The sequence below is a fragment of the Rutilus rutilus genome, assembly GCF_951802725.1.
Source record: "Rutilus rutilus genome assembly, chromosome: 9".
Taxonomy (NCBI): domain Eukaryota; kingdom Metazoa; phylum Chordata; class Actinopteri; order Cypriniformes; family Leuciscidae; genus Rutilus; species Rutilus rutilus.
In genome coordinates this window covers 38,738,259-38,877,975 of record NC_140223.1, presented here as the reverse complement: position 1 = coordinate 38,877,975, position 139,717 = coordinate 38,738,259, and the positions used below count along the sequence as shown (strand labels likewise).

Here is a 139,717-nt window from a genome sequence, read left to right as displayed (position 1 = left end):
CACACACATCAGTTATATTGAAAAGTCAGTGTTGAATAAAAAGCTTTCAAAATCCTTTTTTTTTTTTTTGGTCAAAATCCTTATTTCATTATGTTACATATCACCCCGGTGAATATCATAATGTTACTGTACATCTCACCCCAGGGTATGTTACAACTAACCCAGACTATGGGGTGAATTGTAACATTTCACTCCTCGTGTTTGAAACTAAACCATGCATTTTCTGTTTGTGTTGCAAAGATAATAGCTATGTCATTTGACAGCAGACACTTGTAACTAGTTTGAATCACATTTTGAACACACTGGCTTAAAAGTACTCCAAGATATAGACGGAAAGGTCAAAAATGTTAAAACCATCTCCGGTCTCCCTACATGGGGCATAAAAGCTCCCAAAATCACCCCATTTGTACAGTTGTTTCTTTCTTTTAGCTGTGCTTACAGTTTTGGCACGATTCTCTCACTCATTGAGTTTTGCAAGTGCGAAGAGGAGGACGAGTCCACCTTCTTCATGTAGCCAATCAAATGAGCTTCTCGCTGACTCTCGATTTACTCTTATCTGATTGGTTCAATAAACACTCCAGTCGCCAGAACACATCTTTATCTTCTTTTGGCTCAGCATCGTTCTCGTTGCTGAAATGCTACTTTTAAAGTGTCTCTATTATGCTATTTTAAAGTTTCCTAATGTTGTTGTGGAGTCTCCTACAACAGGTTTACATGCATCAAAAAACTTTTCATTTTCTCATAATATACATTTGCACATCATCACATTTTCAATGATTCTCAAACAACTCCTCAGATGAATTAATCTCTCTAAATCCCTCCTTTCCACAAGCTACTCTGCTCTGATTGGCCAGACAGCTCAGTCTGTTGTGATTGGTCTACCTGTGTACAGCGTGCGTGTCAAAAACAAAAACGCCCATTGCCAGAACAACGTCAGCTCTGCATGTCCTGAGGCTTCCTACACCGTAAACTAAACACAGTAACAAACAATGACATCGATTTTACCATTTAATGAGGTAGATTATGAGATGTTGCAACTGTAATTCCTCACCATCAGCATTAACAAGTGCATGTCCATCAACAAACCGATTTGTTTACTTGTACTTATTTATTTACAGAGTATTTTTCTAATTTATTGCAGTGAACACGTGGAAACTGTATCAATAAAAGTGCGTATATTAGCCGAGCTCTAGCGTGAATGACTGTAACATAAACGCTGGTAAAACAAATCTTGCTCCATGCGTAATCTTTCCTCAAAGTAGTGATAACGACAGACAATCTGCATCAATAGACACAGTTTTAGGTAATAGTGGCCCACAACTGATTAGACAGTGATAATGTGAGTTAGCCAGTTAGCAGGAGACCTACACAATATAAAACTCAAAACGAAGTATATTGAACACCATATTTCAAGAGCAAGCGGTTTGCCAATCCTGGATTGAACTCCAAGATTTGAGAAGCAGTCGTCAGTGAAATAAAGGGAACAGCAACTGCTGTGGTATCATGGTAAAGATGAATTTTAACCACTGATTCTTCACATGCTTGTCCTTGGGCAGTGGAAAAAAACTGGCTTTACCTTCACATTGTAGAGCACAGCGTCTCCTCGACATGCTGCAGGTTTGAGGTTCAAGTTTTCCTGTCTGCGCGTGCAATAAGTGGGCGGGCAATATGCTAATGTTTTGTCTTGACGTCACAACGAAACGGCTTATGACTCATTTGAAAAACAATTCATTTCATTGACTCAGAGTCGACTCTTACTTTTGAAAGACAATAACTTTATATACGGTGCACTTTCAGATTTAAAACTTTGCAGGATGTTTTCATTCACTTAGAGCTATGTTACTCACTACATGAAAGGTCATTTAAAAAAATCCATAATAAGGGCACTTTAATGCACACATACATGTTAAATAAATAAATAATTCATGATTGCTTAATAAGCTGTGCACCATAAGGCTGACTATATGAGTTCATACTGAAATTCGGGCTGGTGTGTTATGAAAGAAAATGTCTGTATATTCAGTGCATGTGTCCTGCACATCATCATCCTGCTCATCAGGCCATATTAGTTTATAAACTTTATGCTGCTGAATGTAGGCCTAGTATCTGCACTACTGCATGCATACTTGCACCTGTCTGCTGATCAGGGGTGATTCCAGAATTAGTATTATTATTATTATTATTTTATTAAAATGAGTTATAATAATATTGTTTCTCTTTAATATATTACAATATATTGAGTAATACATAAGGAATATATTGAAAAACTTGTGAACTTGTGAACTTACATTCACATTTATATGGGAACATGTATGTGCAATATATGTACCCAATAAAGGATAAAACTTTGTGAATATTACATGTAATGTTATTTTTGTCTTCATTTATACATATTTTATATGTATTAATATATAATCATACATGGTCAATGCATATATTGCAGTATATTGAAAAATATAAGCACTAGTTTCCCATATATGGAAATGTATTATGTAATATATTGCATTATAATTTGCAGTATATTCCCATATATTTTTGTTCCGTAAGGGATCAAAACATTTAGTCAGTCAAATACAGTCATGCAATTCGTCCCTTGCCATAATATGCTGTTAGCTGCAGTTATTTTAGTGTTTGTGATCTTGTCTTTTGCCCTTAGGAGTTTTAAAAAATGTAATTACATTGTCTGAGCCTGGTCATTTCTTTTTGTTTGATGTTTAATAGGAGAAAGGTGGCAGCTTAACTGTGTCTGGAACAGCATTGTCGATAAAATAAAGTAGGCCATTGTGGTGCCGCAACTGCTCTCTGATCTCTGCAAACGTTGACTCGGCACATAATGACCAGCCTCTATGATTGTATCATTGTATATGCACTATCCACATGTCAACATGTTTATGTGCACTTATCTACAAGTGTTTCTGTTGTGAACTTTAGGCAGCATAAACCAGCGGCCTCCCTGCAGCCCCACAGTGGCTCCGCCCCTTCACTCCGCAGACTGCCTGCGCCACGGAAACAGCAGCGATGCGCGCGCTGTGAGAGCCGTCTGTCTGCTGATGGGTGGAGCGGCCGCGTCCTCAGCGCTGGGCTACCTCAACTCCTGTCCACCAGCCTCCTCTAACCTGGCTGTTCACGCTCCTGAAATCACTCACTCCACAGGTTTCTCTGAGATGGGGGGAGGCAGTTCTTACCATGCTTGCAGCCAAGCCATAGAGTCGCCACACATTAACAGCTTCGACTTTGAGGGAGACTCTGATTTTGATGCTTTCGACTGTGGAGGGTTTGCATTTTAATGGAATATGTTTACCTTATTCACACGGTCCACACATTCATGGAAAATGGTGGAAATGTTCGGGAATTTGAAAATTGTTATTCCCAAACCTTTAAAAAGTAACGGAAATTCCTGTAGTGAATATATTTAACTTTTATTGAGAAATATTTACTCAATTTTAAATTGCTCTTTTGTGAGTGCGAAAATAATCATTTTTAAATAGTTACCCAGTAATAAGGGCAACTTGAAAAGTCATACAAACCCATTGGTCATAATATGTGCAAATGCTGTATACAAAGTTTGTTTGATAATCTCTTTGCAGTAGAAGACCGTAAACTATGTGAATTAGAATATGCGAAGATGCAACTTTGGAAAACAAAGCCAATGGGGTTTTGCAGTGTTACATTTATGTAAATGTAGCACCTTCCTGTCATGCCCATGCACTCCTACAAATACACAATCTTATATTTTGCTTTTCATTTTAATATGAAATATGACTAAGAAATGCCCTTGGCAGGTTTTCTGAGGTTCATCCAACTTTGTCCCTTTTAACTTCTCTATGTTGTGGTTATTGTTTAATATATAATATACATTATCTTCCCATATAAAATAATACTAATACAAATGTTGCTGTTCCTTAGAACTCTCAACCCTTTTTTTATTATTATTATGTATCACATTCAAATGTAAGGAGTCAAAATCTTGTATAAAGTTAATTGAAAACTTGTCAGACGTTTGTGGATACATTTAGTTTATAAATGCAAAAATAGTCATAATCACTATTCTCACTGTAAAAAAAAAGAAAAAAATATTTTGAAAATTTGCCATGTGCTCTGTTCTGATTTCTGCTAACTTTGCATATTTCTTGAATTTAATGTACAATATTTCTATAAAATTTGTTATATTCACCGTTTCCCTCTTTCCCTCTTTCTTAAGTCCCCTTTTGCTCACATTCTATCTCTGTCTGTGTTATGGAGAGTTTGTGTAAGTGAGAACATAGGTGAGTGTTCATTAAACGGAAATATAATGTTACACCATATTGAGTGTGTCAATCCATCTGTCATTCAGCTATATAAACAGGATCATGTTTACAGTGCAATAAATGACTGGGCCAAGAGTTAAACAGAGGATGACACAGCAGATTAGCTGGAGACAGTAAACTGGGGGATGAATGCTCATTTCTTCATGTTACATTTAGCTCACAAGTGTGTCACACTGAAAAAAAACTTGCTTAGAATTCCATGTGGGGCCCAAATGGGTTTGACCTGGGCTATCTAACTGGGGCCCAGCCAGTTTTGTTTTCATGTAGGCCTCACATAGGTTAGCCCAGATGAATTGAAAACTAAGTATGCACACTACAGGGTGTTAAATATAACACTGAATCAGTGTTTGAGTTAACCCTCTGGGGTCTGGGGTGTTTTTGGGGTCCTTGAGATGTTCTGACATTTGTGCTTTTTTCAGTTGCTTATAAACATATTAATGGCAAAGGTGTAAATTCACTCTATATAGCACAAACAGGACTACCATAATATGTGAGCCACATGTATGTACATGTTTTCATTTTTGAGAGAATAATGGTTATGCATGGTTATCGAAAAAACTAAAAATGAAAGTTTCTGAAATAAGGCCACAAAACACATACTAAATATGTGGCAATAAGACTTTTGACTAAAGGATGTCGTCGCCTAGAGTTTTTTCTTCAAAATGATGTGAAAATCATCCTGCCTAATCATTCACATAAAACGATACATTGATTTTAGTTCTCTTACGAGAGATTCTCTCGTACTGCGTAGAATACGCTAGGGGAAAATCCTTTTCCACGAGAATACTGAAGCCAAAAAATTATCCTTAATTTTGTATTAATGTAAAACGCGTTGCGGCAGCATACAGACATAGGCGAGGCAGCTCGCGCGCCTATTGGCTGGTCTGCTGGCAACTGCTTAAGCCTATCGAGCGAGACCTAGAGTGACGTCAGACCCAATGAGGGCGCTTTGCGCCCTCTGCGTCACGTCCCGCCGAGACGGGCGTGGCTTAGGTCTATAAATACCGCTCGCAGGCATTATATCTCTGATTTTTCATCCTTCAGCGAAGCAACTCACATCGCTGGATTCGAGAAGAAGCCGCGCTGTTGAAGAAGCACTTCAGCGGGACGAGTCGACGAAGCTGTTGGCCGCGCCGCCTTCATCGCCATATCCTTTTCTTGCACTGTGTGTGTGTGTTCGCCGGCGCGACTCACACCATCTAAAAGAGCTGCGTCTTTTTCAAGATGCCTTCTTGCGGCTCGTGCAAAGCCACACTCAGCGACGGGGACCGCCATGTCATCTGCGCTTCCTGCCTGGGTCAAGAACACGCAGCTCTCGCGCTCGCTGATGGCGGCTGCCATCACTGCGAGCTGTTGCCATTAGCGACTCTGAGGACTCGCTTGGCACTGTTCAGCGAGACTGCGCCCACACCTGCTGTTGTGGCGCGCCGTAAAAAGCGCCGCGCTCAGCGAATCCCGGAGCCCTCTCCCAGCCGTCAAAGCTCGCCGGTGCGCCCGCCTGCTTCTCCGGTTTCATCAGCTTCACTTCCGGACGGACAGCGGCCGCGGTCTGCCGCCGCTTCTGTCGATGACGCTGATGAGATCGACGCGCTGCTGCGAGAGGGGGATTCCTGCTCTCTCATAGCATCAGGCAGTGAGGATTGGGCGAGCTCTGAGGATCCCGCCCCCCCTGCCCGTGCTTCTACGGGTAAGAGAGCGAGCATTGAGGCGGAGCTCATGCGCGTACTCACTCAGGCCACGGCGAGCCTCGGCCTCGAGTGGATTACGCCTGAGCAGCCTGCTCACAACCGGCTGGACGGCTACTTCCTGCCTGGGGAGCGCGTTTCACCTGCATCCAAGCCAGCGCCTTTTCTTCCTGAGCTTCATGAAGAAGTCGCTAAGTCTTGGGGCTCCCCTTTTTCGGCCAGGACACGATCCTCTGTCTCTTTGGCGTTCTCCGCTGTCGACGACGCAAAGAACAGAGGCTACCACTCCCTACCGCCGGTAGAAGAGGCTATTGCAGCGCACTTATGCCCGCCCTCTGCTGGACGGCGTGCTAAGATGGCGCTGCCCTCAAAAGCCTGCCGCACGACGTCAGCCCTGCTCCGCCGCGCTTTCTCCGCCGCCGGGCAGGCCGCGTCAGCGTTGCACACCATGGCCACGCTTCAGATATACCAGGCCGATCTCCTCCGTAAGCTGGATGAGAGAGGACCTGACGCAATCTGCGTGCCGGACTTGAGGAGCGCTACAGACCTCGCTCTTCGCGCCACCAAGTCAGCAGCACAGGCCATTGGACGGAGCATGGCCTCGCTCACCGTGTCTGAGAGACATCTGTGGCTGACGCTCTCAGACATGACTGAGTCAGAACGCACCGCGTTCCTCGACGCGCCGCTTTCCCCTGCCGGCCTCTTCGGAACCTCGGTCAAAGATTTCGCCGATAGGTTCGCGACCCAGGCCATGAAGCACTTCCTCCCGAAGCGCTCCAGTTCTGCAGCAGGCCGTGCGAAACCGTCTGCTCAGAGCTCACAGCCTAAGCCTCCGCCCACCGCCTCCTCTTCACAACGCCGCCAAACCCAGAGCTCGAGACCGCGCTCTCGCTCATCCGGCCGCCGCCCCGCCCCGCGTGGCCCGCGGCAAAAGATTGCGTTGAAGCCAGAGGCCCCGAAATCGTCCTAGCACGCCTAGGAAAGCGACGGTGTCCAAGTCCCGCTGTGGCCGGACTTCCACCAAAGCTTGCCGCTCGTCCAGTTCCAGGAAATGTGACTGGTCCAGCGTATTTAGCAGCCAACAAGCCGGTTCCATTGCCCGCTTGCCTGCACACAAAAGCTGTTTTTACGGCTACCCAGATAAATCCCTTAAAGAGTGTATTTTCTGGTGTCCCGGCCACGGCCGAAGGTGTTTCATGTGTAGAAAAAATGCCCACTACTCAGTGCCCATTCCTACACACAAGCACAGCCCTTCACACAGGGCTCGCGCACATAAAATCGACTCAGATCGATTGCGCTTCAAACGTAGCAAGCGTGCCCACTACCCAGTGCCCACAAACGCTACTTCCCACATGTCTCACGGTCCCGGTAAATACAGGACCAGTATGCATATGCTCTGCTCACGCGAGCAATGCTGTAAAGGTGGTGTATGTGCCCGCTGTTCTGCGCCCACACACAGACATGAAACTAGCCCAGCCCTCCCCCTCTCAGCTAGACACTGCAGAGGAGTCGAGCGCGGGCATTCTGCCCGCTGTTATCAGCGCGCCCCCTGCCTCAGATGTCATGAGCGCGACGCTTATGTCGCAGCACACAAAAGCCGCTGTATCGCGAGCCGATCAGAGCGTGCTTCGCATCCAGCCCCTAGCTACTCGCGCACCTGCGTGGGAAAATCTTCACGGGGTTTCGAAATGGGTGCTGAACATCATAAAAGAAGGCTATTCGCTGCAGTTTCGCCGACGCCCTCGCCGCTTCATGGCGCGCGTCGAGACCACGGTAGAATCAGAAGTAGCTCATCTACTTCGAGCCGAGATTCTGAAACTGTTGAGCAAAGGGGCTATAGAACCCCTATCTCAAGCTCAAAGCGAAGGGGGGCTTTACAGCAGATACTTCCTGGTGCCCAAGAAAGACGGGGGTCTCAGACCCATACTAGATCTGCGGCAGCTGAACAGAGCGCTTCTGAAGCGCCAGTTCAGGATGCTCACAACCAGAAAAATCCTCGCGCATGTCCGCCAAGGGGACTGGTTTGTGTCAATAGATCTAAAAGACGCGTATTTTCAAATACAGATAGCGTCACGTCACAGGCAATTTTTGAGATTCGCCTTCGAGGGCCAGGCATATCAGTACACAGTCCTGCCTTTCGGCTTGTCCCTGGCACCCCGTACATTTACGAAGTGCATGGACGCAGCGCTCGCACCCCTCAGATTACGGGGCATACGAGTGCTGAACTATCTGGACGACTGGCTGATTCTAGCCCAATCTCACTCAGAGCTCGTAGAGCACAGGACCATTTTACTCGATCACCTCGAGAATCTCGGTCTCGCAATGAACTGGGAAAAGAGCTCGCTATTCCCCAGACAGATTATATCTTTTCTGGGAATAGAGCTGAACTCGCTGCTAATGACAGCACGCCTGTCATCTCAGCGCACACTGGACATTCGGCGCGCAGCCGGCTCGTTCCGCTGCGGCGCGATAGTCCCTCTCAAAACATTTCAAAGGATGCTCGGTCTGATGGCCTCAGCATCTTCAGTTCTCCAGTTGGGCCTTCTGCGCATGCGCCCACTGCAGTTCTGGCTCAGAAAGAGAGTACCACGCACAGCGTGGGCCTCCGGTCGCCTTCGCGTCAAGGTCAATCAAGCGTGCATTGCAGCTTTGAAACCTTGGAAGGCAAAAGACTGGTACCAATCAGGTGTAAGCCTGGGGACTTCCTCGAGAGTGATGGTGGTGTCCACGGACGCATCCACCTCGGGATGGGGAACGCTGCTCGAGTGCAGACCGCTTTTTGGCCAATGGTCAAAGCGGGAGAAGCTCTTACATATCAACTGCCTCGAAATGCTGGCAGTGAGCAAAGCGCTCACGCGCTTTTGTCCCCTCATAAAGGGACACCACGTGCTAATACGTTCAGACAACGTCTCAGTGGTGTCCTACATAAATCGCCAGGGCGGCCTCAGGTCCCTGACTCTGTACAGGCTAACCAGGCGCCTCCTGATATGGGCCCGCAGCAACCTGCTCTCGCTGAGAGCAGCGCACGTGCCAGGGCTCCTAAATATAGGACCAGACAGACTGTCCAGGAACCAGGTTCCGACAGGGGAATGGTCTTTGCACCCACAGACTGTCCGGCTGCTGTGGGAGAAATTCGGCAGAGCGGAAGTAGACCTGTTCGCGTCTCAAGAAAACGCTCACTGTCCAGAATTTTTCTCGAAGAGCAAGGACGCGCTGACCCACGAGTGGCCTCGCCGTCCTCTCTACGCTTTTCCCCCCGTCTCCCTCCTGACTCAGGTGGTAGAACGGGTCAGGGAAGAAGGATGCTCAGTGCTGCTTGTAGCCCCACTTTGGATGAGCCAACCTTGGTTCCCAATTCTGATGCAGTTAGCAAGCACCGCCCCGTGGCCAGTGCCTCTGAGGCCTTCCTCTCTCAAGCCAACGGCTCGATCTGGCATCCTCACCCAGAGCTGTGGTCCCTCCATGTGTGGGCCATCAACGGGTACCCGCTGACCTCCCACAGGGAGTGTTAAACACTATCACGCAGGCCAGAGCTCCGTCTACGCGACGTCTCTATGCCTCAAAATGGTCAGTGTTCTCTAGCTGGTGCACAGCTCGTGGTATGTCACCCCTGCATTGCGGTGTGACGGAGGTTCTCTCCTTCCTACAGGAGCTGTTGGATAAGGGCAGGTCCCCTTCCACGCTCAAAGTCTATGTAGCGGCCATAGCAGTGTTCTCTTCGACCACGCTTGGCCAGTCTATTGGAAGGAACGATTTAGTCATTCGCTTCCTTAGGGGAGCTAAGAGACTGAATCCTCCCAGACCTCCCACAGTCCCTATATGGGACCTTTCTACGGTACTGGAAGCCATGAAAGGTCATCCATTCGAGCCCTTGCAGAAGATTGATCTTAAACACCTGTCTTTCAAGACGGCGTTTCTTCTGGCTCTCGCTTCTGTGAAGCGCATAGGGGACATACACGCGCTCTCAGTAAGCGCGACGTGCATGGAATTTGGGCCGAATGACTCTAGAGTTATACTCAAACCTAAGCACGGTTATGTTCCTAAATCCCTCAATACACCGTTCAGAGCACAGGTCATCTCCCTGTCTGCTCTGCCGGTCACTGAAGGAAATGTGGACGAAAGCTCCCTTTGCCCAGTCAGGGCGTTAAGAGCTTATGTGTCTCGCTCGTCTGTTTTCAGACAGACGGAGCAGCTCTTTGTTTCGTTCAGCGGGCGTTCTAAGGGACTAGCCGCTTCGAAACAGACCCTATCCAAATGGGTAGTGGACGCAATAGCGCTAGCTTACACAACCAAGGGCATGCAGTGCCCGCTGGGTGTCAAAGCGCACTCCACGAGAAGCATGGCTTCATCGTGGGCTTGGTCAAGTGGGATTGCCTTGCAAGATATTTGTATGGCGGCAGGCTGGGCCTCTCCGTCTACATTTATAAGGTTTTACAACCTAGAGGTTCCCGCACTACAGGCCAGACTACTGTCGGTCTAGTATGGCCAAATCTCATAACTGGCGCTGTCAGTTATGCAGCTATTTGAGTATTGCAATCCTTGCTCTATGCTGCCATAGGGAAGACGGTGGCTAACCCCCCCTCTCTTCCAGGATTCCCTGTGAGTCCCCTGGGTGATTATGTACTGTATGAACTCCGGGCTGTCGCCCTTGAGTCTATAGTATCAGATCCCAGCACGCACGGCGTTTTACAGTAGGTTCCCCTAGCGTATTCTACGTACTCGGTTACTAACGTAACCTCGGTTCTCTCTAGAGAGAGGAACGAGTACTGCGTATCCTGCCGTGCCTGCACGCGCTCTGGTTGCTTCGACTATGAAAAACCAGAGATATAATGCCTGCGAGCGGTATTTATAGACCTAAGCCACGCCCGTCTCGGCGGGACGTGACGCAGAGGGCGCGAAGCTCTAGGTCTCGCTCGATAGGCTTAAGCAGTTGCCAGCAGACCAGCCAATAGGCGCGCGAGCTGCCTCGCCTATGTCTGTATGCTGCCGCAACGCGTTTTACATTAATACAAAATTAAGGATAATTTTTTGGCTTCAGTATTCTCGTGGAAAAGGATTTTCCCCTAGCGTATTCTACGCAGTACTCGTTCCTCTCTCTAGAGAGAACCGAGGTTACGTTAGTAACCGAGTACGTTTTGTGAAACACTTTTAGTTTGGAAAGCCAATATGCGGATGGGGCGTAAACGCTCCAACAGCATCATGCATATTTAGTAGTTCACACCTGGTGAGACAATGCCCCTGCATACTTAATGAGCCATTCATTCAGGTGTGTCACCTATAGCTAACTTAAATATACAAGCTTCATAAAAATTATCATTCTAGGAGAAAATTTCAGATGGCATTTAGAGGCTTTTGCATCTGAACTCTTCATATATACACACACACATATATATATATGCATGCACATACATACTTTAAAATCTTTTCAAAACTAGTCAACGTCTTTCAAAACTAAAGTATACATTTTATCATACGTATTTCAAAGTAAAGGATTCATTAGTTAGTTGATGACTTTATTTTTGACAAAACACATACAGTATATATTCCTCATCTCAGTATAGCAATAGAGTTTGCTAAAAGCTGTTCATTCAATACAGCAGTATTTGAAAATCGATCATATTTTGTAAAATTACATTTATATTTGCATTTATGTCAAAACCTAGACACTTTTAAACATCAAAAGGACATTTATTAATATGTATTCGTGTCAAAATGACAAATAAACAGATTTTCCTATTCAATTTTGCATGGAAACGCTTCCAAGACGCTTGCGTGTCGCGTGAAAAATAGGCGTCGGTTCTATTTCTAGCATGCACACGTTTTCCACGCGGCTCGTGCCGCGCCTGAGACGCGTCTCACACAGGCAGTGTGCAAACTCTAAACTGTTAACATGGGAGCCGAAATAAAAACGGACACGCCACGCAGCTGAGTCGCTTACGCCACGCATCCAGTGTGTCACCGGCCTTATCCAGCGGATGTGGGCGTTTCACAGGTTTGTATGGATCGCCTCACATTTGTTTGTATAGCGCGGTCTCCGTAGGCGGAGTCACATTAAAACTTAATTAGCTGAGATGAGAACGACTGACATCTCTCTCTTTACATACATATTATATAAACTGTGAATATTTGTTTTTTATAAAAAATACTTCATTTAAAAGAAGAGAATTCAAGTTTCATGCCTGTGTGACTATATGCCTGTTTGACTGAGTATTCGCTGAGTTACAGTTCATTTTCGGACGCGTTTCAGAATTGACTTCACTGACAGAGAGTAGGCAGAACTCGCATCATGTTTATTTTTCTTTATTTGGCGAAAAGCACAACACTTTGTTTTTATTACGAGCATACACAAAAAAAATACACACTAAACAGGATCGATTGATGTATCACACAAGCATATAAGATACAAATTAATATATATATATATATATATATATTTTTTTTTTTTTTGCACTCATACGGAAAAAAACGAGCCCGACCCCAGTGGGTTAATGAGATAATTAAGCAATTTAATTGAGTGATGGCTGGGTGTTATTGAAGATAGCTGATGATAACAAGCAGACTCACTGAAGGAAAGAGGAACAACAAGAACTGAAACTACAACTGACTTCCAGACACAGCCTTAGATGAAATCAACTGAAGATAAAAGAAGACATTAAATATCTCAAGATCTCATCAGATGAGGATTAAACAACTCCACAAACAGAATTACCAGCTTCACTTATTACTAACCAGATTGACTGTATTTCTGTCATACGTCTACAGAAGTTCTCATTGAGAATGAACATGTTTAGATGTTGATGTTTTACTGAAAATAATAGTTTGGTTTGGCGTCACCATTATGGTGATCCGTATTTGATTTAGATGGTCAGTTTGACTCTTAACTTTATAATAATTTAGATTTTCTCTGGTTTCTGTAACTGTGTTTGTTATGGCAAGAACAGCAGAGTAAAATTATATTATATTATGGTAGTATTACACAGTACAATTACATAGTATTATGTAATATATTGAATTATATTTTGCAGTATATTCCCATATATAAGGTGACTTGACTTGACTTAAAGTGCAGTATTGTGCATTTTCAATCATTGTCATTAAAAACCGTATAGTTTACATCAGGTAATACAGAGTACACTGTCATTTTGATAGCATGACTAAGCATTTTGACTATCTTGTTTGTGAACAATGACACAAGGACTTGTCATTCTGATAGCACTGATATGTTCATTGACATAAATACTGAGTTTAGACTAAGGGTTTTAGGCAAATTACAGTCATTTGCAGATAATCCATTGTGTGGTGCTTTTTGTACGAACTGTTTGGAGAAATGCACTTACTGGTTTGTAAATCTTAAAGGGATACTTCACCTCTGGAAAGATGAATGTGTATTTAAATTGGGTCATTTATGTAGTAGAAATGTGAAATTATTTTTGAATTTGGAGCCTTCTAGACTGAGAAAAGCCCAAAAAAATATTTTTGGCTCATGTGGATGAAAGACAACAACTCCCAGAATGCACTTACTTCACCGCCCTACGAGGCCACTTCCAAGCCACGCCTACCGGTTACAGAGGGCAGCTACTAGTTGACTCGAAACTGAAAAGATGCCGTTTTCGTCTCCGTGACGACTCTGCCCGGGATTTCGAGATCGCCCAAAATGTCCGGGATTCGGCTTTTGCGTTCTACACTCGCCATTCATTATGTTTACTGTGGCGAGCAGGACGAGGCTGAGGGCGGCGGGAGAACGGCACGAAGCCGGTGGCGTGATTACGAGTGACACCTCTGAGACGCACCGGTCTCGTATCTCTCACGGAGGAGCGGGAATTTTCTTAGCAATGCTATAACGCACATCAACCGATCACTTGTTTAGCGTTCATGTAAACACTACATTCAGATTCACCAATCGGAATGAATTCAGTTAGATTGAAACAAAAGGTGTGCATGTAAACAATGAATGGCGACTGTTAGAAAGCAAAAACTGAATCTCGGACATTTTGGACGATCTCGACGGCTATGGAGCTTAAAATATGACAATAGGATTTGAATTTGAATTGTGTAAATTTGAATTATTTACAAGTGAAATCTAACAAAATTGAATTTTAGGTGGTAGTTTAAATAGTTCTGAATTAGATTTTTTTTAAACGAATATTGAACATTTGAAATTTAACAAATTGAAATGTTTTTATGACTGAATTTTATAGACATCTATTTTCAAACAGCTAGTTTTTTTTTGTTCTGAATTCGTATACTGCAAATATTCAGTTTAAAAAAATACAGATTCAAGTTTTCAAGATGAAGAAATTCGGAACTTCAAATTCAGTTTTTTAAAATTCAAGTTAAAAAATTCAAGTTCAAAAATTCAAGTTCAAAAATTCAGATCTTACAGAAAGTAGGTCACAGGTCATCCACAGGGAAGAGTAAAGGATCTCAGATAAGTCGAACAGAGCATTTTGGCTGCAGCTTTCTGACGCAAACGCGGTGGTGGTTCAAGAGAATCCATGTATCTTTCATTCAGTCATTTTTTTATTTAATGTTAAGAGTAGAAAAATGAGAAAACAGCTTGAGTATTAGATTTCTAATATTCTAGTAGCCTAATAATAGTCCGCTGCAGCAGTTGCACGGAGCTTACAAAACGTGTGTATTGCAACTATAGGCTACATTTAATTTTCTCATCAAACAACTAGACTAACGAATAGCTCGGTACAACAGAAGAGCCTAAGGGCTTTTTCTCTGTGTAGACCAGCAGTTGGTCTGAATTTGCTATATACCTATATGACCGCAAAATGACGATTTTTTATATAAAGTTTGGATATTCTACAATAATATTAATGAATAAGATCTGGTAAGTTAAAATGATTTGAAATTAAATCACGATTCAGGGATCGACTTGATAGTTAGTATTGTAGGCTATGTATTGTTCCTGCCTACCATAGTATACAAACAATATATTCATGTTTTTTTTTGTTGTTGTTTTTTTTTTTTTTTTATCACACCCCCAACCACTCTTTCATTCCTGGGCTGATATATTAGTGTTCACCCTGGTTAATGTGTATAAGCATTTCATGTTCCTCACCTCTGTCCCATTCCGGCTTGAACCTGCCCCCTCCTTCTTGCTCTACTCCCACTGTGCATATAAAAACCTTTAAAGCTACTGTCAAAAACAGATGTAAAGGAAAAAACTGAACTGAACATAACATTTTGGAGACGAGGGATGGAACTCTCTAGCTCATTGGTGCTGGTTTTAGTCTTTGCTGTGCTGGTATTATTCCGATGGAAAAGAAAGCCAAGTGGATGTTCTTTGCCCCCAGGGCCGCTGGCACTGCCACTGATTGGAAACTTGCCAATAATGGACAAGCGTGCACCCTTTAAAAGCTTCATGAAGGTAAGAGAGAAGGCAGGACTTTGTGTCTGAATTGTTGCAGTGTTAGGCAGATATTATGCAAAGTGCAATCATCTGCACTGATGAATTAACTTGAAATTTTGATCATTTTAACTTTGCTAACATTCTTTTACACCTCAAGATGCTTAGTGATTTATACCTGTTGCTTTTACTGTACTGTAGGATTCATTAGAATGTGGTCTACATGAGGGGGAATCACATAAGAGAGACATACTGTAATGTGTGCTGTAGGTGGTGCTCAATGACCAGGGTACAAACACTGAAAAATGGTAGCGAAGTAGGCACTGCCCCTGCACACATCAAATGTACTTCACCATAGGATTGGCAGTCTAATCAATCCTGTCTTTGAAAATGAATTGTGCCGCTCCATCTAACTTTGGTGGCTTTTGTCTGCACCATAAAAGTGTATAGATGTAGTCTCACAGCGATAAAGACTTGTGAGATATAAAGATGCTATTATTTTTATTATTACTACACTCAATAGTTTTTATTATTATTATTATTATTATTTTTATAATGTGGGGTCTGATCAGGGAAAAATTCTCCAAATTCTTATATTCACACTGCACAGCAAAATCGCCAGTGTTAAATTAACACTCTCAGAGTTTATATGAGTCCACACTCAGGTCCTGTTTACACAAGAATGCTCGCGGGTGAAAACGTAAAAATATTTTATCAGATGTGCCTTTCATTTAGACGGCGACGGCGTTTTTGGGGCTTAAAAACGCAAAAAAGTGAAACCACCCTCCAGAGTGGAAATCTTAAAAACGCTCCACCATCGCATTCCCGTCTAAAGGCCCTTGCACACTGAGTCCGAAATTATCGCATGCGTTTTTTCGCTTTCATGATTCGGTGGCTCTGAATTGTCAAAACACCATTCAAAATGCTTGCTACGGATGCGAAAAACGCAGAAAATCGAACCTGATTTGATTTTTTTTGGACGGACGAAAGTTTCGGAGGCAGTGTACAAGCGTGATTGACATAACGTGAGGTCGTATTTATTTTTTAACGTGCGAAAATTTCGGACGCGAATTTCGGACTCTGTGTGCAAGGGCCTTAAAGGGTAAAAACGCAAAAGTCTGCTAGACAGTGAAGGCACCAATCTGCTCACGGTGGCTCTCTCACATTGCCACCTAGCCGCCTGGAGTGCATACTACATCAAATTTCACACACTTTTGCATATGCAAAAAAAAATTTTTTTATGCAAAAAGGGTTTTTGTACCCTTATGTACAGCACTTTGTTCAGCTACTGCTGATGTGAAAGCGCTTTATAAATAAAGTGATGATGATGATGAAAAATGGCAAGCTCTACAAGGACAGTGCTGCTATGATTAATAAAAGTAGATTTTACTCAGAAATTGGGCTCTATATGAGTTCAGTGATTGTGAAATAATGATTATTTTAAAACACAACCAACACCATCATATCACCTTTTTCTCTTTGTTCATCTGGCTGTTAACTCAGGTACAACAGCCAAACAAAATCTAAAGTTAATGACTTAAGGGTCAACAGCCCAACTAAAGCAAACACTGATCACCATAATGGTAACATACCAATCACAGTTTTCTCCTTCAGTGATTCTGCTTGTTAATATCAGGTGTCTTCAATAATGCTCAATCATCACTCAATTCATCACTTAATTATCTCATTAACTTTAACACTGCTTCAGTGTTACTTATAACACTCTGAGTGTGGACTCATATAAACACTGAGAGTGTTAATTTAACTTTTAGTCCTGACAGGTCCTGACTCTCTGTGGTCATTGAAAATTTGGAAAAAGAGTAGGGGTGTAACCCCGGCATCCTAGCCAAATTTACCCATTGGCCTCTGTCCATCATGGCCTCCTAATCATCCCCATAAATACTGATGGGCTCTATCCCAGCTAACTGATTTTTGTTATAAGAATGTTCCCATGATGGTAACGTCAAATGAACCAATCATTCATCAACATCTAAACCTCTGTTAGTTCTCAATAAGAACTTATGTAGACGTATGACAGAAATAAAGTCAGTCTGGTTAGTAATAAGTGAAGCTGGTAGTGTTGTTGTTTAATCCTCCTCTGATGAGATCTTGAGAGATTTAATGGCGTTTATCTTCAGTTGATTTCATCTAAGGCTGTGGCTGAAGAAAGCTGTAGTTTGTGTTCTTATTTCTCTTTCTTTCAGTGCTTGTTCACAGCAGGTGTTTGAATGATTGAAAGAATGTTTCAGGAACATCATACTAACCTTTAAGTAACATTCTGTTAACATTCAGGAAACTGGACATTTTTATGTTCTTGGTATGCTACAAATCAACGTTCCTAGAATGTTTAATTGTTAATCAAAATTAAGTTGAAAGAATGTTTGAGGAACATCATACCTTCAAAAACACGTTCCTCTAACATCAAGAATACTGGAAATTTTTTACGTTCCCAGGAGACAACACTGAATATTTGGAGAACGTTCTTGTAACAAAGCTCTGTTAGCTGGAATCACTCTGTCTCCTCTCCACCGATAAGCTGGTGTGTGGTGGGCGTTCTGGCGTACATTGGTGGTGGTTGACGAGATATAAAAGTGTAAAAGTGCTTTGAGTACCCAGAAAAGCACTATATACAGTTGTGTTCAAAATTATTCAACCCCCCCAATGCTGTAAATGGTTTTAGGGAATTTAGTGTACATTTGTAATTGTATTCAGAATGAAATCCTACAAGGACTTCTTAAAGAACCATATGCAACTAAAATGACATCAATTGGTTTTGTAATACAGTAGTAAATGTTTCTTTTGTGAATTCTTCATTGACACAATTATTCAACCCCTTAAAGACTACCACTCTGAAGAACAGAGGTTCATTGAAAACACCTGTGGATGTCAGGGAGCAGCAATAAAGCCTAATAAGCACCAATTAGGCAGCTTTAAAATGACTGTGATACTCAGCTCCTTCTAGACATTTACTGGTGTGGTTACAAACATGGTGAAGTCAAGAGAATGGTCCAGGAAGACAAGAGAAGAGGTGATTACTCTTCACAGGAAGGGCAATGGCTATAAGAAGATTGCAAAGATGTTAAACATACCAAGAGACACCATAGGAAGCATCATTCGCAAATTCAAGGCAAAGGGCACTGTTGAAACGCTACCTGGTCGTGGCAGAAAGAAGATGCTGACTTTGACTGCTGTGTGCTACCTGAAGCGTAGAGTGGAGAAAAGTCCCTGTGTGACTGCTGAGGAACTGAGAAAAGATTTGTCAGATGTAGGTACTGAAGTTTCTGCTCAGACAATACGGCGCACCCTGCGTAATGAAGGCCTCCATGCCAGAACTCCCAGGCGCACCCCCTTGCTGTCTCCAAAGAATAAGAAGAGTCGACTGCAGTATGCCAAAAGTCATGTGGACAAACCACAGAAGTTTTGGGATAGTGTTCTGTGGACTGATGAAACAAAATTAGAACTGTTTGGGCCCATGGATCAACGCTATGTTTGGAGGAGGAAGAACAAGGCCTATGAAGAAAAGAACACCTTGCCTACTGTGAAGCATGGCGGGGGGTCAATCATGCTTTGGGGCTGTTTTGCTTCTGCAGGTACTGGGAAGCTTCAGCGTGTGCAAGGTACCATGAATTCTCTTCAGTACCAGGAGATATTGGATGACAATGTGATGCAGTCCGTCACAAACCTGAGGCTTGGGAGACGTTGGACCTTTCAACAGGACAATGATCCCAAGCATACCTCCAAGTCCACTAGAGCATGGTTGCAGATTAAAGGCTAGAACATTTTGAAGTGGCCATCGCAGTCACCAGACTTAAATCCGATTGAGAACCTCTGGTGGGACTTAAAGAAAGCAGTTGCAGTGCGCAAGCCTAAGAATGTGACTGAACTGGAGGCTTTTGCCCATGATGAATGGGCGAAGATACCCGTAGATCGCTGCAAGACACTTGTGTCAAGCTATGCTTCACGTTTAAAAGCTGTTATAACTGTAAAAGGATGTTGTACTAAGTACTAAGATTGAAATGTCACTTGGGGGTTGAATAAAACTGATAATAATGTGAGCACAGAAAAGACATTTGTGGTTATTTCATTATAAATTTTATGTTATATTTGTCTGACCTACACGTGCCTCTTTGATTTAATTGTAAGCAGGATGACTGAATGATCAAAATCAATGTCAAACCGGCCAAAACAATCAATTTCAGTGGGGGTTGAATAATTTTGAACACAACTGTAAATGTAAATGTAATGAATTATCCAACCTTGCACTGGTGTGTCATAGCAAAGTCTGTTTTCTCAACAGTGGAGCAAAACCTATGGGCCTGTGATGACGGTGTACCTTGGGCCTCAAAGAACGGTGGTTCTGGTTGGTTATGATACCGTGAAAGAGGCTCTAGTGGACCAGGCAGATGACTTTGCACCCAGAGCCCCCATTCCCTTTCTAAACAGAGTTGTGAAAGGCTATGGTACAAGTGATGCTGGTTTACTTTTGTTTTATAAACACATATTATCAGTTGGAAGTAATATAGTCTAGATTAAATGTTTGTAGGTCTGATCGTCAGTAATGGTGAACGCTGGCGTCAACTGAGGCGGTTCACTCTCACCACACTGAGGGATTTTGGAATGGGCCGTAAAAGAATGGAACAGTGGATTCAAGAAGAGAGCGAGCACTTGCTGAAGAGTTTTGAAGAAACCAGATGTGAGGAACTGACGAACACAATCCATTTATTATATACTAAGATTTGTATATGTTGACAGTTCTGCGTTAAAAATAATAAGTGTAAGGTTTTCTCCTTCAGCTAAACCAGTCGACCCAACCTTCTTCCTGAGCCGGGCTGTGTCCAATGTAATCTGTTCCCTGGTGTTTGGGCAGCGCTTTGATTATGATGAATTAAGCTTCCTGCACTTGCTCCAGATCCTCTCCAGACTTGTGCGCTTTGTCAGCAGCCCTTGGGGCCAGGTGAGCAGAAGAGACAGGACACAAGAGAACTAAAAGAACAGGAAAGTATTATTTCAAATTCTGTTTAGGACCACTGCAGCAGTGCCCTGGAACAAAGAACTTGATGTTTAAGAAACATAAATAAAAAGATCGAGAACGTAGGAAAGATTGAACAGAGTGTAACGTAAATGCCTCTGGGTTAATGCGAATTAGCTCAAGGATATAGGGAATTTTAGGTATATTAATATTTATGACTCATATTCATAATTCATAAATCGCATATGCATTTACTTTATCAATTATAGGAAATGCCTCGTTCTGTACTGTCTGATCATTACAGTTAAGAAGAAGTATTCCTGTTTACAAAACTCCAAGAAAGTTTATCTTCTGGCCACGAAGACAAAACCCCTTTGGGTTTATAAATTAAAACTACTCAAAGTAGTTTTATAATATAGAGCCTGTAGCTTTATAGATCTTTTGTTTCATTGACTTTATAAAAAGTGGGTTTTCAAACACAGAGAGAGTTAAAAGTATAAATGGGTTTATTAATAAAATGGCACACGCTAGAGATTATAAGCTACAAATATAAACGTACGTAAAAATGCAAACAATAAACAAACAACATATAACCAAACAATAACATAAGTGATCAGAATGAAATGAAGGAAAGAAAGAAAGAAAAGAGAATAAAGAGAAGAGAAAAGCTAGTAATTATTACATACAGAAACCAAAGTTCGCGAGACAACCTGGAAAGCAGTTTTATCAGATAAGGTTACCGTCACTTGCACGTTTGTTCTCTGTTCGGCGCGATGCTGAAACTGGCAGGACAGCACGGATGGTGTCCTGTTTCTGTTGCGTCTTCAGGTGCCGCGAAGTTTAAAGGCTCACTGGATGTAACATTACCGCGAAAGTTCGTCTTCCGTGCGGAAGAGGTTGCAAAGCTTGGTTGCAAAGACGGCAGGCTTTTACATGACGCGGGCCATGTGTCCCAGAGGCCGAGGCGAGGGCCTGTCCAACCGGAGCAGCGCTGCACGTGGAGAAAGAGGAGGAGGAGGTCAAGCGGGATCGATGAGAGAAGAGAGTGAGAAGTGGGGGTCTCGTCCTTTTAACAGACATCTGTTTACGCCCTGTTTTGTGACAGAGCGAATCAGCTCTCCTGATATGAAGCGGGAAACAGTCTTCTTTGTGTGAAGAAAAACACGCCCCCTTTTACCATATGTCTTATGAGGGAAAGGATTCATACTTAGAAATATGATATTTCCTGGAACAAATGCATATTATTGTACTTTGCAGTCAAGATTCGTCTCTGTGAGATGGAGAGGATTACAGAGATATCAATTATGACAGGTAAAGATTGGGGAAACATAACGTCACACTTATATGCATAATTACACACAAATAAAGTTTGATTAAACACACAATAAAGTTGTCAGTGTTTCCGTTATGGCAAGGGACGACACTTTGAGAAACATAGGAATACATATCAACATTCAGTGGCTTGTTATGTGGGGGAATATCTGTTTCAAAGTCCAGAGTGTGTGTGTGTGTGTAATGCTGGAATGCCTGCTTTCCTGGGTCGTAAAGTTTTATGGTCTGAGGTAGGGTTACAACAAGACACGACTGAGGAATTCCCTTCAATGAACATTTAGAATTCAAAACTATACTCTAGCAAACCAAACCTCTATCACACGTGCATATAGGAAGGTACACACATTATAAAGAAAAATAACAGATATTTATCTTATTCTCAGTTATACACAAAAGGGTGTTTGTGTGTGTGTGTGTGTGTATGTGTGTGTGGAATGTCATGAGGCTGTAAAGTCGGGGGAGACCCAGCCAAACTGGCGCTGGCAAATTGGTCCTTGTAGGGTAATTATTAACCAGTTAGGACAAAGGCGCTGTGTTTTGGCGTCACATGATTCCTTAATTTGAAAAGCAGATGCCATTGTCGCTACAGAGTAAATTAGCTAAACCTCTTTAGCTAAACCTCTTCAAAACATTTTTTTTCCCATAGCACAGGTCAATCGTCAAAATCCTAACATTTTGACAGACAGCACCCAAACCGAAATTTAAACCCTGTATGATTGATTTGAAATACCCTTCATAAGGAGCAGCTTCATCAACAGTCACTCTTATGCTCTCACATGATTAACACAAGATTGTTGCACAAACTGTTTGTAGGCTGTCGGGCTTGAGTGGAATCCTCCGCCCGGGTCCGCTCAGTCTTGGCTGAATGATTCTTGGAGCGGGTCGGGCTCTGCCCACTGCTTCAGTACCTTTCTTTCCCGAGATGCATGGGGAGCTAACCAGGTCATGGAAGGCACCCTTTACTGCCAATTGTTGGCTCCTCCCCCCTCGCTACCCTTGAGTGCGGCGCGACGAGTGGTTATACGGCGATTCCTCTGGTGGAGCGGTCTGTTCTGGCACACCTGTGTCCTGTTTGTATGGAAGTAAAATAACGCCAAATGTTCTTGAAACAAAAAAGCTTGTTGAATTGTACTACTTGTAAAAATATGCATTGCATTAACCATGCTTGCATTTTTAATGCATTGTATTTTTAGGGCTTGCATTTTTATGGACTGAAATTCAGCATGGTTGAATATTTAAGCTGTGAATATTTCAATTAAAAACATTTCAAACACATTTTCATTATTAAAAATTAAATAATCCATATTCACCTTTCATATTTCACTTCCAAAATATTCAAACTGTTTAATTTTTTTTTTTTTATATTCAACAGGCAATTTTCGGTCCATTTTATTTCGCTTTGCAAATTCGCTTCCACAAATTCAGTGGTTCAAATTCGACAGAAAATACTCCGTTGACATCCAGGAACTGCAGGAAAAGCAGTAGATTACCGAGCATACTCTCCATCTTCTGTTAGTCGATCTCACCAGCAGGGGGTGCAAAAGCGCGTGTTGTTGACGAAGACCAGCAACAGTTAGAGCAAGCCATTCATTCATAAAACTCATTTACAACCATGTAAGTGTATCTGTGATTATTATGACGGCTGTTTCATGTTAAATTCAGTGTCTTCACGGTTACTTTTCCTGTGTAGCCAACATGCATGCATGCTGGACATATAAAACGTTTAACGTAGCTTAATGGACTAATTACAGTGATATAAAAAGACCAAACTCGCAGGCAAGCAGATGGACTCAGAATAACGCGCAAAGCTTAATGCTGAGCGTTTCCCAGTGATAGACTGGCATAAAGTTGGCTTGACGTTGGACATTCGCACATTTAGGGGCCGTCTCTAAAGTGTATACGACTTTGGTATACACGTTTCTAACTTCGATAGCATTTGAATAGAACGATTTACAGTCATAAAACCAACTGTAAAGTGTTCATGTAGTGTCAGGCATAATGCGCACCCTTTGGATTTTTGATATTTATTCAAATAAATTGAAGTTTGCTATTGAAGTTAGAAACGTGTATGACAATGTTGTATGCAACTTTAGAGACGGTCCCTTAATGTAGAGGTCTGAGGACCCGAACAGATATTTTGCGCCGCGGGATTAAATTTCCGACTAAAAAACGGTAGCGGTCGGTAACTCTGGTGTAATTTGAACGGGAGCGGTCGGTCATTCAATATCACGTTCCCGACGCCGACATTCTTTCAGACCAGCATATCTTCGCTTTACCTAATCTTAATCTTATCGACCACCCGGTATAGGGATCTTCACCGTGACGTCACAACGCGGTTACACGCGCTCTGGTTGGCAGAAGAAAAGTAATAGCCGCTTGCTGCGCAGCGCAAACACAGAACACAAATGGTTGTATCGTGCTGTGTGATCGGCAAGATTGGTTACTGTACTGTGTGTATCATCTGTGTACATACCCTTATAAATTAAGGGCAAATTATTGTATTTTCATACATTTTTACGTATGTTAACCAATGTTATATACAGGGCCTGAAGTTAACTTTTTTGACTACCAGCCACTGTGACTTTTTACCAGACAGTTTTTTTTTTTGGCCTCATAAGATGTGAAAAAAAGGAATTGCACAAACATTTGTTCTTTAACTTGTAAGAATACACATTTAAGTGATCCATACAAGTAATAATAACTCTTAGAATACAGATATAGACCTAGTGCAGTTCGTATGTAAACAAATTGCATGTGGCTGTGTTGATGGCTGGGCAGCTGTTAGTTACAGCGTTCAGGAACCGTTAAGCAGACCTAAATTAATATTGTTATTACTGGTGAAGTTACCGGGTAGGCTACCGGACATTTTCTCACCGGTTCCCAACTCCCAACATCTGTGCAACTGTCATTGTACTGCCTATGTCAGCGTTGCATTATCTCATCTCATCTCACCAACAGTTTAGCAGCTAATACTTAATTCACACATTCAAACGTAGTCAGAGAAGGGCCTCATCTTTCTCTCCGATCACATATACGTTCCGAAACACTCAAACTGCACTGCTTTCACAGATGCTTTGTTTACTCCAGTAATGTGCCGCCAGATTTTTTAGCTGTAAATCCAACGAAATTGCTGACTTCGTTTAAATGTCAAAGAACAACAAAAAATTCTCACTCAGGTGATATGGATCAGGCAGAGAACATGAACCCTGGTTATATAAAAGCTTAATTATATCTCTTTTTAGCTTCTTCGGACAAATAATTAACATATGCTGACAAAACACAGGTAGACTGCTGCAACATGCGACATGTTTTGGTTCTTTCTGCCAACCAGTTCGCGCCCACGCCCATATCGTGACGTCACATTTGACTCCGGCGAACATCCCAATAGGCTACAGCCTGCCCTGCACTCAGGACCGTTATGCACGCGCTGCACGCACGGACCAGTAACGGTTCTTTCTGTCATGCATTGATTGTATTTGCTGGATCTGTGCGCGCGCGCAGCATGTACATAATGGTCCGACTCCTCAGGGCAGACTGTATGTGATAAACGGCCCTCAAAAGAAACAAATGGCTGAACAAAGTGTGGAGCAAAGTATGGATGCGCTGTCCTTGAAGGACGTTCAACTTGGACTGGACAATGGTCAGTTTACTGCTAAGAAACCCACGTCGGGCAAGTCTAATGTATGGGAGTCTTTTTCATGCATCATAGGTGGGAAAAAAATACCCTTTGCGCAATGTGATAAATGCCTAAAAGCGTTCAGCAGTCACAAGACTGGAACCTCGGGTTTAAGGCGGCACTCATGCATCATCACAAAGGGTCAAACTAAACTGGCATTTACAAAGTCTAGGCCGGTGCCAGAGCAGTTTAAAAAAGAGACCACAGAAAAATGTGTTGACTTTGTTTGCCAAGACATTCGACCGTATGATACTGTGTCCAGAAAAGGTTTTAATCAGCTGGCCCAACATTTGGTCGACACAGCAGCAAAAATTGGAAAGTTTAATGTCAGTGAGATACTTCCACATCCAACAACAGTGTCAAGAAATGTTGAAAATAGGGCTCAGAGTCTGCGTAGACATGTTGTTGACGCAATCACTGCAGTAATACACAAATTCGGATGTGCAATTACAACAGATATGGACAGAAACTTAGCGCAAAACGTAATTTTTGTTGGCAACCATCCATTATGTTAATGAGCAATCTGAGCTACATTCTAGAGTGCTTTTTGCTGTCCCCTTTGACCCAAGCACCTCAAAGACGGGTGAAAATATTCGAATCCACCTGCGTTCATACAGGTTGGTAAAGTAGGCTTCTTTAGCACCTTGCCCTGTTCCGGCTGTTTGTATTTAATTGAAGACCTTTTATGTTTTAAGTAACTTTCAGCCTATTGATGCACAGGCTACAAACTAAGTATAGCTTTGATTTGACCTGTATAATTACTTGTATGGTATTGTAACTGTTTTCTTTGCAGGAGGACCGTCACATGCCATCTTGGCCACTGTTTTTCCTGTGCTTTGTTTTTAGTATCTAGTTGTGCGTGAGCGTGTGATTGTGCGTGTGTGTGTGGGAGTGTGTATGAACGCTGAATGCAGACCGCAGCGTCGAGCCAAGAGCTTGTTTAGTTGTAATATTGTAGCGATCGCTTTATTCCGTCTGGTTTTTACTCGTACATTCCCAGGACAAACTATAATACAGACATGGCGAGTCAACATGACTACATACATATGAACAAGCGTTCCGTGATGAAAATGTACACACGTGAGGGAGAAAGGAAGCCAGTGAACTTACATTCTCAGCACAACAAACAGCACTCAGCAAACTTTGTAGTGGTCACACTCTAAACCCGTTACTAATATAAACAGGACACGAATCAATGAGAGTTCATTACGGCCAGTGCCTAAAGAAAAAAACTGAACGCTGCTCACGAGTAAAAGCAGAGAACTTACATTTTCGTTGAAACGCGCAGACACAATTCATAGCCAGTGAAGGCTCGTGAAGACAGGAAGCTGGAGGTAACCACGGCACTAAATAACCGCACAAACACCAGATCACGATCAACTCGTACAACCAACCAAGAGTCCACGGAACCAAGAGTCTGTAGCAAAACACTAATGAGAGAGAGACCGCCAGCTTGCTGGATTTAAAGGTGCAGAGCCAAATGACCACCACCTGATTCAATCAAGGCACAATTCCCACTGCCTACGTCCTACCCACTACATACATATACAGTTGCGGCAGGTTTGAACTTTACATGTACTTTTGTCCATTTGACAGACACTTTTATCTAAAGTGATTTGCAATTCATTCAAGATACAAATTTGTTACTATCATGTGCATTTCCAGACCATCAAACCCATAACCTGGCATTGCTAAAGCTATTCTCTACCAGTGTTTCCCAATCCAAGTCCTGGAACAGTCCCATCACTGCACATATTGTCTCCCTTATCTAATACACCTGATAAGTGAAGTGTGTTATTTGACTCTCCTAAAATAAGGAGAGTCAAATAAGAGCCACAGACTGTAGTGTAAATACATTTTGAAAAATGTATTACAACTCAATTTTCTCATTCTCAACAGCTGTGCAACATCTTCCCTCGACTAATGGAGCTCTTGCCAGGGAGTCATAACACCATGTTAAGAGAGATAGACGACATCAGCTCCTTCATTATGAATAAGGTTGAGGAGCATGAGCAGAATTTAGACTTCAGTGACCCAAAGGATTTTATTGACTGCTTCCTTAACAGATTCAATCAGGTATCTAATGTTTACAATGATTGTATATCAGTTTTTGTCATTGTCTTTTTGCTGTGTGACACAAAAAAAGCAACAGTAGTATTTGTAAAATTATGGTGGGTTTGCTCATCCACCATGACACTCGCTGAGAGAAATGTTGCAAGTGGAGTGATACAAATGGCTAAATGGGTGATACTGGTAGAGTATCGTATGGCTGGAAAGGATCTCTCAGATTTGAGAACCAGAACAAACTGTTGTATAAATAAATAAATATATACAGTATATGTGTGTGTGCATGTATGTGTGTGTGTGTGTGTGTGTGTGAACAATAAATTGAAGAACTGTACAGCACAAGTTAACGGTACATTGAAGGACTCTAGCCAACATATAATTTCTGTTCTAATGTTTCTTTGTGTGGTACAACAGGAAAAAGACAATCATGACACAGAATTCCACAAAAATAACTTGATGGCGACTGTTTTAAATCTGTTTGTAGCTGGTACGGAGACCACCAGCACAACTCTCAGATATGCCCTGATGCTGTTGATCAAACACCCCCACATACAGGGTAAGACAAAGGTTACACAATTAATGTCAAACCTAGTGTGATGCTATTATTTGTTGGGGTCTACATTGTCTCACGTAGCCAGATCTTTGAATCATGGCAAAAAGTCTGGGTAGGGTTGCACCTGTCATTCAGAAGTTCATACTTATAATGAAATTTAAAATGTAATGTAAATTCCACACTTTGTAGCCTCACATAGCCAGAACTTTGAGTGATAGCTCTGGGCTCTTTAGCTGCTTCAATTGGCCAGGGACCACCCACTTAGATAGAAAGAGGTATTCTGACTGGCATGTAAAGTGATCAGTAACAGTTTGCCTTGTTTAAAGTCATGTTTAGTGGTGGGTAAATGTCACTACAACAACAGACAGAGTTGGAGACGCTATTTTGAAACAGTAGTTTGACAAGCTACAAGCTTCTCATAAGTTAAAGAAGTTAAGATACAGTCAAGCTACCCTATTGAAAAAGTAGTTAACTACTTTACAAGTTACTATTAAAAAGTAGCCAGCTGCATTAAAACTATATTTTACAATGACATTGTATGTAACAAATAAGTGAATAATTATTAAAGAAGAATGTTTTAAGGTAAGATTTGGGGTTTAAACAACTTAATGCAATACAATTATGATCTCAAAGAATATTGTTTAATTTTGTAAACTATCTCAACTGACTGCAAGAATAAATGCAAGTACAAAATGTAAGCAAATTAAATTGGATACACAGGAGTAGTCCAAAATGCACGATAAACTCACAGCACATGCAGTGATTAAGCTCGCAGCATTTACTGTGAATGGAGCCGCTCTGAGATGCGAATCATGCTTGTGTGAACACAGTGCGCTTCACTCTGAAACCAGCCACAACCTATTTAATTACATCACAGCCTTTGCCGTGTGACAAGCGCACTAAGCTACATCGCGATTTTGTTTTCTGTTCGATTGACAGATGCTATGCCAAAGCAATGGTGCAAAACACAATGTTAGTGACCTTTTAGGTTTATTACAAATCTGTGGTGGGACAGAAAAAAACTGTGACGGATCATTATTGTAATTAAATCAGAAATAGAAATTTGAGATAGAGTGCAATAAAGCAGGATTATTAAGCAAGCAACACCCCGAGTGGAGTGAGCTCTCACCCCTAGGGGGCACGGCTCGCCTTGGGACTGGTAAGCCAAGGCAATAGCATCCACTATCCAGTGGGCCAACCTCTGCTCGGAGACAGCCTTTCCCTTCTCTTGACCTCCAAAGCAGACAAAGTGCTGCTCTGAGCTTCTGAAGCTCTGAGTGCGGTCCACGTAAACATGCAGTGCGCGAACGGGGTGTGCAAGGGCTGGGTCTGCCTTCTCCACGGGCTTTGCTTGCAAGTTCACCACCTGGTCCCGGAAGGTGATCGCGAGCTTCTGAATCTCTTAACTGCTGTTCTCACAGCAACCTTTGTGTTGGTTGGCTGACGGTCGGTTTAAGGGCGAGGAAAGTGAGTGATTCACTGACGGGGTTTCCCATCAGTGTCGCCGCGGACATCCCTGTGTGCTCCAGCACTGGTGAAGGGCGTTATTCCAAGGTAGTAAACACGGGTGAGTTTTTCATCTTTCTTCTCCGGAAGAAGGATGTCTTTCCACCTGTGCGCTGCTGGATGTGGTTGTTCCCTAGCCCTCTGTGGTCACAATTTCTGTCGCGTGTTTGGGCATACAACACGCTGAGGCAGCTTTTGTGGGTGGTGCATGTTTTCTGTGTGAAAATATGCCTATCTCGGTGTTGAGATCTCATTCGCTCGCGAATGTAGAGTCCCTGATTTTGCGCCACTCCCTCGCGGGTGGTGTGAGTCAGGTGATCGCAGAGTTGTGTTTGAGGCTCCGCCCAGAGATTATTCCCTGTGGACTCATTCATCTGTAATGGGTGAATTAGACGTTCCATTGGAAATTCACCAGGGGGATAGGATGCCGACCACTACATTTGAGTGCGAGCTGTATACTGTCGGGGACGATTCCCCTGTGCTGTCCCCCCTGGGTTGTACAGCATGGCCTGAGTCAGATCCACAGTCGTCAGCTATGCTGAAACGGGCCGCAGAGGCTGTCGGGCTTGAGTGGAATCCTCCGCACAGTCTCGGCTGGATGATTGGTTTCTTGGAGCGGGTCGGGCTCTGCCCACCGCTTCAGTACCTTTCTTTCCCGAGATGCATGAGGAGCTAACCAGGTCATGGAAGGCACCCTTTACTGCCTTAAGTGACCAGGATGGCTCCTCCCCCCTCGCTACCCTTGAGTGCGGCGCGACGAGTGGTTATACGGCTATACGGAGTGGAGCGGTCTGTTCTGGCACACCTGTGTCCAGCGGCCGCTACATCCGGCTCTGGAGAACCGTGTTTCCTCTCACAGGGTTGGGAGTCGTTGTCTGCTTTTTCAGACACGGCTTATGGAGCCTGTGGGCAAGCCGCTGCCTCTATGCAGAGTCCTGCACGGGTCCATTTTTGGAGACCCGTCCCCGCAAAGTTTAGCACCAGAACCCGTCACCCGTGATAATATCAAAATTAAATCCTACACCCGCCTAGACCCGTTAATATTTGGCCCGTTACCCGACCCGTGCCCGCGATAAATCACACACAAGCTAAAATCATTCCAATTAAAGTGCTTTATTTTTTATCTCGCACCTCTCTCAACATCACAATAGCCTCACGCATCGGCGCCTCCGTGTCCTGATTATATTGCCTGCTATATTTAGCCTACCTCTTATTTATTAAATCCAGGAAATTGGTTGATGAAACATTGATTAAAATTAAGATACAATTAATACAAAATGAAATTCACTTTAAAGAAAGGTTTTCTACAAAAACAAACTTAATGAAGTGGTCAAAATCATGTCTGCCCACTCCATTTGTCTCCCGATATTCGGGATCATCTTATCTTATTCATGCTTTTCACTTTCCATATAACCAACATGAAATTTAAAAAATTTAAAAAATATATATTATTTTATTTAAACATGAATATGAAACTAAATCGTTTTTTAATGACTGGGCTACAACACATAGGCCTATTAGCCTACAGTAGCCTACAGAGAAATTTAATGTCGGAGCGTTGCCGGTGAGCATGTGGGGGGAGAGATACGATTTTCGATCAATCATCGAATATTATATGCCAATTCTTAATATTTGGTGTTTTTAATGCCTGTTTGAGATCTCTGTGAAAGTTTTAATTGTAGGTTCGTGGCCCTGAGTGTCGCGATTTCGGTTTCATTTCGCATATAGCCTACAGCCCTTATAATCATATGACGCCACAGGTTTTTATTTAAAAGAAAGAGCGTAGCCTACATTTGTATGTAGGCCTATATATGGGCAATTTATATACACAATACTTACTAAAATATAATTAATATCATTTTATTGTATTTGTATTAGTTGTTTGAAGAGTAAAAAAAAAAAATCGGTCGGTCTTAACGCAAGTTTACAACCGGCAAGTCAGTCGGACTAAAAGGTGAAAAGAAAATTAATTGAGTCGGTCCTAAATTGACAGGGTCGGTCGGGTTACGGCAAACAAGAATATTTTTAAGGATGGCCTGACTAAAACACATATTTGCGTATGTGTAATGGTAATTTATATTTCCACAAGTTTTATTATTGCACAGACAGTAACAATACAGTCAAGGAAACTGTATTTTTTTTTATCCCCACATCTATCTCAGACAAGAACTAGACAAACACCCCCACCCCCCCCCCCCACACATAAACCCCTCAGGAGGATTAACAAACACATACAAATGTACACAAGCATACCTACATGCATGTGCACACAACCATACTGTACTGTACATAAAATGTTAACATGCTCACACAAACTTAATCGAAATCTAGTGAGGTCAGAGAATCAAAGAAATTTAGAATGGGGTTCCAAGTTTTGTAGAATTTAACAGTTGAGCCCCGGGTAGTGTACTTCAGTTTTTCTAGAGAAAGGAATGACATAAGATCTTTTAGCCAAGAGTTGGTTGGGGGTGGAGTTGGACACTTCCAATGTAGCAAAATACATCTTCTAGCAACCAGGGAGGCAAAAGCAATAACGTCTGATTGTTGTTTCGTTAAAAGAGAAGAGAAAACAGACACACCAAAAGGTGGCAACAATAGGACATGGAGGGAGAGAAATATGCAAAGCCCCTGAAAGAAAATCAAAAAAGGAAGCCCAGAATGAGGCCAATTTGGGGCAAGAGAAAAATGTATGTACATGATCAGCAGGGGAAAAAGAGCACCTAGTACAAGAATCATCTGTTTCTGGGAACAATTTATGGAGTCTAGCTTTGGTAAAGTGTGTTCGGTGCAAAACTTTTAACTGAATCAAACTTAACCTGGCACATGTAGAAGTAGAGTTAACTCTAACAAGAGCCTCGGACCAAAGCTCTTCAGAAAGGCTGAGCTCTAACTCTTTCTCCCATGTTGACTTCAGACAGGAGAGAGATGAAATTCTAGATGAAATCAACATGAAATAGATAGAAGAGATACGGTTACCATTTATAGGGGCTGACAGTAAATTCTCGATCAAGGATTTTTCTGGCAATTGGGGGAAACTGGGGAAATGAGTTCTTGCAAAATTACGAAGTTGAAAATACCTGAATAAGCCTGTAGTATGTAAATTATATTTGGATACGAGGTTCTTGAAAGTAGCAAAATAATTATCAATGAAAAGATCTGAAAAACAAACAATGCCGTTAATCACGCCATCTTTTAAAAGTGTGATCAATAACAGATGGCAAAAACAAGTGATTGTTGCAAATAGGGATGAGAACAGAGAGTGATTTCAAATGAAAATGTTGTCGAAATTGTTTCCAAATTTTTAAAGTTGATAACACAATGGGATTTCTGGTATAGCTAGAGGGTCGGAGAGATAGAGGAGCAAGGACTAGTGCTGGAAGAGAAGAGGAGGTACAAGTAGCGGCTTCTAGTGTACACCAGTTAACCTCTGGAGCGTTATACCATGATGAAATCTTAGAAATATTGGCAGCCCAGTAATAAAATAAAAAATTTGGCAGAGCTAAACCACCATCGCTTTTACGGCGTTGAAGAATGGTTTTGTTTACTTTAGGAATCTTACCTGCCCAAATAAAAGAGGAGACTGTTTTATCAAGACAGTTGAAAAAAGATTTAGGAAGAAAAAGAGGGAGAGATTGAAAGAGAAATAAAAGTCGTGGAAGAACATCCATTTTAATTGTCCCCACTCTTCCTACTAGAGAGAGAGGTAGGCTGCCCCAACGTTTTAAATCAAGTTTAATTTGTTCAACCAAGTTGGTGAAATTATTCTTAAAAAGAGAACTGAAAGAGTGAGAAATGTTTACCCCTAAATAACAAAACCCGATAGAAGACAAATGAAAGGGTAGGGCGCTTTGAGGAATTTTCCTAGCCGCATTGTTTATGGGAAACATTCCCTTTTTGCAAAATTCAATTTGTAACCAGAAAAAGAGCCAAAGGTGTCAAGCAGGCGCATAACCTCATCAGCACAGCCTACAGGAGATATAGCAACAGATCGTCGGCGTATAGGGAGACCCTATGTTCAGTGCCTCCCCTATGGATGCCGGATATTAATGGGGAAGATTTTAAAACAATAGAAAGCGGTGCAATTCCCAGGGCAAAAAGAAGAGGGGACAGAGGGCATCCCTGCCTTGTCCCATGAGAGAGAGGAAAGAAAGAAGAACTATCAAAATTGGTGTTAACGCTTGCAGAAGGGGCAGAATCCATGAAATCAAATTGTGCCCGAAACCAAATTTTTCTAATACAGTAAATAAATAAGTCCATTCAAAAGCTTTTTCAGCGTCAAGGGAAATAATCATTTCTGAAGCTAAAGAAGGGGATGGATAAAAAATTACGTTTAGCAAACGACAAATATTAGATGACATTTGACGTCCCCTAATAAACCCAGTTTGGTCCTCAGATATAATATCAGGTAGACATAAATCTATTCGCCTTGCCAACACCTTTGCTAAGATTTTTACATCAGCATTTAATAAACTAATGGGCCTATAAGCAGGAATAAAAAAAAAAAAAAAAAAAATCCAAATTTGTTTAAACTTTCTTTATATATCAATACATAATTAAAATTTAAGTACTCTGAAAAAGAGAGTATAAAAATCGAGTGTCTGTAGTCCTCTCAGGACTGCAATAAACACAGCTACTTATTCCATTCGCTCCCACCCCCTTCCTTCTGGGCTCCTTCCAAAGCCACGCCCCCAAAACACATGAACGCGCGCGATGCCGACGTCTGCAGCTGGAGGACGCGTTTGCCAGTGCCAAGCGGAGGAGAGGAGTGCAGTGCATGTAGTGACATCATGTCATATTTCCGGGAACGTGACATGTGATGAGTGCACGCAGGGCAGCGCACGCAGTGGGGCTCGGGCACGAGACATGAAGGCATCTGATTGGTTCTTTACATTCGCACCGAGTGGCAGTGATTGGTCAGAGTTTTTACTGTCCTGCAGCTGCTACAGAGGTCTGATTGTTTTCATTCCTTTTTCTGAACACATAGTGTATTGACTACTCTCAGGATGGAAGGACCATTTCACCCAGTATAAAAAAAAGTGTTTCTGAACAGGATTACCTACTATAGCTTTAAGTGATGTCAATAAATATGTCTTTTAGTGCTTTGTGCTGAAGTAATTCATGACATAATGTTCTCTCTCCTAAAATGTAAAGAAGTGTAAATGTCAACATCATATATGACTCAGAGATTGAAGTCTCATTTAAAACATGAGCTTAATGATGCAGTTTTATTCTAACCATTACCCCTAGGTCGGAGGCTTCTGTAATATTTAGTTTTAATGCAAAGTTGTGTTTCTGCTCATTTTAATGCTGCAACACACAAATAATAAGAAGTGCATTAATTGTAACTTACTGCCCCTTTATGCCACAACTTGCGTATAGTTGGTGCAACTGGCCCCTGGTCCTTTTCACAGCTTATTCTGGTCAAGAACCGGACACTTAGAAAAAAAAAGACTGTCGTATTGATAAAGTGACCAACCACAATTCTCAGCCCACAGACTGCCTACCTCTGCTTTGAATCAAATGTCCAATGTGAGACAACCTTCAAAATAATTCTTGATAAAAATGCAGAAAACAAATTATAATAATTGTTTCGCATAGAGGTAGCCTGCTCACTTAGTGTACTTTTTGTATGTATACATTACTTTTGTGTTACTTTTATTTTTCTTCATTAATTGCATTGAACATTTCACAATTAAGAGAGAGAGAAAAAAAAAAAAAACTTTGTGTTTGATCTTTACAAAAAGTTTTTTTATTGTGTTGCTTTAGGGCAAATGCAAAGGGAGATTGACAGAGTTATTGGAAGGAACAGGGTCCCTACAATGGAAGACAGGAAGTCCCTCCCCTTTACTGATGCTGTGATTCATGAAGTACAACGTTTTCTGGATATTGTCCCACTAAATGTTCCCCATTATGCCATGAAAGACATCACATTCAGAGGTTATGTAATTCCAAAGGTAACGATTAATCACACAATACTCAGCTGTTTATTTTATTGTATAGCTGTTGAGTATTGTTGAGTTTGGAAATATTCATATAATTTGAAATAAGCTTTCATTCTTTCAGGATACAGTGATCATTCCCATGCTGCACTCTGTCCTCAGGGATGAGGTACAGTGGGAAACCCCTTGGACATTTAACCCAGAGCACTTTCTGGATGCCAACGGCAACTTTAAAAAGAATCCAGCCTTTATCCCCTTTTCTGCAGGTAAACTCTGGACTGTCTACAATCTCACACCAAACAAAAGTTTTAAAGTTGTTAATTTAAAAAATAAAATTACATATTGTGAAAATGGACCCTGGAGTCTTTTTAATTTTCATATAAAAATGGCATTATTAAAATTTGTTCTTTTGAAAATCAGTCCTTAAAATCAAACATGATGAGTCAAATAATGTTTAACCCAGACCTATAGCAGTATAGAATAGCTCCAGATGTACACAAAGCTTCTTCACGCAGTTTAACTTTATATGAAGTAACTCTAATTTAAGCTGCTTGTTTCGAAAATTACTTCAGTCAATGTGGCTAATTCTTGTTCAACAAGCTTGAATCCGATGTGACATTGTAATAGGAACCAAGTAATGGGCACCAAAAAAATGTCTGGCCCAATTAAACAGAGGCAGAGTGAATACAAAAAGTTAAGTATGAATGACTATTTATCCAAATGTGCAAAATCATGAAAAATCCTAACCCAAATATATAACATTAATGGAAAAATTAAACAAAGGGAAGAAACTTATCCAAATTAGATTTAAAAGCAATAATGCCAAACGCGAATTTTCCAAACAATAACTTCCTCAAAAAGAAAACCAAGAAAGACAAATCAACAAAGTACAAAAATACCTGCAGCACTCAGACCACACTCTCCACCGTAGCAACCAACACAGACTAACGCCCGTTTCACACACACTCCGTGTGCGGTGCGTGTGCGGTGCCTGTTGCGGTGCGTATGCAGTGCAGGAGCAGCACGCGCTAAAGTGCTTTCACATAAGCTGCGTTTGCAGTGCGTAACTGATCCGCGGCTGTAACCCCAAACACGTATTTCAAATCCAGAAGTTATCAGCAAATTTTATTTAAAAAAAAAAAGTTTTTTGTCAGCATTGCGATTCTCTTTATACGTATACTCTTTAATAGACGTATTCACGTTTAAACACAATTTAAACAAACTATTATTCAATGCATTACTTCTATATAATTATATATTAAGTTGCTCAAGCAAGTGGTAAAATATTTAACCATGCACTTATATTAAAATCGCATACATTTTAAATTAAAACTTAAAATTGACAAAAACAGCAGACTCATACCCTTTCTTTTGCATAATTTAAATCTTTATACAATAAATCTTGCATGTCACAAAGAACTTGTTTTTCCACCTCCACGAATGAGACGAGTGTTGTTCATTATGTTGCCTTGTTGAAGTAAATTGTAGTTTTCCTTGATTTACCAATGCTTGAAGTAAAAAGATGACTGTGAAAAATAGTAGGCTAGTATTTAATTAAATGCATTTATGATGAAATTACTACATTTTCATGTCAATCTGGTCAATCTGTATTAATTTTGACCACGAACCGTGTGCTGTCACTTTAATTCAGCGCGTGCAGCACAGCAAAAATAGACTCGGTGCGGAAACGATCGCTGCACTGCTGTATACGCACCGCACCTGGAACGGATCGACGGACTGCAACCGCGTGCAGTGTGAAAGCTCTGACCTGTTAACATGGGTACGGAAAAAAATACGCACCGCATACGCACTGCAAACGGAGTATGTGTGAAACGGGCGTAACTCTATTAAACACTAAACGAGCACATTTATACTGGCGGCCAGCATCATTACCCCATGAGGAGGGACAAACTAACATTCAACACTTTACACATTTTCTCATAAATATAGAGTCTAGAAGAAACATTTTGTCATACTGTTCAAAATAGATCATCTACTCTCTTATGCAACAGTTGATATAATTTACAATACATTGAACAGGAAATAACAGAGGCAACTGCTCCGCGTTGTCCCTGAAACACCCATCCTCAATTAATAGATTGGTAGATTCCAATCCTTAGCGGAACCAAAGATTCCCGCCACCGTTTCCCCATCGGACCTTTAAAATTATGGGACAAACAATACTGCATAAAGACAGGGGGGCAGGGTTTCATATTATTTTGAAGTTTCCCCAGGCGCCGCCATTGGCTAGCGGACCCCCACCTGCTGTTAGCATCCAACCCGGACGAGCTCACCCCCTTAAAACTCAACCTGAAGCAGTATTTAAGCTCTAGATAAGGGATCAGCAATGATATTTTCTGAACCCTTTTTATGCTTTATGACCAAATTATAATTTTGCACAATCAACGACCAACGCATAAGACGTTGATTGTGATTGTACATTCTGGACAAGAACACTAACGGATTGTGATCAGTGTACACAGTAACAGGCAGAACAGATGAACCTACATAAACCTCAAAGAATTGCAAAGCGAGAATTAGACCTAAAGCTTCCTTCTCAATGGTAGAATAATTTTGCTGATGTCGGTTGAATTTTCGAGAAAAGTAACAAATTGGATGCTCAAAACCGACATCATCCTCTTGAATAAGAACAGCTCCCATGCCTAAAGCACTAGCATCAACTTCCAATTTAAAACAACGTGTACAGTCCGGAGCAGCAAGAACAGGTGCACTAGTCAACAACAACTTTGCGCCCTCAAAAGCTTGTTGACACGCGTCAGTCCAAATAAAAGCATTTGCTGGGCTTAACAAACTGGTTAGAGGATGTACTACAGTAGAGAAATTTCGGCAGAAACTTCTGTAGTAACCAGCCATACCTAAAAAACGACGTAACTCTCGTCTTGTCGTTGGAATAGGAAAGTCAGCAATAGCAGATATTTTGGCACTAACAGGGCGAACCTGACCTTGACCTACTTCTTTGCCCAAATAGGTGATCGTTGCTTTACCGAATTCGCACTTAGCCAGATTAATTGTCAGGGAAGCATCAGCCAATCTTTCAAAAACTGTCCGAAGAACAGTCAAATGTTCAGACCAATCAAAAGAATAGATCACTAAATCATCGAGGTAGGCATTACAATTTTTAACTCCTGACAACACAATGTTTACAAGGCGCTGAAAAGTTGCTGGGGCGTTTCGCAGCCCAAATGCCATAACCCGGTACTGAAGGAAGTTATCCGGAGTAACGAAAGCTGAAATATCCGCAGCTCGAGCGGTCAATGGCACTTGCCAATACCCTTTCAGCAAATCTAATTTCGTCACAAACCTAGCAGAACCCAAGTTATCGATGCAGTCTTCCATCCTGGGAAGAGGATAGCTATCCGGTACAGTCACAGAATTTACTTTTCGATAATCTGTGCAAAACCTGAATGTACCGTCAGACTTTGGAACAAGAAGGCAAGGAGAACTCCACGGACTATAGCTAGGTTCAGCTAGGTCATTTCTCAACAAATAATCAACCTCAGCCCTCATCAAAGAACGTTTAAAACTATTCACCCGGTAAGCATGTTGCTTAATGGAAGAATTACATGTCACTTGAATATCATGCTGTAATACATGCGTTTGAGTCGGCACATCACCAAACAGCATGGGAAATTCTTGAATTAGCCTCATAACGTCCTGTTTCTGCGACTCAAGCAAATCATCAAGGTTTTCGGACAAGTTTTTCAGAATTTCAGAATTAAAAAGTCTACCACACATTGATAAATCATTACGAAGTGTGACACCATCATCAAGATCACACTCACCAGGAGAAGGCCGCAACACCTCGTCACTCACTATCGTAGGATCAGACACCGCAACAACAGCAGCAGCTAGAACATCAGTAGAAACAGCAACAAGCTTTCTCTCTTCCCCAAATTTCTCAGACGCCTTTCGAGAACAATATAATTTCAGCATGTTAATATGGCATGTACGAAACTTCCGTTTGCGGTCAGGCGTGTGTATTACAAAATCAGTCTCACTCAATCTCTTTGATACCTTGTATGGACCAGAGAAACGAGCAGTCAGAACTGAACCGGGTACTGGTAACAGTACCAAAACTTCATCGCCAGGTCGGATTTCACGCACAACAGCTTTCCTATCATACCATTTCTTCATGCCCTCCTGAGCAGTGGACAACGATTTTCGTGCAAATAAACACGCATTATGTAGTCGTTCTCGGAACCGACTGACGTACTCTAGCACATTTTGTTGAGATGGCTTAGTGTCATTCAACATTCCATCTTTCAACACCTTCAGCGGACCTCGTACAGTGTGACCAAAGACTAAATCTGCAGGACTAAACCCCAGAGATTCTTGAGTGGCTTCACGAACTGCAAACAACACTAATGGTACTCCATCGTCCCATTCTTTACCAGAGCTTAGGCAGTACTTTTTCAACATTGACTTCAGCGTCTGGTGAAATCGTTCGATAGCACCCTGGCTTTCAGGATGATACGGGCTCGAGATCCGATGTGAGATACCCAAAGTTTTCAACACTTGTCTAAAAACATTAGAAAGAAAATTCGTACCCTGGTCTGTCTGCACGATTTTTGGCAATCCGAACGTGGAGAAAAACTTTATCAAAGCTTTAATGATGACAGGCGCAGTTATTCTTCTCAAGGGAACAGCCTCCGGAAAACGTGTCGCAGAACACATGATAGTTAACAAAAATTGATTACCTGCTTTTGATTTCGGCAGAGGACCAACGCAATCCAAAATTACGTGCTCAAACGGTTCGCAAATGACAGGGATCGGAATTAATGGAGCTGGTGGAATCTTTTGGTTAGGTTTGCCCATCACTTGACACTCATGACATGTGCGGCAATACTTAGACACATCGCTCTTCAAACCAGGCCAGAAAAAAATGTTTGAGAATGCGGTTGTAAGTTTTTGTCACCCCCAAATGACCTGCTAACTCATGATCATGTGCCAAACTCAACACTTGTTTTCGATAGACAGTAGGTAAAACAATTTGACATACAACATCCCACTCGTTCTCCCCATCTCTGTGAGGACGCCACTTTCTTAACAACAACCCATTTTCGATCACGTATTCAGCCACATTGACTTTATCAGATTTAGGACTTTCAGCAGCAGAAAAACATTTAGTTAATGACACATCTTCTCTTTGTGCAGTCTTAATCCCTTCATGAGAAATAGGTTCAGCTAACAATTCAGACTCAGCTATCGCCGTAACAGAATGTCCGTCATGTCTAACATCTTCAGATTCTTTTGGATCTGACCCAAAATGTTCCTCAGTGAACACAGGTGACATAAAAGTGTCGGCCAAAACAATGTCATCTCCAATTCTGCGTTTTTGAGCACGCGTGACTACGCTAGCAGCAAATACCTCCGGAAAATGATCAGATATGTCATCAACAGGAATAAAACAGTCAGGTTTATCAACAACTTCGAGCACAGGTGACACTTTACCTCCCGCCAAATCGTTCCCGAGAATGAATGCAACACCTTTCACAGGAAAGGAAGAACGTATCCCCACCTTAACAAAACCTGAGACCAGGTCACATTGTAAGTGTATCCGGTGCAGCGGTACCTTTACAACCCCCATCTCAATCCCTTGAACTAACACACTTGACCCACAAAACGTCTGCTCCGACAAAGGAAGTGCATCAGAGACTACAAATGATTGAATCGATCCTGTATCCCTCAAGATTTGTACCTCTTTCTGCTCTCCAGGTTTACCATTTACGGAGATTAACCCCTTCAACAGAAAAGGTTTAAACCCTGAATCAATCGCATCCTTCTCTAAAACGACTTTAGACACAGTCTTCACAAAAGTAACCGGCTTTAACTGTCCTTGTTGAGCCTGAGTCTTACGTCTCAGCACTAAACAATCAGAAATAAGATGTCCCATCTTGTGGCAATAAAAACATTCTCGTGTTTCTTTATTCTGTGGTGAACTGGTTTTAGCACGGGTACTTGAATTTTGAGTTGAAAACGAACTCACTATTTTCTCTGGTCGGGGTAAAGCGAACACACTCTTATGCGTTAACACATACTGATCCGCAAGAATCGCAGCTTGTGATAACATAACCTTTTGCTCATTCAGGTACGTGACTACTCGTTCCGATAGACAATTCTTAAAATCTTCTAAAAGCATTAACTCTCTCAACGAACTCAAATCTTGCACGTTGTTAGAAGACAACCATTTATCAAAAAGAATTCCCTTCTCACGGGAAAATTCCACAAATGTCTGAGCTACCTTCTTATGGTTCCTGAAACGTTGCCGATATGCCTCAGGCACCAATTCATATGCACGAAGAACAGCGTTCTTTACTATATCGTATTGCATGCTTTCCTCTAAGGTTAGTGCAGAACAGACTTCCTGTGCTTTTCCAACTAACCGACATTGTAGTAAAAGACACCAAACCTCTTTTGGCCAACGAAGTGCAGCAGCCACACGCTCAAAAGCAGCGAAATACGCATCCACTTCGGATTCTCTAAAGTGAGGCACTAAAGCTATCTGTTTACTAACATCAAATGTAGTGGTCGAAACACTCCCAGAATTTTCCGAATTTACTGAAATAACAGGGTTAGGCTGCGCAGTTCGACCCGAGACAACCTTCGCTGACTCCAACTCAAGCTGTCGCAGTCTCACCTGTGTCTCAGCTTCAATTTCCAGTTTACGGATTTCTGGGCGTAGCTTAATTTCGGCTTGGCGCGTCTCAGTCCGTTCCTGCGCTTCCATCTGGATTCGGGCTAAGCGGACCCTCAGTCGCGCATCACCCCCAGAGTCAATGGAAGGCGGAGAAAGTGGGTAGAAGGGCGGTAAGACAGCCTTGGGCTCGGCCTCAACCTCCACCTCGGCATCCTCACCTTTTGCTTCCTCCAAACTTTCCACACTAGTCGAACGTCTTTCCACAGCCGACATGCCAGCTCTCTCACTATCCGCATCTGGAAATAAAAATACTTTTAGTTCGACCAAATGTTTCCAAATTTCATTCTTAATAACGTGCTTTAGAGATTGCCTCAGCACAGGAATGCGATAGTATTCAGCTATCTGCAACAAATCGTCTTTTCTACAACGCTCAAAAATGTCCAAAGTTGGATCAGCAATAAATGATTGCAAATCAAAAGTACTCATCGTCAATATTCCACCATACTCACTTCAACATGTACTAATTCCTTTCCAAAGCAGTTTCCCGCACCGCAAAAAAAACACACACAAACTAATATTACACAAGATAATATTGTAACCAATATAAAATCCCGGACGAGCCCCCAAATATGTTACGTCCCTCGTTAATTAGATGTTATTTGTCTAGGAATATTATTAGACGTAACAAAAGTATTGCATGTGTGTGTCAAATACAGTACCGGGAATTGCAATTGAAAAGGAACAGACAACAATACATAATTGAGTTGAAAGATTTTTAATTCCTCAACTGCAATATCGTGAAGTAGTAATGAAAGTATAAAGTAATGAAAAGTAATAAAGTAGTGGATGTTTACAAAATTGTACAACGTAACCAGAACAATCAAAGGTACAGACAAACTGAGGGAGAGGAAAGAGCAAAAGAGTGGTGCTTAAATCAAAAACTGAATATAACAAAAAGCCCCTTTAACTAAAGTTAAATGATTAAACTAACTATCAACAAAAAAGGTAGAAATAAACATCTTCAGCGTACAAGACGCTATAACTAAACTATACTAACTAAAACAAAAACATACATAATTAGCACCACTCCTAACACTAGTGTGTCTAATACATCTCAGTACTACGTGTGCAAATGTAGGTCGCGACCTGCTTACCTGACTCACAACCTCTCCATCCAGTCTACACAATGGTAAACAATGAACTCAGATGAAGATTTCATGACAGCAACAAACATTTAGCAGGCACTGCGAGCACGTAAGTTACCAAGGGCAACACAAAACATAAGCACATAAGTTACCAAGAGTAACACAAAACACATTAGCGTAAGTTACCAAGAGTAACACAAAACACATTCGCGCAAGTTACCAAGGGCAACACAAAGCACACTCGAGCACAAACAAAGAGAACTGATCTAACTGCAAGATCATAAAAGCAGTGAACCCCAAACAATGATCAGTCTCTCAGACTGGTCTCTCGGACAAGAGAACCGTCCTCACAGAGTGTGCAAACTCTCTCAACCCAGAGTCTGTCTCGACTGCCGCCATTGGAGTTAGAGCCATTCATAAACTGCACGGCGACATGCGATTGGTGGCGCGATCCCAGACGTCAGCATCCTACATCAGCAGATTGACAGGCGGACTCTCCAATCGAGCTTCACACCTGAAACAAATAAAGTACACAGACATACACGACACGCATATGCAGCAACATACGCACAAACAAAAATTACGTAGCGCAGCGTACGTAACAATCCCATTGACTCCCATTCATTTTGGCGTCACTTTGACAGCGAATAACTTCACATCTGAGGCGTTTAAAGACTCCATTTGTCCATTATTTATTTCTAAAGAAACACGAAAATGTATAAAAGGCTCCATTACCTTGTAGCTTCCGTTATGGCCCCGTAGAAGCAATTTTTGTAAAAATAGGCTAACGATTGCGTCATAACCACGCGACTCTCTGTCGCACAGTAGAGAATTACCGTATTGACAGGAGGAGAAGCTCGCGGGCAATCGCGGGGACGTGGAGGCAAAATGACAAAATAATTAATCAGAATACATAGCAAAAGTTTCTCCTGCTCCTAGCTCATGGACACCTCCTACTCACACTCTCCGTCTCTGCAAGTTTCGGGAGGGAATGATTCAGATTTCTCTTGGCACAGCTACTAGAAGACAGACGGGTTGCTCACGTCACATCTACGTCGTCAAGCTCAGTTTGAGTCTGCGCAGTAGATAGCACTAATTGTCTGCGCAATTAGAAGAGCTTCTAATTGACTTCACTTGTCTCCATTGAATCCAATACCCCATTGTGTGTGTCCAGTTTATATACTGTCTATGCATAAAGACAACAGTTGCCTTTGGCTTGCTCAGTTGGGGATATTCTGGGGATATCTAATTTGATTTTATCAATAAATTCCACTAGAAACAAACCTTGTTGTATTATTTTAATTTAATACTGTGAAGCTGCTTTGATACAATCTGTATTGTGAAAAGCGCTATACAAATATACTTGACTTGACTTGACTTGACAACAGGTATTTAATTCACTCATTTCAATCGATAATCATAATAACCTCTTATGTCAGTAAATAGTCTCTCTGTGTGTGTGAGTGCATTTATTAACTCAAGTCCATGTTAAATGTGCGGTCAATCTGTGACCGTCACAGACATCCACACAGGGAACGAATGCCTCACGCAAAACTCTAGACAGCATTTATTGAGCAATGCAATGAAAACAGCTGAAGGATAACTGAACTTGTAACTTAAATTGGAGCGATATGATAGGCATTGTATTCCTAAGTAGATCAGATACTGAGAATCAACTGGTGAAGCTTAACTGATGTGGACTGTCTGACTGACGCAATATACTTAACAATATGCTAAACACTTAAATGCAAAACTAAATATTTATATATAAAAATAAATGATAAGTAATTATTTATAAATAAATAAAAATATATTTCGAGTTTTTTTTTAGCACAACTGCCTGTTAGAAAAGGTTTTTGTGATATGTCACAAGTTCATCTCTTCTGCATTCTATCTCTGCAGGTAAACGCGCTTGTGTGGGTGAGTCTCTGGCTCGTATGGAGCTCTTTCTGTTCATCGTGTCTCTGCTTCAGAAGTTCAGCTTCAGTAGTCCAAAGGGTCCAGATGGCATAGACCCCAGTCCTGAACTCAGCAGCTTTACCAACATGCCTCGATTCTATGAGCTCATTGCCTCCCCCCGCTGAACAAAGAAACATGACCATAATTCATACTAATTACAAGTTCTTTGAAGCTGGATCAGTTTAGATTTGTATATAATTTGTTTAGATCTTTTATTGAAGAAATGTAGAAAAAACACCATTATTTCCAAATTTTCAGCGAAATAGTTACAGTGAAAACTGAAAAATTGGTATTAATGAAAAATGTGTCAGCATGCTGTGAGCAATGTTCTCGTTCTTATTCCAGAATCTACAGGTTTATTTGAGAGTTGTTGAGAAGAGATTGAGGGAAAGTATTTTTTCTGATTCTTATATATGTGTGTTACTTGCTCCTGGGTGTCAGTCAAATGCTCCATTAATAAATAGCTCAGCAGTCTGCAGTCAACACCAGGATGAATTACTAGAAAGAGCATTTGGAATATAAAAGGGGGCATATTTGTCAATTTACTCTAACATGTACTGTAACATTGCTGAGATTCTGATTGTTTTCAATCAAGAAATCAATCAAGAAATCAAATCACCAAATAAAAATGTATCATATGAAAAATAAATATCACAGACAATTTTGTGTAGTTTAAATTACGTAAAAATGAATATGAAGTCAATATTTACTAAAGAAAAACAAATCAAGGGTTGGTTCGCCCAAAATTGAAAAATCTGTCCTTTACTCACCCTCATGTCGTTCCAAACCTGTAAGACTTTCATTCATCTTAAAGGGGCATTCCACCCATTTGAACATTGTTTTTTATTTAAAGTGGGTCATATATGTAGTCGAAATGTAAAATAAATTTTGAATTTGGTGCCTTCGTGACCGAGGAAAGACAAAAAATAACTTCAGGACGCATTTGTATGAAAGACAACAACTCCCACAATGCACCACATTGCACAGCTCCGCAAGCCACTCCCACTAATCCAGAAAGCGCATATCTGCCTATAAGAGAAATCACTCTTCCGTCTACAAGGCTAGCTACCACCAGAGCTTGAAATTAATTTCACATTCACACAAAATGTCTAGTTAGTTGGCGAACTCATTAGTGCATTACTCCTCGTTTGTATTTCTTTCGAAAAGGTGAATTATTGCATGGTACCTGGATGTTCAGTCAGAACATATGCGGTGCGAAACTAGGATAGTTCTCAACACAAACGTCCGTGTCCTCGTCTGATTCAGAGATTTCGTCCAGGAGAAATTGTCATCGTTGAAATTCTTTGCCGCAGACGGACTCTATCTCTGTGTTTGTAGTTGCATAGTGAGAGACCAGTCCGCCCTAACTCGAGCCAGTCCGGGCTCCTCGTCCGCGGCAGGCAGGTCTTCTGCCTCGGCTGCTCTTCGCTATAATGCGGCTTGTAAAGGTAGCCACAAACACCTGATTCAAGCATCAGACTTCCGAAATCCTCTTCCTCTAGTCTATATCATACTGAGCACTCTCCTCCGCTATTGTCATTACTTTACATCTGTCTCCACAGCGCCTGTTAGCTTAGCTTCAAACAAGATGGAGGATATTGCTTTCAGTTTCAGAGAGTAAAGTCCCACCCACTGATCTGTAGCGCGAGCGGGTCCCGCCCCCTGGGAAAGATGAGGAACTAGTGCTTGTAGTCTCAACAGAAATCCCCCCCTCTTACACTTCCTCCTACAATGACGCAAAATGACGATTTTTGCGTCATTGTAGGAGGAAGTGTAAAAGGTAAATAACGGATTTCTCCCGTCTCAGGGGAAAAGGAGAGAGTGTTGCACGACCATTCAATAGTATGACTGGGTTTCTAACAATGCAAAGCTTAATGCAAATGGGTGGAGTGTCCCTTTAAGAACAAAAATTAAGATGTTTTTAATGAAATCTGAGAGTTTTCTGTACCTCCATTGACAGTCCATGCAACTACCACTTTGATGCTTCAAAAAGTTCATAAAGAGATTGTAAAATAAATCCATATGAATTGAGTGGTTAATTCCAAACTGTCTGAAGAGACACGATTGCTTTATATGATGAACAGAATTAATTGAGGCTTTTATTCACATATAAACATTGATCAATGCACACATCAGTTATGGTAAATGGAAGCTCAAGCATGCAAGAACCAGTGGGGTTCATTCTCGAGTATCTGGGTTTGAGCTTCCGCAAGAACCAATGAGGTTTGTTCTCCCTTGTCAAGCATGTACAGTTGAGATTCTGTTTATGTTCACTGACTAAGGTTTATATGTGATTAAAAGCCTAAATTCAATCTGTTCTTCATATAATGCCCAGAAAGGCCATGGCGACGGCAGAGCAACGACTGAACAAGGCGGAGCCACAGGGACGAGGAAGCCTGGTGAAGTCGTAGGGACGATGGTCCCAGGTGGAGCTGAGGGAGTGAGTAACCAAGGTGGAGCCAACTGGTCAACGGTCCGAGGTGGAGTTAGGGGCTTGGAGGTTCTAGACGGACCTAGAGGGTCAACACTCCAGGGCAGAGCTGGCGAACTGGAAGCCCCAGGCAGAGCCGAAGGCTGACATGGGACAGGCAAATAATTCAGGAACTGCCTCCTTGGTGTAGGGTAGAGGAGGTGGCAGGGTTGGAACATCACAGACAATTCTAACTCAATGCAGGGCGACGAAACAGGCATGGTGCTCTGCGATAAAACAGGCATGGAGCTCTGCGATAAAACAGGCATGGCGTTTATTCTTGCAAACTCCACACTAAAGGGGTTCAGAATCAGCACACTCACATCAGCCTTGGCAGTAGGGTCTGAGCTCCACTCCATTCCCTCATATTCTACCAACACGTCCACTGGAATGGATAATGTTGTCGGGCTCCAGTATGATCTTACACTGTTAACCCTTGCTGTAAAAAAAAGGCCAAATTCTGACAGTATCATACCATTTTCCATTAAAACAATAATATACCGTAGAAAACAATGCATTCTGGGTTATATTTGTCCTTTTAAAAAAAAATTGCCTACAGGAATATACTGTGAATTAGCACCACTCAAAGTCGACACTCAGAGGCTGTGTTCCAAATCACACCCTATACCCTCATTCACTATTTCCCTACATTAGTTCACTAATATAGTCCCCTTGAATGAAAAGAAGTGAGTGAATTGAGACACTAATGAACACCTGATAAGCAGAATCACTGAAGGACAGAGAAACTTCCAGCCACACCGAGTGTTAAAACAGTTTACACACCAGTTTAACATTATTTCTTTCATACATGTACAAAAGTTATTGTTGAGAATCAACAGATATTTAGTTATTGATGCTTTATTGAATATATATACCATCATTGTTGAGATTCATGTGCTAATTTTTGACATCTCTGTGTTTCTACAATACAGTGTAGCTTTTTTTTTTCTTTTTTTTTTTTTTTTTTGGTTGTGCATGATGTGTTAAAAAAATGCATAATTGAAACTCATTGCTGTAGTTATAATGTGTTTATTAATATAATAATATATAATATATAATGTAGCCATTAATAATCTGTAATGGCTGGAAGTCAGTTGTAGTTCTTGTGTTTCTCTATTTTCTGTTCTTGTGTTCCTCTTTCCTTCAGTGATTCTGCTTGTTAACAGCAGGTGTTCATCACTAATGCTCAAAAATCACTTACACAGTAAATTCCCTGATGTTAAATTAACACCGCTCTGTGTTTATATGGGAACCACCAGCAGAGTGCACTGAAGCAGTGTTAGAGTTAATAAGATAATTAAATGATTAATTGAGTGATGATTGTTCAATTATTGAAGACACCTGATGATAACAAGCAGATAAACTGAAGAAAAAAGAACTACAACTGACTTCCAGACACAGCCTTAGATGAAATCAACTGAAAATATATGAAATCTCTCTTATTATAAACCAGTTTGATCTAATTGCTGTCATTCATCTACAAAAGTTCTTTTTAAGAATGAACAGTTTTAGATGTTGATGTTTTATTGAAAATTGTCACCATAATAAAGTCAAACTGGTTAATAATAAGTGCAATAATGCGCAATGGCTCGAAGTCAGTTGTAGTTCTTGTGTTTCTCTTTTTTCTGTTCTTGTTGTTTCTCTTTCCTTCAATGATTCTGCTTATTAACATTAGGTGTCACCACTATGGCCAATCATCACTTCATCACTTAATTATCTAATTAACTTCAACACTGCTTCAGTGTAGTTGAACATGTCATAACCCAGCTCAAAGGTCATGACAAATGCGAAGAGGACACGGAGGATTGCCAAAAGTAAACATATTTATTATAACAACTTAAACAATAAACTAACAATTAACAATGTAGAGTGTGTTAGTCAGTGGCATCAGTGGTGTAAATGTGGATGAGTGACTAGAGTGACGTTTTGGTGTTCAGAAGCGGTAACAAAACATAATATAACAAAACAAAGATGTGTTGCTGCTGGCAGGAGTGGAACCAAATCAGGGAGAGCGCGAGATTAAAAGAGCCAGAGTATTTATCCTCCCCACAGCGTCTAGCGCAGGTGTTCCCAATCTGGCTCTAGTGCAGGTGCTCCCAATCTGGTTTACGGGCACTGATACCTTCAGGGACAAAAGGAGACTGTAAACTGCCCAACACCACACAGTTAAACACCTAACTATGCATGACCGTCACAGACACATATGTACACTGAGTGTTAATTCAACACTGGGGATTTTGCTGTGTAGATTTATAAACTTAGAGAAATATAACACTCAGAATACTTCAGGCTAGAAAAAACAAAAACAAAAACAAAAACAAAAAACAACCGGTAACAAAACACACAAACTGATCAATGAAACGAGCATCAGGTGAACAACATAATCCGATCAATCAGAAACCAAAGAAAAAAATTATCAAAACACAAGACACTGAACTAAGAAATGTGCCAGAACAACCCGAAACAAAAAAAAACAAGAACTGATCACCCGTGACAGTCCATGCAGCATTGTTCCTTACAACCACATAATTCTAAGACTGCAATTCGATGAACTTGATCCAGGAATCAGATTCCAAACAGCACCAGGCCACAGCCTGTTTGCAGACACACTCTATAATCCAGAAAAATGGATGCAATTCAATTCATTCCATGTTGTTCAGTGCCTTCAAAAACCAAGAGCTGCTTAGATTTCATTCAGAAACGAGCAGCTGACCCAGCATCAGGTGACAAGCCCGAAAATCAGGTCCTGAATAGATCCTGATCGCAGATTCAGACAAAACAACGCCAATCTCTAAAAAATCAAACGATAATACACAACAAACAAGCAAACATACACTGCTCAAAAAAATTAAGGGAACACTTAAACAACACAATGTAACTCCAAGTCAATCACACTTCTGTGAAATTAAACTGTCCACTTAGGAAGCAACACTGATTGACAATCAATTTCACATGCTGTTGTGCGAATGGAATAGACGACCGGTGGAAATTATAGGCAATTAGCAAGACACCCCCAATAAAGGAGTGGTTCTGCAGGTGGTGACCACAGACCACTTCTCAGTTCCTATGCTTTCTGGCTGATGTTTTGGTCACTTTTGAATGCTGGCGGTGCTTTCACTCTAGTGGTAGCATGAGACGGAGTCTACAACCCACACAAGTGGCTCAGGTAGTGCAGCTCATCCAGGATGGCACATCAATGCAAGCTGTGGCAAGAAGGTTTGCTGTGTCTGTCAGCATAGTGTCCAGAGCATGGAGGCGCTACCAGGAGACAGGCCAGTACATCAGGAGACGTGGAGGAAGCCGTAGGAGGGCAACAACCCGGCAGCAGGACCGCTACCTCCGCCTTTTTGCAAGGAGGAGCAGGAGGAACACTGCCAGAGCCCTGCAAAATGACCTCCAGTAGGCCACAAATGTGCATGTGTCTGCTCAAACGGTCAGAAACAGACTCCATGAGGGTGGTATGAGGGCCCGACGTCCACAGGTGGGGGTTGTGCTTACAGCCCAACACCGTGCAGGACGTTTGGCATTTGCCAGAGAACACCAAGATTGGCAAATTCGCCACTGGCGCCCTGTGCTCTTCACAGATGAAAGCAGGCAGCAGAACGTTGTCCATGGCGTCTCCAGACTCTGTCATGTCTGTCACATGTGCTCAGTGTGAACCTGCTTTCATCTGTTAGTGCAATGGGAGTGTGTGTCGCGGCGGCGAGCACACACACATACATAAACACAGTAACAGAGAAAGGATATAAGCGCCGGAAAGCGCAGCAGGAAGGCAGGAAGGCGGCGCGGCCAGCGACTTCAGTGACTCGTCCCGCTGAAGGTGCTCTCTCTCAGAGACTCTACCCTTTGCAGGGAACTGCGCAGGTTTGTGAGAGAGCGGCCACACCGTGATGAGGCTATGATGTGGTGCGTGGAAGACAAACTTTGCAGTGCCAATGTTGCTCGAAGTAGGAAAATTGTGGGTGCAGGGCCGGTTGAGATATCAGAGCAGGCTAACCCCGGCAGTACAGTGCCCACTGAGCTAGCTGCAACTCTGCAGGAAGTGGTTAAAGTTATCACTCAGTAAGGCAAAGCTATCGGTGAGCTTACCATTGCAGTACATGAACTTACCATGCAGAAAGCCAATGTTGTTCCCGACAAGAACACAAAGCCCAAATTTAAGCCAAGGTATACCGACGATGGTCAGCCAATCTGCCTAAGATGTGAAGGAATAGGACACTTAGCTCGGAACTGCAAAATACCACATGGCTCAAAAGCTGCGTCCGGTTCTGCCTCAATGTCTGCAGTACTGGGAAACTGGGTCCCTCCATTGCAGTGAGGCGAGTAATGCGAGGTAAGCCTGAAGGCTCAAACAGTAGGCCATTGACTAAGGAAAGGTTTCTTGAGCGTGCAGTAGATAGATACTGCAGAGATACTGGGCTAAAAGTCAAGGTGGAGAAATGTCATTTCTTGCAGTCGGAGGTCAGGTTTCTTGGACATCAAGTCTCAGCTCAGGGAGTGAGCACGAACCCGGACAAAGTAAGTGTGGTAAAGCAGTGGCCAACACCTAGCACCCTTAAGGATCTCAGATCATTCCTGGGTTTCTGCAGTTATTATCGAAGATTTATAGAGGGTTTTTCCCAGGTGGCTGGTCCGCTGCATGACACAGTCAATGCTTGCCTCCGAGGGAATAGTCCTTGCAGGTCAGATCAGTTGTTTAAGGACTCTTGGTCTCCACTTCGTCAGTTGGCCTTTGTGCAGCTCAAAGAAAAGTTGACTAATGCGCCGACACTGGGATATGCTGATTTTACCCTCCCGTTCGTTTTGGAGACAGATTCTAGCAAGCTTGGGTTAGGTGCTGTCTTATACCAGCATCAGAAAGGGAAAAGAGTGTGATAGCATATGCGAGCAGGAGGCTACGCAGGGCGGAGCGGAATGATCATAATTATAGCAGTATAAAGTTGGAGCTGTTGGCCCTCAAATGGGCGATGACAGAAAAATTCCGGAGTTACCTGTTGGGATCAAGGTTCACCATCATCATTGACAACAATCCCCTCTGTCACCTTACAACTGCCAAGCTAGGGGCCATTGAACAGCGATGGGCAGCTCAACTTGCTGTTTTCGATTTCGATGTGAAATTCTGCCGATGCAACACAGCAGCGGATGCACTCTCTAGGAGACCAGGATTGGATGTTGTCCAAACCCGTGCTGTCCCTATTGAAACAGTGGAAGAAAATCAAGGAGAAAGAAGGACTCCTGTATCGTGTTGTAGCGTTTATACGCCCACGTATAAATATAATTAATTATTATTCATAACGAAGTATGATAAATAATTAATAATTAAATTATTTTCAGAATTTACCGTAGCAGAGTCAATAGTATGATCATTTTATCAGTTCATCCAATGAACAGAAAGCATAAACAATTATTAACTCTAGGAAATATAATATCTTCCTGGCCAAGAAAGTATAATCCCCAGCTAACAGTAAATTAAGAAATAAATCAAGGGTAAAAGCATAGGTAACTTAGATTGAAGTTCAAGACAATAAATTCGCAAGCAGATAACACAAGTAATCTCTTTTCAAATACACACAATACTTTATTGATTATATAGGCTACTAACACATAAACTAATATCTAACACAAACCCAAACACACACACATTCATACAAGTTGCAAAAAGGGATTGAGTGAGGAAAGAGTGGGTTTAAGAGTGAGAGGATGCAATCTCACGATTCTATGCACTTATAAGACATGACCTGGAACGAACCATTAATCATTAATTAACCCTTCTATCGTTTCTTAGACAGGTTATTAAATGTATTAATACACCAGTTCAGCTTTCAGTCTGGAGGTACTACTTGCTTGTCCTTTGCGTTCCTTTTTGGGAATTCCCTTTGTTGCGTAAAAGGGGGTTTCCCGGTCCGTTCGTTGGCTGGTCTCCTCGTGCCTGATGTCTGCGGCGGCCAGTCACGTGGTGTGCTGGAGCTGCTGAATGAAAAGTCTTTGAAGTTGAAAGCGTGCGTTGCAGCCGTGAATCGTTGACCGAAACTTTGCTGCAAAACTTTACTTAAAACCGAGACTTTCAATCGGAAAGGGAAAATAACACAAAGAAAGAAATAAAATGAGATATGGAGAGTAGTTAGATGACTGGAAATGAATCTAACCCATCTGATCTTAATTTGGGTTGGTCTGCTCCTCAGTTACATGGTTACTAGTCTGGTTTAGATCTTCATCTTTTTCTGCCCATCTTTGTTCTGCCTTTGTTGAGAGTTCTTCTAAAACTTCGTTTGGGTCTTAAGACTTTAAACTCAAAGTTCGTCCAACCTCCAGGATGAGTTCTGGCCAATTAGACACTGGCTAAATTTAGGAGGTGGCGTTCTTTTCAGTTCTGATCGTAAATCATGCTTATCTGTGCTCTCCTTACTAACAGAGAGAACAGAGGCCACAGTTTAGACATTGTCAGTATTATAAGAATACGAAACATTTTGCACAGATTTCAATCAAGCCATCTTCTGAATCACGAGCATACGATCATACTGATATGAAACACAACACACTTTCATTCAAACTTCTAACAGTTATAACCATTAAATGACTTACATGGGATTTAAACTTATTAAAACATGCACATAAGTGACAGAAACAATACAGGGTTATGTAGTTGCATGATGTTTGATTAAAAGTCCATCGAGAATTGTTTTGGGATGATTTTATGTATTTTTATGAATCAAAGTCTCAGTCTCTTTGGTTTGAAAAGATTTTACACCCTGAGGTCATTCAGAGGTCCTAAGAAGAAGGGGGTCTGGAATGTTGTGGGGGTTCAGCAACATCTGCTGGTATCGATCCGTCTTGCAACCTATCAAAGTTGACCAATAAAAGTCGTTGGTCCGCAGACTTTCTGGAGACTGTGAATGATTCATGGCTCTGGGTTGGGTAATTTGAATCTTGAATGTGAGGACTCTTGTGTGAGACCTTTGTCTCTGTCTTTCTCTTAACCAATCAGTATTTTGGCAACAAAGCTAGCATTGACCAGTTATTTCGTTAGTTGCTGGGGGCTCTTTTAATTAGTCAGACCGGTGATGCCGGACCCGATGGCAAGATTGATGACGATCATGAGACGTTCTGAACAAATCTTCCCCCCTTCATTTGCGAGAAGCGGAGAGTTTGCATTAATTTTCTGGAAGACGATTAGTCTGTGTTTGGTTCATTCTCGTAGTTGTTACAGTGTAGTTGAAGATGTTCACAATGGGGAGTGCCACCAGATACTGTTACCTACATGCTTGACTGAGCAGTTTCTGAAAAGCGTCCATGATCAATTGGGGCATCAAGGCATAGAACGAACCCTGAGCTTGTTAAAACCGAGGTGTTTTTGGGGGGGTATGTACGAGGATGTGGAAAAGTGGGTGAAAAATTGTCAGCGGTGTGTGTTGGCAAAGATGCCGCAGCCTAAAATCCAAGCACCCTGGACACCATTCTTAGATTTTACCACTCTAGAGCCAGCTACAGATGGCAGTGAAAATGTCCTTGTGGTGACGGACGTATTCACCAAATTTAGTCAGGCATTTCCAACCCGTGACCAAAAGGCAGAAACTACTGCTAAGATCCTCCTAAAGGAATGGTTTTTGAAGTATGGAGTGCCACAATTCCGACCAGGGTAGACATTTTGAGAGCGCTATCATTGCTGAGCTTTGCAAGCTCTATAGAGTAAAGAAAACTCGCACCACACCACATCACCCTCAAGGAAACCCACAGTGCGAGAGGTGTGTACCTGCGCCATCGACCTCCCGGGAGGAACAAAATCCAAGACGCCTGGTCATCTACTGTGTATAAAGTGATAGAGGTCCAAGGATCAACGTATGCGGTAGAGCCTATAGAAGGAGGACCGATAAGAAGGGTACACTGATCCAATCTCAGACCTTACATGAATAAGCACAGCACCAAGGATTTGGAAACCACTTGTTAAGGATATACCTACCCCAGTTTTGGAGATAGAGATGCCATCGTTGGATGTAGAGTGTGTGTTGATGGAAGAAGTCCGATGTCCAAGGGAAGAACCAGTGCTTAATCCAACACTGGAAGTACAAGAACCACAAGTTGTTGAACCTAGTAGTAGTACTGGAGATCAGAGGGAGGAAATTGATGAGGCTTCTGTTTCTGGGTTCAAGAGTAACGAGGCTCCTAATGAAACTCTGGAAGTAGAGCCTGAGTCTGTTGAATTAGAGTCAGAAGATATTGACTTACCAGTCGAAGCGTCTGTGTTGGAGCCTGTACCTGCACCTAGAAGGAAAAAAGAAAGTAGCATGTCCTGAGCCGCGTAAGACACAGAGAGCAACAGCTGGGGTACACAGTAATCCAAAGAGATTACATAAGTCAGCTTGTTATTCAATGACTTTGAGCCCTGATGTGCTTTCCCAGGTGTTGGCGGGTATGGTTCTTTACACTTCTGGAAGACTCCAGGGGGGGCTTGAGGAATGAGCAGTGTTAGTAGTCACCGAGGACGTTGACTGTCAGCAGGGGAGAGTGTAACCAGGGGAAGAAAAAATATCTTACATGTAAATGTGTTATTGGGATCAATGTCATATAGTACTAGTAATGCATGAATGATGTATACAGATACCTGTTCAATTCTGCTAAATTATGACGCTGGCCCTTTAAAACTTCGGTGGGTGAGATCTCGTCTGGGAGTTAGTCTCTCGAGAGTTAGAGTTGAAGTGGCGCGGTTTGCAGAGTGTGTATTGCATTATCTGTGCTTTGGAAATATACAAGTGATAACTGGATAAAAACACCAAAATGGTGAAAAATATTCACTTGTATTATCCCAATATTGAACTGGTGAGAAGTACATCGAGGCTATTACGTTGTGATGTGTGACGATTGATGACAACTGATCGTGATCCATGTGAAATGTTTCTCCATGTCAAAAACACAGTTTATTGACTAATCATAGAGCGTAAGTTTGTTTTATTTACTTACCTGTTCTGTAATGAGTAATATTATGTGTATAACTGTTTATTGTGTAACAGTTAAGTGATATATTTCTTGTTAAACACAGGGTGTAAAGGCTACTACCATTGTCCATATTTGACCATATTTCCAGTTTTTTTTTTGTCCTGCTCTGGTTCCTAAAATATTTTCAACCCCAAAAAGCCAAAGCTATTGTTAATGCTGTGTCCCTATGGTCACAGTCGGAAATAAAAGACCCTAAATTTAAGTTTGCCTGTGTTTTGGACCTTTTATTTCTCTGACAGCACACTGTTCGCATGGCAACACATAAAACTATCCAAAATACCGTGGCGTCAATTTAGATTTAGTGTGAACTGCTTGTACTATTTTTCATGATTTATTTTTTTATTTATTTTTTTACTACTGGCATCCCTGAAGGGACCTTTGCAAAAAAAAAAAAATCGCATGCTCACGAGAAATGTCTCGGTTACCAATGTAACCCTCGTTCCCTGGAGGAGGGAACGGAGACTTAGTCGATCGTACCGACTGATGGGGATCACGCCAGGGAGCCAGATGTCTTCGATATAGTATACAAATCAAGCCAAATGAGCTTTGGCAGGTGCGCAATCCACGCCCAGCCCTGCAGCACGGGTATAACAGGGAAGTGGATGCACCCACCGTTCATTTTTTTCGCTGAGGAGCCGAGCGGAACCCGGTCAGCGGTGGTCCAGTAATAGTGGCTACTGGCTCAACATGTAAGCTATAAAACCTAGCAAACGTATTAGGTGTCGCCCAACCCGCAGCTCTACAAACATCTGCCAGCGAGGCACCCTGCGCCAGCACCCAGGAAGCAGCAACACTCCGGGTGGAGTGGGCATGCAACCCTGGGGGACAAGGTACACCTTGGGTATCGTATGCCAAGATGATAGCATCCACTATCCAGTGGGCCAGCCTTTGCTTAGAGACTGCCTTCCCTTTCTGCAGGCCTCCGAAACAGATGAAGAGCTGATCTGAGGTTCTAAAGCTTTGCGTTCTATCCAGAAAAGTCCATAAGGGGTGGACTGGACAGAGAAAAGCTAGGGTTGAGTCTGCCTCCTCCAGGGGCAGCGCTTGCAAGTTCACCACTTGATCTCGAAAGGGAGTAGTGGGAACTTTCGGCACATATCCGGGCCGAGGTCTCAGTGTCACCTGAGAGTCAGCCGGCCCGAATTCCAGGCACGATTCGTCTACCGAGAAAGCGTGCAGGTCCAGTGATAGAAGCCAGTGCAAGCAAGAGAACTGTCTTTAGAGACAGAATTTTTAACTACACTATCCGCAGGGGCTTAAAGGGAGGTCTCTGAAGTGCTGTTAACACCAGAGATAGGTCCCAAGAGAGTATGGAAGAGATGCGAGGAGGGTTCAACCTTAAGGAACCTGACGATCAGATCGTGCTTCCCCAGGGATTTCTCATCAACTGCATCGTGATGTGCAGCAATAGAGGCAACATACACTTTGAAGGTGGAGGGAGACAGCCCTCGCTCCAACCCCTCTTGCAGGAAAGAAAGCACCGATCCGACCTAACAAACTCGGGGGTTTTCTCCGTGAGAAGAACACCAATCGACGAACAGGTTCCACCTCTAGACCCCTCAGAACCTCCACTTCCCGTCCAGGGACCAGACCTGGAGTCTCCACAGGTCTGGACGTGGGTGCCAAATGGTGCCCTGCCCCTGAGAGAGAAGGTCCCCCCTCAGGGGGATGGGCCAGGGAGGGGCTGAAGAGAGGAGTATGAGTTCAGAGAACCAGGTCCGGTTGGGCCAATAAGGGACAACTAGCAAGACCTGCTCCTCTTCCTCCCTGACTCTGCACAGTAATTGTGGAATTAGGCTCACCGGGGGAAACGCTTACTTGCGTAGACCCGTCGGCCAGTTGTGTGCCAGTGCATCCACACCGAGAGAGTCCTTGGTCAGTGAATAAAACAACTGGCAGTGGGTCGTTTCTGGAGAGCCAAACAGGTCTACCTGTGCGGCCCTGAAACGATCCCAGATCAGCTGAACTGACTGGGGGTGGAGTCGCCATTCCGTAGGCTTTATTTGCTGTTGTGAGAGCCTGCCGGCGGCACGATTGAGCAGACCTGGAATATGAATGGCACGAAGCGACCTCAGATGCTTCTGACTCCACCAAAGGAGGATACGGGCGAGTTGTGTCAGATGACGTGAACGTGCACCACCTTGCTTGTTGATGTACGACACGGTCGTGGTATTGTCTGATCTGACCAGTACATGTTTGCCGAGCAGCGTCCAACGTCCTGCTACTGCATACCTGTCGTGTGTGGCCCCCCAACCTGTCTTGGAGGCATCTGTGAACACCACCGCATGCCTGGACGCTTGTATCATGGACACACCGGACGGAGAAACACTGCGTCTGACCAAGGTTGGAAGGTTTTCCGGCAAGTTCGAGAAATCGCAACCGGGAACCTGCCGTCTTTCCATGCCCTCCATGGGACCCGGCCAAGAAGCCAATGCTTAAGTGGTCTCATATGTAACAACCCCAGCGGTGTGACTGCCGCTGCGGAAGCCATATGCCCCAGGAGCCTCTGAAAGTATTTCAGTGGAACCACCTTCCTGCTCTTGAACGTATCCAAGCAGTTCAGCATCGACTGGGCATGATTCTCCGTGAGTCCAACTCCATACCGAGAAAAGAGATGCTCTGCCCGAGGGTGAGCTTGCTCTTTTCCCAGTTGACCTGAAGACCCAATAGACTGATATGCTGGAGCAGAAAAGTCTCTGTGTTTGCACAACTGTTCCCGCGACTGAGCCAGTATCAGCCAGTTGTCGAGGTAGTTGAGGATACGAACGCCCTGTTCTGTCAAGGAAGAAATGGCCACCTCCGCGAGCTTCGTAAAGACGCGGGGGGACAGAGACAGTCCAAAGGGTAGGACTTTGTACTGATACGCCCGACCCTCGAACGCGAACCTCAGGAATGGCCTGTGTCGCGGCAGGATGGAGACGTGAAAGTACGCGTCCTTCAGGTCTACCGCTGCAAACCAATCTCCTGCAAGGACACATCTGCATATGCCCTTGAGTACTATCATCTTGAACGGGAGCTTGTAAAGGGCCTGATTCAAGATGCGTAGGTCCAAGATTGGTCTTAATCCACCTCCTTTTTTTGGCACAATGAAGTAAGGGCTGTAAAACCCCCGCTTCATGTCGGCTACAGACACCGGTTCTATTGCATCCTTCGCCAGTAGGACAGCAATCTCTGCACACAAGATTGGGGCAGATCTGCTCTTCACAACCTTGGAGCGAACGCCAGCGAATCTGGGTGGGTGCCGGTGGAACTGAATCGTGTAGCCGCATGCAATGGTGCTCAGGTTGTACAACCCAGGGGGGACAGCACAGGGGAATCGTCCCCGACAGTATACAGCTCGCACTCAAATGTAGTGGTCGGCATCCTATCCCCCTGGTGAATTTCCAATGGAACGTCTAATTCACCCATTACAGATGAATCAGTGCGCTCAACACTAGAATCCAAAGGTATCGATGTGAAGGAGTTGTGATGAGTCCACGGGGAATAATCTCCGGGCGGAGCCTCAAACACAACTTTGCGATCACCTGACTCACACCACCCGCGAGGGAGTGGTGCAAAATCAGGGACTTTACATTCGCGAGCGAACGAGAGTCTAGATCTCAACACCGAGATAGGCATATTTTCACACAGAAAACATGCACCATCCACAAAAGCTGCCTCAGTGTGTTGTATGCCCAAACACGCGACAGAAATTGTGACCATCACAGAGGGCTAGGGAACAACCACATCCAGCAGCGCACAGGTGGAAAGACATCCTTCTTCCGGAAAAGAAAGATGAAAAACTCACCCATGTTTACTTCCTTGGAATAACGCCCTTCACCAGTGCTGGAGCAGACAGGGATGTCCGCGGTTCACTTTCCTCACCCTTAAACCGACCGTCAGCCAACAAACACAGAGGTTGCTGTGAGAACAGCAGTTAAGAGATTTTACGTCAGTACTGGGAGAGCTTCCAACAGAAGTGCCGACACACACAGGCTTGTTATTAAAGTACACTTTCAGAGATATCGACATAACAACCGATCGGCTCCGAAGCGAAAAGAATTAATGGTGGGTGCATCCACTTCCCTGTTATACCCGCGCTGCAGGGCGGGGCGTGGATTGGGCACCTGCCAAAGCTCATTTGGCTTGATTTGTATACTATATCGAAGACGCTCCCTGGCGTGATCCCTATCAGTCGGTACGATCGACTAAGTCGAACGTTACCCGACTGAAAGGGAACTTGCGTGCTCACGAGAAACTTTTGCGTGAGCACAAGAAAACTATCGCGTGCTCACGAGAAAACTATTGCGTGCTCACGCGTTACAATTTCCAGTTTGCGTTATAGTGTCTCTACTACAAATGTGGGAAAAGGGATGAGATGAGAGTGTATGGATACAGTTGGATGCATAAAAGCCACTAGAAGACAAGCCTGCAACCTTCAGCCAAAAAAAGGAAAGGAGACCAGAGTCTGTTTTTATTTAATGGATATCAATGGAGATGGAGAAGAGGCTTCACAGAACCGTTTTTGTGAGGAAATAGCTTATTTAATGAATCGACTGCCTGTCCAATCTTCAACAGGTTTTGCGCTAAACTATACTTTTGTTGGGAATGATAGGCTATGCAGATTTTACTATAGCCCCTTTCACACAGAGATTCCGGAAAATACACGGATAAAGTGACCCGGGATTTGACCCGGGTTCATTTGATTTTGGTTCATTCACACTGCCAGTGATTTGCCGGAATCAGAGAGTGCGTTCACACACAACCCGTAAACATCCTGTAAAGACACGTGACATCGACGTGACATGTAATGTCTCAGCAGCGTCTTCAGTTTGCTTATGAGCTGCGATTTCTCTCTCGAGAAACCACGCTTGTGCATTTTTTCTCTGATTCGATCATAAACTTGCGCATTACGTACCGTTTCACAGCTGGCGAACGATCCCGGCTTCAGCGTCATCACTACGACACTGCATTATTACGGCTTTTGTTCACACAGCGCGCGTTCCGGGACTGAACACGGCAATGTTACTAGGTCCCCAACCCGGCATCAAATCCGGCATCAATCCCGGGTCATGTTTGCATTCACACAGAAGGCGTTCTGGCAATTTGCCGGCAATTTCCCGGGTTCAAAGCGCTGTGTGAAAGGGGCTTATGATAAAAAGGTTATTTAATGAGACAATGCAAAGAAGGTAATGTCGCGACAGGTAGGGTCCATTTGCGACATTACCATAGTATTTAATAGTAATATTGAGTGATATTGTATATGGTCTAAAGAAAGTATAAAATACAGATGTTTTCTTTCTTTGACTTTCAGGTTTTACCAGTTATGATTATACTTGAATTGTAACTGATATGATGCTGATATTATGCATTTTAATAAATAAAGACAACATGAATTTAATTATAAATATTTGTGTGATGTTTAATTAAAATAAAACATTAAGTGTTGTGGCAACTGCTGTGTGCTTAAACAACATCAATTTGATAAATATTAGAACCTCAGTGTGTCAGAAATATGGGGGGAACAGAATCCGACGGCAAAAAAACAGCTGTCGGAATCCGTTCCCCCTTCCCATTATGAGAGGTGTTGATGTAATGACTTAAAAAATGCTTATTCTATTTTGTGTGTGGATGGAGCTTAACTTGCATCAGTTTAGAGAATATATTTTTTTGCCTTTTATTATGATAGGAAAGTATAGTATCAAGAAAGTTTGACGACCCTGGACTTGAACTCGGGTCGCCCAAAGCTAAAAAAAATGTATCAGGGAACTGACCACTAGGCTATTGAGGTTAGCAGTTTAAAGCAATTTGACAAATATTAGAGCCTTACTGTGTAAGAAACATAGGGGGAACAGAATCCGACGGCAAATTGTTCAGCTGTCGAAATCTGTTCCCCCACCCCAATGATGAGAGATGTTGATGTATCGGCTTAAAATATGCTTATTCTGTGTGTGGATGGAGCTTAACTTGCATCAGTTTAAATAATATTTTTTTTTTTGCCTTTTATTATGATAGGAAAGTATAGAATCAAGAAAGTTCGACGTCCCAGGACTTGAACTCGGGTTGCCCAAAGCTAAAAAAAAAATTTGAGGGAACTGACCACTAGGCTATTGAGGTTAGCAGTTTAAAGCAATTTGACAAATATTAGAGCCTTACTGTGTAAGAAACATAAGGGGAACAGAATCCGACGGCAAATAGTTCAGCTGTCGAAATACGTTCCCCCACCCCAATGATGAGAGATGTTGATGTATCGGCTTAAAATATGCTTATTCTATTCTGTGTGTGGATGGAGCTTAAACAACATCAATTTGATAAATATTAGATCCTCAGTTTGTCCGAAATATGGGGGGAACAGAATCCGACGGCAAAAAAACAGCTGTCGGAATCTGTTCCCCCACTCCCATTATGAGAGGTGTTGATGTAATGACTTAAAAAATGCTTATTCTATTTTGTGTGTGGATGGAGCTTAACTTGCATCAGTTTAGAGAATATATTTTTTTGCCTTTTATTATGATAGGAAAGTATAGTATCTAGAAAGTTCGACGACCCGGGACTTGAACTCGGGTTGCCCAAAGCTAAAAAAAAGTTATGAGGGAACTGACTACTAGGCTATTGAGGATAGCAATTTAAAGCAATTTGATAAATATTAGAGCCTTACTGTGTAAGAAACATAGGGGGAACAGAATCCGACTGCAAAAAAAACAGCTGTCGGAATCCGTTCCCTCACTCCCATTATGAGAGGTGTTGATGTAATGACTTAAAAAACGCTGATTCTATTTTGTGTGTGGATGGAGCTTAACTTGCATCAGTTTAGAGAATATATTTTTTTGCCTTTTATTATGATAGGAAAGTATAGTATCTAGAAAGTTCGACGAACCGTGACGTGAACTCGGGTCGCCCAAAGCAAAAAAAAAAATATTATCAGGCAACTGACCACTAGGCTATTGAGGATAGCAAGTTAAAGCAATTTGATAAATATTAGAGCCTTACTGTGTAAGAAACATAGGGGAAACAGAATCTGACGGCAAATAGTTCAGCTGTCGAAATCCGTTCCCCCATCCCAATGATGAGAGATGTTGATGTATCGGCTTAAAATATGCTTATTCTATTCTGTGTGTGTATGGAGCTTAAACAGCATCAATTTGATAAATATTAGATCCTCAGTTTGTCAGAAATATGGGGGGAACAGAATCTGACGGCAAATAGTTCAGCTGTCGAATTCCGTTCCCCCATCCCAATGATGAGAGATGTTGATGTATCGGCTTAAAATATGCTTATTCTATTCTGTGTGTGTATGGAGCTTAAACAGCATCAATTTGATAAATATTAGATCCTCAGTTTGTCAGAAATATGGGGGGAACAGAATCCGACGGCAAAAAACAGCTGTCGGAATCCGTTCTCCCACTCCCATTATGAGAGGTGTTGATGTAATGACTTAAAAAACGCTGATTGTATTTTGTTTGTGGATGGAGCTTAACTTGCATCAGTTTAGAGAATATATTTTTTTGCCTTTTATTATGATAGGAAAGTATAGTATCTAGAAAGTTCGACGAACCGGGACGTGAACTCGGGTCGCCCAAAGCTAAAAAAAAAAAATTGTCAGGCAACTGACCACTAGGCTATTGAGGATAGCAAGTTAAAGCAATTTGATAAATATTAGAGCCTTACTGTGTAAGAAACATAGGGGGAACAGAATCCGACGGCAAATAGTTCAGCTGTCGAAATCCGTTCCCCCATCCCAATGATGTATCGGCTTAAAATATGCTTATTCTATTCTGTGTGTGTATGGTGCTTAAACAGCATCAATTTGATAAATATTAGATCCTCAGTTTGTCAGAAATATGGGCGAAACAGAATCCGACGGCAATTAACAGCTGTCGGAATCCGTTCCCCCACTCCCATTATGAGAGGTGTTGATGTAATGACTTAAAAAATGCTTATTCTATTTTGTGTGTGGATGGAACTTAACTTGCATCAGTTTAAAGAATATATTTTTTTGCCTTTTATTATGATAGGAAAGTATAGTATCTAGAAAGTTCGACGAACCGGGACTTGAACTCGGGTCGCCCAAAGCTAAAAAAAAAAATATTGTCAGGCAACTGACCACTAGGCTATTGAGGCTAGCAAGTTAAAGCAATTTGATAAATATTCGAGCCTTACTGTGTAAGAAACATAGGGGGAACAGAATCCGACGGCAAATAGTTCAGCTGTCGAAATACGTTCCCCCACCCCAATGATGAGAGATGTTGATGTATCGGCTTAAAATATGCTGATTCTATTCTGTGTGTAGATGGAGCTTAACTTGCATCAGTTTAAAGAATATATTTTTTTTGCCTTTTATATGATAGGAAAGTATAGTATCAAGAAAGTTCGACGACCCTGGACTTGAACTCGGGTCGCCCAAAGCTAAAAAAAAAATTATCAGGGAACTGACCTCTAGGCTATTGAGGATAGCAGTTTCAAGCAATTTGATAAATATTACAGCCTTACTGTGTAAGAAACATAGGGGGAACAGAATTCGACGGCAAATAGTTCAGCTGATGGAATCCGTTCCCCCACCCAATGATTAGAGATGTTGATGTATCGGCTTAAAATATGCTTATTCTATTCTGTGTGTGGATGGAGCTTAAACAACATCAATTTGATAATTATTAGAACCTCAGTGTGTCAGAAATATGGGGGGAACAGAATCCGACGACAAAAAAATAGCTGTCGGAATCCGTTCCCCCACTCCCATTATGAGAGGTGTTGATGTAATGGCTTAAAAAATGCTTATTCTATTTTGTGTGTGGATGGGACTTAACTTGCATCAGTTTAAAGAATATATATTTTTTGCCTTTTATTATGATAGGAAAGTATAGTATCCAGAATGTTCGACGGCCCGGGACTTGAACTCGGGTCGCCCTAATCAAATAATAAAAAAAAAATTATCAAGGAACTGACCACTAGACTATTGAGGATAGCAATGTAAAGCCATTTGATGAATATTAGAACCTTATTGTGTAAGAAACATAGGGGGAACAGAATCCGACGGCAAAAAAACAGCTGTCGGAATCCGTTCCCCCACTCCCATTATGAGAGGTGTTGATGTAATGACTTAAAAAATGCTTATTCTATTTTGTGTGTGGATGGAGCTTAACTTGCATCAGTTTAGAGAATATATTTTTTGGCTTTTATTATGATAGGAAAGTATAGTATCTAGAATGTTCGACGACCCGGGACTTGAACTCGGGTTGCCCAAAGCTAAAAAAAATATTGTCAGGGTACTGACAACTAGGCTATTGAGACTAGTAACTTCCTTCAATTTTATAAATATTAGAACCTTATTGTGTACGAAACATAAGGGGAACGGAATCCGACGGCAAATAGTTCAGCTGTCGAAATCCGTTCCCCCACTCCCATTATGAGAGGTATTGATGTAATGGCTTAAAAAATGCTGATTCTATTTTTGTGAGTGTATGGAGCTTAAACAGCATCAATTTGATAAATATAAGAACCTCAGTGTGTCAGAAATATGGGGGGAACAGAATCCGACGGCAAAAAGAAAAACAGTTGTCAGAATCCGTTCCCCCACTCCCATTATGAGAGGTGTTGATGTAATGACTTAAAAAATGCTGATTCTATTTTGTGTGTGGATGGAGCTTAACTTGCATCAGTTTAAAGAATATATTTTTTGCCTTTTATTATGATAGGAAAGTATAGTATCAAGAAAGTTCGATGACCCGGGACTTGAACTCGGGTTGCCCAAAGCTAAAAAAAATATTGTCAGGGTACTGACCACTAGGCTACTGAGACTAGTAACTTCTTTCAATTTGATAAATATTAGAACCTTATTGTGTACGAAACATAGGGGGAACGGAATCCGACGGCAGAAAAACAGCTGTCGGAATCCGTTCCCCCACTCCCATTATGAGAGGTGTTGATGTAATGACTTAAAAAATGCTGATTCTATTTTGTGTATGGATGGAGCTTAACTTGCATCAGTTTAAAGAATATATTTTTCGCCTTTTATTATGATAGGAAAGTATAGTATCAAAAAAGTTCGACGACCCTGGACTTGAACTCGGGTTGCCCAAAGCTAAAAAAAATATTGTCAGGGTACTGACAACTAGGCTATTGAGACTAGTAACTTCCTTCAATTTGATAAATATTAGAACCTTATTGTGTACGAAACATAGGGGGAACGGAATCCGACGGCAAATAGTTCAGCTGTCAAAATCCGTTCCCCCACTCCCATTATGAGAGGTATTGATGTAATGGCTTAAAAAATGCTGATTCTATTTTTGTGAGTGTATGGAGCTTAAACAACATCAATTTGATAAATATAAGAACCTCAGTGTGTCAGAAATATGGGGGGAACAGAATCCAACGGCAAAAAGAAAAACAGTTGTCAGAATCCGTTCCCCCACTCCCATTATGAGAGGTGTTGATGTAATGACTTAAAAAATGCTGATTCTATTTTGTGTGTGGATGGAGCTTAACTTGCATCAGTTTAAAGAATATATTTTTTGCCTTTTATTATTATAGGAAAGTATAGTATCAAGAAAGTTCGATGACCCGGGACTTGAACTCGGGTCGCCCCAAAGCTAAAAAAAAATATTGTCAGGGGCCTGACCACTAGGCTACTGAGGGTAGCAAAATGCTACAATTTAATAAATATTAGAACCTTATTGTGTAAGAAACATAGGGGGAACGGAATCCGACGGCAAAAAAACAGCTGTCGGAATCCGTTCTCCCACTCCCATTATGAGAGGTGTTGATGTAATGGCTTAAAAAATGCTGATTCTATTTTGTGTGTGGATGGACCTTAACTTGCAACAGTTTAAAGAATATATTTTTTGCCTTTTATTATGATAGGAAAGTATAGTATCAAGAAAGTTCGACGACCCTGGACTTGAACTCGGGTTGCCCAAAGCTAAAAAAAAATATTGGCAGGGTACTGACAACTAGGCTACTGAGGCTAGCAAAATGTTACAATTTAATAAATATTACAACCTTATTGTGTACGAAACAAAGGGGGAACGGAATCCGACGGCAAATAGTTCAGCTGTCGAAATCTGTTCCCCCACTCCCATTATGAGAGGTATTGATGTAATGGCTTAAAAAATGCTGATTCTATTTTGTGTGTGGATGGAGCTTAACTTGCATCAGTTTAAAGAATATATTTTTTGCCTTTTATTATGATAGGAAAGTATTGTATCAAGAAAGTTCGATGACCCGGGACTTGAACTCGGGTCGCCCCAAAGCTAAAAAAAAATATTGTCAGGGGACTTACCACTAGGCTACTGAGGCTAGCAAAATGCTACAATTTAATAAATATTAGAACCTTATTGTGTAAGAAACATAGGGGGAACGGAATCCGACGGCAAAAAAACAGCTGTCAGAATCCGTTCCACCACTCCCATTATGAGAGGTGTTGATGTAATGGCTTAAAAAATGCTTATTCTATTCTGTGTGTGGATGGACCTTAACTTGCAACAGTTTAAAGAATATATTTTTTGCCTTTTATTATGATAGGAAAGTATAGTATCAAGAAAGTTCGATGACCCGGGACTTGAACTCGGGTCGCCCCAAAGCCAAAAAAAAATATTGTCAGGGGACTGTCCACTAGGCTACTGAGACTAGTAACTTCTTTCAATTTGATAAATATTAGAACCTTATTGTGTACGAAACATAGGGGGAACGGAATCCGACAGCAAATAGTTCAGCTGTCGAAATCCGTTCCCCCACTCCCATTATGAGAGGTATTGATGTAATGGCTTAAAAAATGCTGATTCTATTTTTGTGAGTGTATGGAGCTTAAACAGCACCAATTTGATAAATATAAGAACCTCAGTGTGTCAGAAATATGGGGGGAACAGAATCCGACGGCAAAAAGAAAAACAGTTGTCAGAATCCGTTCCCTCACTCCCATTATGAGAGGTGTTGATGTAATGGCTTAAAAAATGCTGATTCTATTTTGTGTGTGGATGGACCTTAACTTGCAACAGTTTAAAGAATATATTTTTTGCCTTTTATTATGATAGGAAAGTATAGTATCAAGAAAGTTCGATGACCCGGGACTTGAACTCGGGTCGCCCCAAAGCTAAAAAAAAAAATTGTCAGGGGACTGACCACTAGACTACTGAAGCTAGCAAAATGTTACAATTTAATAAATATTAGAACCTTATTGTGTAAGAAACAGGGAGAACAGAATCCGACGGCAAAAAAACAGCTGTCGGAATCCGTTCCCCCACTCCCATTATGAGAGGTGTTGATGTAATGGCTTAAAAAATGCTGATTCTATTTTGTGTGTGGATGGAGCTTAACTTGCAAGAGTTTAAAGAATATATTTTTTGCCTTTTATTATTAAAGGAAAGTATAGTATCAAGAAAGTTCGATGACCCCGGACTTGAACTCGGGTCGCCCCAAAGCTAAAAAAAAATATTGTTAGGGGACTGACCACTAGGCTACTGAGCCTAGCAAAATGCTACAATTTAATAAATACTAGAACCTTATTGTGTAAGAAACAGGGAGAACAGAATCCGACGGCAAAAAAACAGCTGTCGGAATCCGTTCCCCCACTCCCATTATGAGAGGTGTTGATGTAATGGCTTAAAAAATGCTGATTCTATTTTGTGTGTGGATGGAGCTTAACTTGCATCAGTTTAAAGAATATATTTTTTGCCTTTTATTATGAAAGTGTGGCAGTTTGCTCCTTTAAGCGCAATACAATACCAATTATGGCACAAAATAGACTACGCCACCCCGGGAAATGGGCCGGGGACCCAGTTGTACATCAAGTGCAAAGCACACAGATACGTGGTGACTGGGTCAGATAACAGACAAGGAAACGTTACAAATCGTTTATTAAATACACATAAGAAAGATACCAAAAGACATAATACAAACACACATTAGAGTAAATATGTCAACCATAGCACTTATCCATTTCAGAATTGGGGATTCAGTTCGCCTGACCAGTGAACACTGCAACTATTAGCACTCTCACCACACAGCACCCAATCACCCTCTGTGAACACTGCAAGCGGTAAACACCACCACCACACCGGAGGACGTGGGCGTTGAGCTGACACCCCAACTCTGGATAAAGGGAAAAGAGGGCAAATTGAGACATAAGCAACCACACACACACACACACACACACACACACGCACACACGCACGCTCCACGTAATAGTCTTTTGGTTAAACCCTGGACGGAGTCACATGTGGACAGATGGAATCAATTGTTTACAAAGAAAATAAAAGCAACCACTCACTGGCCAACGCTCATTAATAGCTTTCCAACACTGCGTCGCCTGATGATTACAACATTTTAAAAGTGTACCCTTCTCAGGTCGGATTTAGAAATACATGTAAGACATTAAAAAAAAAACACACAATAACAATTTCACAAACGTAAATACTTTAAATGACAATGTTTCTGCTAAAAGAGCAAGTAGAAATGACAATGTTTCTGCTAAAAGAGAAAGTAGAAATGACAACCCAGTTATTCGCCGCTGTACTCCAGCCCAAAGATCAGCACTGAATTTGCTAGGTTTGGAAGCGTCACCACGGCCGACAATGCGCTATCGTTCCGGCCGTCTCAAGACGGATGAAAGATAAGAGAAAGTATTAGTCAGATGATCACAACAAATACGCTGTTCCAGAACTAGTCACTGAGAAATGGTCGAGGAGTTTCTGGCAAGGGGGAAACACAATCCAATCGGTCGTTACTAAGCCCAGCTACTCCCACCAAGCCTGCTGTAACACCACCCCTGTATTACGGTAAATAGTGAATCACAACGCTCAGTGCACTCAATAGGGTGCGGATTATAGGATCAATCACAGTAAATGGCGAATCACACCGCTCCGTGCACTCAATAGGGTGCAAATTACAGGCTTGCCGTAACGGATACGTTATCAATGAATTTACAGTCCTCCTCAGTCGCACTCCCGAACGTAAACACTGCGTGCCAGGATGACGTCACTTCCAGAACGAGAATGACGCGCTCGCTTAGGCGCCATTCCGTCCCTCTTTTATATTCGCCGCGCATACCCGATCCGCCCCTAATCATTATCATGATGGAGCGCATCACCACAACACACCCCCCCCATTGATCATCGTAGTCCCGACGATGGACATTCTACTGATCCCAAGGCCTAAACCAGGGCACCACTAAGTTGGGCCCTGCGATAGACACGGAATTTTGATTAGCCGCACCACCCATGGTTCGTGGTAAGTGATGTCTGTTGGAATGCTGACCTGCCCCGACCCGTCCAGTTCGCCTGGGGGCCCTTTCAGATCGAGTGGGTGATTCAAAACTGACTAATCCCGGCCCTGCCTGTGAGCTTGTACCATCCCTACTCCCTCTCGCTAAGAACCTACTGGCCGACCCTACAAATCCCGAAGCCGGACTAGCCCTTGCCTCTGAAGGGGGTCTACTCCCCTCTACACCTCCTTGCTGGGCCTGGGGGCCCTCTACCACCACATAGGCTAAGTCCCCTTCCTCAATCTCATCCTCCATCATCAGTGGGGGTGGCCGCTCAGCCTGACCCCCAGAAGACTCCGTTAGTACCGTATTATCTTGAATACGGGGTTTTATGGATGTCCGATGCACTTGACGGACCTTCCCCAGGTCATGTACTGGTGCCACAGTGTACACCGACCCGCCATTTTGCGGAGCCCGAACTACCTGGTATACCGTGGAGCTCCATAGGTCCTGGATCTTATGTCGTCCCACAAACCCATGTTCTCGCAAGTAGACCAATTGGCCCTCAGTGAGGGGCTTCTCCCTTACCTGTTGATCATGTTTGGCCTTTCGATATTGGGCTGCTGCCTGCAGCCGCTCCCGGGCACCCTCAAAAGCCACTTGGAGCCGAGCTTGATGCTCTTCCACCCAGTGATGGATTCTACCAGCCACTGGCTCCTGCACCCGACCAAGCAGGAAATCTACTGGCAGCCTAGGTTCTTGCCCAAACATCAAGTAATAAGGAGCTTCCCCGGTGGCTTGATGTGGGGTAGTGTTATAGCAAAATAACACCTGAGACAAACAAGAGGCCCAGTCCCTCTTCCTCCCAGTGGGCAATGTCCGCAGCAAATTGTGCAAGGTCCGGTTAAATCGCTCGCACTGGCCGTTACCGGCTGGATGGTACGGAGTGGTGCGGGATTTGCCCACCTGGTAAAGGCTACACAACTGCTGAATGAGACGAGATTCGAAGTTACGGCCCTGGTCGGAATGAATCCGTCCAGGGACCCCAAACTTAAAAAACCACTCTTCTACTAAGACACGGGCTACCGTTTCTGCCTGTTGGTCCCGAGTAGGGATTGCCACAGTGAATTTACTAAAGACATCTGTCATTACCAGCACATTTTCTTGCCCAGAATGAGAAGGCTCCAAGATTGTAAAGTCAATGGCCACTATCTCATTCGGGCAAGAGGCCAGTAGATGAGCCATATAACTTCGAGCAACTGGTGCAGCCCCCTTAGCCTGCTGGCACCGCTCACATTGCTGTACCCAATGGGCTACATTGGCTGACATCCCTGGCCAGTAGCACCGTTGTCGCACCAACTCCAGGGTGCGTTCAGTGCCTTGATGCCCATGGTACTGATGCAATTGGGTCAGCACCTCAGGCTGTAAAACCGCAGGCAGCACCAGCTGTAACACCTTCTCGCCCCCATCGGGACGACAGACCCTTCGATATAGCAACCCCTCCCGTTCCTCCAGCCGGTCCCACTGCCGAAGCAAAACCAACCCGAGCTTAGGCAGTAATTGTCGCTCCTGAGGCCCTGGACCTCGCCCTTGGCGCCAATATTTAAGAACTGAACCGATAACGGGATCTTCCTCCTGCAGCACCATCAGTTCTGGCCCAGATCGACTTGGCATGGCCTGCATTGCTCTCACAGTAGTGGATTCCAGCAGATCCCCCACAGGCACCCGCCTTAGTAGTTCAGGCACCACCGTTCCAGACTGACCATTCTCCTCCCTGGATGGTCCCGCAGACGGCAAGCGTGACAACGCATCCGCATTCTGATTAGACCTGCCAGACCGATACTGAACCTCGAAATCAAAGGCTGCTAATTCCGCCGCCCACCGCTGTTCTGTGGCGCCCAATTTTGCTGTAGCCAAGTGACTCAATGGATTATTATCAGTGCGCACGATGCACCGATGCCCCAGCAGGTACTCGCGAAATTTTTCGGCCATGGCCCACTTTAAGGCCAGAAACTCAAGCCGCATGGAACTGTATGTGGCAGTATTACGCTCTGCCGGCCGAAGACCTCGGCTAGCGTAAGCCACTGGCCTCACCTTACCATCAACCTCTTGAGAGAGCACTGCCCCTAGCCCTACATGGCTGGCATCGATTTCCAAGATAAATGGAAGCTTAAAGTCAGCATATGCAAGGACCGGCGTCGTAGTGAGTTTCTGCTTCAGGACCTGAAAGGCTTGTTCGCACTGTTCGGACCACAGCGCCGCCAATTCTTGTCTCTTGCTGCTCGCTTTTCCCCCACCTGCCTTGGCCACCAACTGATGTAGCGGAGCTGCTATCTGGGCAAACCCTTCTACGAAACGCCTGTAGTAGCTAACAAAGCCCAGAAAAGTTCGCAACTCCGACACGGTCTTAGGACATGGCCACTGGGCTACGGTCTCGACCTTACCCGGGTCTGTGGCCACCCCCTGGGAAGATATTACATGTCCCAGGTACTGCACTTTCTCCCTAAAGAATGCACATTTTTCCAACTTCACCTTGAGACCAGCGGCTCGTAGGCGATCCAGCACCATCCTCAATCTCTGTAGATGATGTTGCACCGATGAGGAATATACAATAATGTCGTCCAGATACAACAAAACGGACTGGTGTCGCTGGTCGCCAAAGAGCCGCTCCATCAAACGTTGGAATGTGCCGGGTGCATTGCACAGCCCAAAGGGCATACGATTCCACTCGTATAGCCCAAAGGGGGTACAAAAAGCTGTTCTATGACGATCAGACTCCGCAACTGGGACTTGATTATACCCGCTGGCCAGATCTAATGTGGTGAACCAGCGAGCCCCCGTTAGGGAATCCAAGGTTTCCTCAATGCGAGGCAATGGGAACGAATCTCTTCGGGTCTTGGCATTGAGCTGACGGTAGTCAACGCACAAGCGGAGGCTACCGTCCTTCTTCTTGACTAATACCAGAGGGGAAGCATAGGGGCTGCAACTTTCCCGAATCACCTGGGCGTCTAGGAGCTGGCCAATGTGAGTCTTAACTACCTCATAGTCAGACGGGGGAATACGTCTATAGCGCTGACGAACTGGAGTCTCATCCATTAAGGGAATTTCATGAGACAGAATATCAGTGCAACCCAGATCTCCCTCACCAGTAGAAAACACGCTCTGGAATTCCCTAAGGAGAGCCCTTACCTGCTCCTGCTCCTCGTCAGACAACCCTTCAAGTTCTACACTTTCGACGTGCCCTACCCGCGATGCAACAATCCCCTCGCAGACTGCCATTCGAGTATTTGCAACCGGACCCTCAGTCAGTCCGGAAGGTGAATCTACCAGAAACACCTCCCGCAGTTTCCCGAGGATCGTTGTAGGGTATAAGACAACGTCGAGCACACCAACGTTGACGATGGGCACGCGGACAGTACCACTACCCACATGCACTAGAGACGGGGAGGCTAATAAGCCAACAGGTAACCCTGTCTCAAGGGGCTCGAATAATACGGTCTTACCACTAAAAATGGATGAACGCGTTGCGGTCACGAATTTCAAAGAGCCACCTGGAACACGGCACACTCGACGCCCACGGACTTTTACATTACCTCCGCATGTAAGGACACCATCCACCCTTTGACAGGTTTGAAAGGCCTGAGACAATTCCGCCTCCTGCGTCACGAGTGGTAACTCAAATAAGGTGGACCCGTACTGACCGAAAAGCTCACGGTAACAGCGACTAAGAACGTTCATTCCAAGGATGCCAGGAGTACTAAGGCTACCCCCGGGAGGATCACGGACCACCAATATTCCACACTCTGACACCATGCGACCGCACAGTTCAATGTCTAGTTCTATATACCCAATATAGGGAATTTCCAATCCGTTGGCTGCTCTGAGCTGCAACCAACGACATGACTGCAAACGATGCTGGCCCCATGGTTCAAACCATGACCTAAAACAACTCTCTGTAATGGTCGATACCATGGAGCCAGTATCGTTTGCAGTCATGTTGCTTAAGTTTATCAAACAGACCCAACAGTGCCAGGGAGAACTCTTGTAATGTTTCCCCCTCAAGTTGACGCCGCAAATAAAAAGCCTCTTGAAGTGCAACATAAGATTCGGCACAACCATATAGCTCACGCAGTGCTGAAACAATTCTTTCTGGATCGTCTTTATCCATGCTAGGTCGATATTTTATTTCGTCTCGCGCCTCTCCTTCGAGATGATCAAACAGAAAGAAAGCCTTTTCAGCTATCGTCATGTTCCGCATACGCATACACGCCTGAGCCTCCTCGACCCATCCCTCAATGCCTATACCGGACCTGCCATTAAACTTTGGACAACGGCGTTCTCGCGGAATGAACACCAACCGTTCAATGGTACCGATATTAGAGTCAGAAACACTAGGCGTTGCCGGCCGTGGCGCACTACTAGAGGCCGCGCCAGGAGAAGGCGGCTCAACCGGCGCCCGCTCCTGTCGCAGTCGCTCATTATCAGCCTTCAATTGGGCCACAAGGTCTCTCATTTCCTGTAATTCAGCTTCCATGATTAAACACTAAAGGGTACTTACCAGACGAATCTCCACTGAGTTGTCACAACTAAACAAAAGAAATGCATAAAGAGAAAACAATATCACAGTGTCTGAATCTAGACCACAGTCACAACACCCTGCCGACTATACGCCAAATGTGGCAGTTTGCTCCTTTAAGCGCAATACAATACCAATTATGGCACAAAATAGACTACGCCACCCCGGGAAATGGGCCGGGGACCCAGTTGTACATCAAGTGCAAAGCACACAGATACGTGGTGACTGGGTCAGATAACAGACAAGGAAACGTTACAAATCGTTTATTAAATACACATAAGAAAGATACCAAAAGACATAATACAAACACACATTAGAGTAAATATGTCAACCATAGCACTTATCCATTTCAGAATTGGGGATTCAGTTCGCCTGACCAGTGAACACTGCAACTATTAGCACTCTCACCACACAGCACCCAATCACCCTCTGTGAACACTGCAAGCGGTAAACACCACCACCACACCGGAGGACGTGGGCGTTGAGCTGACACCCCAACTCTGGATAAAGGGAAAAGAGGGCAAATTGAGACATAAGCAACCACACACACACACACACACACACACACACGCACACACGCACGCTCCACGTAATAGTCTTTTGGTTAAACCCTGGACGGAGTCACATGTGGACAGATGGAATCAATTGTTTACAAAGAAAATAAAAGCAACCACTCACTGGCCAACGCTCATTAATAGCTTTCCAACACTGCGTCGCCTGATGATTACAACATTTTAAAAGTGTACCCTTCTCAGGTCGGATTTAGAAATACATGTAAGACATTAAAAAAAAAACACACAATAACAATTTCACAAACGTAAATACTTTAAATGACAATGTTTCTGCTAAAAGAGCAAGTAGAAATGACAATGTTTCTGCTAAAAGAGAAAGTAGAAATGACAACCCAGTTATTCGCCGCTGTACTCCAGCCCAAAGATCAGCACTGAATTTGCTAGGTTTGGAAGCGTCACCACGGCCGACAATGCGCTATCGTTCCGGCCGTCTCAAGACGGATGAAAGATAAGAGAAAGTATTAGTCAGATGATCACAACAAATACGCTGTTCCAGAACTAGTCACTGAGAAATGGTCGAGGAGTTTCTGGCAAGGGGGAAACACAATCCAATCGGTCGTTACTAAGCCCAGCTACTCCCACCAAGCCTGCTGTAACACCACCCCTGTATTACGGTAAATAGTGAATCACAACGCTCAGTGCACTCAATAGGGTGCGGATTATAGGATCAATCACAGTAAATGGCGAATCACACCGCTCCGTGCACTCAATAGGGTGCAAATTACAGGCTTGCCGTAACGGATACGTTATCAATGAATTTACAGTCCTCCTCAGTCGCACTCCCGAACGTAAACACTGCGTGCCAGGATGACGTCACTTCCAGAACGAGAATGACGCGCTCGCTTAGGCGCCATTCCGTCCCTCTTTTATATTCGCCGCGCATACCCGATCCGCCCCTAATCATTATCATGATGGAGCGCATCACCACAAAAGGAAAGTATAGTATCAAAAAAGTTCGACGACCCTGGACTTGAACTCGGGTTGCCCAAAGCTAAAAAAAATATTGTCAGGGTACTGACAACTAGGCTATTGAGACTAGTAACTTCCTTCAATTTTATAAATATTAGAACCTTATTGTGTACGAAACATAGGGGGAACGGAATCCGACGGCAAATAGTTCAGCTGTCGAAATCCGTTCCCCCACTCCCATTATGAGAGGTGTTTATGTAATGGCTTAAAAAATGCTGATTCTATTTTTGTGAGTGTATGGAGCTTAAACAGCATCAATTTGATAAATATAAGAACCTCAGTGTGTCAGAAATATGGGGGGAACAGAATCCGACGGCAAAAAGAAAAACAGTTGTCAGAATCCGTTCCCCCACTCCCATTATGAGAGGTGTTGATGTAATGACTTAAAAAATGCTGATTCTATTTTGTGTGTGGATGGAGCTTAACTTGCATCAGTTTAAAGAATATATTTTTTGCCTTTTATTATGATAGGAAAGTATAGTATCAAGAAAGTTCGACGACCCTGGACTTGAACTCGGGTTGCCCAAAGCTAAAAAAAAATATTGTCAGGGTACTGACAACTAGGCTACTGAGGCTAGCAAAATGCTACTATTTAATAAATATTAGAGCCTTATTGTGTAAGAAACATAGGGGGAACAGAATCCGACGGCAAAAAAACAGCTGTCGGAATCCGTTCCCCCACTCCCATTATGAGAGGTGTTGATGTAATGACTTAAAAAATGCTTATTCTATTCTGTGTGTGGATGGAGCTTAACTTGCATCAGTTTAAAGAATATATTTTTTGCCTTTTATTATGAAAGGAAAGTATAGTATCAAAAAAGTTCGACGACCCTGGACTTGAACTCGGGTTGCCCAAAGCTAAAAAAAATATTGGCAGGGTACTGACAACTAGGCTACTGAGGCTAGCAAAATCTTACAATTTAATAAATATTACAACCATATTGTGTACGAAACATAGGGGGAACAGAATCCGACGGCAAATAGTTCAGCTGTCGAAATCCGTTCCCCCACTCCCATTATGAGAGGTATTGATGTAATGGCTTAAAAAATGCTGATTCTATTTTTGTGAGTGTATGGAGCTTAAACAGCATCAATTTGATAAATATAAGAACCTCAGTGTGTCAGAAATATGGGGGGAACAGAATCCGACGGCAAAAAGAAAAACAGTTGTCAGAATCCGTTCCCTCACTCCCATTATGAGAGGTGTTGATGTAATGACTTAAAAAATGCTGATTCTATTTTGTGTGTGGATGGAGCTTAACTTGCATCAATTTAAAGAATATATTTTTTGCCTTTTATTATGATAGGAAAGTATTGTATCAAGAAAGTTCGATGACCCGGGACTTGAACTTGGGTCGCCCCAAAGCTAAAAAAAAATATTGTCAGGGTACTGACAACTAGGCTATTGAGACTAGTAACTTCCTTCAATTTGATAAATATTAGAACCTTATTGTGTACGAAACATACAGGGAACGGAATCCGACGGCAAATAGTTCAACTGTCGAAATCTGTTCCCCCACTCCCATTATGAGAGGTGTTGATGTAATGGCTTAAAAAATGCTGATTCTATTTTGTGTGTGGATGGAGCTTAACTTGCATCAGTTTAAAGAATATATTTTTTGCCTTTTATTATGATAGGAAAGTATAGTATCAAGAAAGTTCGATGACCCGGGACTTGAACTCGGGTCGCCCCAAAGCTAAAAAAAAAAATAGTCAGGGGACTGACCACTAGGCTACTGAAGCTAGCAAAATGTTACAATTTAATAAATATTAGAACCTTATTGTGTAAGAAACATAGGGGGAACGGAATCCGACGGCAAAAAAACAGTTGTCAGAATCCGTTCCCCCACTCCCATTATGAGAGGTGTTGATGTAATGACTTAAAAAATGCTGATTCTATTTTGTGTGTGGATGGAGCTTAACTTAAGGCTGTAATATTTATCAAATTGCTTTAAATTGCTATCCTCAATAGCCTAGTGGTCAGTTCCCCCATATCTTTTTTTTTTAGCTTTGGGCGACCCGAGTTCAAGTCCCGGGTCGTCGAACTTTCTAGATACTATACTTTCCTATCATAATAAAAGCCAAAAAATATATTCTCTAAACTGATGCAAGTTAAGCTCCATCCACACACAAAATAGAATAAGCATTTTTAAGTCATTACATCAACACCTCTCATAATGGGAGTGGGGGAACGGATTCCGACAGCTCTTTTTTTGCCGTCGGATTCTGTTCCCCCCATATTTCTGACACACTGAGGTTCTAATATTTATCAAATTGATGTTGTTTAAGCTCCATCCACACACAGAATAGAATAAGCATATTTTTAGCCGATACATCAACATCTCTCATCATTGGGGTGGGGGAACGGATTTCGACAGCTGAACTATTTGCCGTCGGATTCTGTTCCCCCTATGCTTCTTACACAATAAGGTTCTAATATTCATCAAATGGCTTTACATTGCTATCCTCAATAGACTAGTGGTAAGTCCCCTGACAATATTTTTTTTAGCTTTGGGCGACCCGAGTTCAAGTCCCGAGTCGTCAAACTTTCTTGATACTATACTTTCCTATCATAATAAAAGGCAAAAAAATATATTCTTTAAACTGATGCAAGTTATGCTCCATCCACACACATTATAGAATCAGCATATTTTAAGCCGATACATCAACACCTCTCATCATTGGGGTTGGGGAACGGATTCCGACAGCTGTTTTTTGCCGTCGGATTCTGTTCCCCCCATATTTCTGACAAACTGAGGATCTAATATTTATCAAATTGATGCTGTTTAAGCTCCATACACACACAGAATAGAATAAGCATATTTTAAGCCGATACATCAACATCTCTCATCATTGGGGTGGGGGAACGGATTTCGACAGCTGAACTATTTGCCGTCAGATTCTGTTCCCCCTATGTTTCTTACACAGTAAGGCTCTAATATTTATCAAATTGCTTTAATTTCCTAGCCTCAATAGCCTAGTGGTCAGTTGCCAGACAATTTTTTTTTTTTTAGCTTTGGGCGACCCGAGTTCACGTCCCGGTTCGTCGAACTTTCTAGATACTATACTTTCCTATCATAATAAAAGGCTAAAAAATATATTCTCTAAACTGATGCAAGTTAAGCTCCATCCACAAACAAAATACAATCAGCATTTTTTAAGTCATTACATCAACACCTCTCATAATGGGAGTGGGGGAACGGATTCCGACAGCTGTTTTTTTGCCGTCGGATTCCGTTCCCCCTATGTTTCTAACACAATAAGATTATAATATTTATTAAATTGTAACATTTTGCTAGCTTCAGTAGCCTAGTGGTCAGTCCCCTGACAATTTTTTTTTTTAGCTTTGGGGCGACCCGAGTTCAAGTCCCGGGTCATCGAACTTTCTTGATACTATACTTTCCTATCATAATAAAAGGCAAAAAATATATTCTTTAAACTGTTGCAAGTTAAGCTCCATCCACACACAAAATAGAATCAGCATTTTTTAAGCCATTACATCAACACCTCTCATAATGGGAGTGGGGGAACGGATTCTGACAACTGTTTTTCTTTTTGCCGTCGGATTCTGTTCCCCCCATATTTCTGACACACTGAGGTTCTTATATTTATCAAATTGATGCTGTTTAAGCTCCATACACTCACAAAAATAGAATCAGCATTTTTTAAGCCATTACATCAACACCTCTCATAATGGGAGTGGGGGAACGGTTTTCGACAGCTGAACTATTTGCCGCCGGATTCTGTTCCACCTATGTTTCTTACACAGTAAGGCTCTAATATTTATCAAATTGCTTTAAACTTCTATCCTCAATATCCTAGTGGTCAGTTCCCTGATAATTTTTTTTTTAGCTTTGGGCGACCCGAGTTCACGTCCCGGGTCGTCGAACTTTCTTGATACTATACTTTCCTATCATAATAAAAGGCAAAAAAATATATTCTTTAAACTGATGCAAGTTAAACTCCATCCACACACAGAATAGAATAAGCTTATTTTAAGCCGATACATCAACATCTCTCATCATTGGGAGTGGGGTAACGGATTTCGACAGCTGAACTATTTGCCGTTGGATTCTGTTCCCCCCATATTTCTGACACATTGAGGTTCTAATATTTATCAAATTTATGTTGTTTAAGCTCCATCCACACACAGAATAGAATAAGCTTATTTTAAGCCGATACATCAACACCTCTCATCATTGGGGTGGGGGAACGTATTTCGACAGCTGAACTATTTGCAGTTGGATTCTGTTCCCCCTATGTTTCGTACACAATAAGGTTCTAATATTTATCAAATTGAAAGAAGTTACTAGTCTCAGTAGCCTAGTGGTCAGTTCCCTGACAATATTTTTTTTTAGCTTTGGGCTACCCGAGTTCAAGTCCCGGTTCGTCAAACTTTCTAGATACTATACTTTCCTATCATAATAAAAGGCAAAAAAAAATATTCTCTAAAGTGATGCAAGTTAAGCTCCATCCACAAACAAAATAAAATCAGCGTTTTTTAAGTCATTACATCAACACCTCTCATAATGGGAGTGAGGGAACGGATTCCGACAGCTGTTTTTTGCCGTCGGATTCTGTTCCCCTCATATTTCTGACAAACTGAGGATCTAATATTTATCAAATTGATGCTGTTTAAGCTCCATACACACACATAATAGAATAAGCATATTTTAAGCCGATACATCAACATCTCTCATCATTGGGATGGGGGAACGGATTTCGACAGCTGAACTATTTGCCGTCAGATTCTGTTCCCCCTATGTTTCTTACACAGTAAGGCTCTAATATTTATCAAATTGCTTTAAAGGGACACCAGGCAAGTCTGAGTGTTTTTTCTCTACGAAGCTCCCCCTAGCGTCTGGTAGTATAATGCTTTCAAACACACTGTCGTAAAAACGAACTGTTGTCCCTCCCCCCTCGCCACGAGCAACCCAGCTGATCAGCTGTCAACCCAGCTGAGCAGAGGAACCGGCTATTTCAAAACCAGTTATGTCTACCGAGGCAAGTAAAGCAATATTTTCTTCACAACTGATGGCGAGGTTTTTTTATTTTTTTTACTGTGTTATCATGCATACTAGTATTTTTACCAGGAACGAACGATATGAACGAGGCTAACTACTGCTTTCGTGTTTTGTTTTTTTGGGAGAGTGGACATGAGCATAAAAATATATATATATATATCGGAGGATAATATTTGTCTAAAGTTATATTAGCAAGGCCTAAAAGTTAATCTGGTATAATGACGGTTTACCTTTGCTTGTCTAAGAAAACATCAGAACGTTTATTCTAGCTCGATCATGATATGTGCAACATGTTTATTGCCTATTATCCGACTTAGTGACATAAAATAAAAGTGTAGGCAAAAGCAAGAATGCGAGGTCTACATCTGACTTGGAGACTTCTCTGTCTTTCAGCTCTCGCCATTCTGAAAAAGCTTGACCAATATTGATACGTGTGCGAGCCCTCGCTCGGTCTGAAGCTCTTTTCCTTTTTTTTAATTCTTCTGTCAAGGGTTTTCGCTGCTTCTTCCCCGGCTCTGCCATTATCAACAATCTCTAGCCGAATTTCTTTAGCCTGCCTCTGTGCTGGGGATGCTTGCCGTAAACTGATCCTGCTTCTCGCGATGTTTGAGACTTTGTGAGACTTTGTGAGACTGAAGGACGCGGGAAGGATACACCGAACTTGCAAGCGGGATATTCTTCCTACAGGCAGTATTTGCGGGTGCGAGAGTCTTCATTCGCCCTGTAATGAGTCATTTAACCATATACCGACTTACGAAGATGATTTATTAACACGAAAAAGTTGCCTGGTGTCCCTTTAACTTGCTATCCTCAATAGCCTAGTGGTCAGTTGCCTGACAATATTTTTTTTTAGCTTTGGGCGACCCGAGTTCACGTCCCGGTTCGTCGAACATTCTGGATACTATACTTTCCTATCATAATAAAAGGCAAAAAAATATCCTTTAAACTGATGCAAGTTAAGCTCCATCCACACACAAAATAGAATCAGCACATTTTAAGCCGATACATCAACATCTCTCATCATTGGGGTGGGGGAACGGATTTCGACAGCTGAACTATTTGCCGTCAGATTCTGTTCCCCCTATGTTTCTTACACAGTAAGGCTCTAATATTTATCAAATTGCTTTAAACTGCTATCCTCAATAGCCTAGTTGTCAGTTCCCTGATAATTTTTTTTTTAGCTTTGGGCGACCCGAGTTCAAGTTCCGGTTCGTCGAACTTTCTAGATACTATACTTTCCTATCATAATAAAAGGCAAAAAAATATATTCTTTAAACTGATGCAAGTTAAGTTCCATCCACACACAAAATAGAATAAGCATCTTACTGACTGTGTAAGAAACATAGGGGGAACAGATCCGACGGCAAATAGTTCAGCTGTCGAAATCCATTCCCCCATCCCAATGATGAGAGATGTTGATGTATCGGCTTAAAATATGCTTATTCTATTCTGTGTGTGTATGGAGCTTAAACAGCATCAATTTGATAACTATTAGATCCTCAGTTTGTCAGAAACATAGGGGGAACAGAATCCGACGGCAAATAGTTCAGCTGTCGGAATCCGTTCCCCCACTCCCATTATGAGAGGTGTTGATGTAATGACTTAAAAAATGCTTATTCTATTTTGTGTGTGGATGGAGCTTAACTTGCAACAGTTTAAAGAATATATTTTTTTGCCTTTTATTATGATAGGAAAGTATAGTATCTAGAAAGTTCGACGAACCGGGACTTCGCCCAAAGCTAAAAAGAAAATATTGTCAGGCAACTGACCACTAGGCTATTGAGGCTAGCACATTAAAGCAATTTGATAAATATTAGATCCTTACTGTGTAAGAAACATAGGGGGAACAGAATCCGACGGCAAATAGTTCAGCTGTCGAAATCCGTTCCCCCACCCCAATGATGAGAGATGTTGATGTAATGACTTAAAAAACGCTGATTGTATTTTGTGTGTGGATGGAGCTTAACTTGCATCAGTTTAAAGGATATATTTTTTTGCCTTTTATTATGATAGTAAAGTATAGTATCTAGAAAGTTCGACGAACCGGGACTTGAACTCGGGTCGCCCAAAGCTAAAAAAAAAATATTGTCAAGGAACTGACCACTAGGCTATTGAGGCAAGGAAGTTAAAGCAATTTGATAAATATTAGAGCCTTACTGTGTAAGAAACATAGGGGGAACAGAATCCGACGGCAAATTGTTCAGCTGTCGAAATCCGTTACCCCACCCCAATGATGAGAGATGTTGATGTATCGGCTTAAAATATGCTTATTCTATTCTGTGTGTGGATGGAGCTTAACTTGCATCAGTTTAAATAATATATATTTTTTGCCTTTTATTATGATAGGAAAGTATAGTATCAAGAAAGTTCGACGACCCAGGACTTGAACTCGGGTTGCCCAAAGCTAAAAAAAAAATTTGAGGGAACTGACCACTAGGCTATTGAGGATAGCAATTTAAAGCAATTTGATAAATATTAGAGCCTTACTGTGTACGAAACATAGGGGGAACAGAATCCAACGGAAAATAGTTCAGCTGTCGAAATACGTTCCCCCACCCCAATGATGAGAGATGCTGATGTATCGGCTTAAAATATGCTTATTCTATTCTGTGTGTGTATAGAGCTTAAACAGCATCAATTTGATAAATTTTAGATCCTCAGTTTGTCAGAAATATGGGGGGAACAGAATCCGACGGCAAAAAACAGCTGTCGGAATCCGTTCCTCCACCCCAACGATGAGAGATGTTGATGTATCGGATTAAAATATGCTGATTCTATTTTGTGTGTGGATGGAGCTTAACTTGCATCAGTTTAAAGAATATATTTTTTTGCCTTTTATTATGATAGGAAAGTATAGTATCAAGAAAGTTCGACGACTCGGGACTTGAACTCGGGTCGCCCAAAGCTAAAAAAAAATATTATCAAGGAACTGACCACTAGACTATTGAAGATAGTAATGTAAAGCCATTTGATGAATATTAGAGCCTTACTGTGTAAGAAACATAAGGGGAACAGAATCCGACGGCAAATAGTTCAGCTGTCGAAATCCGTTCCCCCACCCCAATGATGAGAGATGTTGATGTATCGGCTTAAAATATGCTTATTCTATTCTGTGTGTGGATGGAGCTTAATGGTGATGATATAACGCTTTGTTGTCATGGTATAAAAATATTTTTAACAAATTAAATATGTATTAAATTACAATTAAGTTTTTAGTGTAATCTTAAATGTATTTTTTTGCAGCCTGCAATGACTAATACTTTGCAGCTAATAGAGATATTCATGCTTTTTTTCCTACAGTAAAGTCCCACAGTCCACAAACAATGCAGTCCTACTGTACCTTTACTAGCGATATAACACCAAATTTATTCACAAGACCAACGCGCTAATATTCCACAAGAAACTGACTGTCATAAAACTTTGAACTGCGTGCACTGACGTCACTGCCATTACATATAGGCTGAGGTGCCTCATGTGATCCATTTAAGCAGAACGCTTTCTCCGATGGTAAGAGACACTCTCTCATCTCCCTATAATAAAACAAATATCTGGAGGCATGCTCCAAGCACACTCTCATCCCTATTCCCACATTTGTAGTAATGACACTATAACGCAAACCAGAAATTGTAACGCATGAGCACGCGATCATTTCTTGTGAGTACGCGATAGTTTTCTCGTGCGCACGCGAAAGTCTGTATATGTTTTATTTTTACAAAGGTCCCTTCAGGTACATCGGAGTTGCCAGTACATTTTTTTTTTTTTTTTCAGTTAGCTTGTTTACTGTTTAAAAGTCTTGCGGTTGTGTAAACACTTTATTGTTTAGTGCAAATTAGCACATATTTGATGAGATAATGCCTAATTTGCATATTTAAACATTAAATTACAGTGATAAATACACTTTATTGATGGTCCCCCAACTGACATTCTACTGACTATAAGTAACTTTGCAACTACATGTCAAGTCTTTATTATACTAAACCAAACCCTAACAACTAACCCTAACTTAACAGTCTACTAACAGTCTACTGCAGTCTACTAATACTCTGGGATTTGCAATGTAGTCGGACATGTAGTTGTTGCTTAACCCACCTTTTCAGTTCCCCACATAGCAACATTGTGACGTCCCACATCCGGCCCACATCTGGCACATGTGGAAAGATGATCTGGCCCACATGCAGCATGGAATGACGGCCCTTGGGTGGCTCACTCCTGTTTGCCAGATCTGGGCCACAAGCAGGCCATAGCAATGCCACATGTCAGCCAAGAGCAAAGAAATAAACCAGAACTGGACCTTATCTGAGCCGCAAAACCTGTGTATATTAAATATGGAGTCATCTCAGCCTTAATAAGTCTGTTAACAAGCAGAATCACTGAAGGAAAGAAGAGAACAGAAAAAGAAACGAGCAGAAACACAAGAAGGACAACTGACTTCCAGCCACAGCCTTAGATGAAATCAACTGAAGAGAAGTGTTTTTATGCGTGTTTATTTTGCATGAGTAAATTTATCTGCAATATATTACACATGCAGTACCATATCTGATGACATATACATCTATATACTATGAAGTTTATTACTGAATATAAAATTACATACATTATGATATATTAGTAAATATATTGTCACATATTTGTCAATATATGAAAAGCGACAATTCCTTATGTATTATTCAATATATTGTAATATATTAACACAATATATTATTCTGTATATTTTCAAATATACGGTTAAACCATGTAATATATTGATCATTCATATATGTGAAATATATTTTCGTTCCGTAAGGGCATGGACACAGTCGGTGAAGTTTCTCCTGAGAACAGCGGAGGGCAGAAGGCTTCAAGAGTGACCGGATGTACGGTCGAGAAAGGAACCTTAGGCAGGTTGTCAGGATGAGGATGCAAAATTGCTTTCACCATTCCAGGGGCAAAGTCTAAGCATGATGGCGAGAAAGACGTGAGGTGATAGCCATAAGAAAAAACATTTTTAGAGTCAAAAGCTTGTTAGTCACTGACTCTAGAGGTTCAAAGGGGGTCTCTACCAGCCCCTCAAAGAATATAACTAAGTCCCATGAAGAAAACTTGGTTCTAGAGCGAGGCCTCAGCCGCCTGGCCCCACGGATAAAGCGAGCAAGCAGAGGATGCTTCCCGAGTGGTACCCTGTCAATCAAGCTGTGGCAAGCCGATAAAATGGCCACAGAAACTCTGAGAGTGGCAGGGTATGTGCCTGCTGATAACTTTTCCTGCAGGAAGTCCAGAACTGAAACAATTTAACAGTTAACTGGATCTGCATGATGTGCAGTGCACCACCTTTCAAAGACACCAGATTTACTGACGTAAATTCTTCTAGTGGAGGGAGCCCTAGCACTGAGAAAGTTCTCCATGACTTAGGGTGAAAGTCCAGTCTCCCTCAGTTGGTACCCTTCAGGGGCCAAACATGAAAGTTCCACAACTCAGGCCGGGGATGACGGCCTGAGGCAGGGATTGTCCCCTGCGCTTGAAACAGAAGGTCCCTCCTTTCCAGTATTACCCAGGGTGAGAAGTCGAGGAGAGATATTATCTCAGAGAACCAAACTCTGTTTGGCCAACGCAGCACTATCAGTAAGAGGCAAGACCCTTGTTGACGAACTCTCGCTAGAACTCTGGAAATGTGTACAGGTGCATTCCAGTGCGTGAATGCAGACCGCCCTGGTGATTTATGTAAGAGACTGCCGCTGTGTTGTCCACCCGCACTAGGACATGGCAGCCTCTGAGCTGTTGGAGGAAGTATTTCTGGAGGTGCAAGTCTTCGTGAACAGCCGATGGCACGTGCCGTTTGCTTGGTCGCACAGAGGAACAGGTCTTTGGCTCAAGGAAGCTCAGAAAACGCCTCCTTGACGATGGAACCTCCCGTACCCAGGCCCTTCAGCAGGTCAGCCTGGTACGCCTGCAACACTGACATGGTTCGTTTGGGGGTCTCTTGCTCACGTGGTTGGTCTAGCTGTAACCCGGCCACTGTGTGAGTAGTTCCTCATACGCTTGATCATTGCATGAGTAACACTCAGAGACAGGAATCTCAAAATCCATAGCGGATGCAAGAGATACGCTGTATACACCGGGGAACGCTTTAGGATTGCGCAAAAGGACATTCAGATCTGGAGAAAGAGCAAGCGATAGGGACAGACCCGTCTCCTGCTCCTCAGCCAGTTCCATACGAGAGCCCCACAATGGTAGAGTGGGTGCTGGCCTTAGGAAGTAAGCAAGATGAGCGTGTAGCAGTTTAACCGGAAAACCCTCATAGTGCTCACACTCGCCCTGCTTCAACGCAAGGGCAGCATGCTCTTCCCCCAAATAAACGAAACAAAACTGGTGTGAATCGCATTCAGGCATGGGCCGTGAACATGGAGACACACACCGCTTACGTCGCTCATTTTTCTTTTTCTCTTTTTTTTTTTTTACCAGAACGGGAGAAGAAAGAGAGAATTTTCTGCACACTGCCTAGTGAAACTAACTCCTAGCAGAGAGGCAGAAAGAGAGAGCTTGTCACACACACATACAGTATGCTCTGAAGACAAAGAAACCTGAGGATGCACCTGTGGCACATCTAATTATAACCTCTGACGAGCGCGCATTCCAATGACGCCACCGTCTGAGGCTACCAAGTTCAATTTCATTGAAATGTTACTTCACAGCTGGTCAATCAAAGATATTCCCAAAGCGCTATCAGCGCAGCATAGAGTGAAGCTTTTGAAAGGGAACTTGACTACCTAAAAAAAACTATCCCTCAAATTTGATTGGTTGATTGGAATGTTGATCCAGAAACATGTTCTACTCCATGAAATAAAGTCCTTTCAGTAGATGAATGAAGCCTAATCTTTAGATGAGGAGAGCTGTAGCAGGTTGAAATAATCCACCAAATATCCCACAAACAATTTGTAAATCCTTGTGAGGATACAAAAAGGTCACACGATGGTACGTGGTAAGGGCGGAGTCCTTATGTTAAGTAACTCTTTTTCTTGGGAGTCAACCTTCCTGGCATCAATAGTCAGGCCCTTCTAAAAACAAATAAGTGTAAACTTACATCAGTATACATGTGAATAAACATAGGCAATAAATAACCACAAATGAAAACAAAAAGTTTTCAAAAAAGAAAACAGCATCTTGCATCGATTGAGCAGGAGTGTCACTCAAAACCATGAACCATGCTGCTAACTCCAAACAAATCTAACTTCTTGTTAATGGCTGTTCACTCTTAGGAGCATTAGCGCCACCTATAGTACTTTGTAACCTATATCCTATTAGCTATAGTCTACAATAATGATGGTCTGCCAAGGTCAGAAGACTACCCTAGTGAACAAAACCTACACCAAAATTTAATTAAAATACATTTATTTCATACTAAGTATACTACAAATCCATTACCATATTTACTGACATATCACTTGAGACTTACTGATATAAATAATATAATTAAAATGTACTTATTTTTTTGCACAATGCACATTTCTTAATATTAAGCCTAAAATGTCTTTCAATATCACTATTAATAAGGATTGTATGATCTCTGTCAGTCTTTAAATGAAAGATATTTACAGTGTACCTAAAGTATACGTGCAAGAGTTCCACTTTAGCCCCATCAAATACACTTAAGTATATCAATTTAGTCTACCAAAAGTACAATTGCAGGGTATTTATATTAAGCACATAAATATGTGAATGTATTTGTAGTATACTTAGCATAAAATACATTTATTTCAAATACATTTTGGTATGTTTATTTTTCACTAGGGTATTTTAAGAATGCGGCATTAGATGGCGCTGCGTGTTCATTTACCAGATCCCCACACATCCTGATCCAAGCATTGCACCATATTATATTAATTATATTATATCTAAACTTGTGCCATGTAGAAATGTAAAAAATCCTTTATACACATTTGTATATCCGTTTTACCTATACCTCTGAATACCCTCTGCACTTACAACATCACAAACACTAAAATAACTGCAGCTAACAGCATATTACGGCAAGGGCTGAATTGCATGAGTGTATTTGTTACATAATACATTTCCATAAATGGGAAACTAGTACTTATATTTTTCAATATACTGCAATATATGCATTGACCATGTATGGCTATATATTAATACATATGTAATATTTATAAATGAAGACAAAAATAGCATTACATGTAATATTCACAAAGTTTTATCCTTTATTGTGTACATATATTGCCCATACATGTTCCTATATAAATGTGAATGTAAGTTCACACAAATATAGTATATACACACACATTCACAGAATGCGTTACAACAGATTTCTAGTTCCCAGCATGCTTTGCTTCTGACTGCATTTTTGCATTAAACTTGACTGTTTGATTTGTTTGATCACATTTACATTGTAAAGCGGATAAGTAAAAGATGAAAAATCATGTACACTTAAAAATATTGTTTCACAGACAGAAGTTAATGATATAAGGTGAGTATTTGACAAAGAATACAAAAATATATATTTTAAAACAATTAAGAACATTTCTGCATTTTACTTGACTGTTTGATCACATTTGCACTGTAAAGCTGATAAGTAAAAGATGAAAAATCATGTACTTTAAAAAATTAAAAAATACAACAATATAATTTACATTTAAAGGGATAGCTCACCCAAAAATGAAAATTCTGTCATCATTTACTTACCCTCATGTTGTTCTCTCTTGTACCTCTCTTGTTGCACAAAGCAGGGAAGAAACAGCTGAAAAAGAAAAAAAATCAAGTTTACCCTTCATCTCCTCCCATTCATCTCTGTTGAAGTAGATGCGTTCAATGTGGTTATCATTTTTACATTTAAAAAAAAAAAAAAAAAAAAAAATAAATAAATAAAAAAAATCACACAATGTAAACCCACTAATCCCCATTTGTCCAAAAACTTGAGAGTAGTACTCGTGGGGTCTTTTTTAAAGTGTAGTTCCCTGCTGTACTTCTCAAATATGAGCAGTCTTTGAAACTGTCTTTGCTTGGCCATTTTATCTCAAGAAGTCCGTGGACTCGATCCGCCGTCAGGTCAACTACTTTCCTGTCAGGAGAGGCTCCTAGATGTGGGGCATGATGATTAATTATTAAGCCACAAGGGAACACTTTGTTCACAGTGAGTGCTTCATAATCTGCAGCAGCAACAGGTTCAAGATCTATGCCTCTTTTCATTGCTTTTGTTTGAACTGTTTGTTTAGCAGTCATGTTAGCAGCTAACTTTTCAAAGTCTTTTACTCTGCAACAGACTTGCTTGAAAGATGTTGATGTAATCCTCTCTGCACCTAGTCGATGCCAAGTGGTGCTGCTTTGGTCTCTGGTTCCACTTTCCAGGTGTAGTGATTCCTCTGGTGTAATTATCAAACCTCCATAGAAATCATGTTCTCTCTGGTTTAAAACAGTTGTGTAGGAGCGTGGTTGTGGAGGCAGAGGCAGTGTAGGGTGCTCTTCAAAGGACACTGTCTGCTGGGGTAAATGGTAGGTTAAAACAGACCCTAAAGGTAGCTCACCAAACGCTGTGGAGACCAGTTCTTTCTGTTGCTTTCCAGCTGTTAATAATTTTAACATGTGGCTTCTGCTTCCTAATGTTTTTAGGTTTTCCCTCAGTTTATCTTCAAATTCACCACAGGGCAATGGAAGAGGGACTGGGCAATAAAAATTTGAGAGAATTCCAGCACTCGTCCGGTCAACTCTTTGGGGATTTGCATTTGGTGGTTTTACTTTGGAAACTGATACTCTGCTGATTGACTTTGGCTTCAGGCCTAATGTTCTTGATGGCACATGCCATGTTTGAGGCAAAGAGGTTTTACTTGTTCTGGGCGGTACAGATTTGTGCCCCATTTTTAGGTAGTGAGCCAGTGTGTACAGTAGTCCCAGTAAGTGGTTGCAGTGCCCAAATCCTGCTTTACAAGTGCAGTGGGTGTCTTGGATATATGGGCTTTGTGAAGACAGATCCACCTGCAAAAAAACAGCAAAAAACATTGTTAGTAACAAAGTCAGTATTAGCACTGAAGGGGTGGATTCTTGAAACATTTCAGGACTTACCAGATACCAGTGTTTTTCAGAGTAAAAACGTAGGCTACTAATAAAATTCTGATTTCACTACTAACCCATGAACATTTCCTGTTTGTTTTCCAAACAACAGTTGAAGACACTTCAGTTCTAACCAACATTAACACAACATGTCATAATGCTATTATCCAAATGTGGAACTTTTTATAATTTTAATGGAGAAATTAAAATAGTAAAACAGGAAATGTCAGCCTGTTGCTATTGTTTACATCCCTGGAAATGGTTTATAAATACATGATTACATTATACTGAATGTGTTTGTTTAAATGTATACAAGTACATGCATTTATATTAGTAAAAATAATATTTTTGGGGGGTGGGGGGTGGGGGGGGGTTGGGGACAGTTTATGTTTTGGAACATAGTAATGTTAGCAGGTTTAAGCTTAACCTGTTTTTTCCACTAACTTCCTTATAGTACTTGTATAAACCAATGTACTTAAATTGGAACAACCACTTATCATAAATAACCTAAATTCATATCACCTGTACACTCTGTAATGACTCGTTATACCCGAAACACCTGGTATTTAGTATGAACCAACACAAAAGGTTGAAAAAACAAACTTAAAACCTTGAACTTCATATGAACATGGAGGGTGCAGAACATTGCAAAAAAACGAACCAAAACCTTGAACTTCATATGAACCATCCTGAACATGGAGGTTGCAGAGCATTGCAAACAAAAATACAGATACCTTCATGGTGTAAGCCGGTAAATTACCTCGTTCTTTCGCATCGAGCCCTCACACTACAGCCTCCTTCGTTTCTCTTCACTGTAAACCACAGGTATCACATACATCAAATACTACTGTTTTTGAATTGGCTAATATTGTCATCATCACATACAATCGGTAAGTTACATAGTGCTACTTTCAGCATAATTTTACTAGCCTGTTCGGCAATATTAGTTCTGTCAGCTCGCTAAGCTAACCGAACAAGAAAGCCGAAAAAAGTAGATTTTACCTTCAACATCGTGGATATACCCCTCAATCCAATTGCTGTATCCCTTCAGGAGAATGGACCAAGGTATTTTTGAGTCTTTGTCCGCCCATGACTCCACTAGGTTGATAGTAAGAGGAGGAAGACACGTTAGATTGCTAGTCCACACGGCCATATCCTGTTGTTATGTCCTCCCCTCACAGCTTCTTCTGGAATCAAAACAGCTGCAGGCTGAATAAGGCGTATTCAAAACCTCTGTCCCATTCCGTCTTGATCCTGCCCCTTCTTGCTCTACTCCCACTGTGCATATAAAAAAATATTTAAAGCCACTGGCAAAAACAGATGTAAAGAAAAAAACTGAACTGAACATAACATTTTGGAGACGAGGGATGGAACTCTCTAGCTCATTGGTGCTGGTTTTAGTCCTGGCTGTGCTGGTATTATTCCGATGGAAAAGAAGGCCAAGTGGACGTTCTTTGCCCCCAGGGCCGCTGGCACTGCCACTGATTGGAAACTTGCCAATAATAGACAAGCGTGCACCCTTTAAAAGCTTCATGAAGGTAAGAGAGAAGGCGGGACGTTCTGTCTGAATTGTATGTTTTAAATAGAATCATGTGAGACATATCATAATTACAATCTTAAGGATGTTGCAGTGTCCAGGCATCCCAAGTCTCCCTGAAGGTCCGGTTGTCTCCCGCATATTGATAGCGGCTCCCTGATGCCCGCAAATGAGTTAAAATCTATCGGAATCTAGAGCGAGCGAGCAAGAGCGCGCATGGGAGACAGAGACTGCTCCAAAAATCGTGTAGCGCACAGCAGAGAGGGAGAGGGAGCGAGAGACCTTGCGTATGTGTGTGTGTGCGTGTGTGCCTCACCCAAGCGGGTGCGGTAAAGCAGGTTTTATGTTGGACATTTCGTTAGACATCCGATCTTTTCTTCAGCATTTATTGATATGTGATGGCTTAATAGTCGTGGATGATGCTGTATCTCGTATAGGTAACATTGTAAAGCATAATATCAAAAGTGATTTTGACATTAATCGAGGAAGTAATTGTTTTAGGAATTGGAGGTGAAAAAGCCCTTTCAGTTTCAACGATCCCCACTTGCGCACTTCAAGTTAGGGAGTGTCTCAAAAGTGCCAAATCGACAACAAAGTTGTTTAAGTATGTGCATTATTCCACAAAAACACTAAAAACGTGATCCTTTTACATGTAGTTGATGTTAGTAAATATGGGCTTAATCTATTTTTTTTATCTATAGATTAAAAATAGATTAAGCCCATTTTTAACTTTTATATGATTTATATCTGTTATGTAATTAAACTGGATGTCTTTAATGAAATACATCTATTTAACTTTGTGGTTGTATTATGTAAAGACCTCGATTGACCTACAGTGTATTTATACACACATGCAGCATATAATACACAATTTAGATTTGTAAAAAAAAAAAAAAAAAAAATCTATATTACTTCCTGCTCATGTGACCTGATGATGTCACACCACCTGTAATTTATTCACTAACCCTTGTGACACATCATACCAACTTGGATTTTGAAAATCTTATTTTGTCTATTTTTAATGCATTTTTGAAAAATACAAATCTATATAACTTCCTGGTCATGTGACCTGATGATGTCACACCACCTGTAATTTATTTACTAACACTTCAACTATATATATATTTATATATAAATGACTTGTTGATGCAGTGTATATACACAGATTCCTGCTTATTTGACCCAATGACTTAACATAACTTTAAATAGGCTATCCAAAAAAAATTTGTTTAAACACAGTTATCTTACAGTTTGCAATGCATGACTGTATTTCTGAACATTTTTTCCAGATATTCAAAGTTATTTCATTTTCTGTTATGTGACCCGATGATGTTACAACCCCTCTAATATATTTAGGCATATTTCTCACCAATGACTTTCATTTTCTTTTTAGGCTTTTCTAACAGATTTTTGTTATAAGAATGTTCCCATGATGGTAACGTCAAATGAACCAATCATTCATCAACATCTAAACCTCTGTTAGTTCTCAATAAGAACTTATGTAGACGTATGACAGAAATAAAGTCAGTCTGGTTGGTAATAAGTGAAGCTGGTAGTGCTGTTGTTTAATCCTCCTCTGATGAGATCTTGAGAGATTTAATGTCTTTTATCTTCAGTTGATTTCATCTAAGGCTGTGGCTGAAGAAAGTTGTAGTTTGTGTTCTTATTTCTCTTTCTTTCAGTGCTTGTTCACAGCAGGTGTTTGAATGATTGAAAGAATGTTTCAGGAACATCATACTAACCTTTCAATAACATTCTATTAACATTCAGGAAACTGGACATTTTTATGTTCTTGGAATGCTACAAATCGACGTTCCTAGAATGTTTAATTGTTAATCAAAATTAAGTTGAAAGAATGTTTGAGGAACATCATACCTTCAAAAACACGTTCCTCTAACGTCAAGAAAACTGGACATTTTTTACGTTCCCCGAGACAACACTGAATATTTGGAGAACGTTCTTGTAACAAAACTCTGTTAGCTGGAATCACTCTGTCTCCTCTCCACCGATAAGCTGGTGTGTTGTGGGCGTTCTGGCGCAATATGGCTGCCGGTGCATCATCCAGGTGGATGCTGCACATTGGTGGTTTTGATGAGATTACCCCCTTCCACTATATAAATGTAAATGTAATGAATTATCCAACCTTGCACTGGTGTGTCATAGCAAAGTCTGTTTTCTCAACAGTGGAGCAAAACCTATGGGCCTGTGATGACGGTGTACCTTGGGCCTCAAAGAATTGTGGTTCTGGTTGGTTATGATACCGTAAAAGAGGCTCTAGTGGACCAGGCAGATGACTTTGCATCCAGATTCCCCATTCCCTTTCTAAACAGAGTTATGAAAGGCTATGGTACAAGTGATGCTGGTTTACTTTTGTTTTATAAACGCATACTATCAGTTCGAAGTAATTTAGTCTAGATTAAATGTTTGTAGGTCTGATCGTCAGTAATGGTGAACGCTGGCGTCAACTGAGGCGGTTCACTCTCACCACACTGAGGGATTTTGGAATGGGCCGTAAAAGAATGGAACAGTGGATTCAAGAAGAGAGCGAGCATTTGCTGAAGAGTTTTGAAGAAACCAGATGTGAGGAACTGACGAACACGATCCATTTATTATATACTAGGATTTGTATATTTTGACAGTTCCGCGCTAAAAATGATAATGGTAAGGTTTTCTCCTTCAGCTAAACCAGTCGACCCAACCTTCTTCCTGAGCCGGGCTGTGTCCAACGTGATCTGTTCCCTCGTTTTTGGGCAGCGATTTGATTATGATGACAAAAGCTTTCTGCACTTGCTCCAGATCATCTCCAGACTTGTGCGCTTTATCAGCAGCCCTTGGGGCCAGGTAAGCAGTCACTCTCATGCTCTCACATGAATAACACAAGATTGTTGCACAAACTGTTTGTAAGGGTGTGTTCACACTTGTAGTTCGGTCCGCTTGGTCCATTTGGTCCAGACCAAAAAAAAAATCCTTTCAGCGTTCTCGGTCTGGTCCGTATGGCAGCGATCACACATGTTAAAATGAACCGCACTAACAGAGCAATCGCACCAGGATTCGTTTAATCAAACCAAACATGCCAAGTCGAGTTTTGATTGCAAGGGTGTGTTCACACTTGGCATATTTGGTTCGATTGAAACAAACCCTGGTGACGATTGTATGGAGTGAATTTTGTGCCATAATTAAACAAACGAATCCAGCATTTTGCAAACAAACTCGATCTGCTTTGGAAAGGAAAACTCACCTCGCAAACAAACAGAAAGCAATGTGCAAATACAAAGGTAAATTTTAGCGAAAACGCAGCGGTGTAACAAATATGTAATAATTCCTTTTTTTATAATAATTCCTTTTATTTATGGGTGCCTTTCAAGACACTCAAGGACACATTACAAACAGTAAAATACATTAACAATGAATATAAACATGAACAAAAATGTAAATAAAATACACATAGGCTATGTCAATCAGAATAAGATCATCTCAAAAAAAATAATTTAAGACATATAAAAATTGAAAGACTAGAACTATTTCGTATGTCTTGAGGTAAGGTATTCCAAAGACTCGGAGCAGTACAACTAAAAGCTCTACATCCCATGGTGGTCAGACGTACAGATGGTATAACTAGAGTCATAGTAGAAGAAGACCTAAGACGTAAAATTTAAAATTGAATGCGATATCTAACTGGAAGCAAATGGAGTTGCCTTAAAACTGGAGTAATGTGCTCAATGAACGGTGTTCGTGTAATGATCCGGGCTGCTGAATTCTGGACCATTTAAAATTTGTGAAGAAGTTTCTGTGAATCACAATAATTGCAATAGTCAATACGAGATGTAACTAATGCTACATGCATTAGTTACATCTCGTATTGACTATTGCAATTATCCATCGAGGACAGCAGTACTGTTAGCGGAAAGAGATGGTCGAAGACAATTAATATTTCTTAGATGATAATAAGCTGACCGTGTAATGTTATTTACATGTGCCTCAAAAGATAAGGTGCTGTCAAGGACGACACTCAAACTCTTAACCTGAAGGGAAGGAGAAAAGACAATCAATATCAATAGTCAATGTTAAATTATTTTGCTATTTTGATTTAGTGCCTTCTAATAGAATTTCAGTTTTCTCACTGTTTAACTTAAGAAAATTACATGTAAACCATGATTTAAGTTCAGATAAACACAGCAAAAGAGAGGAAGGTGGTAACTTTGAATTGGGCTTTGAAGACATATAGAGCTGGGTGTCAGCAAAACAGTGAAAATTTAAACCAAATTTATGTACAATTTGTCCTAAAGGCAATAGATAAATAATAAACAGAAGAGGGCCCAAAACTGAGCCCTGAGGTACGCCACTAGTAATTTGAGATGCCCGTAATTTAACATTTTTAATTTGAACAAATTTAGTCCGACCCGATAAATAAGATCTAAACCAATCAAGTGAAATACCAGTAATTCCAATGGAAAGCAACCTCTTAACTAAAATACTATGAGAAATGGTGTCGAAAGCTGCACTTAAGTCAAGAATAATTAGTATTGATAAAAGTACAGAATCCACAGCCATCAACAAATCATTAGTGACTTTAATAAGTGCGGTCTCCGTGCTATGAAATGAGCGATAGGCAGACTGAAATTGCTCAAAGAGGTTATTCACTATTAAATTATAATGTACCTGTCGACCAACAATTTTTTCCAATAATTTAGAAAGAAAAGGTAAATTAGAAATGGGTCGAAAATTTTCAGCGTTATTATGATCCACGCCAGGTTTCTTAGGTAAGAGATGAAGTAACAATACCATACTGTAAAATCTAATTAGTTGGGCTTACTTAAAAAAAGCATGCAAACCGATTGCCTTAAAAAAGCAAGTAAAGTGAAATAGGAATAGTATGTGGTACTGACAAATGCTAGTTAGTATAGTTCACTTACACAAGAGTTCTAGTAACTAAAAAAGACCTGTAGAGAGTACTTGATAATTTACTTCAAATAAAATATAATTGTTACCATTGTTTTGCAGGCTGAATGTTGAAGTATGTGTGACTCAAGTATGATCAATTGCAAGATTGTCACAAATATAGAGAGATTATATAAACCTAATTAAAAGTTTTATAATTCATATATTACTTCGCTTTCTTTTAACCCAAATAACTGATTTCGTGTTGCATTCGCTGCATCAATGGGAAGAGAATAACAATAGTACACTCTAAAAAATAAAACATTGGGTCAACAAAAAAAAATATGTTAACGTTTTCCACTAGAATTTTTATGTTAAGACTACTGGCAGAATTACATTAATTCAAAGCGATGTTTTGAGTATGGTGAATTACTTTTTTTGGGCCACAATAAAACGCATTTCTAAGTAACATGAACTTAATCATTTTCAACATGAATGCAAGTAATTAAGTTGATCCAACATAATGTTTTAAGTTAGGTGAAGCAGTTTTTTGGCCACAATAAAACACATTTCTAAGTAACATGAACTTAATAATTAAGTTGATCTCTGCAAGAGTTAAGTTGAGCCCTTTTGATTTGATTTGAAGTTGATTACTCTTTTAAACATACATGTAACATTCATCTTTTAATATATTTCCCTTTCAAAACATTTAAATGAACTGTATTACCATGTCCTTTCTAATACAACGTAAAGCATACATTTTCTTAGAAATCAACCTGTGTACTTATCACTTCAAATCAAACATTCAATTGAAATGTATGGTCACTACACTGTCATTGGACAGGCGCGCACACACTGTTAACGATATCATTAGAGTGTGACAATCTGTCAATAAAAATCAGCCAACACTTTTTTTGTATCTACATTGATCTCATAAATTGCCTCTGTGAAGTTTGAACACAGAAAACATTTCATCACTGGATAGGTTTCGTTCGTCAGCTGAATGTGCGGAACGCTTTTCAGAGAATAAGGCAACGTTATTTTAGTACAATTCACACCCAGCGGTAACTCAGGGAGAAAAAAAATCTCTGAATGCTTAACATGAAACTTCGGACTTCCGACCTATTACCATCGTGTCAATTCTCTATTGATTTTGATGGTAATATGAATTTTGATTAACGTTAATATGCGCGAGGGAGGGAGGGAGAGCAAGACAGTTTGAAGACTGTGAATGCGCGCGCGCGGCCGGTCTCTCTCTCTCTCTCTGCTCGTTCTCTCAGTAACATGCGCGGGCGCCTGTCACAATTGTAAACGATAAAAACGAAATTTGGAAAACTAAAACGGAATTCATAGGGCCCTATAACTCCGACTTGTTTTGAGCAAAGTATCTGAACAAATAGTATAACGTTAGCTATACTCAATCAGTGACAGCTACTAGCTAACTTTACCTCGGCACACAGACTAACGTATAGGCTACTATCAACAACACTGCTCAAATTTCAGAGTAAGGACTTCCAGATTTCGGTATTCGGTTACAGTAGGCTATCACCAACAGAATCCTGAGCGAATGCGAATATGTGTAAGCATAAAATTACTTACGCTTCAGCGAGTTTCAGCTGTGGCCACACTCCTCTGGCCTTAAACATGCGCAAGGAAACTGTGGACCGTTTACACGTCATCAAATTGTTTTTTACATTAACAGAACTTAAAATTAAATTAATTTTTGATTAACTGAAAATGTTAAACTCTGACAAGTCATGATAGTATATTGAATCAATAGGCATAATTTGTGTGTCATCCCAGCTCAATAAAATAACAATTACAAGTAAAAAGTCTAACAGCATCTCAGAACTTGATTTTTTATTTCACAACAATATATTTATTTAAGTAATGACTAAAGGTCCTCTGAATTAGTTTTTAGAGTGTATAATTGAAATTCCAAGTGGCCAACCAAAGGTATCACTTATCGCCATAATGGTGACTAAAAACATTTTTAGGAAAATCATCATCAATTTATGAAGTCAGCTTATGTGATGTTCTCTCAAATTTTTCAGTTGTATTACATTTTCCACATTCAAGATGACTTTGGGAAATGAGTGAATGCAAACAGAGAAAATTAACTGCAGAAGTGGAGGAAATGAGTGAAAAGTCCATTAAGATTTTCCTCGCCTCAAAAACCACACTCAAACCAATCAATTAATCTTAACTTTTTTTTTTTTTTTTGTAAACAAAGCATAGTATGTGAACAGTACAGATTACTAGATTTTTACAATTAAGGTAAGACATTGAGTAAAGTTCACAGTAAAGTTCATCCAAAGTGAATCACTGTTGGATTTTACAGTGCATTATTAAGGGAAGAATGTATGATTTGAGTTATTAAGGAAACAGTCTGAGCTCTCACAGGCGCAGCAACATCCACTATATTCTGCAATTGGTCATTATACTGTGAGATCAATTCATCCAGGCTAAATAGTCCATCTGTGTTCAATAAGTTATCCACTTCATTAGAAAAAACAGATAAATCAATATTCTTAATGTTACAAAATGAGATAATATGACTTTGAACATTCTTTGATACCACTAAATTGGCACTAAAAGACACCAGTTTATGATCAGATATAGACAGGTCTCGTGCAATTCAATTTAAATGTATTATTCCAGTGCAACAAATAAGATCAAGTATGTGACCTTTTGAATGAGTAGGAAAATCAATTAATTGATTCAGTCCAAAGCTGTTAGTCAGTGGTACTTCTCTTATCAATATGGATGTTAAAATCACAGACTACAATCACATTTAGAGAAATAGAACGGCCCTTGGGTGGATAACTCCTGTTTGCCAGATCTGGGCCACAAGCAGGCCATAGCAATGCCACATGTCAGCCAACAGTAAATAAATAAACCACAACTGGACCTTATCTGAGTCACAAAATCTGTGTATAATAAAATATATGGAGTCATCTCAGCCTTAATAAGGCTGTTACTAGCAGAATCACTGAAGACGAGCAGAAACACAAGAGCTATAACTGACTTCCAGCCATAGCCTTAGATGAAATCAACTAAAGATTAAAGAAAATATTAAATCTCTCAAGATCTCAGCAGAGGAGGATTAAACAACTCCACAAACATCATTACCAGTTTCACTTATTACTAACCAGATTCACTTTATTTCTGTTAGACGTCTACAAAACCGAACCAAGCGAACCGAACTACAAGTTAAACTCTAAGCCTCAAACCTCTTAGCTTAGACAATATCGATTATATACACAGTTGCAGCAGGTTTGAACTTTACATGTACTTTTGTCCATTTAACAGACACTTTTATCTAAAGTGATTTGCAATTCATTCAAGATACAAATTTGTTACTATCATGTGCACTTCCAGACCATCAAACCCATAACCTGGCATTGCTAAAGCTATTCTCTAAACCAGTTTCCCAATCCAAGTCCTGGAACAGTCCCATCTCTGCACATTTTGTCTACCTTACACTGTTAACCTTTGCTGTAAAAAAAGGCCAAATTCTGACAATATCATACCATTTTCCATTAAAACAGTAATATACCGTAGAAATAAAAAATAGCCTACCGAAATATACTGTAATAACAATGCTCAAAATCGACACTCAGAGGCTGTTTTCACAATCACACCCTATACCATCATTCACTATTTCCCTACATTAGTTCACTAATATAGTCCCCTTGACAGAGTGAATGAAAAGAAGTCAGTGAATTGAGAAACTGATGAACACCTGATAAGCAGAATCACTGAAGGACAGAGAAACAAGAACAGAAAAAAGAGAAACACAAGAACTACAACTGACTTCCAGCCACCGAGTGTGAAACCAGTTTACAAACCAGTTTACGATTTCTTTCATACATGTACAAAAGTTCTTGTTGAGAATTAACATATATTTAGTTGTTGATATTTTATTGAAAATAATAAAGTTTGTTGTCACCATGATGGAGATCAGTATTTGTTTTAGTTGGTCTCTTGACCCTTGACTTTATAACATTAGCTATCTTTGGCTGCTGTAACAGTGAGTTTATAAAACACGTTTGTTATGACAAGAAAAAGCCAAGAGGAAGATGATCAGGTGTTTTAGGCTGTTGAGATGATGCCATAATCATCCTGGACATTTCTGGTTCTCTGATCACATCCAGTATATAAGCTTCGAATTTATGGGTATTTAATATTTATCGTACATCTGTTAATATACAACATGAAATACAGCAATATTTCTGTAACCAGTTATTCTGAGGGATATTGAAATCATATAGTGCATTAAAACATTTAGAGCTCCTCGTTAACTCAGAGTCAGACACACACAGACATCAACAATCAGCACATGAATCTCAACAATGGTGACAATCAAAAGTTTCATGTCACAATGCATGCTGGGTTCCAGGATAGTAGAAAACTCCCAGCATGCACTGCTGCATTAAAAAATAAAATAAAATAAATAAATAAATAAATATATATTCATTTATAAACAAAATATATATATAAAAAATGTATTTTTTTGGGTCGCCATTGTGCTGAAGAGTAGAGCCTGTGCTTCAGTCCAGGAGAAGATCTACAAACGTTGATGATATGCTGCATGTTGCTTTATTTAACAGACAGTGCCTGTGTAGTTGCTGGTCCAGAGGAAATCTTTTTATGTACAATATTTTTTAGTGGCCTCAAATGAAATAAGTTCACAGTAATACATTGCTTACATTATTAATGCATTATACATTTTAGTTAATACATTTAAATGACAGTTGGTCAATTTAAGGCAGTCGGTTTCTGCAAGTGAAATGAGTTAACTCGAGTTTTAATTTAGTGCATTACAGTAACATATTGTAGATTACAGTAAAGAACTGTACAATTAACAGTAAATTACTGGCAAAAGTGTTGCCAGTATTTTACTGTAAAACTAACAGTGTATCTAACAATACCTAAAATAAGGAGAGTCAAATAAGAGACAGACTGTAGTGTAAATACATTTTTAAAAATGTATTACAACTCAATTTTCTCATTCTCAACAGCTGTGCAACATCTTCCCTCGACTAATGGAGCACTTGCCAGGGAGACATAACACCATGTTAAGAGAGATAGACGACATCAGATCCTTCATTATGAATAAGGTTAAGGAGCATGAGCAGAATTTAGACTTCAATGACCCAAAGGATTTTATTGACTGCTTCCTTAACAGATTCAATCAGGTATCTAATGTTTACAATGATTGTATATCAGTTTTTGTCATTGTCTTTTTGCTGTATGAATATATATATACAGTTGGGAGAACAAGTATTTGATACACTGCTGATTTTGCAGGTTTTCCTACTTACAAAGCATGTAGAGGTCTGCATAGGTCATAGGTACACTTCAACTGTGAGAGACGGAATCTAAAACAAAAATCCAGAAAATCACATTGTATCATTTTTAAATAATTAATTTGTATTTTATTGCATGACATAAGTATTTGAGCACCTACCAACCAGTAAGAATTCCGGCTCTCACAGACCTGTTAGTCTTTCTTTAAGAAGCCCTCCTGTTCTCCACTCATTACCTGTATTAACTGCACCTGTTTGAACTCGTTACCTGTATAAAAGACACTTGTCCACACACTCAATCAAACAGACTCCAACCTCTCCACAATGGCCAAGACCAGAGAGCTGTGTAAGGACATCAGGAATAAAATTGTAGACCTGCACAAGGCTGGGATGGGCTACAGGACAATAGGCAAGCAGCTTGGTGAGAAGGCAACAACTGTTGGCACAATTATTAGAAAATGGAAGAAGTTCAAGATGACGGTCAATCTCCCTCGGTCTGGGGCACCATGCAAGATCTCAGCTCGTGGGGCATCAATGATCATGAGGAAGGTGAGGGATCAGCCCAGAACTACACGGCAGGACCTGGTCAATTACCTGAAGAGAGCTGGGACCACAGTCTCAAAGAAAACCATTAGTAACACACTACGCCGTCATGGATTAAAATCCTGCAGCGCACACAAGGTCCCTCTGCTCAAGCCAGCGCATGTCCAGGCCCGTCTGAAGTTTGCCAATGACCATCTGGATGATCCAGAGGAGGAATGGGAGAAGGTCATGTGGTCTGATGAGACAAAAATAGAGCTTTTTGGTCTAAACTCCACTCGCCGTGTTTGGAGGAAGAAGAAGGATGAGTACAACCCCAAGAACACCATCCCAACCGTGAAGCATGGAGGTGGAAACATCATTCTTTGGGGATGCTTTTCTGCAAAGGGGACAGGACGACTGCACCGTATTGAGGGGAGGATGGATGGGGCCATGTATTACGAGATGTTGGCCAACAACCTCCTTCCCTCAGTAAGAGCATTGAAGATGGGTCGTGGCTGGGTCTTCCAGCATGACAATGACCCGAAACACACAGCCAGGGCAACTAAGGAGTGACTCCGTAAGAAGCATCTCAAGGTCCTGGAGTGGCCTAGCCAGTCTCCAGACCTGAACCCAATAGAAAATCTTTGGAGGGAGCTGAAAGTTCGTATTGCCCAGCGACAGCCCCGAAACCTGAAGGATCTGGAGAAGGTCTGTATGGAGGAGTGGGCCAAAATCCCTGCTGCAGTGTGTGCAAACCTGGTCAAGAACTACAGGAAACGTATGATCTCTGTAATTGCAAACAAAGGTTTCTGTACCAAAAATTAAGTTCTGCTTTTCTGATGTATCAAATACTTAATAAAAATACTCAATAAAATGCAAATTAATTACTTAAAAATCATACAATGTCATTTTTTGGATTTTTGTTTTAGATTCCGTCAGTCACAGTTGAAGTGTACCTATGATAAAAATTACAGACTTCTACATGCTTTGTAAGTGGGAAAACCTGCAAAATCGGCAGTGTATCAAATACTTGTTCTCCCCACTGTGTATATATATATATATATATATATATATATATATATATATATTTAGCGTTTATATACAGCACAAGTGTGTAAATAAATACGAAACAACAATGGAGTGTCAGGTCAATCTTATATTCATAATCACAAAATCAGTTTGAATGTCCGTTGATGAAAAAGTACTACCTTGCTAGCAGGGACTTTCTGAGGGGGAAATGTTTACCAGGAACTTCATTTAGATCCTGGTCCCTGTGGTCGAAACACACAGAGTACAATCCAAAGACCCTAGTTCCTGGGGGAAGTTCCTGCGGAGGAAACGCGGCTAGAAAGACCCTGCTCGCAAGATAGTACTTTTTCAAAGTACATGAAATTTCAGGGGTGGGACTTGGGCGCTGAACATGCTGATTGGATGAGTTCACGCAGAATTTTGATTGGTTGACTACAAGCAGCATTTTATTTCAACCACCATTTTTAAAAGTCTGTTGTGGTGCATGAATAGGTGTTTGCTATTCAAATCAACAATGGAGTTGTTGGAGCAAGTGCTCCAAAAAATACGACCGATAGACAGACGACAAGATTCCGACTTTATTAAGCTCATATGCAGTGGACGAAATCCAGCGGGAACTGGAGAGTCACGCGCAGTCCTACGTCACCGGACTAATTTGCCTAATCTTCACAGTAGTTTAGACTGCAAAGGAAACACAGACAGCAAAAGTTCAAGTTAAATTTCAGTTACCTATTGACTCATTGCAGTGAGATAATTAAGTGAATATGTTAGTGATAATGAGTGTTAGTGATGAACACCTGCTGTCAACAAAGCAGAATCTCTGAAGAAAATAGGAACAACAAGAACAGAAAAAAAAAGAGATGAGCAGAAACACAAGAACTACAACTGACTTCCAGCCAGCACACCTTATTATTACACTTATTACTAACCAGTTTGACTTTATTTCTGTCATACGCCTACCGACGCTCTCATTGAGAATTAACAGATGTTTAGATATTGTTTTTTACAATGTACAAGGCACATTGTAATGGAAAGAGAAAATTAATCGGATGAGTTTGGCTGTGCTGTGATGTAGTTGTAGTTCTTGTGTTTCTGCTTGTCTCTTGTTGTTCCTCTTTCCTTCAGTGATTCTGCTTGTTAACAGCAGGTGTCCATCACTAACTGTTATTTTGTGTTTTTGCATATAAAGATATAGTGGAGATCTGTTAGTGTTTAATGTTCTGTAGGGATTTATAGGGTTTCTGTTGTGTGAGTTTTGTGAGTCACCATTGTGATGAAGAGCCTTTGCTTAAGTCCAAAGAGCCTTTGCTTAAGTCCAGGAGAAGACCAAGAAACATTGATGTTATGCTGCATGTTGCTTTATCTAAAAGGCGGTGACTGTAGTTGTTGATGCAGCAAAAATCTATTAGCTAGTTCTAGTTGCACGTGCATGTGTCCTGTTGTTAGCTAGCAGTTGTTTGCGAGATATTTAAATTAATTTGATGTATCTAGTTTTAATGATTTTGTTTAATTCAGTTAATTTTAGGGTATGTTTACACTAAAACATGAAACTTTTTATGTGTTTTGGCCATTCGTTTACATGACAACAGTGTTTTGGCTGAAAACGCAAAGTTTTGAAAACGGTTTTCAAAGTGCAAGTTTCTGAAAGCAGTCTCCATGTAAACAACAAACAAGCAAATCTCTGAAGACGTTGACGTCATGCACGTGCGTATTACGTGTTCAGTCTATAGTGTTTCATCGCCATCTAATGGCCTGGCACAGAATACAGTGTTTTTAGTCGTTTTCGCGTGAATGGGGATCGTTTTGACAATGATGTTGTCTGTACGTGGAAAACTCAAAGGAAAAACTTCTCAGATTTAAGCACATCGTTGTCGCGTAAACATACTTTAAGAAATACTTTTTTAGTGGATTAAAATTAAATAAGTTTACAATATTAATATGCTCGTATTTTTAGCACATTATAAATATTAGTTTATAACTTAAATGCCAGTTGACCAATTTAAGGCAGTCGTTTTTTATTTTGTATTTGTATTCACTGGACTCCTTAAAGAAATTAAATAATAGGGCCCAGTTTTCACCCACTGTGTTCCCACAATAAAACCATAATGGGGACATTAGTGGGTTCAGTGTGATCACCCATGTGGGCCCCAAAAAGGTTTTGTGTGTAGCCCATCGGCCCCGTCATTAGCACCCATTTGCGACCAAAGTGAGCCCATATAATGAACATCTAAATGGGTCCCACTGAGAGCCCACTATGGACCCATCATGTGCCCCTATGGGCAAACATACATTTGGGTTGCCCAAGCAGGACCCAAGTGACAGTCCATTAAAAACCCACATGGGGACCACATGGACATGTTGGCTGGGATGGCACCAAATTTACATATAATATTATTTATTGAAAAATAATTTTCAAATAAAAAATATTAGCCATTATAAAAGTATAAGAAGTTTACACAATAGTAAATAAACACAAGCAAACAGGTAAAAGTACAAAAACAGCGCTAATTAAGGTACAGGATTTTAGATAAAAATATAAAGTTATTAAAATTAACTTTGCCCTTAACTAAATCCATTTTCTCTAGAACAAGTAATAGATCAATTAGACCAAAGATTGCCCATTTGATATACCCCAAATTAATTATTCCTTATGTTTAAACACTATCTACATAAGCGGAAAATTCCCGAAGGACTGGTCGAAATAAAGCTGTTCTTGACGGTATGAGTGCTGAATGGCGGCTGACGGCCTGGAGATCACATCTCTGGCAACGTCTGGACAAACTGTCACACAGCTATATTTATATATATGTCGCATATTTGAGGTCTAAAAAACTATGTTCTCACCTAATAAACTCTTAAAACTACATTTTGAGACACAGCAACAGTAGAATTTGTAAAATTATGGTGGGTTTGCTCATCCACCATGACACTTGCTGAGAGAAATGCTGCAAGTGGAGTGATACAAATGGCTAAATGGGTGATACTGGTAGAGTATCGTATGGCTGGAAAGGCTCTCTCAGATTCGAGAACCAGAACGAACTGTTGTATAAATAAATAAATATATACAGTATATGTGTGTGTGTGTGTGTGTGTGTGTGTGTGTGTGTGTGTGTGTGTGTGTGTGTGTGTGTGTGTGTGTGTGTGTGTGTGTGAGCACAATAAATTGAAGAACTGTACAGCACAAGTTAACGGTATATAATTTCTGTTCTACTGTTTCTTTGTGTGGTACAACAGGAAAAAGACAATCATGACACAGAATTCCACAAAAATAACTTGATGGCGACTGTTTTAAATCTGTTCTTAGCTGGTACGGAGACCACCAGCACAACTCTCAGATATGCCCTGATGCTGTTGATCAAACACCCCCACATACAGGGTAAGACAAAGGTTACACAATTAATGTCAAACCTAGTGTGATGCTATTATTTGTTGGGGTCTACATTGTCTCACGTAGCCAGATCTTTGAATCATGGCAAAAAGTCTGGGTAGGGTTGCACCTGTCATTCATAAGTTCATACTTTGTAGCCTCACATAGCCAGAACTTTGAGTGATAGCATGGTCTGGGCTCTTTAGCTGCTTCAATTGGCCAGGCACGTATCCAAGCCGGGGTCTCAGGAAGACGTTAGACAAGGCCGGTCCGAATTGTAGCCACGATACGCTGACCGAAAATACTTGCAGGTCCGCCACCCTCTTGAAGGAAGCGGGTGCAGTCAGGAGCGCTGTCTTTAAAGACAGAACTTTAAACTCAACTGACTCTAGAGCAGGGATGTCCAATCCTGCTCCTGGAGGGCCACTGTCCTGCAGAGTTTAGCTCCAACCCCAATTAAACACACCTGAACCAGATAATCAAGGTAATCAAGGATAATCAAGGCATTCTAGAAACTTCCAGGTAGGTGTGTTGAGGCAGGCTAAAGCTAAACTCTGCAGGACAGTGGCCCTCCAGGACTGAGTTTGGACACCCCTGCTCTAGGCTCAAAGGGAGCTCTCACCCTGATGGTTGAAGTGTTGTCCGTCCGGACCAGTTCATGCTTGACTTTGGTAAAGACCTGGGGAGACATGGACAGCCCGAAGGGGAGGACCTTGAACTGATATGCTCGACCCTCAAACGCAAAGCGAAGAAAGGGACTGTGTCGAAGGGAGACTTGAGACATGAAAGTACGCATCCTTCTGGTCGATTGAGAAACACGTGGACGGAATGACATCTTGAAAAAGATGCCGAACGCCCGTGCTGCTCTTTTAGGGAAACTGCTCTTTTAGCTTAAGCACCCAGGGATGAATTCTGCGCTCTCTTTGCCCAGCGCGCTGAACCATCGCTGGAATGCAGCTTCACACCAGCCGAGTAGAACCCACGACGAGCTGAAAGGAAAGACAACAGTAGCAATAACAATTGCTGTTTTCGGAGGAGAACTCCTAATAGCAATGACAATTACTGTTTTGCTCTCTCAACTTTCTTTGAAAATTTGTACTCTTCTGTGAAGAAAAATGAAAAATGAGTGATCACTTGACAACCGCTTGGCTCCGAATCAAAATATGAATGAAGTGAGTGTGCCGGTCCTATTTATACCCGTATGTCTGGGTGGGTGTGACTCATCACACTGGCCAATGTCCATTGGCTCATTTTGTTACCACTTGGAGGTGATTGGGCTCCCAGGCGAGACCCCATTACGTCAGTATCGACGTAACGTCGAAAGTGACTGACTGAATGGGCACAGATTGGGGTGCAAACATATGTCATTCACTCAAGACTGACGTAAAAGTTAAAGCAAATTGTTAGCGACCGTGCTCACGATCAAAGGCATAATAAGACGAAGGCGACAGGAAATCCCAGTTGAGGTGAATTGAAAATACTGAAAATAAGCGGAAACACAACCTGCTTGACTCTGACTAACTATATAAAAGGTCCGTGTTACCGCGTTAGGTTTTCCCCCGTGCTCCCCTGCATATCCACTACACATAATGAGCAAATACACATCGTATCCTCACATATCTTAAACACATTATACACAATACATCCAAACATTCACAAACATTGCACAAGTCCGAGTATGCATGATATCAGTGTCAGTAAACAAACCGTGTTAATGCTGCGACAATATATTTGTGTGTTAGATATGGAGTACGTGCATACAGTCCATTCATGATCACGGGGTTGATCCGACACACAAATAATGGCACAACAATCTGCACAAAAAAACAAGTTACATGGAGATGCCTGTAAAGTGTGTTTCCAGAATTTTTATATATATATTGCTACAAAAGAAGCAGGAACTGGCAAACTGGTTCAACATAGTCTAATCACTAAATAAAACAAATAATAAAATGAACTGAATCAGAAGCCAACTTACAGCACAGGCCTGGTTTTCTCTCGCCCTTCACTGTTGTTTCTCCGCTTTATATTCTTCCGGAGCTCCTCTGTGGGACGGGACTTGAAACAGCTGTGTCGGCGTTTTCTTTCTTTTTTCTTTTGTATTTTTCACTGCCATTTTTTTTTTTTTTTTTACACAATACAAAAATAAAGAAAGTAAACTAAGTGATACATTAAAATAATAATAATATAAGGATAAAAGAAATTAAAATAATAATAATAAAAAAATTTTTTACAATTTGGGGGAGGATAAATGTATCCTCAATGATCCAACTCTACACTGAAGGGTGTTAATTGTAAGTTCTTAGTCCATGGTAGAGTAAGCATACTAGTTTCCAATGTGATAGTGGAGAGGTATGCAAAGAAGATTACAATGATATTTTTCATTCAAGAGGTAAGGGTCATTTGTTCTATACTTCCACAGAGTCTGGCTGTATTTGTACATATTCGTCCCACTTGGTCCAGAATTTCATAAACACATTTTTTCTGAAGACGAAGGGAAAAAGTAATCCTTTCCATAACATATATACCATTTACTATGTCTATCCACTCTTGTATTGTGGGGGGTTCAGGAAGCAACTGTAACAGTCACCAGCTGGAGTGCCCTTGAGAGCCACCAGAGGGCACTCCACACCAGACTATTATCACTCCCTCACAAACTACATTTCCCATAACTCACTGCCCGGACTCATCATCACTGATTGCATTCACCTGTGTCTCATTACCCTGTTAGTCTCAGCCTATTTATACCATGTTCACTCATTCACTGACTGTGAAGTTTTGTATGTTGTTGCACTGCATTTCTGAATGTTTTCCCTGGTTTCATGTCTCTTGGTTTTTGGATTTTTTTGCCTGTTCCGTGGATTACTCTTTCACCTCTGACCCCTGCCTGTTTCGTTCATTTGTTTGTTTGTACGGCTACCTGTGTTTTGACCTATTTCCTATATATTGGATTACATGTCTGGATTGCCCCTTAATTAAAGCTGCATTTGGATCTCAACCTTCGTGTCTCGGAGCAGTTCGTAACAGCAACCAACACCTAGTGAGCGCTTTTTTACCAGCAGATGTTAAAATGCCAAATAAATATTCATCCTGCCATTTTGCCTGGAAATCCGCATTTCCTAAAAATAATGTGGAAGGGCAGGGCAGTGTTAAGTATGCTTTCCACTGCTTTATGAAGCTCTGCCCAGAAAGGTTTTATCACTGGACACTCCCAGAATATATGCCAGTGATTGGCTTCCCAAAACCCACACTGTCTCCAACATTTGTTTTTTCTTTTTTTTCTCAACTTTATTCTTTCTTTCTGAGGCCTTTGTAAAATTTAGATGTGACACCTTTATTTAAATCATCTTGGTAGGCACCTGTAAATATCCTCAATATTGTGTCATCAAAGTCTGTTTTATTTTTAACATTATGTTCAAAATGATTACGTATTTGAAGATATCTATAAAAATAAAATTTATCAAGGCAATATTCTTTCTTTAAGTTTTCAAAGTCTTTTAAGTTTCCCTTTTCTGTAAGTGAATAAAATGTTGTTGTTCTTTTTAAAACCCAGGACTTGAATCTATGGTCCATTCTATTAGGTTTGAATTCAGGATCATAGGCACATCATTGAATTATTTGTAGTTTATGGTCAAGTTTATATTCTTCTCTTATCATATTCCAACATTTTTTATTGGGCTTTAAATCATGGGTTTTACACCTTATCTATAAATCTTCCCACGTTTTTTATGTGTTAATACCGGCTGAATTGGGGGATCATTCATTATTGAGAGTTCAATATCTTTCCACCTAGCATGATATGTTAGATTGCATATGTTAATTAAAGGTTTACTCTGGGCTGCATAGAAATAATACTTAAAATGATGTAATGCCATTCCTTATTCCTCTGTTGAAAGCTGTAATGTTTTCAATTTAACCCTGGGTTTTTTCCCTGGCCAAACAATCTGGAAATTATCTTATTTAATTCAGACCATTGTTTTGAGGAAATTTCTACAGGAAGTGCTTGAAATAAATAGAGATATCGTGGAAGGATGTTCAATTTTACGGAATCAGTTATATGACTGAGGCCAAGGACTGTGTATATCACTTTTAACTTTTGTTAAGAGTGGGTCAAAATTGATCTCTGACAGTGTTGGGATTTCTTTCGGTGAATATATTCCTAAATATTTCAGTGAGTTCTGATCCCAATTAAGGTGGAATTTCTCTCTAATGTGTTTTGGAGGTGTATAATTAAAAGTCAAAGTGTGCGTTTTTTGTATGTTTAGTTTGTATCCTGCATATCTACCAAATTTTTCTAGAAGGTTCATTAATTCAGGAAATTAGTTATTGGGTTTACTTAAATAAATCAAAATATCATCAGCGTATAATGCCAATTTATGGTCTTCTCCATTTATGCAGATACTTTGATGTTTTCAGTCTGCCTTATCCATTGTGCGTGAGGCTCTATATAGAGTGCAAAGAGTAACAGTGAAATTGGACACCCCTGTCTTGATCCACGTTCTAATATAGGCTAATGGTGTCTGTAAGATACCCATTTATTTTTATCCTGGCTGATGGTTTACTATAAAGTGTACGGATGCCTCTAACAAAATTTTCATGAGTGCCAAATCTTTCAAGAACCTTATAGGCCAACTCACAGAGTCAAAAGCTTTCTCAGCATCTAAAATAATTAAAAGGGTTTCAAGTTTATCCTGTTGAATTTGATTTAGTATGTGTAGTAGGGTTGCCACCCTTGCCTTAAAATACGTAATCGTCCCGTATTTACAAGTAAAATGATGCGTCCCGTATTTTACATAGGCCCACACATAGTTGAATAAAAACATAAGGATTTTGCAGTGTGGAGGATACTAATAGTATATATACATAAATCAATTTCACAATAAGTAGTAGAGAAGCTCATTTTCGTGTGATTGCATTTTTGTGAACATGCGCTGTAAACCTGCAAAAAAAATGTAACCCCTTGTGCGCTGTTCAGGGTCTTTTTGACCCCAAATGACGTTTGCTGAAATAAAAAAAATTCTCTTTGTCCAAAGGTTTGAGACTTTGGTTGGTCAACACTTTCAACACTTTCTAGATCTACAAAAATAAATTAATAAATTAATAATAATAATAATTGGAATGATATCTGTTTTTTATGTTAGTAAAAAAGTCACACTTGTGCTATTTGCTAAAAAAAATTATTTATTTTTACACAAATGTAATTTTATTACTCAGTTTATTAATGTTTTTATTTCACAGTTGTGCAGTTTGGGGAGGATTTAATCTTTTTATTTATTTATATAAATAAATGTAAACAATATTTTTTTTTTTATGCAAAAACAGCTTTTTATGTCAAATTCTCTTTATAAAAGACCCACATTTCTAACTTTCATTCATGGAGATAACATGGATCATTTGACATGGTTTAGTGTAAGATTAAGATGGGTGTACCTTATTTTGCCACACTGATGTGCAACCCTAATGTGTAGTGACCGCCTGATGTTATCATGGGTTTGTCTTTAAGAAATAAACCCAGTCTGATCGTTATGTATAAGTTGGGGGAGAATTTTTACCAGTCTTTTGGCAAGGATGCCTGTGTGTAATTTGTAATCAACGTTCAGCACCGAAATTGGTCTAAATGAACTGCTTTCCAATTTATCTTTTCCCTCTTGAGATCACTGCCTCAGTCCATGATGGAGGCATTTTGGCCTGCATTAAAGATGTATTGCAAGCCCAAAGGAGGCTTGGTATTAATTCAGGTCGGACGGCCTTATACCACTATCCGGGCCGGGAGACATATTGGCCTTGAGCCCAGAGATGGCGCTATTTAACTCTGTCTGAGTTATTGCAGCTGTTAATGTTTGATTGTGTTCCTCTGATAAAACTGGCAAATTGAGGGAATCAAGGAGTTTTCCGATCTGTTGCTTATTTCTCCCCTTATTTTGTATCCGCTTGTTGTTTTTGCAGTTTCCTTGCCAGAATTTGATTTGATTTGGAGTCTTATTCATTATTTCTGTTTTGTAAATACCATCTTCCTTTCAGTTTCCTGTGAATACAATATATTTATTTAATTTATAATTTTCTTTATTTTAGTCATCAGATTTGTTTTTTGTTCCTTTTTAATGTTGGGTCTCAAGATCTTTTAGTTCATTATTGCGATTCATTAGTCTTAATTGCTTCAATTTCTTTTCATAGGCACAAAATGATATAACTCTCCCCCTAATGACTGCTTTTAATTCACCCAAAAATGTAAATTCTGTCAGTAATTACTCACTCTCATGTTGTTCCAATTCCGTAAGACTTCAATATAATATTGCTAGATCTCATGCTGCAGAAACACAGGGATTGTGATGTGAAAATATTAATGGATCAACACAATTGTTAGATTCTAAAGACATCAGTGAAACAGGTTATTTCATGATGATTATAAAACCATCAACAGGTAACCATCATCACCTGATCTCGTTTCACTTGTGCTTTCTTTGCTGCTGCAAATGTGTTTGACAAACACACTGTCACAGCAGCCAATAAAAGACAAAAAATATAATAAGAGTTAAGAGCCCAACTAATGGAAACACTAATCACTGTTATGGTGACTTCAAATTAAACACATTAGAGTTAAACACCTGTTAATTCTCAAAAAAACCTTTTGTAGACATCTGACAGAAATAAAGTCAGTCTGATTAGTAATAAGTGAAGCTAATGCTGTTTGTGGAGTTGTTTAATCCTCCTCTGCTGAGATCTTCAGAGATTTAATGTCTTCTTTTCTCTTCAGTTGATTTCATCGAAGGCTGTGGCTGAAGTCAGTTGTAGTTCTTGTGTTTCTGCTTGTCTCTTTTTCTGTTCTCTTCTTTCCTTCAGTGGTTCTGCTTGTTAACAGGCTTATTAAGGCTGCAATGACTCCATATTTAATATACACAGACTTTGTGGCTCAGATAAGGTCCCGTTCTGGTTTATTTCTTTGCTCTTGGCTGACATGTGGCATTGCTATGGCCTAGTTGTGGCCCAGATCTGGCAAACAGGAGTGATCCACCCAAGGGCCGTCATTCCACGCTGCATGTGGGCCAGATCATCTTTCCACATGTGCCAGATGTGGGCCGGATCTGGGCCGAAACAATGTTGCTATCTGGGAATTAAGAGGGGAAAAAAAAGTGTTTTTTTCCGTGTTTGATCTTTACAAAAACGTTTTTTATTGTGTTGCTTTAGGGCAAATGCAAAGGGAGATTGACAGAGTTATTGGAAGGAACAGGGTCCCTACAATGGAAGACAGGAAGTCCCTCCCCTTTACTGATGCTGTGATTCATGAAGTACAACGTTTTCTGGATATTGTCCCACTAAATATTCCCCATTATGCCATGAAAGACATCACATTCAGAGGTTATGTAATTCCAAAGGTAACGATTAATCACACAATACTCAGCTGTTTATTTTATTGTATAGCTGTTGAGTATTGTTGAGTTTGGAAATATTCATATAATTTTAAATAAGCTTTCATTCTTTCAGGATACAGTGATCATTCCCCTGCTGCACTCTGTCCTCAGGGATGAGGTACAGTGGGAAACCCCTTGGACATTTAACCCAGAGCACTTTCTGGATGCCAACGGCAACTTTAAAAAGAATCCAGCCTTTATCCCCTTTTCTGCAGGTAAACTCTGGACTGTCTACAATCTCACACCAAACAAAAGTTTTAAAGTTGTTCATTTAAAAAATAAAATCACATATTGTGAAGATGGTTAAATGTCTTTTTAATTTTAACATAAAAAAGGCATTATTAAAATTTGTTCTTTTGAAAATCAGTCCTTAAAATCAAGCATGAGTCAAATAATGTTTAACCCAGACCTATAGCAGTATAGAATAGCTCCAGATGTACACAAAGTTTCTTCACGCAGTTTAACTTTATATGAAGTAACTCTAAATTAAGCTGCTTGTTTCGAAAATTACTTCAGTCAATGTGGCTAATTCTTGTTCAACACTTGTTCAAGTTCAACAAGCTTGAATCCGATGTGACATTGTAATAGGAACCAAGTAATGGGCACCAAAAAAAATGTCTGGCCCAATTAAACAGAGGCAGAGTGAATAAAAAAAGTTAAGTATAAATGACTATTTATCCAAACGTGCAAAATCATGAAAAATCCTAACCCAAATATATAACATTAATGGAAAAATTAAACAAAAAGGGAAGAATCTTATCCAAATTAGATTTAAAAGCAATAATGGCAAATGCTAATTTTCCAAAAAATATCTTCTGCAAAAAGAACAAAAAGAAAATCAAAAAAGACAAATCAACAAATCACACTCTCCACTGAAGCAACCAACACAGACTAACTCCATTAAACACTAGACGAGCACATTTATACTGGCGGCCAGCACCATTATCCCATGAGGAGGGACAAACTCACATTCAACACTTTACACATTTTCTCATAAATATAGAGTCTAGAAGAAACATTTTGTCATACTGTTCAAAATAGATCATCTACTCTCTTATGCAACAGTTGATATAATTTACAATACACTGAACATGAAATAACAAAAGCAACTGCTCAGCGTTGTCCCTGAAACACCCATCCTCAATTAAAATATTGGTTTGGTTTTGTCAACTCGAAACTAATCCTGTAACCCTGAGTTTGTTCAACTAGCATCATGGTACAGGCCCCAGGTATTTCATTCACTCATTTCGTTCGATAATCATAATAACCTCTTATGTCAGTAAACAGTCTCTCTGTGTGTGTGAGTGCATTTATTAACTCAAGTCCATGTTAAATGTGCGGTCAATCTGTGACCGTCACAGACATCCACACATATACCATGCCTCACGCAAAACTCTAGACAGCATTTATTGAGCAATGCAATGAAAACAGCTGAAGGATAACTGAACTTGTAACTTAAATTGGAGCGATATGATAGGCATTGTATTCCTAAGTAGATCAGATACTGAGAATCAACTGGTGAAGCTTAGCTGATGTGGCCTGTCTGACGGACGCAATATTCTTAACAATATGCTAAACACTTAAATGCTAAACTAAATATTTTTATATAAAATAAATGCTAAGTAATTATTTATAAATAAAAAAAAATTTATTTCGAGTTATTTCTTTTTTTTTCTTCTTTTTTTTTAGCACAACTGCCTGTTAGAAAAGGTTTTTGTGACATGTCACAAGTTCATCTCTTCTGCATTCTATCTCTGCAGGTAAACGCGCTTGTGTGGGTGAGTCTCTGGCTCGTATGGAGCTCTTTCTGTTCATCGTGTCTCTGCTTCAGAAGTTCAGCTTCAGTAGTCCAAAGGGTCCAGATGGCATAGACCCCCGTCCTGAACTCAGCAGCTTTACCAACATGCCTCGATTCTATGAGCTCATTGCCTCCCCCCGCTGAACAAAGAAACATGACCATAATTCATAATTACAAGTTCTTTGAAGCTGGATCAGTTTAGATTTGTATATAATTTGTTTAGATCTTTTATTGAAGAAATTTAGAAAATACACCATTATTTCCAAATTTTCAGCGAAATAGTTACAGTGAAAACTGAAAAATTGGTATTAATGAAAAATGTGTCAGCATGCTGTGAGCAATGTTCTCGTTCTTATTTCAGAATCTACAGGTTTATTTGAGAGTTGTTGTGAAGAGATTGAGGGAAAGTATTTTTTCTGATTCTTATATATGTGTGTTACTTGCTCCTGGGTGTCAGTCAAATGCTCCATTAATAAATAGCTCAGCAGTCTGCAGTCAACACCAGGATGAATTACTAGAAAGGGCATTTGGAATATAAAAGGGAGCACATTTGTCAATTTACTCTAACATGTACTGTAACATTGCTGAGATTCTGATTGTTTTTCATCAACAACATCACCAAATCACCAAATAAAAATGTATCATATGAAAAATAAATATCACAGACAATTTTGTGTATGTTTGAATTACGTAAAAATGAATATGAAGTCAATAATAAAATTTAAAAATTTAAAAAAAATCAAGGGTGGTTCACCCAAAAATAAAAAATCTGTCCTTTATTCACCCTCATGTCGTTCCAAACCTGTAAGACTTTCATTCATCTTAAGAACAAAAATAAAGATGTTTTTAATGAAATCTGTGAGTTTTCTGTACCTCCCTTGACAGTCCATGCAACTACCACTTTGATGCTTCAAAAAGTTCATAAAGAGATTGTAAAATAAATCCATATGAATTGAGCGGTTTATTCCAAACTGTCTGAAGAGACACGATTGCTTTATATGATGAACAGAATTAATTTAGGCTTTTATTCACATATAAACATTGATCAATGCACACATCAGTTATGGTAAATGGAAGCTCAAGCATGCTTGCTTGACGTGCAAGAACCAATGGGGTTCATTCTCGAGTATCTGGGTTTGAGCTTCCGCAAGAACCAATGAGGTTTGTTCTCACTTGTCAAGCATGTACAGTTGAACTTCTGTTTATGTTCACTGACTAAGGTTGATATGTGATTAAAAGCCCCAATCTGTTCATCATATAATGCCCAGAAAGGCCATGGCGACGGCAGAGCAACGACTGAACAAGGCGGAGCCAGAGGGACGAGAAAGCCTGGTGAAGTCATAGGGACGATGGTCCCAGGTGGAGCTGAGGGAGTGAGTAACCAAGGTGGAGCCAACTGGTCAACTTGGAGGTTCTAGGCAGACCTAGAGGGTCAACACTCCAGGGCAGAGTAAGGAGCTAGCAAAGAGAGGGCCAAAAAAACTGGGTAGCACAGGCAGGGGTTTACAAAACAGCCTCCTTGGCGAATACAGGGCAGAAAGAGAGTTTAAAAGTGGCCACCTTGGCTGACATGGGACAGGCAAATAATTCAGGAACTGCCTCCTTGGTAGACGGTAGAGGGTAGAGGGTAGAGGGTAGAGGAGTGGGAGTGGGAGTGGGAGTGGGAGTGGGAGTGGGAGGCAGGGTGGGAACATCACAGACAATTCTAACTCAATGCAGGGTGACGAAACAGTCATGGTGCTCTGCGATAAAACAGGCATGAAGTTGGGCTACTAAACAGGCATGGCGTTTATTCTTGCAAACTCCACATCAAGGGGTTCAGAGTCAGCACACTCACATCAGCCTTGGCAGTAGGGTCTGAGCTCCACTCCATTCCCTCATATTCTACCAACACGTCCACTGGAATGGATAATGTTGTCGGGCTTACACTGTTAACCCTTGCTGTAAAAAAAAAATGGCCAAATTCTGACAGTATCATACCATTTTCCATTAAAACAATAATATACCGTAGAAAACAATGCATTCTGGGTGATATTTGTCCTTTTCGAAAAAATAGCCTACAGAAATATACTGTGAATTAGCACCACTCAAAGTCGACACTCAGAGGCTGTGTTCCAAATCACACCCTATAGCCTCATTCACTATTTCCCTACATTAGTTCACTAATATAGTCCCCTTGAATGAAAAGAAGTGAGTGAATTAAGACACTGATGAACACCTGATAAGCAAAATCACTGAACGACAGAGAAACTTCCAGCCACACTGAGTGTTAAAACAGTTTACAAACCAGTTTAACATTATTTCTTTCATACATGTACAAAAGTTATTGTTGAGAATCAACAGATATTTAGTTATTGACGCTTTATTGAATATAATAAAGTTTGTAGTCACCATGATGGAGATCAGTATTTGCTGTAGTTGGTCTCTTGACACTTAACTCCTTGGCATTAGTTTTTCTCTGGCTGCTGTAACTGAGTTTATAAAACATTATACAATTTTCTAAAATTGTTATGGCAAGAAAAAGTCAAGAATAAGATGATCAGGTGTTTTTGGCTGTTGTGATGATGCCATTATCGTTTTGGACATGTATGATCTCATCCTGTGTATAAGCTTTGAATTTATGGTTTCTTAAAATGTATCATATCTCTGTAATCAACAACATAAAATGCAATGGGTGTATAATCAGTCATTCTGAAGGATAATTAAATCACATAGTGCATTAAAACAGTTTGAACTCCTATTTGTCTTAATCACACACATACATCAACAATCAGCACATGAATCTCATCAATGGTGACAATCAAAAGTTTCATGTAGCAATGCATGTTGGGTTCCATGATAGTATAAAACTCCCAGCATGCACTGCTGCATGAATAAATAAATAAAACAATTATTACCACCATTGTTGAGATTCATGTGCTAATTTTTGACATCTGTGTTTCTACATGATAGCTCTGTTTTTTTTGGTTGTGCATAATATGTAAAAAAAAAAAAAAAAGCATCATTGAAATTCTTTGCTGTAGTTATAATGTGTATATTAATGTACCCATTAATAATCTGTAATGGCTGAAAGTCAGTTGTAGTTCTTGTGTTTCTCTATTTTCTGTTCTTGTGTTCCTCTTTCCTTCAGTGATTCTGCTTGTTAACAGCAGGTGTTCATCACTAATGCTCAAAAATCACTTACACAGTAAATTCCCCGATGTTAAATTAACACCGCTCTGTGTTTATATGGGAACCACCAGCAGAGTGCACTGAAGCAGTGTTAGAGTTAATAAGAGAATGATTAATTGAGTGATGATTGTTCGATTATTGAAGACACCTGATGATAACAAGCAGATTAAATGAAGAAAAGAGAAACAAGAACTACAACTGACTTCCAGACACAGCCTTAGGCCATGTCCACACTAATACGTTTTCGTTTTCGTATATTTTACTCTCCGTTTTGGCCTTCCGTCCACACTGAGATGGCGTTTTTATTAATGAAAACGAAGCTTTTTTGAAAACACTCTCCAAAGTGGATACATTTGAAAATGCCGTTTTCGCGTTGTAGTGTGGACTGTGAAACCAGTGGTACTAAAAACGATGGCGTAAATTTAGTCATGTGACGCATATTGTACCAATAGATATTCATGTTTATACCAGTATTGTGCCTGTTATGTGCTATTCACTTTCACACTGTTGCTAAAAATATTCTACATTGCACACTCTTCATATCACAGTCCTGCAAAGATGACAGAATTTACTCACATTTGCTGTCCTGCGGCAATACATGAGAGCGTTTTAGACCAAACATATGGTGACTGCGTGCGACCTGGACCGCATCAGTGAATGGTGAGATATTTTACTAAATAAAATGATCCTGTCAGAAGAATTGCGCGATAACTTTTTTCCATCTGAATCATATCAGTGATCTTTTGTGGGGTTTTACGCATGCGCAGTGAGGTGAATTTAGCATTTTCAGGCGTCCAAAAACGCCTGAAAACACTAGTGTGGATGGAGAGCGTTTATAAACGAAAACGCCGTTTTCAAATGTATTAATGTAGACGTAGCCTCAGATGAAATCAACTGAAAATATATGAAATTTCTCTCATTACAAACCAGTTTGATCTTATTTCTGTCATTCATCTACAGAAGTTCTTTTTGAGAATTAACAATTTTAGATGTTGATGTTTTATTGAAAATTGTCACCATAATAAAGTCAAACTGGTTAATTATAATGCGTAATGGCTCAAAGTTAGTTGTAGTTCTTGTGTTTCTCTTTTTTCTGTTCTTGTGTTTCTCTTTCCTTCAGTGAATATGCTTGTTAACAGCAGGTGTTCATCACTAATGCTCAACAATCACTAACATATTCACTTAATTATCTCACTGCAACACTGTCTCAATGTTACTTTTACTCCTTGTAGAGTGGATTTTCCTGTGGGGTTGAAAGGGTTAACAGTGTAAGAAAAAAAAGACACACCCATAAAATGTATTTTAACAGTAATAAACTGTAAGTTATAAAACAGGTACTAGCAACACTGTTGCCAGTAGTTTACTGTATTTTTTTTTTTTTTTTGGGGTCATCATTGTGCTGAAGAGTAGAGCCTGTGCTTCAGTCCAGGAGAAGATCTACAAACATTGATGATATGCTGCATGTTGCTTTATTTAACAGACAGTGCCTGTGTAGTTGCTGCTCCAGAAGAAATCTTTTTATGTATAATAGTTTTTTAGTGGTCTCAAATGAAATAAGTTCACAGTAATACTTTGCTCACATTATTAATGCATTATACATTTTAGTTAATACGTTTAAATGACAGTTGGTCAATTTAAGGCAGTCGGTTTCTGCAAGTGAAATGAGTTAACTCGAGTTTTAATTTAGTGCATTACAGTAACATACTGTAGATTACAGTAAAGAACTGTACAATTAACAGTAAATTACTGGCAACAGTGTTGCCAGTATTATTCTGTAAAAAAAAACCTGGTAAGGTCTAACAGTGTATGAGAGGACGGTTCAGGTGAGTTTGTTTTATTAGTAGCTGTTTTATTACTCCCTCATCTCCTGATATTTTTACAATATAATGTGACTGAAACATTTTGTGAGGCTTCCTTGATTTTCATTGTGAAAAATGACTTGTCCAACTTTGAGTGTAGTATCATAAATGCACTAAACATTCATCGCTAGAAAACAGTCCCCTCCCTCAAAAGAGCTTCAGTCCTGATGTTTCACTGACATCTGCTAATCTCCACCCTAAATGCTGGTTGAATGTACAGTTATTGTCATGGCAATCAGGCACCTTAAAACTGAAAACTAAAACCGAAAGTATTTCTGTCAGGTTAGGTGTGTTTCTGTTTGATCATGTGCACAAGCAGAGGACTTTCTGTTTCTGTTTAATCTCAGTTACAGTCACCTGATGAGACCGGAAGATCTGAAAATCAGCTACGATTTTGACAGTAAGATAATAATAATAACACACTAATAATTATATACTTAGAAAATCATTCATACACAATTAAGTCAATGAACAAATGTGGTGATGTTATTGTTTTGATTGTTACTGTGACTGAAGGAGAAGAACACACTTAATGGAAGTACAAAGATCACAGCACAAATTATGTTGTATATATATGCTGAACAATGTTATTTCATAGACTTGGAACAACTGAACTAATTAGTTAAGTGAGAGATTGTTTGGTTTTCTATTATCGCCTTCAGAAGAGTTTTCTGTTCTTTTCTATTCAGTTCTGTACGTTGGCAAGATGACAGATGAATGCATCACAATAGAATCAGACCTCAGCGAGTCAGATGAGGACACTGATGAACTGCCAGCACCTGAGTTCACATGCCACTGTTGTTATGAAGTCCTCTTAGATCCCACTACGCTCAACTGTGGCCACAGTTTCTGTCGGCATTGTGTGGCGCAGTGGTTGCATTCTTCTAAACGGAACGAATGCCCAGAATGCAGAGAGAGTTGGCAGGGGTTTCCCAAAGTCAACATTCTCCTCAGGTGAGAGAACCATGGCTATCTGCTGGACATCTGCTCAGGGGTGATTCTAGGATTTTAATCTCAGACCCCAATGAGGGTATGATAAAAAAATATATACATAATGTATTATATTGATTATTTACTAACCCTGTTCGATTGGAGGACTGAATAGGTACACAGCAAAATCCCCAGTGTTAAATTAACACTCCTCAGTGTACATATGTGTCCACACTACAGGGTGTTAAAATTAACACTGAAGCAGTGTTGAAGTTAATGAGATAATTAAGTTGACACTGAAGCAGTGTTGAAGTTAATGGGATAATTAAGTGATTAATTAAGTGATGATTGGCCATTAGTGGTGACACCTGATGTTAATAAGCAGAATCATTGACGGAAAGAGAAAAAACAATAACAGAAAAAAGAGAAATACAAGAACTACAACTGACTTCAAGTCATTACACATTGTTGCACTTATTATTACCAGTTTGACTTTATTTTCTTCTATTTTTCTTTTCAAGTTACCATTATGGTGGTCAGTGTTTGCTTTAGTTGGGCTCTTGACCCTTTTCAGTTTGTTTATATTAGTTTTTCTCTGACTGTTCCAACATTGTGTTTATAAAGCACATTTGTTACTACAAGAGAAAACATGACCTGCTCACAATATGTTTTGATGATAATGACATTATCATCATGTAGTGACCTGATTCACTGTTGTCATTCAGAGTCTAAATCTTTGACTATATGCTTGATGTCTCATTTTAGGTGATTTTAATGATTTTAAAACTTTCAGATCATTAAAACATTGCTGGAAGTAACTACTGTAGTGAAAAATGAATAGAACATTTGGATAATCAGTTTATAACCAGGGCTGCATTTCCAAAAGCATCTTAAGCCTAACTTGATCGCAGACCAACTGCAACAAATGGTCTATAGTATACGATCAAATTAGGCTTGCAATGTTTTCAGGAAACACAGCCAAAGTCATAGTTTCTCTCACCACAACACATATGCTTTATAAACACAGAGTTGAATGAGCCAGAGAAATACTAATGTTAAAAAGTAAAGGGTCAAGAGCCCAACTAAAGCAAACACTGATCACCATAATGGTGACATGAAACGAAACATTCCATAAAACATTACCATCTAAACGTCTGTTAAATCCAAATAAGACCATGTGTAGATGTATGACAGAAATAAAGTCAAACTGGTAAAATAATAAGTGCAATAATGGCTCGAAGTCAGTAGTTCTTGTGTTTCTCTTTTCTGTTCTTGTTTCTCTTTCCGTCAATGATTCTGCTTGTTATCATCAGGTGTCACCACTAATGGCCAATCATCACTTAATTAATCACTTAATTATCTCATTAACTTCAACACTGCTTCAGTGTTCATTTTAACACTCTGTAGTGTGGACACATATGTACACTGAGGAGTGTTAATTTAACACTGGGGATTTTGCTGTGTAGGACTGTAATATGTGATGGTTTATATCTAGCTGGTGGCTAGCATATCATATTCGATCAGTTGCATGCAAAGGAGGTTTATTGTTGACAATTTTGGGCTGTACACAACACAGAAGTACACAGGCTTTACAGGGTTAATAGGTGTGTGGATGTGTGTGGTCTACAAATATAAAAATAATAAAGGAATAAAGATATACAGTACTGTGTAAAAGTCTTAGGCATGTTAATGTTTAAATCTTTTATATTTTCTAGCTGTCAATACTCCGGTAGATATAGATCTGTAAAATCACAGTGATACCATGATCAAAAATACAAAACATCACCCATATAAACACATTAGACAATAAATGAGATCAGTGAATCGGGTCACTGGATGATGATTGTGACCATTAACAAACAGCCATTGACATCTAATCCTGTTTTCTTTCAGCTTTTTTGCCATAGCAAATATATTTTAAAGGCAACCCAGTTGGCAGTAGATTACCGTAAAATCAAGGAAAAACAGTAATATACTGTAAAATGAAACAGTCAGATTTACTAAACGAAAGAAGTTAATTTCACTGAAATATTAGTGAAAGTTCATAGAAAAAAGTTATGCGAAGTCAATAACTGATAAGGAGAGTAAATATTAAACTGACCTGTTTTATGTGTTTTTGCACAAGATGATACAGTAGAGATCTGTTAGTTTAATTCATTAGTTTTGTGGGTCACCATTGTGCTGGAGAGTAGAGCCTGTGCTTCAGTTAAAGATGAGCAAAGATACACTGATGTTACACTGCCGGTTGCTTTTAAAAAAAAACAGTAACTCTGTTGTTGCTGAAGCAATGAGTATCTCCTTGCTAAGTACTTTAGCACAGTGGTTCCCAAACCTGTCCTGAAGGACCCCCAACAAAATGAGCTGATGAGTTGAATCAGGTGTGTTTGATTAGGGAGACAAAGAAAACGTGCAGTGTTGGGGGTCCTGGGGGTACAGTACATGTATGCGAATGTTCGCTAAATGCGAACTGCAAATATTTTAGTTAAAGTCATGTTTTTAATTAATTCACTATTACACATTAAGTGTTTGCAGTTTTATATTAAGAGATATTCATTTTCAGTGGACTCAAATGAAAAAAGTTCACAGCACTATCAGTATAAATACTAGTTTTTTAAACTCGAACTGTTTGAAGCAATCGGTTTCCCAAATTATATGAGTTAAGGTCCTTTCACACTGGACGCGATTTTGATGCACGAATAATTGGCGTGATGGTTTTATTTTTTGATCAGCTGTTTGTGTAATGAGTGCTTCCACACCGAACGCGAATGGGCTGCGGCGGAAAAACGACTTTTATTTTTTTCGCTTCGATGTCGATTTTTTTTTTACTTTTGCGGCGACAGAAAAGGCTTCAGCCAATCATATACTACAAGGACAACGATTTGAAAGACACCTAATGTGTGGCGTTGCCAACCAACTCGGTTATCACAACTGTGTGTGTGTTGTGTGATAGTTTTAGTTGTTGAATAGTCCTGTGCTGTGTAGGCTAGCAGGCTATACATTTGGGATAGAAAGCTAACACTATTATCGATAGAGACAGAGGCCGTGTTTACTTTGAACATGTAACAAAATGTAGTGAGACTATTTAGGGCTGCTTTTAGTAGCTGCTTTTTATACATTCTTTGTGCACAGCAAAAACTCCAGTGTTAAATTAACACTCCTGGGAGTGTATATGAGTCCACACTCAAAAGTGTAAAGTGTTAAAATATGAGTGTTAAATTAACACTCAAGAGTGTTAAAGTTAATGAGATAATTAAGTGATTAATTTAGTGATGATTGAGCATTATTGAAGACACCTGATGTTAACAAGCAGAATCACTGAAGGAGGAAATCACTAATTGTAAGTTACCATTAAGGTGATGGGTGTTTGCTTTAGTCGGGCTCTTGACACTTATATGTTTACTTTAAATTTTGCTTGTCTGCTGTTATTGATTTATAACAGTCAGATGAACAAAGAGACAATGTGATCTGATGGTGTTGGTTATGTTTTGACATAATCATGTTGTGATCTGTAAAACAAAACTTATTGAGATGGCTTAACTTGTTAGTTACAGCAGCTCTGTGATTCTACAGCACGTGATTTTCAGTATTTTTCATATAATCCAAAAATATTTCATAACCATTGTTCTGATTAAAAGACTTTCAAATGAATTTATTTAGAAACACAGACATCAATAATCAGCCTGTGAATCTCAACAATGGTGACAATAATAAAGCATGTTGCAGTCGCTGCCACCAATCACAACTCATTAATGGCTCCCATCTTGCATTGCGGTATGAATAAATTATGATCTGAATTGTCTGTGTAATTTACTTTTCCTAATTGAATATTCTGCTCGTCACCATTGTTGAGATGCATAGACTGAATCTTGACGTCTGTGTGTGCCTAAAAGAAAGATTTTTTTTTTTTTTTTTAAACAACTTTTAAGAAATCCTTTGTATTATATCTAAAATTCTGGATATTTATGCAGATTCACAGTTATGCTGTAATCAACAACATAAATCTAAGTCAGAAATAAGGATCTTAATGAGTTCAGTGATCAAGTTCAAATGATGATTGTCATAATATAACCAACACCATCAGATCACTTTTTCTCTTTGTTCATCGGGCAGTTATAAGGTACAACAGCCAAACAAAAGCTAAAGTAAATGTATAAGGGTCAAGAGCCCGACTAAAGCAAACACCCATCACCATAACGGTGGCTTACAATTTGTGATTTTCTCCTTCAGTGATTCTGCTTGTTAACATCAGGTGTCTTCAATAATGATCAATCATTACTAAATTAATCACTTAATTAGCTCATTAACTTTAACACTCTTGAGTGTTAATTTAACACTCATATTTTAACACTTTACACTCTTGAGTGTGGACTCATATACACTCTCAGGAGTGTTAATTTAACACTGGAGTTTTTGCTGTGTGTGATATCTACAGTTTCTAGTCGAATGATTTTAACTTGTTACTTCGTGTGTTACATGTAATGTGTATTGACATTACAAAACGCACTGTGTTTATTTGAAGGCGCAAAAAAACTGGAAAAACCTCAGGGACACCTATGAGAAAAAGGAGAGAGGAAAAGGAAACTAAAAGTGGACATTAGCATACTCCCCTAAGGCTCGTCTTCACTGAATGATGATGATGATGATGATGAAGTGTTCATGTTTTCTCAGCTGTCGGCGCGAAAGTTTTGGAATGTTGAAGCTCTGAACGTCACAGACGTCGCAAATTCGCGTCGCGGCTGATGTGAATGGTTTTGACGCGAACTATTTGCACACGAACTATTCGCTTTTTCGTTTCGCTTTTTCGTTACGCATCCGGTGTGAAAGGGCCTTTACCTTCCGTAAAAAAGGAGAGCTGTTAATTAATGGTAGAGAGCTGTAAATGAACAGTACATTTCTGGCATCCACAGCTGCCAGTAGATACTGTTATTTTACAGCACGATTTTTTTGTTTCCTTTTTCTGTTTAGAAGATAACTAAGCCTTTAAATCTCCTTTGTAAAAGCTTTTCAAGGCATAATTAGTCCTCACTTTAGATGAGCTCACAAAAATAGTTAACTGACCACTACCAAATGCTTTATAACTACCTGAATTAACCAATGATTTACAGTAGACATACATGTTAATAAAGCATTTATTAACACACTAAGTAGCTATTACTATATGTCTGAATAATAAGATGTATGTACATTTAAATAGTTTATTATTCATTTACTTACACTTTCTAAGTGATCTTATGAACCACTGACAACTCCTTAACAACTGGTTTGTAAATAATGCAATACTTAATTTAGAAATGATAAATTGATCATTAATAAAGTATGAAAATACAATTATTAAACACATTATATGCTTATAAATCAAGAATAAAGCATTTATAGCTGTAAATGTCTATTAATGCTTTATAAATGATTAATTAACTGTTTACTAATGCTTAACTAATGATTAATAGCATGCAGTTATTATAAATTGTTACCAATGAACCCTCTGATATTCTGTGTGTGCTTATGTTAGGATATGTTTATGTGTGTGTGCTAGGGATGCAGTGGAGAAGAAGTTTCCCGCTGAGATAAGCAGACGGAGGAAGGCTGTCCAGAGTGACCCGCGGTTCCATTATTTTCTCCAGATGTTCCATCAGTACGGACAGATGCAAACCCAACAAATGCCTGTATCAGAAGTCCTTCAGCAAGCTATACAAAACAGCTTTTTTTTTGGAGCCATTATGACATTGATCTGTGTGGGGGTGAGATGCTCTTTTTCTTACACTTGCCCAGCGATTGATGATGAGGTGAGGTTGTGCACAGGTCATAATAAGCACTGTGTGAATGTTTCTAGGTTTTGTTGTTACGGTATCACTGGATCAGTACTGATTCTGATTATGACATATTGGTCCAGAAGCCAATCTACAGGTGGAATACTGATGATGTCAGTCTGTGGGTGAAGCATCTGGGTCCCTGGACCAATCAGTACAGTGCAGTGTTCCACAGAGAACAAATGAATGGCAGGTGGGCAATAATTACACAAACAGTAACACTAGTAAACGGTGAAATTTAGGGTAAACAAAACGGCAGCTGTGGTTGTCAGTATTTTAGTAGTAACAAAATAAATACAGTAGAAACCTTTTCGTTTTTACGGGACAACCCTTATATTTCATTAACCGCTTAGCGTTATCATTCAATTTCACTAAAGTATTAAAATCTGCTCTATTCCTTTGTAATATACTTAATAACCACCATAATGATACAGTCGGTAAAACAGAACCACATGATGATTCAAAGTTCAAAGATTAAAAAAAAAAAAAAAAATAATACATAGCTGTATTGTTCATAGCTGGTCTACTCTCCAAAAAGGGTTTTATTCATATAAAAATGAAAATGTTATAATTTACCTATTCAAGATCTGGTGTTCCAAGGCTAAATGCTCAATTTTTATTTATTTATTTATTGACCATTGTGTTTACTTTCTTTTTTTATTATTGACAAAAATAAAAAAAACAGACCCTTACAGATATTTATTTAAAAAATAAAGATGTTTTAAAGATATACAGTTATCCAATCTTGCCCTCCAGATGTCTTAAAGGTCCCATATTGTCAAAACTGAAATTTCCTGGCTTTTCTTCATGATAATAGAGGTCTAGGGGCTATGAAACTACCATATACGTTTCAAAACAGTCGATCCACAGACAAATTCACACATCCTGCATAAAGTAGCTGTGCCTTTTCACAAGCCGCTGTGACTTCCGTATCAATGTGATGTCAGAACTACTCAGTCACCGCCTTCAGTCTCACCCCGAGCACGGCCCACCGTCACGAAACTACATCATTACACAGGCTTCTGAACAACATTAATATAAGAGACCAGTGGCTAATAATGTTTATTTATTCAGAAACGACACAGCAATTTAGTGTGACCTTAACCGTCTGTTCTGCATATTTCACAAGTGACTGCTTCGTCAATCAGGAACAGCTCAATGCCGGTTTTTAAAGAAGCTACTCCTCAAAGATGCTGCAGTCCCTACGGTTCATAGTTTTACAAGTTTACCTTGGGCGTCAATTGCAGCATATGTTCTCGCGTTCTGTGCACATTTACCACAAGTACACCTTTTACAGAAAAAAGTAACATTGTAAAATAAATTGTTGCACGTCAACTTACTGTAACAGTAGGGAAGCAATTAGTTACATAGCTTATTGCATTCGGTGTCTGTCTGCTAACGTTACATATTATAAAGTGGTTAAGTGTTTCAAAATCAGTGCATAACTAGCTATACATATTTTGGAGATTTAAATCGAATTTGACCAAAAAAAGTCTGAGTTTGTTTACAGACAGTTTAAATTAGCGTTAACGTTAAATCTGCGTGCAGCATTGATGCAGTGGTAATTATAATACTCTTACAATAACGCCGAAAGTAAGGAGGTGGTTGTTTGTCTCCCGTCGTCCGGCTCGAACATATAAGGCCGGATAACATTTCCCTCAGCAATGTCCATCATTACAGGTGTTTTATTTACCTTACTTGTGAGCATCACCAAGCCACAGCAGGCTACAAAATCAACCTGTTCCTAGCAGAGCTCCTGAGAAAGAAGCTATAAAAATATATTGGGATGGTTTTTGGTACTTATACCGCAAATATATATTCTTGAGGACATCACAACCTAAAATAAATCTTCAGAAAGGTGTACAATATGGGACCTTTAAATTTGTAGATCAGGATAATAAAAAACAATTCCAGGAGGCGTTTTCTAAAACCCTTAAGTACGGCCATGCTGTTGTCGAAAAATTACCACTACTAATGCATGCTGTAATCAACGCTAAAGGCTGTCCGATGCTTGATGTACACACTGTTACAGCAGTCAATGTGCATTTATCACTATTCCTCTTTGTGTGTTTGTCAGTTTGTTGGCTCGTCTCAGAGATGAAGAACTGTCTGCTGCTCCATTCAGGGTTGAGAATCCATCACACAGACAAATCATACTGGATGAAATCCAGAAAATCAAAGAGCTCAAAGTTAAACTGCCACAGAATCTCTGGGAGTACAAGGTGTGTGTTGTGTTTTTCTGATAAATTGTCTGTGTTTCATTTTGCAGAGAGCCTAGTCAAATCAAAGTTTTGACTGAGAATTCTAAATAGTCACTAAAAATCTGCAAAAAGACTGCAAATAAACAGTAAAGAGCTGTTATTTCTAGCAACTCGTTAATTTTACACACCTCTATTTGTTAACTTAATCTCATAGTTGAGTTCCCCAACTCGCCGTGTGACTTGCCACTTGGTGAGTAATTTAGAGCTCGACTTTGTCTGCCTGTTCAAATTACCACAGCCGGCTCTGACGTTCTTGAGCCTGGTGCACATTCTCCTGCTTCAGTTGACTGAATGCATGGAGCTTTGTTCATTTTTACTGATAAAATGTCCTTCCCAAGGATTTACCAGCTGACATTCACAGCATGTTGCATACTACCAGTGAACATTCCCAAAAATGTATTGTACCAGGTTAAACCAAGCGCTGATGAATCAGGGTTTGGTGCAACCATAATGGTGAAACCCCCTTTATACTCACAGATACTTAGTATGTCTCAGCTCGATCATGGATGGCCCGTGGAGTTAGGGAGACACGGGTAAAGGCATCAATGGATATTGATTTCAGACTCCCTTTCAAGCTCCCTGTAGCTCTAGAATACTGGCCATTGCAAAACATGTTGGGAACTACAGATCCACTGCCCAGAGCTGCATTTCTCAAAAGCATTGTAAGGCAAGTAGATCGTAGAGCCTTTGACATGGTCATGATGCCTTTAAGAAATGCAGCCCTGGACAGTGGCTCTGTAGTTCCCAGCATGCTTTGCAAGGGACTACATTAGGAGAGTAAATTTAGGGATTAATTGTTATGTTATGTGTTTTACAGTAAGATGTTGGTAGTTTATGTTAATATTTAATGTTCAGTTAAGTTGAACATTTAGGAGTTTCTGGTGTGGTTACCATTGTGGTGAAGAGTAGTGCCAATTGTGATTTTCACTTTGATGCAATATAATGTTTAATAACCCCAAATCACAATTTATTTTTTAAGTAAAATTTGCCGATCAGCAAGGAGCAGGTGTGCATGTGTCGAATGTGTCCATCCTGAACTTTAATGGAAATTAATGGATCTTTTCTTTTCATGGATAATAACACTTGTATTTTATGGAGACGCATTGCTGCCACATACATATTATTTTTCCACTCAGTTACGTCGTAATAACGACGTTAAAACGACATATTTTCTCATAATAACGATATCTTATGTCGTTAAAACTAAATATTTTTCTCGTAATAACGAGATGTTATGTCGTTAAAATGACATACTGTATGTTCTAGGCCTTATAAGGACATGTATAGTACAAAATATGCCTTTATCCACATAAAATGTATATAAAATGTATCATGTCTTTATCATACTTCTACGTTCAAAAAGCTGATGCAATAGCAGCCCCCAATGGACATTCATGTTAAAAGATCACATTCTGTACACACCTTATTAATAAACCATACTGTCCTACAGAAAAGCAGATGAGGCCAGATTATGAACGCAATGCATTTAATTACACGTTAAGCGTTTTCCTCCCATAGAAACCCTTTATTATAAAGAAAACTCTTAACGTGGCTTTCTATGGGAGGATGGCATTGCGGTGCACGACAAATCCTTCAAATGGCATTCAATGCAAAAAAAAAATTACCAAATATAAGTAGCCAATAAAATAAACAAATTATTGTGGCATTAATTAGCCCACAAACAACATTTATTTTAAAGCCTAAACTAATTTATTTAAAGAAAAACACCAGCGTTTGGGCGTTTATCTGTATAGGCTTAGTGTTTCAGCCGACCTTTTCAAACTGGCGCAAGAAAATGCAACATATTTTGATGTGTTAAACATGAAGAGGATTATCCATCTGGCATGGCCGCTCGCTCTAACGCTAATCTAGATAAATGGTCGCTATTATTAAGCGCATATCCAAGTGTTTGTGCGGAGTGTGGAGCGCGCACTGCATGACATGGAGGCGCCGGTGCCATCACTCGCATTTTCCTATCAACAGTGGAAACAACTTAAAATACTCCCATCATTTCTGGTCATAAAGAAAAGAATAATACATAAGTCGCAACTACTTTTATTTGTGTAAACTCACAACAACAAGAAAACATTGTGCTTTTGTAAAAGAAAAGAAAACGAACAGGACGCTCTTTCATGGTCTCCATGAAATGGAGTGCGTCTCAGAAATGAACTGAAAAACAGCGTATAGACTAGCCTCACAGACATGAGAAATATAACTATATAAAGCTTGAAATGTCCACCAACGAAAAAAATCTAATCGAAAACAAATACGGTACCATCTGATTATGCAATCCTCTAAGGCGCATCAACTTTACAGCGGAGATGTATGGAGATATGTTTGCAGCCTACACTGATTTAGAAAAATGAACTAATAAAATAAAGTTGCATTGCTTATTCCACCACAATAAGGTTTACAAGGTGACAATCCATGTGATGATTGTAGGCTGTATCTTGAATATTTTTGTATTGTATCGTATCTTCTGTTATAAAGACGAAGATTGACATTTCGTTAATAAAAAAAGAAAAAAAAGAACACACAAAAATAAACAACTTAGGCTATGTTCTGTTAGATGTGTTTTGACTACTTTCTGTTTAATTACATCTCTAGGTAATGAAGATATAGCCTATTAACAAATATAAATAAATCAATATATTATATTTAAAAAAAAACGTATGGGCCTATATAAAATATTTGTACAATATTTTTGCCTTCTTTACCTTGAACGTAGAAGTATGATAAAGGCGTGATATGCTATATACATTTTATGTGGATAAAGGCATATTTTGAACAAGACTACACATGTCCTCATAAGGCTAAGAAAATATGTTGTTTTAACGACATAGCATCTTGTTATTACGAGAAAAAGATGTCGTTTTAACGACATATCTCGTTATTACGACAGAATTGAGTGGAAAAATAATATGTATGTGCCAGCAATGCCTCACCGTAGTATTTCTCTCATGTCTGTGAATAATTCTCTTTCCTACCCAAGGCTACAAATCTTGGAAAATCCCTGTTTCTCCAGTTTGGTCTGAGAGAATTTCCACGTCTCACTTTTCTCTACTTGTACTTGTTTGATTATCAAGACACCTTTCTACCCTTCATACACACCTGCTGCCCTGCACACACAACCAACGTGACTACATGCGACTACATGCTGGTTTGTGTCTGAGAACTCTCCCCATTGTTAACATACAACAGTTGAAATATAAGAAAACAGAGTGATTGTGTCTATGTAGCAGGAGCCAAGACAGCATCAGTGGATGGAGTTTCGGGTGAAGGTCTGTCTGTTGCCCTACCTGCTACTGATTAACTTTGCGCGGCAATGGCTGAGCGTTCATTACTGGATGTCATGGATTGTCATTGTTAATGCCATGTTAATGACAATATTGGAGTTCTTTTATATCTGGATACTATGGAAAAGAAGACAGATGAGGTACACACATACATTTACCATATATAGTATACAGTACATACTGTACTGTACATATATCCCAGCAGGCACAGGATGTAAACTCCAACGTTGGTTAGACAAATGAAAGCCGGGTTGATGTTTAATTCCAATGTTTGTTTGACGTCAAGCTCAAACTTTGGACAGGATTTGAGTTTTGGTTGGAAATTTGGAATAAACACACTTTTTTCTTTTCTTTTTTTTTCTAAAAAGGTGAAATATTACACTTATTACCAGCTTCACTTATTACTAACCAGATTTACTTTATTTCTGTCAGATGTCTACAGAAGTTCTTATTGAGAATTAACAGAGGTTTAGATGTTGATGTTTGGTTGAAGATGTTTCGTTTCGTGATCAGTTTTGCTTTAGTTGTCCAGCTTGCCTCTTGACTTTTTAACATTTGTTTATCTCTTGCTGCTGTAACTGTGTTTGTTACTACAAGACAAATTGTGGCGCTTATTCCAACCAAAATTCAACGTCTGTCTGACACTGGAGCTTGACGTCAAACAAACGTTGGGTTTAGACGTCAACCCAACTTTCATTTTCAACCAAAATATGACGTCTGACTGACGTTGGATTAGTTGGAGTCCAACGTCTTCCTGACGTTACATTGACGTACTGTGTTTGCAATGTGGTTACAAGTGGTTGTGTGATTCGATCACAAATGTTTTGAATGTGTAGATGTTGTTGTTGCAGACCACTTGTAATCAGGTCACCAGAAAATATCTTAAAACACTAATGATTTCGTTTACACCTCATGTTGAGAAAATCACTTTATACGCAACATTCACAAGTCAGAAATTGTGTGTGTTTGTATGTATATTTCAGCATCCTCCCTAAGATGATTTTGTGGAGGATATGCCATCTGTTCTGCTTTGTGCTGCTGTGGCCTGCGCTCCCTCAGATCTACTGTGACTTCGAATTCTACATGGGACTCTGTTTCAGCTCAATCATTTACATCTGGGGTCGGAAACCTATTTTTAAGCTGGCACAGCAATGAAAACCAAAACAAGTTTAGATTTTTTTAAGTTCAAACATGAAGAGATGAAACCTGTGAATTATTTTTTGTATTAATCATAACATTCCTTTTTTCTTGTAGGATTAACATTTAAATGCTTTTTTAAAACTAAACGTCTTAACTACTATTCATTTTGTATTTTATCATTTATAAGTGATGTATAATTTTTAAGAAAGACTGGAAGTGAAAAACGCCTTATATTTAGGTGTGCATAATTATTAAGCAGGTTTTCTTTTACAGGTAAAATGGGCCAAAAAAAAAAAGATTTAACTCGTACTAATGCTATATATTAGTAATACTTATGCAATATTAATGCAATACTAGATATTGCAAAATGAAGGTGTGACCAATCTGGTTAGTAATAAGTGAAGCTGGTAATCCTGTTTGCTTTCTGCTCAGAAAAAAAATTGGTTCCACTCTAAAGAGAGAACGTAACATCACTAGCAATAGCCAAAATAAACATATATAATATATATGATTATAAATATGCAAAATGTTACATTATATATTTCTGTGTGTTTATACTGCATGAGTAAATATATCTGCAATGTATTTATACACATGCAGTACCATGTCTTATCACATGTACATCTATATATTATGAAGTGTATTACTGAAAATAAAATTACATACATTATGATATATTAGTAAATATATTGTCACATATTTTTCAATATATGAAAAGCAGCAATTCCTTATTCAATATATTTACAAATAAAAATTAAATAACAAATAAATACATAATATTGTTTATTACAAATAAGTGAATAATTGTATAAGTTCGGGAAAGAATCTTTTCATACATTTTGAATCGTCTGACATTTATTTGTTTATTTTTTTGACATCTGATTGAGAAATTTTGATTTCTGACATTTCGGTCAAGTTCCATCGTTACATGTAAGTAATCTTTTGTTTTTGTAGCCTATGTATTAATGTAGTTAGTTGAATGATTCTTATATACCTGTTCAGACTTAGACACACGTTTTGTCTAACCTATCATACCTTAAGTTATTAATCAAGTTATATACTTGAATCGGGGCTGTCCATCTACTTTTCATTTAGTTACAAAATAACAAAATGAACAAAATAACTTGCTAAAAAATTAATGCTTTTAAGCAATTCAGAGGGAGTGGGAATATTATATTTAAAGGGGAATTATTTATTGTTATTTGCACGCTCTTAACAAGTTAATGAAGAGTGATTGACATTTTCATTGACATTGGCACTTCGTGAAAAGGAGTACCATGAATTGATTGACGTTTCAGCACTTTGTGAACAGGGACAGCGACCTTAGCGTAACACATAAATTCCTGCCGGGCATTTGTCTTGTTGACAAACAAACGAAAAAATAATAATGTTAGTAAGAAAGCAGTTTTTTTTTATTCAGTTGAATGAATAGCAACAAATTGCGAGGCAGTGTCTCGTAAATAGGCATTTCATAAATAACTAATTGTACAATAAAAATAGGAATTTAAAAGGTGTTGACTAGTAAATGTATTAATCATTAATGTACTTAGTGACAAAGTAATTTATGTCTGGATATTTTAATGGATAATAAAAAGATGACATTTAAAATGATTTAATAAATGAGATATTAAACCATCAAAAATAAACCATCAAAAATAATACAAAAAAAGAAAACATAACCGAGGTACACCATTAAAAGTGCATGAATGCATTCATAATTAAATAGTGGAATTTAATTTTGAAAATGCATTTTCAAAATATAAATAAATTACTGGATTCTCAAAAATGAATTTTTGCTCTGCATATTGATAAATACACATGCATTTATAAGTATATAAAAAGTAGGGCTATAGTCGAGTAGTCGATAGATCGACTACTTCAACCACTAGTCGACGCTGTCGGAAACAATCGACTACTGGAGCGTCCATTAACCATAAATGAATTAAAAATGGTGAACGTCACCAACAGACACCACACGTCAGATGTGTGGAAGTATTTCATCAAGGATGACAAAAATATTGTAATTGGGCAACTCTGCAAAAGGCCGTTCACATATTGTGTCTAAAAACTTGTGGAAAGCGCGCGCGGCCGTGCCGCTGTCTCCTACAAGCGCTTGCGCTCCCGTGGCGTCTCTCGTTGCTATGCAACCAAACTGCGCTCTCCATGATGACGACGAAGAAGTATCATTCAGCAAAGGATTAACGTAATTTATTTCTAGCCCTTGCATTAGCTTTACTACTAGATATATTTCTGGAGATGAGAAGGAAAAACCCGCCTGGAAAAACTAGCGCACCATGTTGCTTTCATTCTGAGCACACTCACCGCGCGCCTACATTTGAAATAACGACCTTGAACGCGGAAAAGACGCGATATGTGACGCCCTTAGAAGCAGACGTCTGAAATGAAAGGCAAGAACGGCTATTTATTTGGCTTTAGACTGTTACATGAAAATTTAAAAATGAAATGTCATAATTATAATGTTTTGAGAGTTTACTTATGTAATTGTTGCATTAGGCTATGAATTAATAAATGTTTATTGATAAGATCTAGCTATTTCATGTCTTTTCATTTACAGTAGCATGGACGACGAGTAGTCGAGTAACTTGAGTATGGTTTTGATAAGAAATCGACTAGCAGAAATCAGTAGTCGTGCAACCCCTAATAAAAAGGGACATATGATCACCCTATATGAACAGGTCCTTGCAGTTATGATTTATTATTATTACATTTGGTATTAACTTATTAATAGGCTTTTTTGTGGTATCTAAATGAATCTGTCTGCAACAATAAGGCGATGTAACATATTTTGGGACGTTCTTTTAGCAAATATCAATATGCAATTGTAATCATGTAATGTAATCATGTTGATTACTTACATAGGGCCTACTTGTCTTATTGCCAAAATATTTTACTAGACGAACTGACTGTATCTTCATGAAAAGGTTGAAGCTAGTGTCTATTCCCTTTGTCCTAGCTTCGAAAAGCAATTTGAAACCAAATGGGTAGCGTTAAAAAAGACAGAGAGTTCAGAGGAAAAACTTGTGTGTAATGGCTGGTGGAATGGATGCTTTGGTCAGAACAATGAAGAGTATTAACATTTCAAAGAGAGATACAGGCTATTCCTCAGAAATCTGGTCTGAACTCTCTCAGACTCTGTTTGGTCAAGATCATAATAAAAACCGTAATTGGCTATGGCTCAAGTGGACCACAAATCGAAATGGAGTAAGAGATTTGGTAAAACACAGATGAATGATGCTCAGGTAATAGATAAAAAAAAAAAACTGATTGTAAAACTGAGGAGCCATCAGTATGCAACACAGACACAACTAATGAAGAGAGTCATGTTCCAGAAGCATGTACTAAAGACAGTGGGACAGAAGAAGGAAGTGGTCACTGATGTTGAGGAAGTATCAGACAAAACTGACTCAGAAGATGAA

The 139,717-nt window shown here is 40.3% G+C and overlaps 4 protein-coding genes across 5 annotated transcripts; 3 read left to right on the top strand and 1 right to left on the bottom strand.

Annotated features, from left to right (window-relative positions):
• The first annotated feature begins 15,032 nt into the window (after positions 1-15,032).
• On the top strand, positions 15,033-45,914 carry LOC311297495 (cytochrome P450 2G1-like). Its single transcript, XM_084419810.1, has 9 exons — positions 15,033-15,371; positions 19,648-19,810; positions 19,894-20,043; positions 20,144-20,304; positions 27,227-27,403; positions 27,809-27,950; positions 35,220-35,407; positions 35,517-35,658; positions 45,098-45,914. The coding sequence occupies exons 1-9, from the start codon at positions 15,201-15,203 to the stop codon at positions 45,277-45,279; spliced, it is 1,476 nt and encodes a 491-aa protein (XP_084275936.1). The 5' UTR covers positions 15,033-15,200; the 3' UTR covers positions 45,280-45,914.
• Positions 45,915-87,862: 41,948 nt separating this feature from the next.
• LOC311297498 (uncharacterized protein) lies at positions 87,863-93,106 on the bottom strand. Of its 2 annotated transcripts, XM_084419813.1 has the most exons (5): positions 92,967-93,106; positions 92,725-92,776; positions 90,846-91,889; positions 90,603-90,657; positions 87,863-88,960 (listed from the first exon to the last, which is right to left on the bottom strand). In XM_084419813.1, the coding sequence occupies exons 2-5, from the start codon at positions 92,737-92,739 to the stop codon at positions 88,944-88,946; spliced, it is 1,131 nt and encodes a 376-aa protein (XP_084275939.1). In that variant the 5' UTR covers positions 92,740-92,776; positions 92,967-93,106; the 3' UTR covers positions 87,863-88,943. The 2 variants fall into 2 exon arrangements, with proteins under 2 accessions (XP_084275939.1, XP_084275940.1); XM_084419814.1 differs by lacking the exon at positions 87,863-88,960 and having other exon boundaries at positions 89,960-90,657; positions 90,798-91,889.
• Positions 93,107-93,331: 225 nt separating this feature from the next.
• On the top strand, positions 93,332-118,705 carry LOC311297496 (cytochrome P450 2G1-like; the record flags this gene model as incomplete). Its single annotated transcript, XM_084419811.1, has 9 exons — positions 93,332-93,502; positions 95,686-95,848; positions 95,932-96,081; positions 96,182-96,342; positions 103,404-103,580; positions 108,477-108,618; positions 115,795-115,982; positions 116,092-116,233; positions 117,779-118,705. The coding sequence occupies 9 exons, from the start codon at positions 93,332-93,334 to the stop codon at positions 117,958-117,960; spliced, it is 1,476 nt and encodes a 491-aa protein (XP_084275937.1). The 3' UTR covers positions 117,961-118,705.
• Positions 118,706-123,552: 4,847 nt separating this feature from the next.
• On the top strand, positions 123,553-136,565 carry LOC311297425 (bifunctional apoptosis regulator-like; the record flags this gene model as incomplete). Its single annotated transcript, XM_084419673.1, has 7 exons — positions 123,553-123,800; positions 129,310-129,559; positions 129,607-129,776; positions 131,661-131,805; positions 134,837-135,004; positions 135,084-135,280; positions 136,124-136,565. 7 exons carry the CDS (start codon positions 123,553-123,555, stop codon positions 136,293-136,295), a joined length of 1,350 nt encoding a protein of 449 aa, XP_084275799.1. The 3' UTR covers positions 136,296-136,565.
• Positions 136,566-139,717: the final 3,152 nt, after the last annotated feature.

What these genes read in the sequence shown, in the direction of transcription:
- LOC311297495 (XM_084419810.1), top strand. Translation starts at nt 15,201, where the DNA reads ATGGAACTCTCTAGCTCATTGGTGCTGGTTTTAGTCTTTGCTGTGCTG. An exon ending in CCTTTAAAAGCTTCATGAAG is followed by an intron (nt 15,372 to 19,647) that starts GTAAGAGAGAAG and finishes TTTTCTCAACAG; the next exon opens with TGGAGCAAAACCTATGGGCC. An exon ending in CAAACACCCCCACATACAGG is followed by an intron (nt 27,951 to 35,219) that starts GTAAGACAAAGG and finishes GTGTTGCTTTAG; the next exon opens with GGCAAATGCAAAGGGAGATT.
- LOC311297498 (XM_084419813.1), bottom strand. An exon ending in CTTTAAAAAAGACCCCACGA is followed by an intron (nt 90,658 to 90,845) that starts GTACTACTCTCA and finishes TTTCTTTTTCAG; the next exon opens with CTGTTTCTTCCCTGCTTTGT.